The sequence below is a fragment of the Pan paniscus genome, chromosome 8, assembly GCF_029289425.2.
Source record: "Pan paniscus chromosome 8, NHGRI_mPanPan1-v2.0_pri, whole genome shotgun sequence".
NCBI classification, from domain to species: Eukaryota; Metazoa; Chordata; class Mammalia; order Primates; family Hominidae; genus Pan; species Pan paniscus.
The window spans coordinates 12,488,530-12,618,518 of NC_073257.2; the positions used below are offsets into that span (position 1 = coordinate 12,488,530).

The 129,989-nt window shown below is 46.1% G+C and overlaps 3 protein-coding genes, 1 long non-coding RNA gene and 1 pseudogene across 14 annotated transcripts; 1 reads left to right on the top strand and 4 right to left on the bottom strand.

Annotated features, from left to right (window-relative positions):
• Window positions 1–11,062: 11,062 nt before the first annotated feature.
• TRIM52 (tripartite motif containing 52) lies at window positions 11,063–38,303 on the bottom strand. 5 transcript variants are annotated; one of them, XM_055092245.3, is made up of 4 exons: window positions 37,115–38,098; window positions 19,204–19,365; window positions 11,983–12,198; window positions 11,063–11,101 (listed from the first exon to the last, which is right to left on the bottom strand). In XM_055092245.3, the coding sequence occupies exons 1-2, from the start codon at window positions 37,913–37,915 to the stop codon at window positions 19,285–19,287; spliced, it is 882 nt and encodes a 293-aa protein (XP_054948220.1). In that variant the 5' UTR covers window positions 37,916–38,098; the 3' UTR covers window positions 11,063–11,101; window positions 11,983–12,198; window positions 19,204–19,284. The 5 variants fall into 5 exon arrangements, with proteins under 5 accessions (XP_054948220.1, XP_063463256.1, XP_034785682.1 ...); XM_034929791.3 differs by lacking the exon at window positions 11,063–11,101 and adding an exon at window positions 11,299–11,698; XM_063607186.1 differs by lacking the exon at window positions 19,204–19,365 and having other exon boundaries at window positions 37,115–38,303.
• Window positions 38,304–38,347: 44 nt separating this feature from the next.
• LOC117974469 (uncharacterized) lies at window positions 38,348–55,723 on the top strand. 4 transcript variants are annotated; one of them, XR_010113145.1, is made up of 7 exons: window positions 38,348–38,486; window positions 40,746–40,884; window positions 48,629–48,746; window positions 48,973–49,269; window positions 49,701–53,654; window positions 53,876–54,097; window positions 54,180–55,723. It is a non-coding gene; the product is annotated as an uncharacterized LOC117974469 (long non-coding RNA). The 4 variants fall into 4 exon arrangements; XR_010113143.1 differs by having other exon boundaries at window positions 48,973–49,157; window positions 49,233–49,269; window positions 49,701–54,857; XR_004664476.3 differs by having other exon boundaries at window positions 48,973–49,157; window positions 49,701–54,857.
• Window positions 54,824–84,724, bottom strand: TUBB8 (tubulin beta 8 class VIII). 4 transcript variants are annotated; one of them, XM_063607222.1, is made up of 7 exons: window positions 84,388–84,724; window positions 81,912–82,196; window positions 58,036–58,164; window positions 57,113–57,477; window positions 56,733–56,841; window positions 56,544–56,654; window positions 54,824–56,043 (listed from the first exon to the last, which is right to left on the bottom strand). In XM_063607222.1, exons 4-7 carry the CDS (start codon window positions 57,167–57,169, stop codon window positions 54,986–54,988), a joined length of 1,335 nt encoding a protein of 444 aa, XP_063463292.1. In that variant the 5' UTR covers window positions 57,170–57,477; window positions 58,036–58,164; window positions 81,912–82,196; window positions 84,388–84,724; the 3' UTR covers window positions 54,824–54,985. The 4 variants fall into 4 exon arrangements, with proteins under 4 accessions (XP_063463292.1, XP_063463293.1, XP_063463291.1 ...); XM_063607223.1 differs by adding an exon at window positions 74,803–74,920 and having other exon boundaries at window positions 57,339–57,477; window positions 81,912–84,721; XM_063607221.1 differs by having other exon boundaries at window positions 57,113–57,487; window positions 81,912–84,724.
• A 3,833-nt stretch (window positions 84,725–88,557) lies between these two features.
• LOC103782698 (interleukin-9 receptor-like) lies at window positions 88,558–92,642 on the bottom strand (annotated as a pseudogene).
• A 234-nt stretch (window positions 92,643–92,876) lies between these two features.
• On the bottom strand, window positions 92,877–95,887 carry LOC100968559 (interleukin-9 receptor-like). The gene is made up of 4 exons (XM_008953355.3): window positions 94,378–95,887; window positions 93,837–93,939; window positions 93,542–93,720; window positions 92,877–92,995 (listed from the first exon to the last, which is right to left on the bottom strand). Exons 1-4 carry the CDS (start codon window positions 94,454–94,456, stop codon window positions 92,877–92,879), a joined length of 480 nt encoding a protein of 159 aa, XP_008951603.1. The 5' UTR covers window positions 94,457–95,887.
• Between the last annotated feature and the right edge of the window lie 34,102 nt (window positions 95,888–129,989).

Sequence of the window (129,989 nt, forward strand, 5' to 3'; positions counted from 1 at the left end):
AGCCCCACTTCCCCCCCTTGCTCTTAGGACCCCCATCACAGCGGGGGGAAGGACCACCCGCGAGGCAGGGACTGAGAGCCAGCCCCTCTTCCCCCCCTGGCTATTAGGACCCCCATTGCGGCACGGGGAGGCATCCCCCGCGAGGCGGGGACTGAGAACCAGCCCCTCTTCCCCTCCTGGCTCTAAGGACCCCCATCGCAGGGGAGGTAGCCACCCCCCGCAAGGCGGGGAATGAGAGCCTGCCCCTCTTACCCCCCTGGCTCTTAGGATCCCCATCGCCTGGGGGTGAGGCACCCCCGCGAGGCTGGTATTGAGAGCCAGCCCCTCATCCCCCACTGGCTCTTAGGACCCCCATCCCGGAGGGGGGAGGCACCCCTGCGAGACACGGACTGACAGCCAGCTCCTTTCCCCCACTGGCTCTTAGGTCCCCCATCGCAGGGGGAGGAGGCACCCCCCGCGAGGCGGGGACTGAGAGGCAGCCCCTCTTCCCCCGTGGCTCTTAGGACCCCCATCGCCAGGACCCCCCTTGATGCGGGGTGTAAGAGGCAGCCCCTCTTCCCCCCCTGGCTCTTAGGGCCCCCATCGCAAGGGTGCGAGGTACCTCCGGCGAGGCGGGGACAGAGAGCCAGCCCTACTTGCCCCCCTTGCTCTTAGGACCCCCATCGCAGCGGGGGGAAGGACCACCCGCGAGGCAGTGACTGAGAGCCAGCCCCTCATCCCCCACTGGCTCTTAGGACCCCCATCGCAAGGGGGTGAGACACCCCACGCGATGCGGGGAGTAAGTGCCAGTCCCTCTTCCCTCCCTGGTTTTTAGGATCCGCGGTGGACTCACAGCCTGTTTACGGTATTCGGAGTGTTATCATCTCCCCCTCTGGAAATTATAAACTATTTCACAGATGGGGGTACACCCTCGGTGTGCAGACGGTGTACAGCCGTCTGTTTTGGGAGTAATATCATCGTCCTCCTCCCTGAATATTAAGAACAGTATCATAGCTGTGTTTCTACTGCAGGTGTGATTGGGCGTCACATCCTCCTCTCCCACGTGGAAATTAGAACCGATATCAGTGGGGGCGTGCACACCTTCTGTGATATTTAAAGTGACATCATCCTCTTCCCTCCAGGATCATGAGAACAATATCCCTGGGGGGGTGTACACTTTCTGCGATATTGGGAGTAATATCTCCCCCTCCACCTTGGAATATTATTAAGGACCATCTCACACGGGGGTGTACACTTCCTGCCATATTGGGAGTAATATCGACCTCTCGGCCTCTGAATATTAGGAACAATATCACAGGGTGGGTGTACACCTCCTGCTCTGTTATGGGGAGTAATATCTATCTATTACGGGGAGTAATATCATCCTCTCCCTTTCAGGATGTTAATAACAATATCACAGGGTGGGTGATCACAGCCTGCGATACTGGAATTATCATCATCCTCTCCCCCTCGGGATACCAGGAACAATATCACAGAAGAGGTGTACACTCCCTGCGATTTTGGAAGTAATATCCTACGCTTCTTCCGTGAATATTAGGAGCAATATCACCGGGTGGCTGTACATTCACTGCTATGTTGGGAGTCATGTCATACTCTACTCCCTGGATATTAGGATCAGTGTCACAGGGTGAGTGTACACCTACTGAGATATTAAAACTAGTATCATGCTCTCCATCCCTGGATATTAGGAACAATATCACGGGTAGGTGTACACCCCCTGCGGTATTAGGAGAAATAATACGATTAATTATTAAGCATCAATCTTAATAATATTGTTAAACATCAGTCTTAATAATTATCAATGGTAATATTAATAGTATAACGTTATTAATCATTTTAAATGTACGATTATGCATGATTAAAATTATCTGTATTAATGTCATTTTTCAATATTAGTTATTAATCTTAATATTTATTGTTTTATTACCAACATCACTTATGACTGATTTATGTAACATTGATTAATATTATTTTATTAATAGTGATATTATTATTAATAGTAATTGTTAATATTTTTAATCCGTATTAACTTTTACTGTCTCTATTGCAATTATTAATATCGATGATTACTATTAATTAATATATTTATTAACATTAATAATATAACTGTTCCCGATATCTGTGGGGGAGAGGATATTACTCCCGATGTCGCTGAAAGTGTACACCCCTCTATAATGTTTCTCCTAATTGCCAGGGCGTAGAGAATGACATTATTGAAAATATCGCTGCGGGTGTACCTCCGTTCAGTCATCTTGTTCCTAATGTCCTGGGTGGGAGCGGATGATATGACTCCCAATATCGCAGGGGGCGTAGACCTCCCCCGTGATACTGTCCCTAACGTCCAAAGGTGGAGAGGATGATATTTCTTCCAATTTCGCAGGGGGGGTACACCACCCCTATGATATTGATCCTAATATCCAGGGGGCGAGAGGATGATCTTAGTCTCACTATTGCAGGAGGTGTACACTCCCTAGGGATATTGTTCCTAATATTCAGGGACGGAGAGGAAGATCTCACTCCCAATATAGCAGGGAGTGGACACCCCTTCTGTGACATTGTTCCTAATAGCCAGCGGGGCAGAGGAAGATATTACCCCCAATATCGCAGGGGGTGTGCGCCCCCTTGTGACATTGTTCCTTATATCCTGGGAGGGAGAGGATGATACTGGTGGCAACGTCGCAGCGGCTGTACGCACCCACTGTGATATTGTTTCTTATATTCAGGGGGAGAAGATGATATGACTCCCAATATCGCAGGGGTTGTGCACACCTCCTGCGACATTGTTCCTAATAACCCGAAGGGGAGAGCCAAATATTACTGTCAATATCACAGGGGGTGTACACCTCTTTGGTAATATTGTTCTTAATATCCATGATGGGAGAGGATGATATTACTCCCAATATCGTAACAAGTGTACAGCCGCCTGTGATATAGTTCCTAATATCTAGGTGGAGAGAGGATGATATTACTGCCCATATCGCATGAGCTGTAAAACCCCTTCCATATTCTGCCTATAATCCCGAGGGGAGAGGATGATACTACTCCCAATATCGAAGAAGGTGTACACCCCCCTGGGACATTATTCCCAATATCCACATTGGGAGATGATGACATTACGCCCAATATCGCAGGGGATGTACACCCACCCCAGGATATTGTTCCTTATATAGAGAGGGGGAGGGGATGATATTACTCCCAATATCGCAGGGGCTGTACACCCCTCCTGTGATATTGTTCTTAATATCCTAGGAAAGAGAGGATGATACTACACCCAATATCTCAGGGGGTGTACACCCACCTCCTTCAGATATTGTTCTTAATGTACTCCACCTCCCCCGACCAGGGATATTGTTCCTTATATCCAGGGGAAGAGAGGCTAACATTATGCCCAATATCGCAGGGGGTGTACACACCCTCTGTGATGTTGTTCCTAGTATCCAAAGGTAGAGACGATGATATTACTGGCCATATCGCAGGGGGTGTACACCCCTCTTGTGATACTGTTAATATTTAGGGAGGGAGACAATGATAGCACTGTCCATATTACTGGGGTCACAGCAGCCCCGTGACGTTGTTTTTAATATTCAGTTTGGGAGAGGATGGTAATAATTTCAATATAACAGGGGACACCCCCCCCGTGATATTGTCCCTAATGTCCAAGGGAAGAGAAATGATATGACTCACAATATGTCAAGGGGTGTACATCCCCTGTATAATATTCTTCCTAATATCCAGGGGGGATTAGAATGATATTACTCCCAATATCACAGGGGGTGTACGCGACCCCTTTTATATTGTTTCTAATATCTAGGGAGGGAGAGGATGATATTACTCCCAATATTGTAGGGGTGTACACCCCTCCCGTGACATTGTTTTTAATATTTAGGTAGGGAGTGGATGATATTACTCTCAATATCTCAGAGGGTTTACACTCTTCCTGGGATATGGTTTCTAATATTAAGTGGGAGAGAGGATGATATTATTCCCAGTATCACAGGGGGTGTACATGTCCTGTTATTTTGTTCCTAATATCCAGGTTGGGAGAGGATGATATTACTGCCTATATCGTAGGAGTTGTACACCCCATCAGTGATATTATTCCTCATATTCAGGGGAAAAGAGAATGACATTACTCCCAATAGCGCAGGAGGTGTACACACCCCTTTGATATTGTTCCTAATACGCAGTGGAGGAGACGATGATATTACTGGCCATATCGCGAGGGGTGTACACCTCCTCTGTGATATTGTTTTTCATATCCAGGGGTTAGAGGATGACATTACTCCCATGATCGTCGTGGGTGTACACCAATTCTGTTTTATTGTTCTTAATATCCAGGGAGGGAGAGGATGATATTACTGTCACTATCGCAAGGGGCAGACACTCCTTCTTTGATATGGTTCCTAATATCCAGGGGGGAGAGTATGATATTAATCCCAAAATCGCTGTGGGTATACACCCCTTTTTGATATTGTTCCTAATATGCCGGGGGAGAGTCTATGATATTACTGCCCATATCACAGGGTGTGTACACCAGAACTGCTATATTGTTTCTTATTTCCAGCAATGAAGAAGTTGATATTACTCCCAAAATGGAATGGGCTGTAAACCCCCCATAAGATATTGTTCCTAATATCCAGGGGGAAAAGGATGATATTACTTTCAATGTTGCGGCATGTGTATAATCTGCCTGTTATATTGTTCCTACTATCTGGGGTGGGGGCGGCGGGGTGAGAACGATATTACTCGCAATATCTCAGAGGGTGTACACTGCCCCTGTGATATTGTTCTAAATATCCACTGGGGTAGAAAATTATATTACTCCCAATATCGCAGGTGGTGTAAACGCCCCCCGATATTTTTTCTAATATCCAGGTGAGGTAGGATGATATTACTCCCAATATCACAAGCGGTGTACACACCTTCTTTGATATTTTTCCTACTATTTACTTGTGGAGAGGATGATGTTACTCCCAGTATCGAAAGAAGTGTCCAAGCCCCCTGTGATATTGTTCCTAATATCCAGGTTAAAAGAGGATGATATTACCCCCAATATCGCAGGGGGTTGGCTGTACACTCCGCCTGTGATATTATTTCTAATATCCAGGGGAAGAGAGAATAATATTACTTCCAATATCGCAGGGGCTGTACACATCTTGTGATATCGTTCCTAGTATCAGTGAGGGGAGGAGATGATATTACCACAAATATCAGAAGAGGTGTACACCTTTCCTGTGATATTGTTCCTAATCTCCATTTTGGGAGAGGATGATATTACTCACAATATCGCAGGGGTTATACACTTCCCCTGTGATATTGTTCCTAATATCCAAGTTGGGAGAGGATGATCTCACTCCCCATATCGCTGGGGGTATACACCCCTTCTGTGATATTGTTCCTAACATCCACAGGGGAAGAGATTAATATTACTCCCAATATCCCAGGGGGTACACGTCCCCACTGTTATATTGTACCTAATATCAAGGGGTGGAGAAAATGATATTACTCCCAACAGCGCCGTGTGTATACACCCCTCCTGTGATATTGTCCCTAGTATCCAGGGGCTAAAGATAGATATTACTCCCAATATCCAGGGGATAGAAGTTGATATTAAACCGAATATCACAGTGGGTGTACACAACTCCTGTCATATTGTTCCAAATATCCAGGCAGAGAGAGGATAATATTACTCAAAACATTCCTGGGGGTGTACACAGCCCTCTGTGATATTGTTTCTAATATACAGAAAGGGAGAGGATGATATTACTCTCAATAAACAGAAGGGTACAATTCCCATGTGATGTTGTTCTGAATATCTAGGGTGAGAGAGGATGATATTACTCCCAACATTGCAAAAGTTGTAAACACCTTCTGTGATATTGTTCCTAATATCTGGGGAGAAAGAAGATGATATGACTTTCAATATCGCAGGGGGTGTGCACCCCCCTCCCCGTGATATTGTTCCTAATATCCGGGGGAAAGAGGATGATGTTACTCCCAGGATCGCAGGGGGGTGTACACCCCCGTGATATTGTTTCTAACATCCAGAGGGGGAGAAGTTGATATTACTTCAAACATCGCCGGGGGTGTACACCCCACCTGTGATATTGTACTTAATATTTAGCGGGAGAGAGGGGGGTGATATTACCAATAACGTAGGGGAAAGTCAACCCCCTCTCCCCCGCTGGATATTACGAGACATATGACAGGGAGGTGTCCACCCCCCACCATATGGAGAGTAATATCACCCTGCTCTCCCCCCACCTCCAGCTTCTTTCTGCTAAGGTCCCCTTGCCCCTCCAGGTGGCTTTCTTGGACAGGGCATAAAAGAAATTACGTGGTTTTCTTGCTCAGATTTGTTCGCAAGTCCACGAGAAATACTCAGGGAGTCTTGCAAAAATCCGGTGTTACAGCAGCTAAGTCAGCCAGCTAGCCGTGCCCTACAGTTGAGATGGCATGCCATGATTCCCCTCTCTTTTACTTGCTGACTCCTCCTCAGCCTTCCAGACTCTGCTTAGGTGCCTCTTCCTCCAGGTTGTCCGCTCCCGTCCCCACCCTTCCTTACCTGCTCTCCTAATACCATGGGCTGATCCAGCGCAGCATTTGTCACACATCTTACAGCTGCCTGCCTCCAGTCTGTATCCGGACTCCACAACCTGAAGGTAAGGGCTGCATCTGCCTTGATCATCATTGTATCCCTTGCTCCTACAACAGCACCTAACACAGAGTAATTCCTCAGTCAACATTTTCTGGATGGGTGAACAAAAAATAAATCTACACGTCAAGTGAAAATTAGGCTGAGCAGAAATGAAGCAAGTGATAAAGTACAAGAGAAGCTTATACCTGTTATTCTAGGCATGCTAATTCTAATTTTAGAATTGCTGTGGTTACTTCATGTTACTCTGCCAGGCTTCAGTGTTAGGCAAGGGCAATTCTCTGTGTAAGCAGGGATAGCTTTCCTGAAAGGTCCTGTTGGTCCTGGGAAGTGATGGTACATGGGACTCATCCCTCAAACCAGAAGGCTAAGCTAAACTAGCAGGAGAGCTGCAGCAGGAACCTTCTGGCAGGAAAGAAACAGCATGCTCTGTGTACCACCCGTGTGTGACCGGAAATAAAGGATGCCCACCATGTGAAGACTGACCAGGACGCAGAGAGAAGGACGTCAGGCAAGATCCCGCCCGTGCTTCGGGACATAACATGTTTATTAGCATCAATAAGTACTAGCTGACACGCATAGAGCATTGAGTATGTGCCAGGCACTGTGCTAAGCTCTTCACATACACTATTTCATGGAATCCCCACCATGGCCCTATAAGGTGAAACTTATAAATATCACCATTATATAGATGGGGAAATTGAGGCTTGGAGAGGTTAAGTTGTTTGCCTGAGGTCACAAAGCTGGTAAGCAGCAGAGCTGGAATCCAAACCAACAGAAATTCCATCTAGATACCCAACTCCCCACTGCCGTCTATCCTTGGAAACTAGACTAGTCTCCAAGGAAACATGAATCTACATTTTCTTTCAACTAATAAGAGCTCTTTCCTTACAGTAATTATTTAAATAGTTTTAATAAAAATTTAAAATGTATTTCAAGATTAAAGTTTCAAAGCCATCAAACATCAAATATATATGAAAATACATTTGTATATATTATAAACAGATATATGACATGACATGAAGTGCTGGATCCAGTGCATCAGAAAATACACGCAAATATAAAATACCCGACAGCATTATGTAAAACATCAGCTGCTTGCCAAATCGGCATTAAATACTTAAGCACTGTGACCTGTTGCTTAAAGTATTACAAATCCAGCCTTATCTAAAAATCTCTATTTGTCCTAGGAAACTAATACTTTTTAAAAACAATAATTTGGTAATTTTAATAATATTTAGATCTATCTAAACTTAAAGCCTATATATTTACCACCCTTTTACATGCTTACCAGTATTACAGACACAATAAATTTTATCAGGTATTTTTGATAATGTGCTAGGAATTGTTTGAAACATAAAGAAGAATAAGATTTCGTTTTCACCATCTCAGAGATTCCAGATAGTGGTGGACACAGAAACCCGTGAAAATAACTGCAGGATGAAATAGACGAAATTATAGAAGCCCTATGTACCATGGAAAAATGGACATGGACATGGAAATTTTATTTCATATGCATACTCGTTAAAGAAAGAAGAAGCCTAAAAAAGTTAGCTACCTTTGGTTTTTATTACTTATGTCTTACACTCAAGTGAACTTTTTTCTGTCTAATCTAATATCATTCAAATCCTGAGTCATTTTAATTAAGTTATCCTAAAATGAATTTTCATGAACACAGAATTTGTGCTATTACTCTATCTGCACCTCATGGATATTACCAGATTTTAGATTTTATGTTTTAAAACACAAAACAATATAAAACCTAAAGTTTTAACATAAAATGTCTTTGGATCTTCAACTAAAATACTAAAGATATAAAAAACTTTATTCTCCTCAAGATAAAACTAGATTTAAAATTGTCAATGAAATAGTTGATTGATCATTTATATTTCTATAAATATATGGAAAATAATCTATTTTTTAATTGTAAGACATTACAATTTTAGATTGTATTTGCATTTAGGAAAATTTCACATAATCTTTACCAGATCCATGGTTAAGTAACATGTTACTGTTAAGTATGCTGATGGAGGCACATTTCCTCCATCAGCATAGGAATCGGATGACCTGGGAAAGGGAGTATTGTTAGTTTTCCTAGCGCCAGCTTCAATAGGGATTGGGGTTATTAAAAATACAGGAGAAAAATAAGCAGGCGCTCAAAAACAAAACACAAAACCCACATCGATGGGGGTATGTCAAAGGGGGTAACAGGAGATAACTGAAAGAGTTCCCAATGGTCAAAGCTGGGATAATTTGAGCAACAAAATAAAGCAGTATTAAATTGTAACCCAAAGTATAAAATATTCATGTGTCCACACTGATAAACATAAATGATCGAACTAATAAAGCGAAAGGGACAAGTGTCCCTTGCAGAAGAATTTCAATTAATTATGTAGACCACTCCCAAGAAAGTACACTACAACTCCCCATTCCTTTAGTGTGGGCCGTGCATAGTGATTTCCTTCCAAAGAGCACAGTATGAAATGGGGGAAAAGAGTAACTTTACAATGGAGAAACCTGACAAACACTCCTTCAGCCAGGTGATCAGGTCGTCAACATCAACATCAATAACAGTCATAACCTTTTATTTCATGCCATAAAATGGTGACACTTACTTGTGTTAAAAAAATTTAATAACAATGTAATCATTCTATCTCTGCAATCAGCTGAAGTTCTAAGAAAAAATGACAATGTTGAAAGTTGTATCATCATTATTATAAATTTTCATGTTCAGTATATGTAAACTCCAAAGCCAATTTCAAAAGATATTTTTGTGAAATACCATTCTTTAAAAAAAAGGATATTATATATAATTGTACGAATGTTAAATGTTTTACAGTACTGATTTGCTACATTTTATGTATGCTGTAAAACAAATACCATTTTAAACTATATTGGAATTCGTAACTAAAGTAATAAATAAATGCTTGAAATATACCCAGCAGAAACTTATTTTTATTATCCAATCCTTTTGATAAGAATGCCTCTAGTGTTACGTACAAACTTGATCTTCTTTGAAATGTGTTGTCCACTGCTTTTCTGTTTCTGTCACAGTAGCTATAAACGGCTGTTTAAGGATATCCTTATCTAAATTTCTGCCTGGAAACAAAACAAAATATGACGTGATTACATTATGCTTATTAAAATGACACAGTTCACCTATCAATTCCAGTTCATTAAATGCTTTACGGTGTTTAGAAATTTACAAAAAGAATAGTAATTGAGTGATTCCATCTTTAACTTTCCAGGTCAGTACATCAAAGTCACATTGGTCCTTGGATTAACCACTTTTCTAAAACTGAAGAAGAACAAAAGTCCTAACAAGCTTTTACGAACATTGTAACGTGATAAAGATGAAACACTGACCACAAGCTTATTTTTAAAAGAGGATCTGAATGGTTAATCTGTTTAAGTGGTACATGATATCCCTTTCAAATATATTTTTCACTTTGTTTTAAAACTGTGAATCCTTTGAGACTTACCAAGGAGGACCAATCGATTTGTTCTCTCAGTGTCATCCTTCCAGCTCACTGGAGTCTCCTCCAGATCATAGAACTCATGGACACCCTGGACAATCACTTGTTGTGATTTGTCTTTGATTGACACCAATCCCTGCTCAAAGGAGAATTGACTGAACATTAATCAGCCTCAGTTCAAACTTAAAAGTAGAAATAGAGCATCAATGTTAATGGATTAATTACTGATATTCACTTAAAAAATACAAACTCTTGAGCTGAGAAAATTACTTAATTCCAATTATTTGTGAATTACAAGAAGTTTCTTAATGTTTTTCATTTTCAAAAAAGGTTTCTGTGTATTGATTTTTTTTTTGAACAATCCCCTTTTCTAATGATAAAGTTAATACATATATTAGGATGGTTTTTCAGTGTTATCACAACCAAAACCTGAAACAAAATGATGAAATATGTGTCATATCCTATTGATGAAAGATTTTATATAATGTTTCACAGTTTTAGTGGGAAAAGTTGAGAAGTTAAAGGAGTTTGGTTATATTAAATAATTTGTTTTAGAAATGGGTTGCAATCAATGAACAAAGATGAAATAAAGAAAAACTATTATATTTATCTGAATATGAGCTCATTGTGTATTGATTTGCAGAAATGAGAAATGAATTATCTGATAAACTGGCTCCTATGGGGATGAAATTAATTTATTTGAAATAATATTCTTAATTTACCAAAAACTTTGTGCACACAGTGTGTAGACACTACAAAGCACCTTACAAGGAGAAACGTGTAAGGATGGCATGACTCGCCGGCAGCCCTGGGCTTGTCCACGGTACCCCCATGATGAACAGTAACTCCATTGTGTAAACGCCCATGAACATAAGATTACAGGACTTTTCCAGTTTAGACATACCATATTTTCTTTCAGACAATTCTTCAATTTGTTTACGTAGATCAGCGATACGATGATTCCATTTCTCTGAAAATCAAGCAAAAGTTGCTTCTCAATAATACGTCCCTATGTCAGAGCAGCATTAACGTATAATGACTGATTTCATATATTTTACATTCTAACAGTCCATATCATTTTATTGCTTTCAAGAAAAAATTTCTCCTTTTTGGTGGTTCTTAGAATTGGTTTAATGGGAGACTATTAGAGAAGCTGAAAAGCAGGAGGGCAGAAAAGTTCAATCAAATTAAACACAATAACAGGGAGGTCACAATGAGGCAGTCTCCAGGGGTCTTTTAGCAAACTTCCTAAAACATGTCTCAGCTGTGTGAAATAAGACTTTACAGCAGCCGGGTGCAGTGGTGCAGGCCTGTAATCCCAGCACTTTCGCAGCAGAGGCAGGTGGATCGCTTTGAGCTCAGGGCAACATAGCCAAAACCCCCTCCCTAGCCCCACCCCCACCCCGTCCCTACCAAAAATACAAAACAGCAGGGCATGGTGGGGGGCGCCTGTAGTCCCAGCTACTCAGGAGGCTGAGGCAGGAGAATCACCTGAACCCAGGAGGCAGACATTGCAGTGAGCCAAGATCACGCCACTGCTAGCCTGGATGACAGAGCAAGACTCCACCTCAAAAAAACAAAAACAAAAACACAAGATTAAGAGGGACCCCCGACCTTACAGATACAAGTTTAAGAGGGACCCCTAAGCAAAAAATGCCAACCCTTTTTCTCCCAATCATTGAAACACCAGGAGGGTGTAACAGTTTTGCAGCGTAGCTGTAGCAGGCTGATGCCCCCAAGATGCCCATATCCTAATCCCGGGAACTGGTGAACATGACCTTATATGGCAAAAGGGGCTTTGCAGATATAATGAAGTTAAGGGTCTTTGGCTTTTGGGGTTGATGTACTCACTCGGATCCTTGTAAGAGCAGAGCAGGTGATGGAGAGGGTGGGAGGTGTAGTGACAGAAGCAGGAAACTCCAGTCATTCGAGACGGGCAGCACAAGCTGAGGAGTGCAGGCCACCTCTACGGCCAGGAAACGGATTCTCCCTCAGAGCTTCGGAGGCCACCGACCCTGCTCCCACCTTGACTCGGTAGGACTTACGGTAGAATTCTGGCCTTCAGACCTGTAAGGGAATACATTTTGGTTGTTTTAAGTCACTAAGTGTGTGGTAATTTGTTGCAGCAGCCACAGGAAACTAGTATTGTAGTGAAGCCTCAAAACCCCCCTGAAGGGGCTGGGCTCAGTGGCTCATGCCTGTAATCCCAGCACTTTGGGAGGCCGAGGTGGGTGGATCACTTGAGGTCAGGAGTTCGAGACCAGCCCAGCCAACATGGCGAAATGCCATCTATACAAAAAATACAAAAACTAGCCAGGCATGGTGGCACATGCCTGTAATCTCAGCTACTCAGGAGGCTGAGACAGGAGAATTGTTTGAACCCAGGGGGGCGGAGGTTGCAGTGAACTGAGATTCCACCACTGCACTCCAGCCTGGGTGACAGAGCGACGCTCCATCTCGAAAACAAAACAAAACAAAAAAACCCCACCTGAAGGTTTCCAGTTCTGCCAGCAGTCTCCCACCCAACCCCCAGAATCAGACATTCCATTGCTGTGGGCCATGGACGGGCAGAAGGAAGCACCTTCTCATGGCAGAGGCCTACCCAGGAGAAACCCAAGGGAAGGCACTGCTGGGCTGGCCCCTCTCTGCCAAGGCCATATTCTTTTTTGTTTGAGGCCAGTTTCACTCTGTCTCCCAGACTGGAGTGCAGGGGCACAATCTCGGCTCACTTCAACCTCTGCCTCCCCAGTTCAAGTGATTCTCCTGCCTCAGTCTCCTGAGTAGCTGGGATTACAGGAGTGTAGCATACCTAGCTAATTTTTGTATTTCTAGTAGAGATGCGGTTTTGCCATGTTGCCCAGGCTGGACTCGAACTCCTTGCCTCAAGTAGTCCACCTGTCTCAGCCCCGAAAAGTGCTGGTATTACAGGAGAGAGCCACTGCACCCAGCATTTGCCAAGACCTTTGATGGCAGGCTTTTTCCAGGTGATCAGTCCTTGTCTGGTCTGGCTCTGCCCCACTCTCCTTCTCACCTAGTTGGAATCCCTAGCTACTTTTCAGTAGAGGAGAGTGTGTAGCCCAATCCCAGCTTGGTTCAGATCTGCATTTAACTCATGGAACCTGGCTGTTCCCCAGGTCCTGAAGAAAAAAACGGTCTCTCTGTGGGTATGATAAAGGATGGGCCTGTCCCCAGGACCCTGTGAGAGGGAAGCCCAATGTCCCACCAGGTTGGCAGGGCTGGGGAAGGGAAAGTGTTATGGCAGCCCCAAGAAAAAAAAGAGGCAGCAGAGGGAGCAGGACAGCGCTCACATGGAACTCATGCCACTGCCTGAGTGAGGGGAGGGAGGAGTGCACGCCAGTGACGTCAGAGGGCAGAGAGGCACAGTTCCAGGGCGGCTTTCCCCCTCACTTCCTGCCATGTTACTCTGATCGCCTCCAGGTGAGCCTGCCCACTTTGTGCCCAGGGGCCTGTAGAAAACCACAGCTCCCCATGGTTATGGCCCCAGGAGTGGGGCAGAGCAGGGAGGAGTCGTGGACAAAGGAGAGGCAGGGGCAGGAGGGAGTGGGCCTCAAACTCCAGGAGGGGGCCCTTCTCATGGGTCCTGCTTTCTGGCTTCTCCTTCCTTACCCCTGGGCTGATCACTCGGGGAAGAACTGAGACAAAGTTTCTCACCCTCAGGCCCAAAGGGTTTAATTACTGGGCCCTTAGGGAGGTGTGAGCCCCTTGAAAGGATGCAAGGTTTTGTTTTCTTTTGTTTTTTGAGACAGAGTTCGCTCCTGTCGCCCAGGCTGGAGTGCAGTGGCGTGATCTCACCACACTACAACCTGCGCCTCCCAGGTTCAAGTGATTCTCCTGCCTCAGCCTCCTGAGTAGCTGGGATTACAGGTGCCTGCCACCAGGCCCAGCTAACTTTTTGTATTTTTAGTAGAGATGGGGTTTCACCACGCTGGCCAGGCTGGTCTCAAACTTCTGACCTCGTGATCCACCCCACCTCGGCCTCCCCAAGTGCTGGGATTACAGGTGTGAGCCACCATGCCCGGCCCCAAATTATCTTTTAATTATAAAGACATACATATTGTTTAAACAAGTCAATAAATAACTATATTGAATAACAAAGTGAAGGCTTCCCTTTACCACAATCAACCTACTGTTCTCTCTCTGAGGCTCTCTTCCTACGTTCCACTGTCCCAGACTTCTGCAAAGTATTTATGTATCTATTTAGGTATCTGTCCATCTTTCCATTCCTTTCTCAATTATATATTCTGATGGTTTCGCTCTCCACGTGGCAACTCTACATCCAGGATCAAAACAGCATCAAAGGAAGCTTGGAACAGTGACAACCCCTACCTGAGATGTCTCCATTCCAGGGGCAAGGCTGCCTGGTGCCTGATACCCATGAGATTAGGAAAAGCAGGTGGGGTCCTGTCCACCCCTTCTATTCCTGAACGCTTGGCAGAGTTCCTGTGGCTAACATGCCAGTTGTATCGACTTCTGCGCAGTCTCATGTGAAGTGCCACACTACGTTCTCAGCCTGGGAGGTTTCAGGGCTCAGCTGGCTCAGATCCCATGTGTGGGGAGCATTAAGAAAAATATGTCACCTGTATAAGACTAGTGGCAAAAATCTGACTCAGTGCTACTTCTCTGTTTGTCCTTTACTTAAAAGGAGAACCATAATTAAAATGATCCAGAAAAGAGAACCAAGCAGGAAACTGAGTTGCTTGGGGAAAGGACCAAGCTGCATTGATTTTTACATACCCAATGCCAGCAGTGCATCAGGTACACAACAGGTTCTCAATAAATTGCTAAATGGGTAAGTTGATAGAATAAAAAACAAGGTCTCTTCCCAGTGCTGCATGCAGAAAAGCTCAGTTAGAGTGAATTCCTATTTGCAAAGATGAGAGATTTTTAGTCTTCTGATGGCTGTTTCCTCCTCTCTGTTTTCTTTGCCACAGTTTAGGGGCAAAGAAAAGTTTCTCTCTCTCTGAAACGGTAGGAGAAACCCTTGGGGCTTAGCTAACAAATCAGGCTCTCTCTTTCACATGTTGTGAGAATAGAAATATTTAACCATCAGCACAGACAATGTCATTTGCATAAGGGAGTGACTTTCTGGCTGAGAGATGGTCAGAATAACATAGAGCCCAGGAGTGAAGGCAGTGAAGTTTGCGAGCCTAGGGCTCTGGTTCTGGTGTCTGCTTCGTGGCTGTGTGATCTTGGGCAAGTTTCCTAAATGCCCTGCTTCTCAGTTTTGTCATCCATAAAATGATAACAACAGTACCTGCCTCAAATAGTGTGTGGAAGAGGCTTAAACAAGCTAATGTAAGTCAAATCTTGAGCACAATCCCTGGTGTAGCTATACATGTTTGTGTATATATCAGAAGCTCGAAATTATACCATTAGTATTAATAACATACTCTGGACCCTTATTATGATGCTATTCTCAATATCCCAACACTTGATTTGTATTGACAACTCCTAGGCTCAACTGTTCCTCCCACCTCAGCCTCCCGAGTAGCTGGGAATACAGCCACCACACCTGGCTAATTTTTAATTTTTTTTTTGTAGAGACAGGGTCTTGCTATGTTGCCCAGGCTGGTCTCAAACTCCTGGCCTCAAGAAATCCTCCCACCTGGGCCTCCCCAAGTGCTAGGATTTACAGGCATGAGCCACCATGCCCAGCTCCCTTCCTCCCCTTTGCTCTCCTAACTCCATCTCAGCATCTGCCCCTGAGGACAAATGCAACAGGGCAATCAGTACACCCATGAACTTCCCATCAGTCCTGTGGTGGACTAACCCAGGGACAATGGTCACTGTCCCCTCTGGTGCATTCTTTGTCCCCATCAGCCTAGTAAGCTCCGGGGCTGGCAGCTGGCACAGAGTAGGAGGCTGCACTCCCTGACCTTTCTATGCTGCACACAGTCCTGTGTCCATCCTGTCCTCAGACCTGCCAGGGCCATGACCAACCTGCCAAGAGTGTGGGAATTGGTATGTGACCCAGCTCTAGGAGGAGGTGGAGCAAGCAAATATAGGGGAAGCTGCTCCCCCAGTAGGTTTAGAGGGAGAGTGGGGTGGGGGCGCAGCAGGGCCAGGCGGGTTAGGGTGTGTGGGTGACGGTGTGCAGGTGAGGGTGTGCGCGTGGGGGTGTGTGGGTGGGGGTTTGTGGGTGAAGGTATGAGTGCCTGTCTGGCTCTCCTGGGTGGGGCTGGATGAATGTTTGGGCACAGGCAGCGGCTGTCACGTGGCCTGGCTGTGGGTTTGAGACAGAAGCCAGGCAGGTGGGCTGTGTCAGGCACAGCTACAAACTGTGCCAAGGAAGCGGACCAGAGCAGGGGCCCAGGGAAACCTCTGCCTTAGCAGAAGATACTGGGGAGACAGGATCAATCGGGGAGGTCTTCCAAGGCACATGGTGCTTCATGGAGCCAGGGCCCAGGACAGGGAGGGCTGTAACCCTGGCTTGCCTGATTGGCTGAGCACAGACAGAAGAGGGTGTGGGCAGCCCGCCAGGTGGATGCCTAAGTGAGGAAGGAATGGGTGGCCAGGTGACTAAGATCGCCAAGACCAGGACCCCACTGTCAGGCCTGTGGCTTCCAAATGCCTGTGGGAAGTGTTCCCCTTTGGACACTGAGGCCATCGGCTTCAGCTTCACACCCTTTTCCAGACAAAGACCCTCAGGTAACCTCAAAAGTCACTTCTGGCCTTCCCCAGAGGGGAAAGGAGAGGGGTGCCTGTGGGCAGGTGACCCTCAGTGCTGGTGGAGGGCACAGCAGAGAGACTGCCTGCATATGGGAGGCCCCCAGCAGACCTTGCCCAGACGTCAGCCCTCGTTTGAGGCAAACTGTAAAATTATCACAATTTAGGCCAGGTGCAGTGGCCTATGCCTGTAATCCCAGCACTTTGGAAAGCCATGGCAGAAGGACTGTCTGAGCCTGCAGTGAGCTATGACTACACCCCTGCACTTCAACCTGGTCAACAGAGGAAGACACTGTATCTAAAATAAATAGGCTTGGCATGGTGGCTCACACCTGTAACCCCAACACTTTGGGAGGCCGAGGCAGGTGGATCACCTGAGGTAAGCAGTTCGAGACCGGCATGACCAATATGGTGAAACCTCATCTCTACTAAAAACACAAAAGTTAGCCGGTCGTGGTGGGCCGTGCCTGTAATCCCAGCTACTCAGGAGGCTGAGGCAGGAGAAATCGTTTGAACCCAGGAGGCAGAGGTTGCAGTGAGCCAAGGTCGCGCCACTGCACTCCAGCCTGGGCGACAGAGTGAGACTCCACCTCAAGAAAATAAATAAGATGGGAAAGCTATGTTCTTAACATTTTTCAAATGATAATTCATACTAAAGAATGTTACCAATACTAATGCACAAAGCATTTTATAAGTTTTAGACTATTAATAAAAAGACACGAAAACTGAGGTATTTGTAATCATGCTTAATATTGGAAGTTCCTATACCTGCAATGTAGCAACTAATTATACAAAAATTTAATAAATGACAAAATAAAATTTTGCAAACAGATTTGTAATAACCAGAAAGAAATCCGTATTGGCAATTAATGTAACATAATTAAAAATAATTTGTTATGGTCACCTGCTAAATGCTAATTAATGTAAAATGTTAAAAGATTATTTCAATTATGACATCTTAATTTTTAATGGCTTGAAATATTATAAATATAAAAAACAGGTTTCTAAATTTAAAAGAAGAATGACTAAATTTTTCAGAAATATTTCATATTTCTTGTCATACAATATAAGAACACCATTCCATGTTTCCTTTTACATTAGGAACCTTCCCTCATCTCACTGAAAGGAGAATGCTGGAAGGTGCTAGTAAGATGACAGTCTGTCTAAGGACTCCAGAACTGAAGGAACTGTTTTGTGGCAATGCATGTCACTTCCCTAACTCAACTGGAAAAGGAGACAAAAACCTAGTGTTTTCAACCCTCAAGCTAGCAAGAAAACACAGCCCAGGTAAGATCATCTCTTCTCCAATGGAGCTGGAGTCTACTCAACAAGAGGCGACCATTTAGAATAGAATTGTTCAGAAGTTTGCTAACAATAAGCAGCCAACATAGACACATTCTCCATTAAATCTAAAATTCCCTTTTCCCCCACTAGGGTGCCTGAGGGGCATGTAGCAAAAGTGATCCCAACCACACCACGCAAACTAGCCAAGAAACCTTTTTGCCTTCACACATCTGAGAGTCCCTGAGAAGCCGGAGACAACACAGAGGCAGCAAAACACCAACAGGAGAGTCCCAGCATCAGTTCCTGGCCACAGAAACCCTCCTGAGCAGCAGGCAGAACAGAATCCACTACAGCAATCAGCCTGCCAGAGAAGCCTCTGCCCCTGTGGCCTGAGGTTCCACTTTCCCCAGGTGACACCACGGGCAGGTGGGCTGAAGAAGTGGGAAGGTCAAATCGACTGGCCCAGCCAGGATGCCTCTTTGATGATATAAGTGATACCGGTCTAAGCCTCCCCTCTTCCGCAGGGGAAACTAGGTGGCCCAAAGGGTGCCCAGAGGCAGGGGACCTGCCACAGCAGCCACCCTCCTGGGAGGTTCCCTTTCTTCCCCTTGGTGAACTCCCTCTAACACACAGCTTGCCAGGGAAGCACCCTTTGTCTTACATGGAGGGATCCCACCACACCAAAACCCAGCCAAAGAAGCCTTTTGTCCCTTAAGGGTTACCACAACCAAAACCAAAAAGATACACAAATAGTAAGCCCCTAAATTCTGTTAAGAATGAAACAATGCTGCCACTCACACCTGGCTCAGATGCCAGCAGAAGGAGGGCACCCTCCAGAGACCGCAGGAGAAGGGGGAGGACTCCTCCTTGCCCTGGTCCACCACTGTCACTGAGGCCTGCGGTACAGAACCGGCAGCTTCTTACCCACCCCAGGCCAGGCCGGGCCCCAGAGCTCTCCTACTCCCCCTTCCTGGCCCCTAGACTTGCTGCTGCCGCCACCATTAGCGCCGACGCCAACGGAACCAGCGCTGCTGTCACCCTCCATGCACCTACCCACCCTCCAAGGCTCCTACTACTTGGCCTCCACGGGTACCCTCCTACCACTCCTGTTGAGCTGCAGTCTCCATCACCGTGGCCGCCACAACCGCAGGAGATGAATCACAGAGCTGTGCCATCTTCAGGCTACAACCTCCAGCTCACCACAGGGGACTCCTCCTTCATCAGCCTGGCTTGGAGCAGCTGGGCAGACAATGCCAGAAAAACCTACAACAGGATGCAGAAAGTGGCAGTGTTGGAGCCTCACCTTGTCATGCTGGCCACTGGGTGGCAGGGACCAGTTTCAGCGAAGGCACTTACACCTACCCTCCAAAGTCCAGCCTCTCCTCCTAGACCAAGCTGGCCTCCTGACCGGGGGTGGGGACTGGAGACACCACAGTGCCCAGGACTCACTGGGGAGCAAGAATAGCAGAAACTCAGACCCAGCCAGTCCTCTCCACCCAAGTACCAGTTCCCATTCCTCACTCCTCCACCCACAGGACCCTGAGCCCCTGTGGTGCCCACTACTCCACGCCTGGGGCCCCCAGATGGTCTCCACACCACGCAGCAAGAGGGCAAGGGCCGGGGAACCATGGTGGGTGTGAGGGCCCTGGGGTGGTCAGAGGATTGCCGCGAAAACTCTGTACACCCTCCGCGCTCCAACACGAGCAGAAGTTGTTCACCCTCTAGACCCTTGAGTCCGGGAAGAGGAGAAGGGCCTCTTCCTCAGAGGCCACCACTGTCGTGGCCACCTCCACAACCTGCCGCTGGCAGCAGCAGTGCAGCCTCCCCCCAATAGTGCCCCAACCTGCCCCCCCACCGACAAGCGTAGCCCCCGGATTGTGCCCACAACACACCCAGAGACTGCTGCAGGCAGTGTAACCCTGATAGCGCCCCCAAACCACCCCTCTGCTCCTGGCAGTGTAACACTCGATAGTGTCCACAACCCATCCCCGCCACGGGTGTTGCAGCACCAAATAACGCCCCACCAAACCCGCCCCCCGCCCGAACCACAAGCAGCACAGCCCCAGATAGCGCCCCCAATCTGCTCCCGTCTCAGGCAGTGAACGCCCAGGGTAGTGCACCCAACCAACCCCCCCCACCCCACCTTCCCCTTTCCCCCATGGACAATGCAGCATTTGACAGCTCCCCTAAAGCACCCCCGACTGCCTGCCAGTTGGCATTGTTGCTGACATTGTAGCCCACGATAGCTCACCCAACCCGCCCCCTGCATCAGCCAGTGCAGCAGCTAATAATGCCCCTAACCCCCTGCCGCCCGCCACTGGCAGTGCACGACAGTGCACACAACCCACAACCTGCCTCCAACCCCCCGCCCCCTTAGGCAGTGTAGACCCTGATAGTGCAGCGAACCTGCCCCACTGCCAGCAATTCAACGCCTGATAGCGCCACCCACCAGCCCCCCGCGGCAGGCAGTGCAGCCCCAAAAGCACACCACACCCACTCCCCTACCACCCCGCAAGCGGGCAGTGCAGCCACAGAGAGCGCACCTACCCTGCCACCTTTCTACCAGTCTAACAGAGATGCAGTCTCCGTCGCCACCACCAACCACAGCCAAGAGAACCGCGGTGGCCAAGGCTCCAGCCACCAGTGTTGGACACGGTCCCCACCTTCTCCTAGACCTCTAGCCGGTCAAGAGCATCTCCAGCTGCCACCCACCCTCCTACGGCTCCGGCCGCCATCTTACTGCTCCAGCCCCCCTCCTACCGCTCAGGCCGCCCTCTTACTGCTCCAGCCCCCGCCTACCGCCCCGGCCGCCCTCTTACTGCTCCAGCCCCCGCCTACCGCCCCGGCCGCCCTCTTACTGCTCCAGCCCCCGCCTACCGCCCCGGCCGCCCTCTTACTGCTCCAGCCCCCGCCTACCGCCCCGGCCGCCCTCTTACTGCTCCAGCCCTCGCCTACAGCCCCGGCCGCCCTCTTACTGCTCCAGCCCCCGCCCACCGCTCAGGCCGCCATGTTACTGCTCCAGCCCCTGCCTACCGCTCAGGCCGCCCTCCTACGGCTCAGGCCGCCCTCCTAAAACTCCAGCCACACTGCCATCTCTGTTGCCACCACCATCCAGAGTGAGACGAGCCACGGTGTTGCAGGCTCCAGCCTCCAGCTCCCCCTTCTCCTGGTCCTCTAAGTCGGGGACAGAGTAGCTCAGTGGGAGATACTGGAGAGCCTAAACTGGCGTGAGGCCCCCTCAGCATGCACATTCGGTTATGCGCATGGTTTCTGGACTACATGTTCTGATTGGGTGAGAGAAAACCTCTAGGCCTTCTCTGATTGGACTTTATTTTCATACTCTGATTGGTTGTCCAGTCCTGGAACGTGTAGTCCAGGAACCTCATATGAAAAACCTCAGCATATAATTGGTGCTGAAGAAGAGAGGCTCTTCCAGGTTTTTCTGTGTCTGCTCCCGGTGCTGCTCCGAGCCCGGCTTAGAGGACCAGGACAGACTGGAGGCTGTAGTTTGCGGCACCGCGGCTGGCCTCCCTGCAGTTGGTGGCGACAGAAACTAGTGTGGCTGGAGTGGTAGGAAGGGGAAAATAGTTTTGGGATAGATGGAGGGGTAAAGAGGGTGGTTAGTGCCAAAAGGAAAAAAGGATGGCGAGCCGGAGAAGACACTGCATAAAGACGGTGAGAAAAAGATGTTGGGGAAAAAAAATTGGGGGGTAGATGGAGGGGGAAAACAGGGTGGTGAACAGGAGGGAGAGAAGGTTTCATGGAAAGACGGTGGGGGAAAAGTTTTTGGGTAGATGGAAGGGGGAAAGAGAGGGTCGTGAGGGGGGAACGGGGATGAGCAGGAAGGAGAGAAGGTTTGCAAAAATACGGTGGGGAGAAAAGAAAGGGAAAGAAGACTGTGGGTAAAAAGATTTTGAGTAGATGGAGGGGGGGAAAGGGTGACAAGTGGGAGGAGAAAAGAGCGTGCAGAAGAGGGAGGGGGAAGAGAGTGTGGTGAGCAAGAGGGAGAGAAGGTTTTGCAAAAAGACAGTGAGGAGAGAAGCTTTTAGGTAGATGGAGGGGGAAAAGAGGGTGGCAAGTGGGAGGAGAATAGAGAGGGTGGCCAGAGGGAGTGGGGAAAGAGGAATGGGAAAAAGGCTATGGGGAAAATAGTTTGGGGTAGATGGAGGGCAAAAACAGGGTGGCAAGCAGGATAGAGGAAAGAAGAGGGCAAGCGGGAAGCGGGGAAGGCTTTGTGAAAAGATGGCAGGGAAAAATTGGGGAGGTAGATGGGTAAAAGAGCATGGTGAGCAGGAGTAGAGAAGAGGCTTTGCAAAAAGACGGCGGGGAAATGTTTTTGGGTAGATGGAGAAGGGAAGGAGGGTGGCAAGGAGGAAGGGAGAAAAAGATGGTAGGGAAACAGTTTTTGGGTAGATGAAAGGGGAAAGAGGGTGGCGAGCAGCACGAGTGGGGAGAAGGCTTTGGGAAAAGTTGGGGGAAATGTTTTTGGGGAGATGGAGGAGCAAAAGAGGGTGATGAGAGTGGGAGGTAGAAAAAAGGGTGGCCAGGGAGAGGGAGAAAAGACGGTGGGGAAAAGTTTTGGGGTAGATGGGTGGGGAAACGGTAGTGAGCGGGAGAGTATAGAAGGCTTTGCAAAAAGATAGTGGGGAAAAAATGGTGGGGAAAAAGTTTTGGGGTAGATGGAGAAAGAAAAAGGGTGGCGAGAGAGGGAGCCAAAGACGGTCAGGAAAAAAATTCCTCCTGTTACTGATTTTTTGATACTCTTCCCCTCTGGTCAGAAAAAATAATTGATATGATTTCAGGTTTTTTTGTTTTGTTTTGGTTTGGTTTGGTTTTTTGAGATGGAGTCTCGCTCTGTTGCCCAGGCTGGAGTGCAGTGGTGTGATCTCGGCTCACTGCAAACTCCACCTCCCGGGTTCAAGCCATTCTTTTGCCTCAGCCTCCTGAGTAGCTGGGATTACAGGCATGCGCCACGACGCCCAGCTAATTTTGCGTTTTTAGTTCTAAGTGGGGTTTCTCCATGTTGGTCAGGCTGGTCCTGAACTCTGTCGATTGGCCCACCTCTGCCTTCCAAAGTGCTAAGATTACAGGTGTGAGCCACCGCACCTGGCAAGGATGTTGAATTTTATTGAATGTTTTTTCTACATTTATTGAGATAATCATATGATTTTTGTTTTAAATTCTGTTTATGTGGTAAATCACATTTATTGATTTGCACATATTAAATAGTCCTTGGATCCCAGGAATAAAACCTATGTAATCACGATGAACTACATTTTTGATATGCTGATGGATTTGGTTTACTAGCATTTTGTTGAGGATATTTGCATCTATGTTCATCAGATATTGGCCTGTAGTTTGTTGTTGTTGTTTTCTTGCTGGATTTTAGTGTCAGGATGATACTGGTTTTGTAGAATGAGTTAGAGAGGAATTCCTTCTCCTCAATGTTTTAGAATGGTTGCAGTAACATTGATACCATCTATTTTTTTGTATGTTTGGTAAAATTCAGCTGTGAATTCATCTAGTCCTGGGCTTCTCCTGCTTGATAAATATTTTTATTACAAATTCAATTTCATAATTAACTACTGGTCTGTTCAGATTTTTTTAAATTTATAGAGAAAAAATATTTATTTGGTTTATAGTTGTGCAGGCAGTAGAAGCATGGGACTAGCACCTGCTCAGGTTTGGGTGAGACCTCAGAAAGCATCCAATCACAGAGAAAGGCAAAGGGAGGGCCAGTGTATCACGTCTTAGAGCCCGTGTGGACCCGGATGGCGATGGCAGCCCGAGGAGAGGGAGGGCTGACTGTATGGTTGGCTTTCCGACGACCAGACCCTGCAGGATTCGGCCTTTCCCTTTGGAGTTTTCCTCCATCCCCCTCCGTCCCTCCCAGGGGATGCCCGCAGGCCACAGTGGTCACTGAAGGTCAACCCTGAGCCGAAGGAGAAGTGGCCTCGACCCTGGGGACCCCTTCAGGTGCAGCTTGAGGGGGAACGGCCGCCTTTCCCGTTGGGCACCCAGCTGTGGCTGTGCCCCGTCCTCGCCCAGCTCCCGGCATAGGCATGCGCTCTGGGCCGGGGCCGGGGCCGGGGCCCCCCGCCTCCCCGGGAGGAATCGCTGGGTTGACTCTGGGTCAGCAAAGGGAGCCCGGCCCTTTCTAGCGGGGGGACGTCCTGCAGCCGCTGGAGGAGGCTGAGTCACGCTTTTCCCACCAGAAGTCTACCTGTGCCTGCGCCCGCCGGGCCTGCCGGCCTCTTCCTTCTCATCCAGGGGGCCTCTTCTCCAGCCTCACGGAGGTGGGAAGCTTGCCGGAGGCCCCTACCTGCCTTTTGGGGAAGACGCCGAGGCTGGCCCACGCCCTGCTGGCAGGACCCTTCCTGACTGGGTCCACCGTTCTTCTGGGTCTCACCACTTCTCCCAGCCCCTGGGCTGCTTCCTCTCTCCCGTGTCTGGGACCCCAGAGGCACCACTTCCATTCCATACAAGGTAAGAGTCCCAAGGAGAGGCCGGGCACGGTGGCTCACGCCTGTAATCCCAGCACTTTGGGAGGCCGAGGCGGGCGGATCACGAGGTCAGGAGATCGAGACCATCCTGGCTAACACGGTGAAACCCCGTCTCTACTAAAAATACAAAAAATTAGGGCATGGTGGTGGGCGCCTGTAGTCCAGCTACTCGGGAGGCTGAGGCAGGAGAATGGCGTGAACCCGGGAGGCGGAGCTTGCAGTGAGCCGAGATGGCGCCACTGCACTCCAGCCTGGGCGACAGCGAGAGACTCCGTCTCAAAAAAAAAAAAAATCCCAAGGAGAAATTGGAGAGGCTCTCCTATGAAAATCCATCTCACCATTCCTTTTCTGAGGAGTCCACAGGACCTGTACAGTTGGAACCAGCCCCTCAGGCTTGCCTGCCAGAGCCCTTTTCTCCAGGAGCAGAGGCATCCATCCCCTCCTGCCAGCATTCCAGACCCTGGAGGGCTTGCGCGGTGGCAGGTTTTCCCTTGAATGCTGAGGTGAGGCTGAGGGAAAGGTGCGTGGCCAGGACCAGAGGGCCTGCTGACTGCCAGCTAAAACTCTGGGCAGGAGGCTTTCCCACGTACTTTACGTACTTTTAAGATGATGACCAAAATCCTTACTGTCTCCCTGCAAAATCCGTGTGGCTTCCTCTGGCGTGTCCCATACTCTTGTGTTTGTGGCCAGACTGGGCCTCCCCTCTTCCTCCAAACTCATTAGTTCTCTCCCACACAGAACACACATTGTTCTGCCTGGAAGGCCCATCACATCCCTCCCCAACCCTCTCGGTTCAATCTAAGCTTTCTTGGGGTCTCAGCTTAGGTTGCCTGTTCAGGGAAGCCTCTGGGACCCTCAGGTCTAGGTCACATTTGTTTCATGCTTTCACAGCGGTGGTGTAGTGTATACTGGTTCTTCTTATCCCTCAGGTGTCTCCTCACAAGGACTGCTCTGTTTCTGCTAAGTGTTGCATTCTCACCACCCAGTGGAGAGTTTGGCCTGTGGAAGATTCTAATTTTGGTGGCCAGCCTCATGGGTTGAAAAGTAAAGGTCAGGTAGTTAAAGGAAGGGCGTTCCAGGCAGAGGGATCAGCGTAGGTGCAGAGGTAAGGTAGGGATAGCTTTGAGGGCTCCTTAGGAGGGAGTGAAACCCCTGAGGGTCAAGGAGCCCTAGTTTGGAAGGCCTTGCTGCTAAGGGATCTGGATTTTGTCCTGAAGCCTAGAGTAGTTTCTTTGAGTCTGATCTCGGCCGGGCGCAGTGGCTCACGCCTGTAATCCCAGTACTTCGGAAGGCCAAGGCAGGCGGATCATGAGGTCAGGAGTTCCAGACCATCCTGGCTAACACAGTGAAACCCGTCTCTACTAAAAATACAAAAAATTAGCTGGGCCTGGTGGCACGTGCCTGTAGTCCCAGCTACTCGGGAGGCTGAGGCAGGAGAATTGCTTGAACCGGGGAGGTGGAGGTTGTAGTGAGCAGAGATCATGCCACTGCACTGCAGCCTGGGTGATAAGAGTGAGACTCCATCTCAACAACAACAACAACAAAAGTCTGATCTCAGCACTGTCCTGCCTAGACTGCTTCTTTTTTTAGGACAAGTTTTTATTGCTACCTGCTAAAAACGCATTTATTGTCACGGTGCAGGCTAGGTTGGTGGAGTAAAACTAGAGACAAGAAGAGTTAAGAAGCCACTGCAGTAATCAAGACAAATGAGTCAAGCCAAAGGCTGAGATGCTGTACAGGAAGGTCTCTAGGGGGACCCTAAATTTAGCTGGGGGTGGTGGTGCAAGATTCCTATGAAGTGGCACTAAAGGAGGGACTGAGTACTTACTAAAGACCTTATGACTAAGAGGTCTCTCTCATCCCTACACTACTTCCTTCACTCCAGTGTCTAGAATTGGCCTCTGTATATAGGAGCTCTTTGGTTGAGCATGGCTCACACCTGTAATCCCAGCAGTTTGGGAGGCTGAGGTGGGAGGATCACTTGAACTCAGGTGTTCAAGACCAACACAGTGAGACCCCATCGCTATAAAATTTTTAAAAATTTTAGCCAGGCATGGTGGTGCACGCTTTTACTCCCAGCTACTTAGGAGGCTGATGCAGGAGGATCGCTTGAGCCCAGAAGTTGGAGGCCGCAGTGAGCTATGATCACATCACTACACTCCAGCCTGGGTGACAGTGTAAGATCCTGTCTCAAAAAGAAAAAAAAAATTAAGCACAAAAAGTTTGGAGACCAGGAAACAGGAGTACAAGTATAGGTGCTGTCCCACTCTTAGTGAGGTCGGCTGTGAAATTAAATCAGTTCCTGGAACAAATCTTACAAAGAGATCAGAGATCACTTGCGGTTTTTTTGGGTTTTTTTTGTTTTTTTTTTTGAGACAGCATCTCACTCTGTCACCCAGGCTGGAGTGCAGTGGTGCCATCTTGGCTCACAGCACCCTTCGCCTCCTGGGTTCAGACAATTCTCCCACCTCAGTCTCCCGAGTAGCTGGGACTACATGCCTGGCTAATTTTTGTCTTTTTTGGTAGAGACAGGGTTTCACCATGTTGGCCAGCCTGGTCATTAACTTTTTTAAAAAATGTTTATTTTCCTGATAAAGATTCAGCATAAATTTTAGGCAGAAGTCTGAAGTCTAGCAGTCCCCCAGAAAGCATTCTGTTGTCTGTTGGGGCTTCCTTGGGAGATGGACTGTGGGCTAGGCCTGGGTGCTTTGGCAGATACAGAGTCAGAGGCTGTGGAAAGGGGATGGTCCAGACAGGACTATAACAAATGCAGGGATGGCTGGGCGCGGTGGTTCATGCCTGTAATTCCAGCACTTTGGGAGGCCAAGGCAGGTGGGTCACTTGAGGTCAGGAGTTCAAGACCAGCCTGACCAGCATGGCAAAACCCTGTCTCTCCTAAAAACACAAAAATTAGCTGGATGTGGTGGTGCATGCTTGTAATCCCAGCTACTTGGAAGGCTGAGGCAGGAGAATCACTTGAACCCAGGAGGCAGAGGTTGCAGTGAGCCGAGATTGCGTCACCGCACTCCAGCCTGGGCAACAGAGGGAGACTGCATCTCAAAAAAAGAAAAAAAAAAGAAATGCAGGGAGAAGTCAAGCTTCTAGCCTCCTTGTCAAAGGATTTAAAGTAGCATTAGATGGTAGAGAGAAACAAAAGATGACCCAAGTTTCATTTTCTCAGCTTTCTACTGGAGAGAGGACTTCATATGAACCAGAGTGCGAAAAAGGTCAGAATGGAACCCTGGGGCTGGCTAGCTCAAATTTGTATGAGGGATGAAGGGCAGTCCTCTCTGCTCACACTAAGGCGAAATGGCCAGGGCCTGCTGAGAAATCACATCCTTTGCTGTAGGAGTAGAAGAGATTCCATGTGCCTAAGAAATGTCAGAGAAAAAGGGGATGTGAGCTCCATGGATCCTCTCCAGGCCACCTGGATCCCTCCTTATCTTTGTAGGACTCTGCTTACTGCCAGCTGGAATTGTCAACCAAAGGGCTCTAAGTTGGGATCTCGGTCCCTTAAGATGAGGGGAGATGGCTGGGCGTGGTGGCTCCTGCCTATAATCCCAGCACTTTGGGAGGCCGAGGTGGACAGATCACCTGAGGTCAGGAGTTCGAGACCAGCCTGGCCAACAATTTAAATTACATTTTAATTTTTTTAAATATAAAAAATTAGCTGGGCGTGGTAGCACATGCTTGTAATCCCAGCTACCCTGGAGGCTGAGGCAGGAGAACTGCTTGAACCTGGGAGGTGGAGGTTGCAGTGAGCCGAGGTCGTGTCACTGCACTCCAGAGCCTGGGCGACAAGGGCAAAACTCAAAAAAAAAAAAGAAAAAAGATGAGATGAGAAAGCTAGGAAGGCCTAAGCACAAACCTCAGCAGGGGGAATCGCTATACAGGATAAGCCTCCTTGTTCTTAAAGGCTATTTTTATTTCAGTTGGCTGTTTGGAGCTGTGTAAAAATAATGGAAAACAACAATAACAACAACAAACAAACAAAAAACCCTCCAAAGGGCTATTTTAATTCAAACCCCCGAGGTGTCTATCTTTCCCCTTCCTTTGGGGTTGGGAGGAGGTGAGACAAGTAGTAACTTAGAGGAACGTTTCCTTCCATCTTTGCCGGTCTCCTGAGAGCAGGAACCTTGCTGCATCTCCTACTCTTCTCAAGAGCAGAAATGAGCCCCACACCCAGGATTCTCATACCACACTTGAGGACTCTCTGGTTTGGACAGACTACGATGAAATTGATCACAACCTTTAGTTCTCATGGTCTGGGAGGCCATCTCCTCTCCTCAGACCCTGTTACTCCTAGATCTGTCCTCTCTTTAACTCTGTCAGCACAGGCTGCTCTCTCTTCCAGGACTCCAGGAGCTCATCACCCTCATCTGCTGTAACACGGAAAGAACCCACTTACCTGCTTCAATACTAGGTTTTGCCCCCCGTCCCATTTTCAAAAAGTCAGGCACAAAGTAAAACCCTATATTTATTATCCCTCCTATTTTGAGGCTCCAGCTCTAGCCCCAGACCTTTTTTGATAGGAAAAGGTAATACAGTTTATTTTCTAACTTGTTTCCCCTAGTTTTCTCCTGTCTCGTCACCCGTGTGATCCATGTGTATCAGAAGCGATAGGTGGCTCAAGATCATTTTGGTCAGATTTTAAAAATAAAATATTTTCTCCTTTTATGTCTAAAAATATTACCTTACAGCCTACCGCTCCCAGCTGGAAAAAGAAAATTGTTTCATTTCTGTTTTTATCCTCCCCCTTGGACTTGCTACTCCCAAGGGCCCCAGGAAGAACTAGACTTTGGTTGTATAGAACTGTGCTGTTAAATAGGATTTGATAGCCACTAGCTACATGTGGCTAATTAAAATTAAATTAAATACTATCTTAAAAATTGAGCTCATGAGGTGCACTAGCCACATTTCAAGAGCTCAAGTCATATGTAGCTAGTAGTATCTACTGTATTAGACAGCAGATACAGAATACTTCCATTGTTACATGAAGTTCTATTAGCTTGAATGTGGAGGACTAGCGTCTTTAGCTTCCTTTCTTATAACCACATTTTACCAGCCAGCAAATATTTGCAATAACTTCACTGTTACAGGATAATTTTCAGAGGAGTTAGGAATTGGGGGTAGGAAGCAGCATAGAATCTACAAGTCTTATAGGAGTTTCAGGAGGCATGGCATAGAGGCCAGGGGTTGATGGTCAATGGCAGGAGCCTTAGGTTTTAAGAAAGTACTTTAGGGACTGATGTTATATTACCAGGGCCGCCTCCACTGTGGACTCAGTGGTTCTGCATAATACCTGAAAACAAAAAATGACATCCCTACTGCTCTGCTGGAACTGAGGAGTAGCTGAAGTGATTGTTATTACTCAAAATCTCCAGAGCTTGATTTTGTAAACTGTTTCATCTGTCACGGTTCTTGTTCTCCCAAATCCAAGTGACATAAGCAGCGGTAATGTTTAGAAAAGGTTTGTTGACTTTGCTACCCCACTCCAAGAGCAGGGAGTAGTGGGTGTCATATCCATTAATCCACTGATACTCAGGGTACTTTTTTTTTTTTTTTTTGAGACGGAGTTTCATTCTTGTTGCCCAGGCTGGAGTGCAATGGTGCGATCTCGGCTCACTGCAACCTCCTCCTCCCAGGTTCAAGTGATTCTCCTGCCTCAGCCTCCTGAGTAGCTGGGATGACAGGCATGCACCACCATGCCTGGCTAATTTTGTATTTTTAGCAGAGACAGGGTTTCTCCATGTTGGTCAGGCTGGTCTGGAACTCCCGACCTCAGGTGATCTGCCTACCTTGGCCTCCCAAAGTGCTGGGATTACAGGTGTGAGCCACCTGTAATGCCTGGCCCTCAGGGTACTTTTAATAAAGTGCTAGCTAGGCAAGCCTATTCTTCCTCTCAAGAGTAGGTGTTCCACTTTTGAACACCTATGCCAGGCACCGGCTATAGTGCCTACAAGAGGATGATATGTGGACATGACCACTTTCCCTGACTCTACATCAGTGGTTCTCAACTGGGGATGATTTTGCAATGTCCGCTTATGGGACATTTGGTAATGTCTAGAGACATTTGCGGTTGTCACCACTAGTGGAGGGGTACTACCTGCATGTAGTGGGTAGAGTCCAGAGATGCTACTAAGTATCCTACAATGCATAGGACAGCTGCCCACAACAAAGAATTATCTCACTCAAAATGTCAATAGGGTCGAGGTTGAGAAATCCTGGTCTAGGCTGGGTGTGGTGGCTCATGACTGTAATCCCAGCATTTTGGGAGGCCAAGGCAGGAGGATCACTTGAGCCCACCAGGCATTCAAGACCAGCCTGGGCAATGTAGGGAGAGCTCCACAAAAAATAAAAATAAATTAGCTGCACTATAGTCCTTGTTACACAGAAGGCTGACGTGGGAGCATCACTTGAACCTAGGAAGTGAGTGAGCTGTGATCGCACTACTGCACTCCCGTCTGCGCAACAGAGTGAGACCCTGGCTCAAACAAAACAAAAACAAAAGCATTGAAAGAAAGAAAGAGGCTGGGCGCGGTGGCTCAGGCCTGTAATCCCAGCACTTTGGGAGGCCGAGGCGGGCAGATCACGGGGTCAGAAGATCGAGACCATCCTGACTAACACGGTGAAACCCCGTCTCTACTAAAAATACAAAAAATTAGCCAGGCTTGGTGGCGGGCACCTGTAGTCCCAGCTACTCGGGAGGCTGAGGCAGGAGAATGGCGTGAATCCAGGAGGCGGAGCTGGCAGTGAGCCGAGATCATGCCACCACACTCCAGCCTGGGCAACAGAGCCAGACTCTGTCAAACAGAGAGAGAGAGAGAGAAAGAAAAAGAAATCAATCAATCAATCAATCCGGTTTAGATGACAACATGAATCAGGTTTGTTGTTGTTGTTGTTGATGTTGTTGTTGTTGTTGTTTTTTCCCCTGCAGACAGTCTCGCTCTGTCGCCCAGGCTGGAGTGCAGTGACGCGATTTCGGCTCACTGCAACCTCCGCCTCCTGGGTTCAAGTGATTCTCCTGCCTAGGCCTCCTGAATAGCTGGGACTACAGGTGCACGTCACCATGCCTGGCTAATTTTTTGTGTTTTTAGTAGAGACGGGGTTTCACTGTGTTAGCCAGGATGGTCTCGATCTCCTGACCTCGTGATCCACCCGCCTTGGCCTCCCAAAGTGCTGGGATTACAGGCGTGAGCCACTGTGCCCAGCCTGTATCAGGTCTTTATGCCAAAATGAATCATGCAGTCTAGGCTCAGTAGGATAGTAAGGCTGTTAAATGTCTGATAAATTGGGAAGGAAAAAATATGGAGTCAGTGAAACAGTGGGCTCCCTAAAGCTGAAGGGCAGGTGTAATTGGAGTGTGCTTAAGTGTATTGGAAGGCTAAGAGCTAAGGTCATAGTGCAATGGGAGTTGATTTCAGATGTGTAGCCAATCTGAAGATGAGATCCAGGGTACAGCCACAGAAGTAGAGGAACAAGTTTAAACAGTCTGACTTGTGATACAGCAGTGAACAGCTGAACCTAATAGGGAAGACATTCAATAAACAGGTGAGCTGTATGTTTTTCCTCAATGTTTTTGTAACCCACACTTCTACTTTTCATATACCTGAAAATCTCACATTTGCCCCTCCATTTACAATTTCAAAATTAAGTATCATGATTAAAATTAATGAAAGCAGTAGTAATTTTAGAAGGAAAAAATTTATTCAGATGATGTGATAGCCATGTCACTGTTAAGCCTGAACTTTTCTTTCCTGGGTGGTGTAAAAGGTGCAAGAAAACACAAGCTGCTTTTAATAACACTCTTGCACTGCTTTCTCCCCAAAGCTAGATATATCAAAACATTAAAAAATAAAAAAGCTTTTTAAGGTGTAAGGAGCAAATGGAATAGTGGATAAAGCCTTTTCATCTGTTTAGTCATTTTACACCCAAGTTTCTCTAGAGTATTTGCCTGGAAGTTTCTAGTCAAAACCATTAGACCTTGAGTTGCACAAACTCCTCTTGAAGCTCTTCCGGTGAGGCCTGCACATTGGTATGAAACACATTCTTTCCAAAAGCTACCACTGGTAGATTTTAAGAACAAGCTCAGGAGCACATCACTCAAAATAATTCCAAGTATTTCACTTTTTCCCTTCAAATGACATTCATGAATCTGGTCCTTGAAAGACTAGCCAAGAAAATTAGACATTTTTAGCATTAGTTTTCTCATACATACATTTGCTATATTTTTATGGTTGTATTTTTGGCAAGTTTTGTTTGATGTATTTCATAATGAACGGCGAAATTGGTGTTTGCCCCTTGACATTTCAGTGTCAATGTATTTTAAGCTTGAAAATTTTAACTTTTGAAATGTTCAAGTATAGATTATTTTTCATTGTTCTTCCAACCTTGGGGTTGTTCTGTCCACAAGTTCAGCAGAATCCGTTTTTCTTTGACAACCAAGAAACTTCAATATGTAACAGAAAACATGGAATGGCATTTAGATCTTCAAAAAGCAGGGCAGACTGGAATGGAATGTACTGTTTCTCACAGTGGTCTATGCTGACAGCAAGGCTGAAGATTTCCAGTAGGTTATGGGTAATCAGTGAAAGTTCATGCTTGGTGGTGACAGCTGCAGTACATCTTGAATACCAGTTTTCTTCAATCTTTGCCAAAAACCCAAATTTAACACAGTTTGCTATAGTGCCATTAAGATATACTCCTATACAATTTCCTCCAACTCGGTTCATTTGATACAGCTGCAAAAATACTCTTTGGTGGTCAAGTAGAAGGCTCACGAAAACAGCACATCCACAGTTTTGAAAGCCTTATTCTGAATGTAAGCAAAGTACAGTTTTCTTCATCAGTAGATTCACCTCAACCAACAGCAATAAAAGATGAGCTGGTTTTTTTTTTTTTTTTTTTTTGAGATGGAGTCTTGCTCTATTGCCCAGGCTGGAGTGCAGTGGCTCAGTCTCGGCTTACTGCAAGCTCCGCCTCCCAGGTTCATGTCGTTCTCCTGCCTCAGCCTCTTGCGAGCTGATGTTTTTTAAGATCTGAAGTTTGATATATTCAGTCATTAATTCAGAGTTAAGACTGCAGAAGTAGATGAAGAAATTCTGGAATTCCTTAATTTATTTGTGGCAGCACTCAGAATGCAAGGTTTCACAAGTGTCTCCATTTTTTTCTCCTTTGCAATTAAAAGGGCTGTCTAATATTAAGCTTTCATGGCTTGGAAGATTCCTGTGAATATTTCAATACTGTCCAGTCTTAAAGCTGCAGAGAATCGGGCTTTGCAGAACACTCCACTGTTTTTAATGGCATGAATTTAACAGTGTTTGGCATGGTGTCACTGCCCAACACTTTCAGATAACTCAACTGAAGAAGTTGACCCTATCTTCTGCAAAATAACATGAGTATATACTTGAGAAAAGCCTCAACATTTTTTTTTTTGGCTGCCATTTTTAGCTACCTCAAAGGAGATAACAGAAAAACAAGGAGTACTGATGATGGAAGCATCTGGTCCCTCTTGCAGAGTGATGAATGATTTTATTGGTGGCAGCTGGGTGGCAGGACAATCCAGGCATCCAGTTATGCCTGATCCCCAATAAGTGAAATCTTTGTTCATTTTCTTTTTATACACCCGTCTGCTTCCTAAAACCTGACACCATTTAATGGTGCCCTTGGTCAAATCTAAATGATCTTACTTTCATAATTCTTTGATTCTAGCTTGCAGAGTCAAGACGAACTCTAACTCATGGGATGGACAAACTGGAAGATGTAAAATAAGTAAGGCTTTCTGGGCCAAAAAGCCTCTTCTTACAGAAAATCAAATTTTAAAAGAACATTGACCTCAAAACAATAAAACTGTCCTGGTTATGCAATAGAAATAGCTATATAAATGGAATCATATCCTTAATGAACACCTCCTGTGGCTACCCAACTTTTCACACATCTTACTGATTATAGGCCTTGCTGTGAATGCTTTCTTGCTCTATCTGAAGTATTCCCACCAGAGTTGTTTCCAACTTTATTTCCTGTATTATGAAAAATGAAGTTTTTTTTAACATTGTAACAAAGTATATGAAAGATAATGTATACTGTATTAAATAAACCATTATACAAAAATAGTTCCTTGTACTGTTAACTATTATTATGACTTTGGTCAGTAAAATTCTAAATCATGCGACTATAATTTACATGTTTACCAATGGAAGGAAGTGACAATGAACTGCCTAAAGAATGAAAGAGACAGCCAGGCATGGTGGCTCACATCTGTAATCCCAGCACTTTGGGAGGCCGAGGCGGGGGGGATCAGGAGGTCAAGAGATTGAGACCATCCTGGCCAACATGGTGAAACCCCGTCTACACTAAAAATGCAAAAATTAGCTGGGCGTGGTGGTGCGCACCTGTATTCCCAGCTACTTGGGAGGCTGAGGCAGGAAAATCGCTTGAACTCGGGAGGCATAGGTTGCAGTGAGCTGAGATCGGACCACTGCACTCTAGCCTGATGACAGAGCGAGACTCCAGCTCAAATAAATAAATAAATAAATAAAAATGAAAAAAGATTTGTGTCTTAACTGTGCACTTACCAATATTTACTATAAAATGGGGGAAGGGGATGATGATAAAAGTTAGCTGAGGAAGGCTGCGCACAGTGGCTCATGCCTGTAATCCCAGCACTTTGGGAGGCCCAGGTGGTGGATCTCCTGAGGTCAGGAGTTCAAGACCAGCCTGGCCAACATGGTGAAACCCCATCTCTACTAAAAATGCAAAATTAGCTGGGCATGGTGGCATGTGCCTGTAATCGCAACTATTAGGGGTGCTGAGGCAGGAGGATCGCTTGAACCCGGGAAACAGAGGTTGCAGTGAGCCGAGATCATGCCATTGCACTTCTGCCTGGGCAACAGAGCAAGACACCGTCTCAAAAAAAAAAAAGTTAGGAGAGAAATGGAAGGTTCTCTCTTTTCCTCAGCTTCAGTGTACTAAAACCCAGAAGCATAGGACATAAGTTTTTTCCATGGGATACTTTAGTTATCACCTTGGGTGAAAACATGGTACTAGGATTTGTCCTTCAAGTCAGGTTAATGTAACAGAGGTAGCAGTGACTTATGGTTAGATTTGTGCCTTAACTGTGCACTTACCAATATTTGCTATAAAATGGGGGCAGGGGGGTGATAATAATATCTAATATATGAAGCCTGTAGGACAGTGCTCTGTGTTTGTGTTTTGACTGCAACTCAAAGAAAGCAATATATTTTTAGACGAAGTATATACATGTATATATATATAACTTAAAAGTTTCATAAAGCAATACTTACCCTATGTTCCATGTGTTCTAATATTTTCTCTTTCTTCATTTTGAGATAATGCTAGGCATGACCCATTTATTTTAAGACACACTAATTGGTCAAAAAACAATTTGAAAACCACTGCTATAGGAGAATACAAGGAAATATATTTTATAAATTGTAAAGCACTACTAAGACGTGAGCAGCGGCTGCTGCATATCCAGGTCAACCTTTCTGGGCCTGAAGACAACCTGTCCTTCGTTTGGGCACTGCTAGGAGTCAAATCTACCTAGACTTTGGGTAAGGAAGATGGTACTCATGCTCATTGTCATTGAGACAATTATCTAATGCTTAGAAGTCAAGACTAGAAAGCAAGGCATTAACCATATCAGCACCCAAACAAGGGAAGACAAGTTACAAGAAAGCCAAATAAAACAGCAAACATTTGTTTAGTGCTTTATGGTTAACATATATGATCTCTTTTAATCCTTACAATCCTAGGGAAAAAGTGAAGCTCAAGGAGGTTGACACCTGCCCAAGACTAGACAGTAAGTGGCAGAGCCAGCTCATCTGATCCTGCACTCCTTCCACTATGATAAAATACCAGGAAAGAAAAGTGATCAGGATATGAGGCACATTCTGATCCATCAAAGATGCTTATATGCTTTGCCTTTCTCTAGAAGGAAAACGGACCCCACTGAAGGTAGAGATGCAATCCCAGACTTTGAGAGGGGGGTGTGGCCAATTGCTACCAGTAGTTTAGGACTCACATCTGGCATTTCTGTCTACCAATACATCTATTTTGACACTGCTTGTGCTGAGGTCCCAAATGTCTATTATCTCCAAGTACTGTGGCTTTCTATTCCTATCTGTACCTGTCCCAGGGAATTGGTCAAGGACTCACATTAGAGAGAAATGAAGTACTGGGTATCTGTTACTCATGTCCCTTATACTTAGGTAGACTGCCAGTCTTAGCAGTAGTGGTCCGCTTCCAGTGACCGTCATATTATCTGTTCAGCTTCCTCTGGGGAAGCCAATCTGCCCCAATCTTCATGGTTTTGTGTCTCCTTTTTTACCCATATGACCATCTCTCTCCACCGTGTCTCCCTCATCAAAGAAAGAGAAGTTTAGCAACTAAGTACCTGAGGAGGTGGGAAAGGAATGCTACTCATTCCTCAGCTCTCCTAGTTACCTTTCCACTCCCTTCATCCCCCCACATTCCCTCATTTCTCTCACCTGGTACTCCTGAACCACCTCCTCCAAAGGCAGCACGCTGTGCTGTTTGTGGCTCCTGGATTCTCGGCACACCACACAGATGGCCTCTTTGTCCACCTCACAGAAGAGTTTCAGGGCTTCCTGGTGTTTAAAGCACATGCCCTGATCATTACTCCGGTTTCCCCGATAAGGAGTGGGGCACATCTGGCGAATTATCTGGACCATGTTGGCCAGCTGCAAGTTGGGACGAAAGCTGCGACGTGTAAAGCTCTTTCGGCACTGGGGGCAGGTGAACTGCCCTGGAAGGGGCAAGGAAGGAGGCGGGTGGATGTCAGGATACAGCTCTTCATCTTCGTCCTCATCGTATGCTTCCAGTATTTCTTCTTCTTCTCGGTAGACATCAATTCTCAGGTCAGGTCTCAAGCCTCCTAGGTAACAGTCCTGATCTTCCTCTTCTTCTTCCTCCTCGTCCCACATATAGTCTACGTTGTCCCAATTAGTTCTACCACTGTCACCGAGCCAGAGTTCATCGTCATCTTGGTCTTGGAACAACTCTTCGTCAGCATTCCCCCGATACAACACCTCTCGAATGGAGCCGTCCCATCCATCCATGGCCCCCACCGCTTCCTCGTCCTCCTCCTCCTCCTCCCATTCATCTTCCTCCTCGTCCTCCTTACCCCACAGCTGGGTCACACACCCTCGGCAGAAGTTGTGCCCACAGCTGATGGACACGGGGTCCTTGAAGTAATCCAAGCAGAGGGCACACACCGCTTCCTCCTGAAGGGTCTGCATGGGGCTGGGAGTAGTGGCATAACCAGCCATCTTAATGCCCGCCGGCAGGTGTAGATACGTCAGCTTGGAGCTGAGGAGCGGGGACGCGCCTGCAGGCCTGCCTCCAAACTACTCTGGTGACCCGAGGCGGTCCTCAACCTTGCTCTTCTTCCTCGGGGCCGCAGGGGAGCTTTGACCCCCTCTCTCAGGGTGCGAACGCCCAGATCCAGACTCACAGCCTCTCTCTGGGATCGGTGGGGACACAGCAGGCTGCAGCCCCCAGCTGCTCGGTCCTGTCACGTCTCTCGCTACCCTCAGGGTGTGCCCTACACTGCGGCGTCCGCCTCAGATGCAGCCGCTGGCTACCCTGCCCGAGGCGACGCAAAATGACGTCTCGCTCCTGCACACGCTCTGGAGAGACGCTCTAGGCCGGCGGAGGACCACGTCTCTATGGTGTGCCGGGGGCCGCGCGGGCCGGGAGTTGGGTGGGCTGGCGCACAGGCGCGCCCGCGCCGCCCGCTCCAGCTGGGCTAGTGCAGCACATTCCGGCCAGCCCCTCCTCAAGACCCCATTCCCAAGCCCCTTCTCAGCTCCCTCGGGCCGGCAGAGCGGCTCTGATCAGGTCAGCGGCGGACGCCGGGAAGAGGCCCGGCTTGGGAGAGGTGGTTTGGTGGGTTGCCTGGTTCTGGATGAGGGGGGTCAACACTCGAGGGGGACTGGGTCTCCGAGCCGTTGTCCAGCCTGAGCCGGAGCCCCAGGAAGGTTAGAGGGAAGGGGGATAAATCTCTCCGGAAGCCCCGCCCGGGCCGGGGCCGAGTTGGTCCGCGGCGGTGGGGAAGCCTGGAACACCACCCTGGTGCTGTCGCCCGTCCCGCCGTCCGCGCTTGGGGTGCCTTGGTGGGGATCCGGGCGCCGCACAGCTGGGAGGGCCTGCCGCCCGGGAGGCTCGGATCCGGGGCGCCCAGTGCCCCCCGCTGCCTTCCGGGAGCCGTCGGGCCCCAGCTCCACGCAGGCCTCAGACCCAGCCCTGTTTCTGCTTGCGGGGCCGCGGCTGCGCAGTATTGCGGCGTCTGCCAGCAAAGCTGCGCCCCGGCCGTGGGTCCCCTGAGGGGGCCGGGGCTCAAGTTCCCTTCGGTGCTGCCGCCTGCGTCGGGCCAGGGGTTCCGAGTTCCAGCCCTGAGCTCTGTGAGCTCGGCCGTGAGGGGGCTGGATTTGGGGCCACACTTCCTCACCGCCGTGGTTTAGACTTAGTTTGAGAGCGGCTGGCCCCTCCTTCCTGTGCCGGTGTCCTCCGCTGTCTGTTACGCCCTTCATTCCTCCCTGGGGAGGGAGGGCTGGGGGCGCTGTCTGGGTCTGTTTTCCACCCCAGCGGGGCCCTAGGGCAGTGTCATTTAGACCCCACGCTGTCACCTTTCCTGGAGAGGGGACCTGATCCAGGGCTGAGAGGTGTTTTTTTGTTTTGTTTTGTTTTGTTTTTGAGATGGAGTCTGGCTGTTGCCCAGGATGCAGTGCAGTGGCGCGATCTCGGCTCACTGCAAGCTCCGCCTCCCAGGTTCACGCCATTCGCCTGCCTCAGCCTCCCAAGTAGCTGGAGCTACAGGCGCCCACCACCACGCCCGGCTAATTTTTTTTTTTTTTTTTTTGTATTTTTAGTAGAAACGGGGTTTCACCCTGTTAGCCAGGATGGTCTCCATTTCCTGACCTCGTGATCCGCCCACCTCGGCCTCCCAAAGTGCGGGCTGAGAGATCTTACAGTGCGAGGGGGAATCAGGCCCTGGGGAAAGTCTTCTCAGGGGTTGTCTCCTTCTGTCTTCTGTCTCTGCAGGTAGGGATAGAACCAGGTCAGGCCTGGATTTGTAGTCCCAGAGAACAGAGGATGGAGATGGGGGCTGGACGCAGCTCAGAGGGGCTGGTGCTCATGGGCTTCTGTGTATGCCTTCTCCTGTGGCCTGGTTCTGTGTACAGATGTTCTACCCCAGTGCTGAGGGCCAAGACACCCTCTTGGCCTTGGTGCTGGGGGCCTCCTGGGGCAAGGAGTGTAGGCAGAACTCCTCAACATTGGAGATTTGGGGAAATTGTGTCCCCTCCCTTTTAGACTCCTGTAGCCCCCTGCAGTGGCACGATCTGGGCCCACAGCAATCTCCACCTCCTGGGCTCAAGCAATCCTCCCACTTCAGCTTCTGGAATAGCTGGGAACACAGGCATGCACCACCACTCCAGGCTAATTTCTTTATTTTTTTTATAGAGACAGGGTTTCGTCATGTTGCCCAGGCTAAAGTGCCATGGCTATTTATAGTCACGATTATTGCACCCTACCACCTCAAACTCCTGGACTCAAGTGATCCTCCCGCCTCAGCCTGTGGAGTAGCTGGGACTACAGGCATGCACCACTATGCCTGATTTACCCATTCTCTTTTAGATTTTTTTTTTTTTTTTTGAGAGAGGGTCTTGCTCTGTTGCCCAGGCCAAATGCAGTGTTATGATCATGGCTCATTGCACCCTTGACCCCTGGGCTCAAGTGATCATCCTGCCTCAGCCTCCCAAGTAGCTGGGACTACAGGTGTGCATTACCACATCTGGCTAATTTTTATTTTATTTTTTTGTAGAGATGAGGTCCCGCTATGTTGCCCGGGCTAGTCTTGAACTCCTGGTTTAAGCAGTCCTGCCTCAGCCTTACAAAGTGCGGGAATTACAGATGTGAGCCACTACGCTCAGCCCCATACAAGGTTTTTTTTCTTTCTTTACCTGCCCTTCAATAAGAAGTACATTGCACATACTGATCCAATACAGACCTGCACATATATAACAGAAAGAAAATTTCTGCAGTGTTCTTTCCCTTATGACATCCAAAGCACTCTTGATATTTTCTGTTTTATTTCAGTAAAATGCTGTTGAAGGCCCACGGGCATGACTGCACCCCTCACTAATTGGTCATTGGTTTGGGGAGGACACCACTGTCCCAGTGGAACCTTGAGCACACCTTGGAGCCCTCCTCTTCCTCTCCGGACCTGCGCCAAACTGTGAGTGGCACAGAGCAAGGGCTGTATGTGTTCTCTTCTTTGTTGCATACTCAGTTCCTTGACCACAGTGCCAAGCACACAGCGAGCACTCCCTGTGTATCTGCTGAGTAAATAAACGAATGAACAAACCCAACACATTTCAGCCAAGTCCTGCTGATGTTTCTCCTCCAATCCAGCTCCTCCTTTCCAGCCTTACTTCTGCCACTCCAGATTTCACCCCCATCAGCTTCAGACTGGATGAAAGGAAACCATTTCTCTAAAGGATCACTTGCTCTCTCATTTCGGGCCATCCTGCAGCCACCAGAACCTTCCACATGAAATGAAAGGCTCACCACTTCATAGGCTTTAAGGAAATTCTTGGCCAGGTGTGGTGCCTCACTCCTGTAATCCCAGTGCTTTAAGAGGCCAAGATGGGAGGATTGTTTGAGCCAGGTGTTTGAGACCAGCCTGGGCAACGTCGTAAGACCCCATCTCTACAAAAAAAAAAAAAAAAAAAAAAAAAAAAAAAAAAAAATTGGCTGGGTGCGGTGGCTCATGCCTGTAATCCCAGCAATTTTGGAGGCTGAGGCGGGTGGATCACTTGAGGTCAGGAGTTCGAGACCAGCCTGGCCAACATGGTGAAACCCCGTCACTACTAAAAATACAAAAATTAGCCAGGCATGGCGGCAGGTGCCTGTAATCCCAGCTACTTGCGAGGCTGAGGAAGAAGAATTGCGTGAACCTAGGAGGTGGAGGTTGCAGTGAGCCAAGATCATGCTGCTGCACTCCAGCCTGGGCAACAGAGTGAGACTCCATCTCAAAAATAATAAAAATAAATTTAAAAAGTTAAAAATTACCTGCGTGTGATGGTGTGCGCCTGTAGTTCCAGCTACTTGGGAGGCTGAATTGGGAGGATCATTTGAGCCCAGGAGGTCAAGGCTGCAGTAAGCAGTGATCGTGCCACTGCCCTCGGCCTGGGCAACAGAACAACATGCAATCTTAAAAAAAAAATCCTGGCCAGGCACAGTGGCTTATGACTGTAATCCCAGCACTTTAGGAGACCGAGGCGGGCAGATCACGAGGTCAGGAGATTGAGACCATCCTGGCTAACACGGTGAAACCCCGTCTCTACTAAAAATACAAAAAATTAGCTGGGTTTGGTGGCAGGCGCCTGTAGTCCCAGCTACTTGGGAGGCTGAGGCAGGAGAATGGCATGAACCCAGGAGGTAGAGCTGGCAGCGAGCCGAGATGGCGCCACTGCACTCCAGCCTGGGCGACAGAGAGACTCCATCTCAAAAAAAAAAAAAAAAAAAAGCCAAGGGGAAGGCCCAACCCTGGCCTTGTCTTCTTTCTCCTCTTTGTGGAGAAGCTCACAGATGTGGGTGCAGCAGAAGTGTGACTGCGGCCCACGGTGCCTCCCTGCGTCTTCTCACCTTCTCCTTGCCCTGCACTGTCACACCAGCCAAGGAACCACACAGCCTCCCCTCAAGGCAAAAAGCCGGGGTCAGGGGTCAACCTGCCAGCTGCCCACGCCAAGGGTTTGACAGCCTCAGCTAGGGTTCTCTAGGCTCCTCCTCTCCACAGTCTGTAACGGGGAGGAGGCCCGGGGCAATGCTGCTGGCAGAGGAGGAGTGGGCTCTAGGTTAGGGAGAAGTGTGGCCGTGCACTGAATTGCTCTTGGCAGTAGCTCACTGAGACTAACTCGGGGGAAGGCACTGTTGGTCCTGGCCTGGGAAAACACGGAAGAGGGCTAGAGGGAGTGAGCTGCAGTGCATTGCGGGCAGGGTCCTGCAGGCTCCCAGGGTCTCGGCCCCGAGAGACAGAACCCCTGCCCTGCCTGGCCGTAAATTAGATGAGGCTGAGAGGAGCGGGGGCTGGAGCTGGTTTTCTCGGAGCCTCTGCAGCGCTAGGCCTTAAGCACACAGCCCCTTCACTCTTCCCGGCCCATGCACCAGGGAGAGGACACGAGGTGGAGTGGCCTGGCCCCTCTGTCCATCCAATCTCTGGCTGCAGTAGGAGAGAGGGCCCCTGCATGCATCATCTTCAACTCCAAAGGGCTCCTAGGTTTGTGGGAATTTCAGGCCAGGCAGGTGGTGGGAGAAGGAGACTGAGCTCAAGTTCTTCCCCTAATCAGAGTGAAGATCAAAACACCCTGCTCCTGAGTTCCCTGCATCGGTACCTTCCCTGAGGACAGGAGACGGGGGACCAGGATGGGGGAAGGTCAGGAGACAGCTGGGGTTGACTCCCAAGGCCCAGGTTACAGCCCCCTGCTCTCAGCCCCATCTCATGGTAGGCCCCTCCCCGGTGTGGGCCAGTCCAGCCTGCCCAAGTGAAATGACCAGCGCGCCAGAAAGTTTAATTTCAAGGTTTAAACAATAATAAGTAATACATACTGAAAACAAAACAGACATATGCCTCAGACCCAGTGACTCCACCCTAAACCCTATGCCCAGAGGCAAGAAATGCATGCTTATGTTCACCAAAAGATGGATACAGGTGATCAAGGTGCTGTTCCTAATAGTTCCAAACTGGAAACAGCCCTCCCATCAACCAGAGAACACATAAGCACATTTGGCCTATTTACATGATGGAATATTTACATCAAAGTGAGAATGAACTTACTACATGCTATGTCATGGATGCATCTCATAGACGTGAAGTGAATTAAGCCTGGCGTAAGAGCATCAGACTGTACGATTCCATTCTCTGATGCTCACAACAGACAAAGCTACTCCAGGGCCAGAGAAGGCAAGACCGTGGTTACGTGGGGGTGGAGAATGAGTACAGTGGACTCAGGATTTCTGGGGATGCTCCATCCATCTCCTGTTCTGACTGTACGCTTTGAAAATTCATTTCAGCTGCAAATGTATGATTTGTGTCTTTCTGTGGAGATATCACATTTCGAGCAGAGCAGATAAAGAACTACCAATATTCCCAGAGTCTGTAATAGTCAAACCTGCCACAAACCTACAACCAGGCCTGATGCAGACCCATTGGTCACATTCACTGTGTCCAGCTGGGACTTCTGGAATCTACGAGACAGTGCCCAGCTGAATTACATAAGCCCCCAAAAGAACAAAACCACCTTTGCCAAATTATGAACAATGAGTGAAACCTACCACGACTGGTGAAGGGGTGGCCTGTCCCTCCACACTTGTGGGCGTTTCTCGTCGGGTGGAACGAGAGACTTGAGAAAAGAAACACACAGAGACAAAGCGTAGAGAAAGAAAAGTGGGCCCAGGGGACCGGCGCTCAGCATACCGAGGACCTGCGCCAGCACCAGTCTCTGAGTTCCCTCAGTATTTATTGATCATTATTGGGTGTTTCTCGGAGAGGGGGATGTGGCAGGACAATAGGGTAATAGTGGGGAGAGGGTCAGCAGGAAAACATGTGAACAAAGGTCTCTGCATCATAAACAAGGTAAAGAAAAAAGTGCTGTGCTTTTGATGTTCATATACACAAACATCTCAATGCCTTAAAGAGCAGTATTGCTGCCAGCATGTCCCACCTCCAGCCCTAAGGTGGTTTTCTCCTATCTCAGTAGATGGAGCATACAATCGGGTTTTACACCGAGACATTCCATTGCCCAGGTACGAGCAGGAGACAGAAGCCTTCCTCTTATCTCAAATGCAAAGAGGCCTTCCTCTTTTACTAATCCTCCTCGACACAGACCCTTTACGGGTGTCGGGCTAGGGGACAGTCAGGTCTTTCCCTTCCCACGAGGCCATATTTCAGACTATCACATGGGGAGAAATCTTGGACAATACCTGGCTTTCCTCAGCAGAGGTCCCTGTGGGCTTCCGCAGTGTATTGTGTCCCTGGGTACTTGAGATTAGGGAGTGGTGATGACTCTCAACGAGCATGCTGCCTTCAAGCATCTGTTTAACAAAGCACATCCTGCACCGCCCTTAATCCATTTAACCCTGAGTGGACACAGCGCATGTTTCAGAGAGCACGGGGTTGGGGCTAGGGTTACAGATTAACAGCAGCTCAAGGCAGAAGAATTTTTCTTAGTACAGAACAAAATGGAGTCTCTTATGTCTACTTCTTTCTACATAGACACAGTAACAGTCTGATCTCTTTCTTTTCCCCACAGACTGGCCCACCTGGCTTCTAACCTCATAGGCTGTTTTGGTATTTTTCTCTTGGTTGTTCTAGCACAGAGGCCAAAATAACTATGAGAGGGATTTAGTTTATAGTTAAACTTGGAGGCAAGGGAAACGAACCCCCTCCACCCCATCCAGAGATTCGGGCTGCATTCACATGACAAGGTTAGTATTATGGCAGGGGCTTGGACTTTGCTAAAGAATAGGAATAATTAAGCACTGATTGCTGTCGCTTAGCAGGTTTTCTGTAAGTTACCGACTGCCCCAGAGTCACATAACTGAGGACTGCAAGATTTATAGCTTCCGGGCCGGGCGCAGTGGCTCCCGCCTGTCATTCCAGCACTTTGGGAGGCTGAGGTGGGTGGATCACGAGGTCAGGAGTTCAAGACCAGCCTGTCCAAGATGGTGAAACCCTGTCTACTAAAAATACAAAAAAATTAGCGGGGCGCGGTGGCAGACGCCTGTAATCCCAGCTACTCAGGAGTCTGAGGCAGGAGAATCCTTTGAACCCGGGAGGCAGAGGTTTCAGTGAGGCGAGATCATGCCGCTGCACTCCAGCCTGGGTGACGGAGTGAGACCCTGTCTCAAACAAAAACAAAAACAAAAAGAAAACAAGCACAATACCACAACCAGTACCACAGAAAACCTCAACCAATGGTCATAGAAGCAGCTGAAAATGTTATCTAAGACTACCTCTAAGCAAACTTCTAGAAACACACACATGCATACCTGCCAAAAATGTTTAGCCTGAATCTAATCAAGCTCTCCATCCTAATGTGCAGTTTGTAGGAATCTGGGGAAACAGAGCAAGAACATGTTAAATGACACTTCCAGGAAACAATGACCCAGAATGAGGGACATTTTCCAAGAGAACAGCCCAGTTTTCTTCCAAAAGTCAATCGAAAAATAGGCAAAGGACACAAGCAATTCACCAAAGAAATGCCACATCCAATATACCTTCAATAAATATGTTCACTTACAAGCAATTGAAGACATGCTCGTTACAAACGTTAAGAAGAAACCACTTTTCAAAGTGGCAAAAAAAAAAGTCTTTATAGATAGCACTGAATGCAGACAGAAGTACTGAGATGGACTAACCCACAGGCGCACAAATAAGAACTCCCTTCTGAAAAGCCACGTGCCAACTACAATCCATAAAAATGACTCAGTGCTAACATGTATGAATCCATGTTGTTGTTTTTTTTGAGATGGAGTCTCGCACTGTCATCCAGGCTGGAGTGCAGTGGTGCGATCTCGGCTCACTGCAAGCTCTGCCTCCCAGGTTCACGCCATTCTCCTGCCTCAGCATCCTGAGTAGCTGGGACTACAGGCGCCCGCCACCACGCCCGGCTAATTTGTTTGTATTTTTAGTAGAGACGGGGTTTCGCTGTGTTAGCCAGGATGGTCTCGATCTCCTGACCTTGTGATCCACCCGCCTCGGCCTCCCAAAGTGCTGGGATTACAGACGTGAGCCACCGCGCCCGGCCATGAATCCATCTTATGAAAATAAAAAATGTGATCCGGGAATTATTTCAAGGTTGTTCAGTGTGAAGTTCTTTACAATATAAACAAAGTACAAAAATGCTTAAATGTTTAACCACAGAATTGTTACTTCAATTATATTTAAATAATAAAAATGAAATATTTCAAAAAGTTTAATGACAAAATTTATAAAGTAGGGCTGTAACTAAAAAAGTTTGTACACAAACATGTTTTTTTTAACGACTAGAAGTACCTCAAAAAGTTAACAAAGGTTTTATATGGGTGGTAGAATTCTCCTATGATATATACATTTTATTCTAAATTTTCAGGAACACATACTACCTTTATCATCAGAAGACAACTATCAGTTTTATTGGTGTTCATTTTTCACACAAACAAAATCTATTTTTAACACATGCATGTTAAAATGTATGGCAGGCTTCTCAAGGACCGTATCTATTAATTTCTCAGCCAAAGGGAGAAAATGAGGTCATAAAAGGATGAATCCTAACAAACATCCTCCTGCTGTCCAACCTTTTAAACAATCACCAGCCCAGGGTTTTTCATTATTCCCACAAACAAAAATATATGGTTTTTGCCCATATATATACACATACATATATACACACATATATATTTTATATATATACACACACACACATATATGTATCTCCAGGACAGTGCCTGCTCCTAATGGTTTGCAGTGGCAATTTTAGGCAAGATAGAAGTTAGATTTTTGAACCAGGGATCCTTGTGAGGGAGTTGATCCTCTTCCTCTGCACTGGCAGGTTGTTCCTTTTTCTCAGCCTTAAGGAAAGGAGACGTCTTTGCTGACATACTATTGTGCCCTTTAACAAGGAGTTGAAGCATTTATTACAGAGATAATCTAAAGAAAGACGGTGGTTCTGAAAAAGCCATCACGCTTGAGGTCTTGCAATAGGTGGTGAACTTAGGGAGGCTATTCGGCCAGTAGAAGGTACTTGTAAAAGCCTGTGGACCTTTATGACTTGCTTGCACATGGTGTCTAATGAGGGACTGAGTAATAAAGAGCCATGAGTCCCTTGAGCATGAGGTTATCAAACAAACTATATAGGTGATTTGAGAACGAGGCTTTTGGGGATCTATTGTGTAAGGGGCAGGCTTGTATAAGTAGCAAGTACAGTGTCAGAGTGATCATGCACTATAGGAGGTCCAGGGTGACAAATCCAGCAGTGGGATAAGTTAGCAGAAGGAGCACTACATTGGGAAATCCTTGCTAGAGTTTTCTTGGCCAGGAGCGGTGGCTCATCACTGTAATCCCAACACTTTGGGAAGCCAAGGCGGACAGATCACCTGAGGTTGGGAGTTCAAGACCAGCCTGACCAACATGGAGAAAACCCCATCCTACTAAAAATACAAAATTAGCTAGGCATGGTGGCACATGCCTGTAATCCCAGCTACTGGGGAGGCTGAGGCAGGAGAATCGCTTGAACCCGGGAGGCAGAGGTTGCCGTGAGCCGAGATGGTGAAACTCCGTCTCAAAAAAAAAAAAAAGAATAAAAAAAAAGGAGTTACCTTGTCAAGCAAGCAAGGGTCCCCAAAAGACAAACAGGACAAATAATGGTGTACATTTTTAATTTACTTACCTTTTTTGCAAAAACAAAACAACCAACCAAACTAAAAAAGACTTTAGATCTTCCACGGGCTTGCAAACCCACTGTTTTTCTGGCTTCTGAGACAGAAGGGGGCCTCCAGTGGTGCGGCCTTGATTCAGTGTGATGTACCCACAGCTTTATCCCAGCAAGCTTGACTGATGAGTGGGCATTTAGCAACACCTCCAACAACAACCCGTCCACTTGATGGCCAGTTGGTGCTCTGGGCCTTGTTCTCTCCAGGCCTTCAGGAGCACCCAATCTCCAGGTCAGAAAGGGTGCAGAGCTATGTCTGTGGGGTAGGAAGTCCTGCTGGAGGCCAGCTTGTGAGTACAAATTAACATACTACCTAAAGCCTTTACATATTTAGCAATTGTTAAATCCCCCAGGCCTCAGCAGGCTCCCGTGTTGGATCAGAAACATAGAATGCAGTATTATATAAACATGACACTGAAAATATTGTTTTGTAATGTGTAACTATGTATGTTTGCTGCTCAGATGTCTTTATCATTACTGTTACTTTTTTGTGTGTTTTTTTGGATACAGAGTCTTGCTCAGTCACCCAGGCTGTAGTGCAGTGGCACGATCTCAGCTCACTGCAGCCGCCACCTCCCAGGTTCAAGTGATTCTCCTGCCTCAGCCTCCCGAGTAGCTGAGACTACAGGTGCGTGCCAGCAGGCCTGGCTAATTTTTTGTATTTTTAGTAGAGACGGGGTTTCACCGTGTTAGCCAGGTTGGTCTCGATCTCCTGATCTTGTGATCCGCCCGCCTCGGCCTTCCAGCGGTGGGATTACAGGCGTGAGCCACCATGCCTGGCCAATAATTTTTGTTAACAAATTTCACATTACACTCTTTGTTTTACTGAAACTGCATCTTCTCTTTCTGAACAGAGCACCATGGCCTGGCAAGATCCGACGTTTTCCAAGGATCCTGGCTGAGCTCCTGTGGAACCTGCTTCTTACACTGATGTGGTCCCTCGGCTGGCAGGCCCTTCTGCGGCCAACCAGGTGACACCTGCCAGTTATGAGGGACAGGTAGGAGAGGATGGGCTTTCCATAAAAAAAAAAAAAAAAAGGTAAGTTTTTCCAAACTGCTTTTCTTTCAAATTTTAATCTTAAGACTAACCTACATTAATTTCTTATAATTTCAGTTCTTTTCCAGAGTGCAAAGAAGCATTGGCTCTTCAGGTATTATGTTTAACATTTTGCAGGAATTGCTTTACTCTATAGACAAATAAACTACAAATTTGAGACTTATTTCCTGTGTCAGTAAATGTGAACGCTTTGACTAATTTCTCAAGTGTGTTGTTTTGACAGTGAGGCAGATAGCCTGCTGTTTTGGGTCAAACCTACGTAAATGTACATGACCCCAGCAAGTACCACTGAAGACATTTTGGGATATTTTCTCTAAATTGATCTTATCTCATTTACCAGTTGGATGTGCTCTTGCTTTTTCTGCTCCTCTACTCATTTCTAGTCTCCTTTTTTAATTCTTTAAAAAATCTTTTTGCCTCAATTTTTTTGTTGCCCCTAAGGGCATTGTGTTGGACTGCTGATGCCATTTACCATTAATAACTTTCTGGTCTCTGAACTAAAAAAATAAACTTTTTTTTCTTTAGAGATTCTAGATTCAGCAGAGGAATTCACAGCAAGAGTTGATGTAGAAGTTGACAACCAAGGCCAGGCACGGTGGCTCACGCCTGTAATCCCAGCACTTTGGGAGGCCGAGGTGGGTGGATCACGAGGTCAGAAGATGGAGACCATCCTGGCTAACATGGTGAAACCCCGTCTCTACTGAAAATACAAAAATTAGCCAGGCGTGGTGGTGGCGCCTGTAGTCCCAGCTACTCAGGAGGCTGAGGCAGGAGAATGGCGTGAACCTGGGAGGCAGAGCTTGCAGTGAGCCGAGATCGCGCCACTGCACTCCAGCCTGGGCAAGAGAGCGAGACTCTGTCTCAAACAAACAAACAAAAGAAGTTGAGAACCAAAACCCTCCACCAGTTCTTAGAAGCGATCTCCAAGCAAGAGCAGGAAGAGCAGGGATCCACACTCTGGAGGACTTACAGGTGCCCTCAGTCCTCCCCTCTGCCATCATTGTCTTGCATTCAGGATGATTCCTCTTTAAAGGTGACAGTTTGTTTAAATGTCTGTGTTGCCCCATCTTCTAGATGATGCAGTTTTGTCCATCACAGATTCATCCACGAAGGAGCATTTACCTTTGAGAAACGCTGGGGACATTGAAGTTTACTTAGATATCAATGCATGAGTTTCTGTCAGAGCACCATAAAGTCATGTTTCCTGAGACTGTGAGGGGTCTCTGTCATCTGAGGGCCCCGCTGCTGCCTGCCTGCCAGCGTGCCCGAGGATCAGATGACGGAATTGATCAGAGTTTTTAAAATCTAGGTGTTCCACTTGTGTGAAATATATGCTATGGTGCTCCAAGTTGAGTCCACTGTCTTGAACATGAACATCAAGTTGTAGACTGCTTCCTGAAATGTGCATGTCATCCTGAGACCTGAGGGTGAACAGCAGGGGGCTAGTGAGTGCAAATTGAGGGTAGGGTGGGTGAGAGATAAGGTTTGTTATGGAAGAATAAGAAGGAAAAAAATACGTTTTCTGAGAAAACAGGACAAGTTGAGACTGTGATGGACCAGAAGGATGCGACAAATAACCTGTCCTGGTAAATGAGAAAGGCACCTAAGGCAGGAGTCACTGAGGGACAGCTCCGTTTCTGTAAGTAACCATTTAGTTACGGTTAAGTCAGTATTTAAGTTCCACAACCAGGAAGTCACTTTTCAGTGGTTCCAGAGAATCTATGCCCTAAAACTGGAGAAGAACATGAGGTGATAGTTTCATTGTCTCCAGAGGGTCCCCAAGCCTGCAAGGAAAGGTAACAGAACAATGTTTATAACAAATTTCTTACTCTTGTCACCCAGGCTGGAGTGCAGAGGCGGGGCAAGAGTGAGCCTCCATCTCGAAAAAAAAAAAAAGAAAAAAAAAACAAAAAAGAAAAGAAAAATAATTTGTTGACCTCCTGGGTTACACCCAATAAAGAATAGAAGAGTTTGCCGGGCGCGGTGGCTCACGCCTGTAATCCCAGCACTCTGGGAGGCCGAGGCGGGCGGATCACGAGGTCAGGAGATCCAGACCATCCTGGTTAACACGGTGAAACCCTGTCTCTACTAAAAATACAAAAAATTAGCCGGGCGTGGTGGCGGGCGCCTGTAGTCCCAGCTACTTTGGAGGCTGAGGCAGGAGAATGGCGTGAACCCGGGAGGCGGAGCTTGCAGTGAGCCGAGATGGCACCACTGCACTCCAGCCTGGGCGACAGAGCGAGACTCCATCTCAAAAAGAAAAAAACAAAAAACAACAACAAAAAAACCCATAATAGTAGTGATAAGGCCGGTGCGGTGGCTCATGCCTGTAATCCCAGCACTTTGGGAGGCCAAGGCGGGCGGATCACGAGGTCAGGAGTTTGAGACCAGCCTGGCCAACACGGTGAAACCCCGTCTCTACTAAAAATACAAAAATTAGCTGGGCGTGGTGGCGTGCGCCTGTAATCTTCTCAGACACCCAACCACCGGCTCCTCAGCCGGGGCAACTCCCTGTAAGATGACGGCACCTTTTCACGGCCCCCCACCCTGCCCCAAATCCCCGATGCAGCCCCAAATCCCCGATCCAAACCCCAACCCGCGATCCCAAATCTGCGATCTAGCCCAGAATCCGCGATCCAGCCGGGTCCACCACAGCCTTCAGCAGCGATACTCGCAGCCTCCGACCTCTCAGACCCAGTGAGCCTCACCAGGGCATTAGCAGCGCGTAACTTGTGGGGAAGGGGCAGGTGAAGCCAACTGTCAGCATTACTCACCTTTTCAACTGATGAGCTTGCATCAATTTTGGCAGTTTCTCATAAAAAGGCAATTTTCACTCCTTGGGTGATCACCCAGGTCCTGCAAAACTGAGCCACCAACCACCACCTGCACCACTTCCCATGAGGCCAAATAATGGCTTCCCTCAAAGCTCAGCCCTCCCACCCACCTCCCAGTCCTCTCCCATGCAGGGGGCTGCCGGCCTCCTGGGGTACAGGGGTCCAGGCCAAACCCAATCCACACATGGTTGGTGAAACCAGCACGTATCCAAGGGCCTTTCCCCCACCTGGGCCATATGCCCACTGCATAGATAGGCCTGTGCTTGCTCCCCTAGGACAGAGACTCCCTTTTCTTCTGTTGGAATGAGGGGTGGGAAGATTTGATGGTGTCCTGTACAGGTTGGGTGTTAATCTGATGTGGTGCTCTTGGAGAAGCTTACCTGAGTTAGGTGCTTTCTCAGCACGTGGTGTGTGCTGCCCCTTCAAGCTGCAGGAGTCCCAGAAGGTAAGTGCTGCTGCAACCCCCATTTACTGGTGAACAGAGGTCAGGTGATCTGCAGCCGACCGAGCAGCTGCTAAGTGGCCAACAGGCTGGATCTGCATCTAACTTGCAGAGGCCCTGCCTGGATGCTGGGGCTGCCCTGAGACTCCCTCCTCCTCCTCCTCCTCTTCCCTCCACAGCTCTCCCGGCTTCTATCCACAGCTGTGTTCCAGGTGGGGAACACCTATGGATGCACCAGGGTGCAACTACTCAGAGTCCAGTGTGCAGAAGGGCCCCTGCTCTATGCTGTTTCTGTATCCAAGCCCAAGCTCGTCTAGAGCTTCAGCAAATCCAAGCCTCCCTGAATTCCCTGCAAGACCAAACTGAGCCCTACAACCCCCACCACTCTGGTTAGCTGCCAGTCCCAGCCCCTGTTCCCTCCTGGGCCCCTGTCTGTACAGTTCTGAAGTCCTACAAGAATGTTGAGATCTTAAGCCGACTCTCACCCAAAGAGGTAAACAACCAGGGGCCTCCAGGTTGAGAGAATATACCCAGACTTGTTGTGCTGCCTGTAGGCTTGATGTCTTTCCCCTACAACACGCCTTGCTTGCCAGGCTGGAAGAGGGGCTCCAGAAACTTGGGAAATCTGGGCCTGTAGCTGGCATGTGGAAAAGAGGCCTGGAAAAGCACCATTCCTGTCCATGAAGCCCCCAGATGGAACCAGGTAATTGGGAAATACATGGGCACCAAGCCTGACCCCCCCCTCAGACCCAAGTGGGAACTGCAGTGGTGACTTGCCCCCTCTGCCAGTCTGGCTGTACCACTACAGGAGGGACGAACAGCTAGCCCCACGCGTGAGTGGAGACACCAGGTGTGGGCAGGGTCCAGTGGTTGCTGCAGCTGAACCTTCCTAACCAGGTCCATGCAAGACCATCTCAGATGGGTGTGCACCTGGGTTGGGCAAGGACACCCCTTAGAGAGTGAGAGCCACTGAGGAGGGCTGTCACAGAGGCCCCTTTTCCTGCTCCTAGAACAGGTTGGGGGAGTATGGGCGAGTATGGGCGAGTATGGGGGACCTCTCCCACCTCCCAGCTGCTTCCAGGAGCCACTTCTTTCAAGATGAGACACTTTCCTGCCTGCCTGTTCCCATTTGGCTGCAATAGACCATTGACAACATTCAGAGAACAAGAAGGGGCCTCACCTATTTTCCCTGACACGTAGGAGGTAGATGGGCATTCCCAGGGGACCTGGGGTAGCGCCTGTTCATCTGCCCAGCCCCAGGCTATGCTGGCTTCATCTTATCCATGTGATGGGGATGGGGGTGGGGCTGGGGATTACCAACAGACCATCACACATGCCATGGACAAGTTCTACAAGAGCCAGGGAGAAGAACACTGTCCATGCATGCGTCCCAGCACCCAGCTCACACATCTCTCATTTGACAGCTTCCCCAAAACAGGCTTTGCAGTCCAGGCTCCCCAAGAAGCCTGGGGAGGAGACTCTGCCAGGCTGAAGGGTCTGTCCCCAAAGGTGCCACCCTCACTAGGCTCATCCTGACAATCTTGGATTATTTTTGCCCTGAAGTTTTGGAGTGGGGGACAGGGAGAGAGCAGACAGTACGCATTAGCCACCTTTCCAGAGAGCATCAGCCCTCCAGACTGGGACAGGTCAGACCTCCACTCAGGTGTTTTTGTCACTGGTTGCCAGTTGGGGGAAGCAGCATTTGTGAGCACCTGCCTGTCTCCCCAGGTCCTGTTCAGAAACCCCATCTGTGCCTTTGGAGGGACTGCCCTGCGCACACAGGCCCAGCAACCGCATCTACGGCCCCCAGGACCTAATCCTCTTCTACATAGGGGTTCAGTGCATGTTAGCAGACACTGGGCTTGATTCCTGCCTAGTCCCTGCCAGATATCCCATGCCCACCTCGTTAAGAGAATGAGGCCACACAAACACACCCAGGCCGTCACGGTGATGGAGTGGCTGGGGTCCCACTTGCCCACCCTTCATTACTGGTTCAGAACCAGCTGTCTGACCACATTCCTACCCCAAGATGGGACTCTGGGGACATTGTCCACCAGGGTCACTGACCCCTTTTAACGTTCCAGAAACATGGCCAGCTGGTCCCCTAGAAGTTTGGTATATGGGATAAGCCAAGGCTTGCCTTCAGGAACAGGTTTTCCACCACGTCACTGCCCAAGGCCCAGGGCATCCCCAAGTTCGTGTGAAGCCTGCCTGCCATGTCCACAGCCCATGCCGAGCCCTCCTGGAGCCACTGGAATGCTTGTTCCTGGGCATGTGATGAACCCAGACAGCTTCCGCCTTGCAGGACAACTGTGTGCATCTGGCAGCAGTAGCCGGAGGGCCCATAGAAAGAAGATGGAGGTGAAACCAGATGCTGTGAGAATACTTTATTAGTCAAAACCGCATACTGTAAAAATGCTTTAAAACGCAGCAGATGTGAAGACACAAATTAACAAGCGCATAGTAACACATGGCTGTCAGAACACAGTAAAGAATCCACACCGCTTCCCCCCTTTACCTAGAAAAGGAGAGTTCTAGGCCACCTCCTCCTCGGCATACTCCTCATCCTCCTCCTCCTCGGCCGTGGCATCCTGATATTGCTGATATTCAGACACCAGGTCGTTCATGTTGCTCTCGGCCTCGGTGAATTCCATCTCATCCATGCCCTCGCCCGTGTACCAGTGGAGGAAGGCCTTGCGCCTGAACATTGCTGTAAACTGCTCTGAGACACGCTTGAAGAGTTCCTGGATGGCTGTGTTGTTCCCAATGAAGGTGGCCGACATTTTCAGGCCCCGGGGTGGGATGTCACAGACGGCAGTTTTTACGTTGTTGGGGAGCCAGTCAGCAAAGTAGCTGCTGTTCTTATCTTGAATGTTGAACATTTGTTCATCCACCTCCCTCATGGGCATGCGACCCCTGAAAATGGCAGCCGCCGTTAGGTAGCGGCCGTGACGGGGGTCACAGGCAGCCATCATGTTCTTAGCATCAAACATCTGCTGGGTAAGCTCAGCCACAGTCAAGGCCCGGTACTGCTGGCTGCCCCGGCTGGTCAGTGGGGCAAAGCCAGGCATGAAGAAATGCAGCCGGGGAAACGGGACCATGTTCACGGCCAGCTTCCGCAGGTCAGCATTCAGCTGGCCTGGGAAGCGCAGGCACGTGGTGACCCCACTCATGGTAGCACACACCAGGTGGTTCAGGTCACCATAGGTGGGTGTGGGCAGTTTTAGGGTCTTGGAACATATGTCATACAGCGCTTCGTTATCTATGCAAAAGGTCTCATCTGCGTTTTCTATGAGCTGGTGGACTGAGAGGGTGGCATTGTAGGGCTCCACCACGGTGTCTGACACCTTGGGCGAGGGCAGGATGCTGAATGTGTTTATGATCCTGTCTGGGTACTCCTCCCGGATCTTACTGAGCAGAAGGGTACCCATCCCAGACCCAGTCCCCCCACCCAGGGAGTGGGTCAGCTGGAAACCCTGCAGGCAGTCACAGCTCTCAGCCTCCTTTCTGACAACGTCCATCACTGACTCCATCAGCTCCGCGCCTTCTGTGTAGTGTCCCTTGGCCCAGTTGTTTCCGGCCCCACACTGACCTGTAAGACAGTACAGCCGGTCACTCGATGGCCAGGTATACGGTCATCAGTGGTCACCACCATAATGCAGAAAGGGCCAAGTGTCACACGTGAGGTGAGAGCACCGTTCGCCCTGCAGGTGGAGCAGATGAAACCCCCTCCCCCAGAGTTACAGGACAGCAGCTTCCCCTGTTAGGAATTAAGTCAGGAGTCAAACCTGAGACGGGTTAACAGACCTCGCTGCAAGTGGCTCCTGCCCATTCTCAGGAAAGGCAGTAGCCACGGCCCCAGCTCAGGTCCTTCCAGGGAGTTTACATCAGTAACTCCTCACCTTGAGGAGACACCCGGGCCTTCCTCCCGAAGCCCGTTTAGGAGAGGCGGATTGAGCGACTCGACTCGGAGGATAGGAGGGTGTTCAGGGGCCCTAGCTCCCCAGTTCCCACAGGATGACCTTGGCGCACTCCTGGATTTTGAGCTGCCCTGGCTAAGGAGCCGCACCCCAGTCCTCGCCTGCAGCTCACCGAAGATGAAGTTGTCTGGCCTGAAGACCTGCCCAAAGGGCCCCGAGCGCACAGAGTCCATGGTGCCTGGCTCCAGATCCACGAGCACAGCGCGGGGCACATATCTGCCACCTGAGTGGGGCAGGAGGGCATGAGCGAGGGGAGAGCCGCGTTCCCAGGAGGGCGGTGGGGGAAGGACGGGGGTCTCACCGCTGGCCTCGTTGTAGTACACGTTGATGCGCTCCAGCTGCAGGTGGCTGTCCCCGTGGTAGGTGCCAGCGGAGTTGATGGCATGTTCATCAGAGATCACCTCCCAGAACTACAAGAGACGGGAGAGGCCAGACAGGCCAGGGCTGAGTCAGGAAAGCGCCCCAGCCGCTCTCCCACCCCCACCCCCATCCGCACCCCCATCCCTAGGCCGCCGTGACCCTGGGGTCCACCCCGGCCGCCTCACCAGCCGCCCGGTTCCACCGCTTCCCTGGCAGGGAGCCCAGGGGCTGCAATGCAGGGGCACCGCTCCCGCCACTGCCAACATCTTCCCCGGCCACCCGGCAGGCCCGGGCTGGGCCCTCAAAGCCCCCGCTGCCAACCTTGGCGCCGATCTGGTTCCCGCACTGCCCGATCTGCGTGAGCACGATCTCCCTCATGGCCAAGGCGGGATTAGGACAGCAGGAGAAACGCGAGAAGGAGGAGCTGATGTGCAGCGACCCAGCCTGCCCTCCGCCAACGCTTAAATAGCCCCGCGCCCACCTCCCTCCGCCTCGGATTCGGCTCCCAGAATAAGCAACAGCTTTACTTCCACACAGGTGCACCCACCTGTGAATCCCTTGGCGTTGAACGTCTGTTGGAGAACTCAGGTGTCCTTGCTATGGTCCCTTCCACGTTGGGGAAAGCTGCTCAGCTGGAGAACTTCTCCCGCGTCTTCAGTAAGACTAAATCCCTAGCTGAGCTGAAACTGAATTTTCCTCCCATGTGGGAGGGGAAGACTCTTGTTTCCATATTCACAGAGTGCCTTTGCACCTGTCCTACATTGATGACATATTTTTGTAATGGAGATTCATTTCATCTATTAGGAGATCTGTGGTTAGGAAAGGCCTTCCACATGTTAACTCAACAGGACTTAATTATACGTTTTACTTTGGAGCAGTTCTAACCCGCAATAAGCTATGGGTGTTAGAGATAGTCAGGCCTCTGATTTAGCTGGAGTCTTCTGTAGAGTAGGATTAGCCCTTTCACCTTCCCAGAGGACTGCAGTCTCCAGCAGAGTGAAGGTAATATTGGATTCTTAAAGCTGAGGATAGGTGTTGGGATACGCCTGCTGTGAAAGATGGGCCATTGTCACTTTGCAGGCTTTTAGATTACCCAAAATGAGGAGTTATTTCTTCTGGTGAACATTTTTCAGATGGGGTGGGGAATGCCTCGATCTAACCAGTGAAGGTATCAGTAAGCATTAGCAAATATTTGAATCTCCTACAGAAAGGCTTCAGGGTAAATTAGAGTGGCCAGTTCTCACCTGGATAGGTTCCTCAATTTTGGACAGGTTTAACTGGAGAAGGAGAAAATTGCTGGCCGTTTGAGTCATGTCAGGCACAGAGCTCACAGGGCTGAGTCACCTGTTTTAGTGTCTTGAAAAGATTTACCCCTATAAACAAATGAGACATTAACAGAAACAAAGAATCCCTTCCAGGGTGAAAAGAATCATGAAAGTGCTGAGTTATACTCCTGTGATTGGTACTTGGCATTAGTAATTTATTACCATCATTCAGCCCGAGGGGCCCTGGACTGAAATGCAATCCCTGGCCCATTTTCGTTCTTCTTCAGGGTATTCTGGCCCAGTTCTATGTATGCTGACCAGCACGCCCACAAGCTTCACTGGCCCTTTCAGTGCAGGGGCCTTGGCTGCGGCATCTACAAGGGCATTTCCTTTTACATGGTCAGTCTCTCTTTTGATGTCCTCTGCAATTAATTATACTCACTTTTTGGCAGCAAAGCAGCACTCTAACAAGCTCAAAATCTGAATGATGTTGTATGGAAAAGCCCTTGGGGGTCAGGAGTCCCCACCCATTCCAAATTGCAGGATAAGCATGAAGCACTAAAAAATCATACTTGGAATCAGTGTAAATGTTAACTTTTAAATCCTTTCCCAACTGCAGGGGCCTAGTAAGTTCAATTAACTCAGCTTTTTGAGCTGAGGTCGAGGCCAGCAAGGCTTGTGCCTTGATTGATTCTCTTGTGCTAATAATAGCATATCTAGCCCTCCTGTTTTCCTGATGCATAAAACAACTTGCATCTGTTAACCACTCTTCCTTGGGATGGTCCAGGGAATCATCTCTCTTATGTCTGGCCTGCTAGAATAAATCTGTTTCATAACCTGTGACATGCTTTGGCTATGTCCCCAGTCAAATCTTATCTTGAATTGTAGCTCCCCTAATTCCCATATATCGTGGGAGGGACCTAGTGGGAGGTAATCGAATCAGGGGATGGGTCTTTCCCATGCTGTTCTCGTGACAGTGAATAAGCCTCATGAGATCTGATGGTTTATTTATTTATTTATTTTTGAGACAGAGTCTTGCTCTGTTGCTCAGGCTGGAGTGCAACCTCTGACTGCTGGGTTCAAGCGATTCCTGTCTCAGCCTCCCGAGTGGCTGGGATTACAGGCGCCCACCACCATGCCTGTCTAATTTTTGTACTTTTAGTATAGACGAGGTTTCACCATGTCGGCCAGGCTGGCCTCGATCTCCTCACCTCAGGTCATCCACTGCCTTGGACTCCCAAAGTGCTGGGATTACAGCTGATGGTTTTATAAAGGGGAGTTTCCCTACACAAGCTCTTTTGCCTGCTGCCATGTAGAAGATGTAACTTTGTTCCTCACCTGCCTTCTGCCATGAGTGTGAGGCCTCTCCGACCATGTGCAACTCTGAGTCAATTAAACCTCTTTTCTTTATAAATTACCCAGCCTCAGATATGTCTTTATTAGCAGCATGCGAACAGACTAATACAGCCTGTATGCCAGAAAGGCTGGGAGCACCTGTGGACTCTGACAGGTAAGTAGCTGGGTTTATGGTTTGCCAGGCTTTAAGGGTTATGTCTGGAGGGTCGGTCTAGCAATAAGGCCTCACACTTTCATAAATATTCTCCTATTATCCACTGCTGCCCTTTAGCTTCTAGGACCACCTTCCCTTGGTGAGGGGTCAAAAACCTGTAGGTGCTGTTCTGTTAGTTTATTAGCTTTGCCAACTAGAAAAGTGGTAGCAGCAATAGCTCTAAGACATCAAGGCTCAAAGTCAGAGGATCGCTAAGGAAAGTAAAAGCTAAACTGTTTGGGGCCTCTTTCCTGGGGCAGCCTCCAGGCTACTGCAAAACGGAGGCGGTGAGCAGAAAGGCAACAATATGCAGAGCACTCAGGTGAGGGACAAAGCACAAGGTGGACAGTCCAAAAAGAGAAAGTGGCAAACATCTTGTTTAGCCAAATCCATTCTTCTCAATGTTCCCCAGGGCCTCTAACCCTGTGGGCTTGGCCTCTAATCTGATTATGACACCCCCAGGTCTCTAACTTTGGGCTGAGTCTCTCACCCTAATATTATACCCTAGGGCCTCTCACTTAAGTAATAGTGGGTAATCATTCTTGCCAACCTGAATGGCTTCATGACCCTAAAAGACAGCCCACTTGCCAGCTGAATGATTCTATGTGGATTGTTTTCCTTGGAGTGGGGGTCTTGTCTTGGTGTCCCTTCATGGTGTTGCTGAAAGATGTTGCTAGAAAAGAGGGTCCTGACACAGACCACAAAGTAGGATTCTTAGATCTTGTGCAGTAAAAAATTTGAGGTGAGTCAGAGAGCACAGTGAAAGAAGCAAGTTTATTAGAAATGACTCCATTACAGAGTTGGACATCCTCAGAAAACAAGAGCAGGAATGCATTGTCTTTTGTTAGTGTCTCTAACTATAAAGAGAAAGAGTTATAATTAAACTTGGAAGGTGCAGATGTACTCACTAAAGTCGGGGCTATTCGTTTTAACAATGACCATTAACCCGTTGACCTAAGCTAGCTCGTTAATATTATCTTTAACAAAAAATGCTGCACTCCTAGGACATTTATACATTTTTCAGGCTTGGTGGAAGATGTCTTGTATGGCCATAAATATTCTGCAATTGTAATCTGTGGCCAGTAAAAAAATGTGGCTATTTTCAGACCATAGGTATTAACCTTCTAGATGCCTTGTGAGTACCTAGCTACTCATATTAAGATAGAGAATTCTAGTCATGTTTATTAAACTAGAAGCTTGGTAACCACGAGTTCCTCTAACACAACAAGTATACTCCTCAAGGAGAAAATGTATTTCTCAGGAATTTTGTGCATTTTGTTTGATGGCATTTGGTATGTTTACCAAAATGGCAGAAAAGAGTGAAATTAGTCCTCAGAGATTTCTCAAGATTGGATATAAAGTAAACAAAATGATTATAGTTAATATGCAAGTTGACACAGTTGATATGCAAAAGAAATTTTGTTTGAAACACGAGATTTTTATTTTTATTTATTATTATTATTTTGAGACAGAGTCTTGGTCTGCTGCCCAGGCTGGAGTGCAGTGCACCATCTTGCCTTACTGAAACGTCTGCCTCCCAGGTTCAAGTGATTCTCCTGCCTCAGCCTCCCAAATAGCTGGGATTACAGGTATGAATCACCACACCCAGATAATTTTTGTATGTTTAGTAGAAATGGGGTTTCACTCTGTTGGCCAGGCTGGTGTCAAACCCCTGACAACAAGTGATCTGCCCACCTTGGCCTCCCAAATCGCTGGGATTACAGGCATGAGCCACTGCTCCCAGCCACAATGAAGTTTTTAAATAATTCTGATTTCCTGCTGTTGAGCAGCGAGCCGAGCAAATTCAACAGATCATGGGCCTAAAGTAGGAGAAGACTGAGGACAAACTCTAGAACACATGTGATTAAATTAATTACAATGGAAACCAAATCAAATTTAGTAAGGCCATACCTCTTAGTTTCAAGATGTTTCCCCTCATTTTGAAATGTGGTGTTATTCAGTGGAAAAGAAAAACAGTGTTCATCTCCAGAGTAAAGAACAGGGTTCCATGCAGGGACTGACTGACTGAGAGCTATGGCTCAGGATTAAAAATTCTTCTTTTTTCCACTTATAAACTAAAAATTAATTTCTAAGCCCCTATTGACTAAATGGACACCTCTTCTTGGATAAAAACATTCCAAAGTTAACCTGAAAAGCTAGTTCAAGCCATGGGTCACACATGCCTCATTATACTCTCCTCTCTTTGGTTTTAATTTTAATTTTTAATTTATTTTTGGGGGTACATAGTTGGTGTATATATTTATGGGGGTACATGACATACTTTGATACAGGCATGCAATGAGTAATACATAATAAAAAACAGGGTATCCATCCTCTCAAGCATTTATAGCTTGTTTTATAAACAATCCAATTATACTATTTTAGTTTTTACAAAATGTATAATTAAATTTTTTTTTTACCATAATCACCCTGTTCTGCTACCAAATACTGTCTTATTCATTCTTTCTAACAATTTTTTGTATCCATTTCGCATCCCCACTAACTCCCTCTTCCCCCACTGCCCTTCTCAGCCTCTGGTAACCAACCTTATACTCTCTATCTCTATGACATCAATTGTTTTGAATTTTAGCACCCACAAACAAGTGACAACATGTGACATTTGTGTTTCTGTGCCTGACTTATTTCACTTAACATAAAAACTTTCAGTTCCATTTCTGTTACTGCAAATGACAGACTCTCATTCTTTCTTATAGCTGAATAGTACTCCATTGTGTATATGTACCACATTTTCTCTATCCAGTCATCTGCTGATGGACATTTAGGTTTCTTCCAAATCTTGGCTATTAGCAACATTTGTTTTTGACTGACTTCTGGATAAAAGCCACCTTAACTGAGGTGAAATGATATCTCATTTTGGGTTTGATTTGCATTTCTATGATGATCAGTAATGTGGAGCACCTTTTTATTTGCCTGTTTGCCATTTGTATGTCTTCTTCTCATAAATGTCCATTTAAATTTTTGTCCACTCTTTATTATATTTTTTTCCATAGAATGTTTTGAACTCAATATATTGTAGTATATTAGTCTGTTTCTGCACTGCTATAAAAAAAACTGAGACTGGGTAATTTATTTATCTATTTATGTATTGAGATGAAGTCTTGCTCTGTCACCCAGGCTGGAGTGCATTGGTATGATCTCGGTTCACTGCAACCTCCACCTCCTGGGTTCAAGCAATTCTCTGCCTCAGCCCCTTGAGTAGCTGGGATTACAGGCACCTGACACGATGCCCAGGTAAGTTTTGTGTTTTTAGTAGAGACGGGGTTTCACCATCTTGGCCAGGCTGGTCTTGAACTCCTGACCTCGTGATCCACCCACTGCTGCCTCCCAAAGTGCTGGGATTACAAGCATAAGCCACTGTGCCTGGCGAGACTGGGTAATTTATAAAGGAAATAGGTTTCACTGAGTCACAGTTCCACATGGCTGGGGAGGCCTCAGGAAACTTACAGTCATGGCAGACGAGGAAGCAGGCACCTCTTCCATGACAGCAGGCGAGAGAGCATATATGTGAAGCAAAGGGGGAAGAGCCCCTTATAAAAACATCAGATCTCATGAGAACTCACTCATTGTCAGAAAAACAACCTGGAGGAAACCAACCCCATGATCCAATCACCTTCTACCAGGTCTCTCCCTCAACACCTGGGGATTACAATTCAATATGAGATTTGGGTGGGGACACAAAGGCTAACCATATCACATCGCTATTAATTGCTTTTCAGATGGGTAATTCACAAATATTTTCTCCCATTCTGTGGGTTTTTTCAGATGGGTAATTCACAAATATTTTCTCCCATTCTGTGGGTTTTCTCTTCACTTTGTTTCCTTCACTTTAAAAAAGCTTTCTGACCTGCTGTAATTCCATTTGTCCATGTTTGATTTGGTTGTCTGTGCTTATGGGGCATTATTTAAGAAATTTTTGCTCAAACCATGCCCTAAAGGGTTTCCCCAGTGTTTTCTTGTAAAATTTTGATGGTTTGAGGTGTTAGGTTTAAGTTTTTAATTTATTTTAATTTGATTTTTGTATGTGGCAAGAAATAGGGTTCTAGTTTCACTCTTCTGCCTATGGCTTGCCAGTTTTCCCAGCCCTATTTATTACAGAAACTGTCTTATTTTTTGTTGTATGTTATCGACACTTTTGTTCAAAATAAGTTTAGTTTAGCTGTATGAGTTTGTTTCTAAGTTCTCTATTTCATTCCATTTGTCTTTATGTCTTTTTATTCTACTGTCATGCTGTTTTAATTACTATAGCTTGATAGTATAATTTAAAACCAGGTAATGGGATTCCTCCAGTTTTGGTTTATATACTCAGAATAGCTTTGACTATTATGGTGTTTTGTGGTTCCATATATATTTCAGATTTTTTTTCTATTTCTGTGAGGAATGTCATTGTTATTTTGATAGAGATGGCATGAAAAGTACAGATTGCTTTGGATCGCATGGACATTTTTTAAAATACTGATTCTTCCAATCTGTGAACATAGATATAACTTTCCATTTTTTTGTCTTCTCTTTATCAGTGTTTTACATTTTTAATTGTTGAGAACTTTTATTTCTTTGGTAAATTCCCACACATTTTGTTTTATTTGTGGCTATTGCAAATAGGATTACTTTTTTGAATTCTTTTCCAGTTTGTTGACTGTTGGCATATAGAAATCCTACTGATTTGTACATGTTGATTTTGTATTATGCAAATTTACTCAAGTTATTACTTCTAGTAGTTTTTTGATGGATATATTAGGTCATTCTCACATTGCTGTAAAAATAATCGGTGACTAGTTAATTTATAAAGGAAATAGGTTTCATTGGCTCATGGTTCTACAGGCTGTACAGAAAGCACAGCACTGGCTTCTGCTTCTGGTGAAGCCTCTGACAACTGACAATCAAGGTGAAAAATAAATCCGGTGCTTGCACATCACGTGGTAAGTGCAAGGGCAGGGGGGAAGTGCTACGCACTTGTAGATAACCAGCTCTCATGAAAACTTAACTATTGTAAGAATGGCACCAAAGGAAATGATGCCAAACTGTTCATGGAAATCCTGCCCTCATGATTCAATCACCTCCCCACTAGGCCCACTTCCAACATTGAGGATTACATTTCAATGTAAGATTTTGGTGGGAACACACACCTAAACTATATCATTTTGCCCCTGGCCATTCCAAATCTCATATCCTTCTCATATTTCAAAATACAATCATGACACCCCAATAATCCCCAAAGTCTTAACTCATTTCAGCCTTAACTCAAAAGTCAAAAGTCTCATCTAAGACAAAGCTAGTTTATTCCTCCTATAAGCCTGTAAAATAAAAAACAAATTAAGTACTTCCAAGATAAAAATGGGGCATAGGCATTGGGTAAATACTCCCATTCTAAAAGGAAGAAATCAGCCAAAAGAAAGAGGCCACAGGACCCATGCAAGTCTGAAACCCAGAAGGGGAGTTATTGAATTTTAAGGCTCTAAAATAATTATTTTTGACTCTATGTCCCATTTCCAGGGCACACTAATGCCTTGGGACGCTTAGACCTTGTGGCTTTGCATGGTTCAGCCCCCACAGCTGCTCTCATGGGCTGGTATTGTGTGCCTCTGGCTGGTTTTGTGTGCTTCTGGCTTTTCCAGGTGCAAAGTGCAAGCTGTAGCTAGATCTACCATTCTGGGGTCTGGAGGACAGTGATCCTCTCCTCACAGGTCTACTAGGCCATGCCCCAGTAGGCAGCCCACATGGGGACTGTAACTCTACATTTCTTCTCTGCATTGTTTTAGTAGAGGTTCTTCATAAGGGCTCCACCCCTGCAGCATGCTTCTGCCTGCACACCCTGGCTTTTTTATACATTATTTGAAGTAAAGGTGGAGGCTCCCAAGTCTCAACTCTTGCATTTTGTACACTCACAGGCCTAACACCATATGAAAGCTACCAAGGCTTATGGCTTGCACCCTCTGAAGCAGTGACTGGAGTTGTAACTGGGCCAATTTGTGCTACACCTGGAGCTGGAGCAGTGGCCAGGATGCAGGGAGCCATGTTCTAAGGCTACCCAAGGCAGCAGTTCCTGGGCCTGATCCCAGAAACTATTCTCTTCTTTTAGGCCTCAGGGTCTGTGATGGGGGGCTGCCTTTTAGATTTCTAAAATGCCTTCAATTCCTCTTTCCCATTGTCTTGGCTATCAACACTTGCTTTTTTTTTAAGTTATACAAATATCTCTAACAAGTGATTGCACCACAGCCTGCTCAAGTTCCTCTCTTGTAAAAGCTTTTTATTTTTCTGCCACATGACTAGGCTGCAAAGTTTTTAAGCTTTTACGCTATGCTTCCCTTGCAAGTAAAAATAAATTACAACTTACTTTTTTTTGCTCCAACGTGTGAGCATAGGTTGTTAGAAGCAGCCAGGACACATCTTGAACGCTTTGGTGCTTAGACATTTTTCCAACAGAAACCCTAAATCATCACTTTCAAATTCAAGCTTTTATATATCCCTAGGGCATGACAAAAATTCAGCCAACTACTTTGCTAAGACAACATGAATGACCTTTGCTTCGGTCCTAATTTTCTAATTTTCATCTGAGACCTCCTCAGCTCAGCCTTCACTGTCCAGATCACTATCAGCATTTTGGTCACAGCCATTCAAAGTTAAGAAAATCTCAACTTTCCCTCATTTTTCTGTCTTCTTCTGAGTCCTACAAACTCTTCCCACCTCTGCCTGTTTACCCAATTACAAAGCTGATTCCACATTTTCAGGTATTCTTATAACAATTTTCCACTCCTTTGTGCCAATTTTCTGTATTAAGCTTTTTTCCCATCACTATAAATACCTGAGACTGGGTAATTTATTTTTTAAAAAGGAGGTTTAAGTGGCTCATGATTCTACAGGCTGTAGAGAAGACATAGCACTGGCATGCACTTCTGGGAAGGCCTCTGGAAGTTTACAGTCATGGCAAAAGTTGAAGCAGAATCTTGCACATCACAGGGCAAAAAGCAGGAGCAGAAAACAGAGGGGAGAGTTACACACTTTTAAATAACCAGGTCTTATGGGAACTCACTCACTATCATGAAGATAGTACCAAGTGGGATGGTGCTAAGCCATTTATGAGTAATCCACCCCAATGGTTAAATCACCTTTCACCTGGCCCACCTCCAACATGGAGAATTACATTTAAATATGAGATTTGGGAGGGGATGCACATTCAAACCCTATCAGAGGAGTCTTTATGTTTTTCCAAATATAAGATTATATCACTGGCAAAAACAATAATTTGACTTCTTTTCCAACTGGGGTGCCTTTTATTATTGCTTTCTCTTGTCTGATTGCTCCAGACAGGACTTTCAGAATTATGTTGAATAACAGTGGTAAAAGTGGATATTCTTGTCATCTTCCAGAGTTTAGAGGAAAGGCTTTTAGTTTTTCCCCACTTGGTATGATACTAGCTGTAGGTCTGTCATATATGACTTTTATTATTTTGAGATATCTTCATTCCATACCCAGTTTTCAAAGGGTTTATTATTAAAGACTATTAAATTTTATCAAATACTTTTTTAGCATAATGGAAATGATTATATGGATTTTGTCCTTCTTTTTTTTTGAGATGAAGTCTTCCTCAGTCACCCAGACTGGAGTGCAATGGCATGGTCTCAGCTCACTGCAACCTCTGCCTTCCGGGTTCAAGCGATTCTCCTGCCTCAGCCTTCCAAGTAGCTGGGATTACAGGTGTCCACCACTGCACCCGGCTAATTTTTGTATTTTTAGTAGAGATGGGGTTTTGCCATGTTGGCCAGGCTGGTTTTGAACTCCTGAACTCAGGTGATCCGCCTACCTAGGCTTCCAAAAGTGCTGGGATTACAGGCGTGAGCCACTGCTCCTGGCCCCTTCATTCTGTTTATATGATATATCACATTGACTGATTTGCATGTTGAACCATCCTTGTATCTCTGGGATAAATTCCACTTGGTCATTATGAATTACCTATTTATGTATTGTTTAATTGCGTTTACTAGGTTTTTTGCAAATTTTTGCATCAATATTCTCAAATATGGGCCTGCAGTTTGCTTTTTAAATGTGTCTTTGTCTTGTTTTCATATCACTGTAATACCAGCCTCAAAGAATGAGTTTGGAAATGTTCTTTCCTTCTCTATTTTTCAGTCTGGTCCTATAGACATTTTTTTATTATGGCTTTAATTTTGTTACTTGTTATTGGTCTGTTCAGGTTTTGGATTTTTTCCTAGTTCACTCTTGGTAAGTTGTGTGTGTCTAAGAATTAATTTCCTCTAGGTTTTCTAATTTGTTGGCATACAATTACTTATAGTAGCCACTAATGATCTTTTGATTTTCTGAAATGTTACTTGTAAAGTCTCCTTTTTTACCTTTGACTTTATTAATTTGTATCTTTGTTTTTTAGCTAGCCTGTCTAAATATTTGTCAATTGTTTTACTGTTCAAAAAAATCAACTTTTTGTTTCATTGATCTTTTGCACTGTTTTCTTCATTTTATTTCTGCTCTAATTTTTATTATTTCTTTTCTTCTAATTTTGAGTTTGGTTTGGCCTTTTTATTCTAGTGAATTAAGATGTATTGTTAGGTTATTTATTTGCAGCTTTTCTGATTTTTATATAGGCACTTACAGTTGTAAATTTTGCACAGCAAAAGAAACTACCATCAGAGTGAACAGGCAACCTACAAAATGGGAGAAAATTTTTGCAACCTACTCATCTGACAAAGGGCTAATATGCAGAATCTACAATGAACTCAAACAAATTTACAAGAAAAAAACAAACAACCCCATCAAAAAGTGGGCAAAGGACATGAACAGACACTTCTCAAAAGAAGACATTTATGCAGCCAAAATACACATGAAAAAATGCTCATCATCACTGGCCATCAGAGAAATGCAAATCAAAACCACAATGAGATACCATCTCACACCAGTTAGAATGGCAATCATTAAAAAGTCAGGAAACAACAGGTGCTGGAGAGGATGTGGAGAAATAGGAACACTTTTACACTGTTGGTGGGACTGTAAACTAGTTCAACCATTGTGGAAGTCAGTGTGGCAATTCCTCAGGGATCTAGAACTAGAAATACCATTTGACCCAGCCATCCCATTACTGGGTATATACCCAAAGGACTGTAAATCATGCTGCTGTAAAGACATATGCACACGTATGTTTCCTGCGGCACTATTCACAATAGCAAAGACTTGGAACCAACCCAAATGTCCAACAATGATAGACTGGATTAAGAAAATGTGGCACATATACACCATGGAATACTATGCAGCCATAAAAAATGATGAGTTCATGTCCTTTGTAGGGACATGGATGAAACTGGAAATCATCATTCTCAGTAAACTATCGCAAGAACAAAAAACCAAACACTGCATATTCTCACTCATAGGTGGGAACTGAACAATGAGATCACATGGACACAGGAAGGGGAACATCACACTCTGGGGACTGTGATGGGGTGGGGGGAGGGGGGAGGGATAGCACTGGGAGATATACCTAATGCTAGATGACGAGTTAGTGGGTGCAGCGCACCAGCATGGCACATGTATACGTATGTAACTAACCTGCACAATGTGCACATGTACCCTAAAACTTAAAGTATAATAATAAAAGAAAAATAAATAAATTTTCCTTTTATAATAGTACCTCTTTTACCATATTCCACAGGTTTTGCTATGCTATGTTTCTATTATTTGTTTCAAGAAATTTTTCCATTTTCTTTTTAACATTTTTATTGACCTACTGATCATTCAAGAGCATATTGTTTAATGTCCAAGTGTTTGTATAGTTTCTGAAATTCATTTTTTAATCCATTTCTAGTTTGTTTCATTGTGGTCAGAGAAAATGCTTGAAATTACTTCAAATTTTTTTAATGTTTTTAGACTTGTTACTTAACATAAGGTCTATCCTTGAAAATAACCTATGTGCAGAGAAGAATGTGTATTCTGCAGCTGTTGGATGAAATTTTCTGTAAATATCTATTAGGTTCATTTGTTATACAGTGCAGATTAAGTCTGATGTTTCTTTGTTGATTTTCTGTCTGGAAGGTCTATCCAATGACTAAAGTAGGGTGTCGAAGTGTTCAGCCATTATTGTATTGATGTCTCTTTCTTTAGCTCTTATAGTATTTGCTTCATTTATCTAGGTGCTTTAGTGTTGGGTGCATATATATTTCCAATTATAGCCTCTTGAAGAATTGATCTCTTTATTATTATATAATGACCTTCTTAATATCTTCCTACAGTCTTTTGTTGAAATCTATTTTTGTCTGGTATAAGTAAAGCTATTTCTGTTCTTTTTTGGTTTCTCTTGGCATGGAATAACTTTTTCCATCGTTTTATTTTCAGTCTAAATGTATCTTTATAGGTAAAGTATTTTTTTTTGTAGGTCACAGATTATTGTCTTGCTTCTCTATCCATTCATCCACTATTTGTCTTTTGATTTGAGTATTTCGTTCATGTACATTCAATGTTATTATTGATAAGCACTTACTCCTGCCATTTTGTTACTTGTTTTCTGATTGACTTTTGTCCTCTCATCGTTCTTTTCTTTCTTCCTGTCTTCCTTTTAGTGAAGGTGATTTATCTTTTAATATTATCTAATTTATTGCTTTTTACTTTTTGTACATCTGTGGTACGCTTTTTGATTTAAAATTATCATGAGGCTTGAATATAATATCTTATAACACATCATTTTAGACTGTGGACAATTTAACATTGATTGCATAAACAAAGAAACAAGCAAAGCAACTAATAAAAACTCTACACTTTAACTCCATTGCCATTCTTTTAAACTTTTTGTTGTTTCTCTTCCTTCCCTATTTTACTGTCTATGTCTTGGAAATACGTTGTAGTTATTTTTTACTGGTTTATTGTTTACTCTTTCTATTTGAGATTTTTGCACACCATAATTACCATGTTATAATATTCTGTGTTTTTCCATGTGCTATTACTAGTTGAGTTCTGTACCTTCAGATGACTTCTTATTGCTCACTCACTTTTTTTCTTTCAGGCTAAGAACTCCCTTTAGCATTTCTTGTAGGACAGGTCTGGTGTTCATGAAATACCTCAGTTTTTGTTTGTCAGAAAAAGTTCTCATTTCTCTGTCAAGTTTAAAGGACTTTTTGCCAAATACATTATTCTAAAGTAAAAGTCTTTTTTTTCTTCAGCTTTTCTAATATGTCATGCCACTCTCTCAGCCTGTAAATTTTCCCCTGAAAAGTCTGCTGTCAGATGTATTGGAGTTCCACTGAATGTTATTTGTGTCTCTTCTCTTGCTGCTTTTAGAATCATTTCTTTATCCTTAACCTTTGGGAGTTCAGTTAAGTGCCTTGAGGTGGTCTTCTTTGGGTTAAATCTGCTTGATGTTCTGTAACTTTCTTGTACTTGAATGTTGATATCGAATGTTGGGGAATTGTTTAATATTATCTAATATTATTTCTTTAAATACATGTTTAATTTTTTTTTTTTTTTTTGACGGAGTCTCACTCTGTAGCCCAGGCTGGAGTGCAATGGTGCAATCTCGGTTCACTGCAAGCTCCGCCTCCTGGGTTCACGCCATTCTCCTGCCTCAGCCTCCCAAGGAGCTGGGACTACAGGCACCCACCACCGCGCCCAGCTAATTTCTTTTTGTATTTTTAGTAGAGATGGGGTTTCACCATGTTAGCCAGGATGGTCTTGATCTCCTGACCTTGTGATCCACCTGCCTTGGCCTCCCAAAGTGCTGGGATTACAGGCGTGAGCCACTGCACTGGGCCAATAAATGTTTAACTCTTATCTCTTTTTCTACCACCTCTTTAAGGCCAATAACTCTTAGATTCCTATTTTGAGGCTATTTTTTAGATTCCGTAGGCATGCTTTATTTTTTATTCTTTTTTGTCTCCTCTGACTTTGTCTTTTCAAATAGTCTGACTTCAAGTTCACTAAATCTATCTTCTCCTTGATCAATTTTTTTAAGTAACTCTGATGCATTCTTCAGTATGATAATTGCATTTTAACTTCAGAATTTCTGCTTTATTCTTTTTATTTAAATCTTATCTTTAAATTTATCTGATAGAATTTTGAATTCCTTCTCTTTGAAGTACCTCAACCAGCTATTTTGGATTTCCTGTATGAAAGGTCACATATCTCTATTTTTCCAGGATTTGCCCCTGGTGCCTTATTCAGCTTGTTTGGTGAGGTTATGTTTTCCTGGATGGCCTTGATACTTATAGATGTTCATCTATATCTGGGCATTGAAGAGGTCAGTATTTATTGTAGTCTTCACAGTCTGGGCTTGTTGGTGCCCATTATTTTTGGGAACACTCTCCAGGTGTTCAAAGAGACTTAGGTCCCAAGCCCAATACACAGTAGCAAACACGTAGAGGTACTGCTTTGGTGGCCTTGGATTAACATCAAGAAAAATTCTCTTGATTTTTCAAGTACAGATTCTTGTTCTCCTCCCTTTCTTTCTCTGAAACCAGCAGTCTCTCTTTCTCTGCTGAGGCATGTGGAGCTGGAGTTGGGGTAACATAAGCACCCCCGAGGCCACCACCACTGAGACTGTGCTGGTTCACATTTGAAGTAGCCATAGAACTTGGTCTCACCCAAGGCCCACTGTAACCACAACTTGGCTACCATATAAGTTTATTCAAAGCCCTAGCCCTAGCCCTAGCCCTAACCCTAACCCCAAACCCTAACCCTAGTCCTAGCCTTAGCCTTAACCCTTACCCTAACCCTAACTCCCAACCCCAACCCTTAACCATGACCCCTAACCACTGACCCCAACTCTAACCCTGAACCCTAACCCTTAACCCCTAACCCTAACTCTAAAACCCTAACCCCAACCCCAACACTAACCCCTAACCCTAACCCTCACCCTCACCCTCACCCTTAACCCTAACACTAACCATCTAACCCTTCTCCATAACCTAAACCTAACCATTACCCCAACCCTAAATCAAACTCTAACCAAACCCTAACACACTAGGCACACAAGAACAGAGGTGTGCATATTCATTCTGTCATACTTATGTTTGCACTTCCTCTCACACATACACATCAACACACTCACATATGCATACCCCTATACATACTAAAATGTCATCTGATTTGTGACCCAAAGAACTCTCAACTAAGAAATAAATGAAAAGTTGCTTACACTGACTAATACTGAAGGAAGTGCCAATTAAAAGAATATTAAAATATCTTTGCCTGCCTGTGTGCAGGCTGGGCGTGGTGGCTCCTGCCTATAATCGCAGCACTTTGGGAGGCAGAAGTGAGTGGATCACTTGAGGCCAGAAGCTTGAGACCAGCCTGGTCAACATGAGGAAACCCCCATCTCCACTAAAAAAAAAAAAAAAAATTGTTGGGCATGTTGGCACGCACCTGTGTTCCCAGCTACTTGGAAGGCTGAGGCCTAAAAATCATTTGAACCCAGGAGTTGGAGGTTGCTATAAGCCAAGACTGTGCCACTGCACTCCACCCTGGGCAACAGAGCGAGAACCTGTCTCGAGAAAAGGACTGATATTTACTGTTGACAAAGGCTACAGGCACTCTCTTGCTAACCCTAAACCCTGACTTTCACCCAGACCTCATCATACTCTTCCCCGCAATTCCTCAGGTATGTTTTCTTTCTGCTAATTTTTTTCCCCTAAACTTCTAACACTTAATACGCTAAATAGTAAACCAACCCATACCCAATCCCATCTGCAATTTAATACTAAACCACACTAGGACTTGACATCACAAGAACAGAAAGGTACAGATCAATGTCTAGTATAATTATTCAATTAATAATGCTCAAGAGGCTGGGTGCGGTGGCTCACACCTGAAATCCCAGCACTTTGGGAGGCCAAGGCAGACAGATCACCTGAGGTCAGGAGTTTGAGACTAGTCTTGCCAACATGGTGAAACCCTGTCTCTACTAAAAATATAAAAATTAGCCAGGTGTGGCAGCGGGAGCCTGTAATCCTAGCTACTCAGGTGGCTGAGGCAGGAGAATTGCTTGAACCTGGGAGCCAGAGGTTGCAGTGAGCCGAGATCGCGCCACTGCACTCCAGCATGGGCGACAAGAGTCAGACTCTGTCTCAAAAAAATTAAAAATAATAATAATAATAATGCCCAAGAAAATAATTGTAATTTCATACTAGCACGTATGTTGAGGATTGCACAACATGATCACTACATCCTTTTCTCAGAAAATCAAGCTGGTTTGGCATACTAAAGCCATCACTGCAAAGGAACATCAAATAAACAGAATAAAGAAGAAACCCACATGCTAATTTCAATAGATGCAGGAAGTACTTTAAACAAAGTCAACACCATTTCATCATAAAAACACCCAACAAACCAGGGATAGGAGTTTTCTAAACACCACAATCGGACTTTAGCACCATCTCCATTGTCAGGGCCCACTGCTTTACTCCTAAGATCAGGACCAAGGCACCAATGCTCATTTTCATCACTGTATTCAACACTGTACGGGAAGTTCCATCCACAACAAATAGGAGAGAAAAAGAAGTAAAGAGAACTTATATGTGTTTAGGAAGCAGTAAAAATGGCTACTCACAGATCACAGGAGCTATCTTATGTACAGAAATATCATGACAAACCCCCAAAATATTATTAAAACTAGTAAACTACAACACAAAATGTCAATACACAGTAATCTGCTGTATTTCCAGACACTAGCAACAAACAACATGAGAATGTAATTATGAAAACCATTCCAGGCTGGGGGTGGTGGCCCACACCTGTAATACCAGCACTTTGAGATGCTGAGGTGGGAAGATCTTTTGAACCCAGGAGTTTCAGGCCAGTCCGGCCAACACAGGAAAACACTCTCTCTACAAATAACTTAAAAATTAGCTAGGTGTGACGGTGCATATCTGTAGTCCTAGTTACTCGCGTGACAGAGGAAGGAAGATTGCTTGAGCCCAGGAGGTTTAGGCTGCAATAAGCCACGTTCGCACCACTGCACTCCAACCTGGCCAACAGGGCAAAACCATGCCTTCAAAAAGAAAGAAAAAGAAATTACATTTTTAAAAATCAACAGGCTGGACATGGTAGCTGACACCTGTAATCCCAATGCTTTGGGAGGCCAAGAGAGGAGTATCACTTGAGAACAGGAGTTTGAGGCCAACTTGGGCAGGACAGCAAGACCCTACCTGTATAAAAAAATCAAAAAATTAGCCAGATGTGGTGGTGCATACCTGTAGCCCCAGCTACTTGGGAGGCTGAGGCGGGAGGATCACTTGAGCCCAGGAGACAGAGGTTGCAGTGAGCCACGATTGTGCCACAGTACTCCAGCCTGGGAGACAGAGTGAGATCCTGTCTCAAAAAAATAAAAATAAAGCAATTGCTCATAGAAATATGGGTTTATTTCTGAACTCAAAATTCAGTTCCATTGATCTATTCAATTGATTATACCAGAATCATGTTGATTTTATTACTGTCGCTTTATAGTAGGATGTGAAATTTGGAAATGTGAGCCTCTGAGTTTTGTTTTGTTTTTTTTTTTGACACTATTTTGGCTATTCTGCATCCCTTGATATTTCGTATAAATGACAGGATCAGCCTGTTGATTTCTGCCAAAAGGACATTGGGATTGTAACAGGAATCACAAAGAATCTGTAGATGGCTTTGTGTAGTACTGCCACCTTAAGAATTATTAAGTCTTCCAATTCGTGAATATGAGGTGTCTTTAAATTTATGTAAGCTTTCTTGAATTTACTTCAGCAATGTTTTGAAATTTTCCATGTACAAGTTATTTTGTTGTTGTTTTTTGTTTTTTCCAGAGAGGGGGTCTCACTCTGTCACCCAGGGTGGAGTGCAGTGGCGAGATCTTGGCTCACTGCAACCCCTGCCTCCTGGGTTCAAGCAATTCTCCTGCCTCAGCCTCCCAAGTAGCTAGGATTACATGCGCATGCCACGATGCCTGGCTAATGTTTTGTATTTTTAGTACAGACGGGGTTTCACCGTGTTAGCCAGGATGGTATCGATCTCCTGACCTCGTGGATCCACCTGCCTTGGACTCCAAAAGTGCTGGGATTACAGGCGTGAGCCACCATGCCCAGCCTCATGTACAAGTCTTGTACCTTGGTTAAATTTATTCCAAATAATACTATTACTGTTGATTGTTTTTTGAGAGAGTCTCACACTATCACGCAGGCTGGAATGCAGTGCCACAATCCTAGCTCTTCAGCATGAATCTCCTGGGCTCAAAAGATCCTCCCACCTCAGCCTCTAGAGTAACTGGAACTACATATGCGTGCAAGTACAACCAGTTAACTTTTTAATATTTATGTAGGGACGGTGTCTGGCTATGGTGCCCGGCTTTCATTCTAAAATTTTTAAAAATTCTGAAATTTTAGCCATGAATCAGGCATAAATACTGTGATAGTTAATTTTAGGTGTCAACTTTACCAGATTAAGGAATACACGGAGAGCTGTTAAAGCACTATGTGTGGGTATGTCTGTGAATGTTTTCAGAAGAGATATCATACTGGTATAACATATCACGGCATATCGTAATACTGATATGACACACACAAGACTGCTGTGACACCCATAAGACTGATGTGAAGCCCACAAGATTCATGACACTCCTAAGACTCATATGACACCCATAATACTGATATGACACCTGTAAGGCTGATATGACACTCATAAGACTGATGGGACACCTGCAATACTGATATGATGCACACAATACAGATATGACACCCAAAATACTGATATGACACCCACAATACTGCTACGACACCCCTAAGACTCACGTGACACCCTCAATACTGATATTGCAGCCGCAATACTGATACAGCATCCAGACTCTCACCGGGGTGCTTGGTACACAGCTTCCACTGACCTGAATTTGGACTGGGTTTGGCCTCTATAGTGAAGTTTGATGTCGTCTCTGCTTTACTGACATGGTATTACTGTGGTTGTTTTCAATTTACTTTACAGTAATTTCATACTTCTAGGAATCTTGCAATAGCAGTGTAAAGTGTAACTTATCCCTTCTCTTAGATTCCTCAGCAGTTACAGCAACTCCACACAAAACACTCCAGTGTATTTTACCAAAACAAAGCCTCCCAGCTAACCACCACGTAACTCCCAAATCAGGAAATACAAGGTCTCTACCTGAAAATCCAATCCAGGGACCCATTTCACTTCACTGCCTGCCCCAACTGGGAGAAAAGGTCTCTTTCCATTTGGATTGGGTTTTCCTTTTTCTGGAATGTTCCTGAGCTGTCCCTCAGTTTCACAACTTTGGCAGATAACTCCAAGCTGGGTCTACCCCGTGTTTCCTCCTGAGCAGATGCAGACCCTGCGTTCCCAGAGGAAACACCTCAGCCCAATGCTTGCTCTCTTCAGTGCAACCCACCAGAAAGAGCACAATCCACCTACCTGCAACTGGTGATCTCAACTTTATAATGGCAAAATTCCCATTTTCAAAGCGAACGTTCATCATGTCACTCTGATTTAACTTTTACAATGGGTTCCTACTGGCCTTAGAACAAGGACCACAGGACTGACCATGACCTCCACACACTGTGTGCTCCTGCATGCTGCCCTTTCCAAGGCATTCAACCCCAGTGGCCTGCAGTCTTGTATGCTCTCTCTTACGGGGACACAGCAGCCTCCTGGGTGTCTCGAGTATTTAATGCATGTTCCCTCAAACCATTCACCCAATGTCCACCCTTAGCAAATTGTCTAAGACACTGTCCAGCAAAATCCCTAAAGTCACAGCAGGTGTGGTATCTAACAGTAGTAAAGTTAATAATGTGGTTTTTCTAAAAACAAAATGTAATTATTTCTTAGATAATCTCTAAGAATCACCCGCAATTTGTAGATCAAGGAAATAATAGTTTAATGGAACCAAAGTCCATGTATGAGATAATTAGGAAAGAAAAACGAAATCTCAGTGTTGAACGAAAGGCAAATGGCGTAACTAATTACTGAAATTTAATAAGAACACACTGGGCCGGGCATGGTGGCTCATGCTTGTAATCCCAGCACTTTGTGGGGATCTGAGGCCAGCCTGGGCAACATGGCAAAACCTCATCTCTACAAAAAAAATACAAAAATTAGCTGAGCACGGTTGTATACACCTGTAGTCCCAGCTACTCGGGAGGCTGAAGCGGGAGGATGGCTCGAGCCCGGGAGGATGCAGTGAGCCGAGATGGTGCCAGAGGACTCCAGCCTGGGCAATCGGGCCAGACTCTAAAAACACTCTCCTCCTGACTCTTCAGGGAGCCAGACAGAATTCTCTCTCTTCTGCTGCCTCCTTTGTGTTTGAATATAAAACACAAAAACGAAAGCTTTGTGAAATAAATTTAACCAAGCTAAACAAAACACCTAAATAAAAGCTTTGTCTGGGAAACTTGCTCATCCTCATGTCAATTTCTATTACTGGAGAGCCAAGAAACTCTGGTCAGTAACAATACCACTGACAGCTGGTTCCTGCAAAAGGTGTTGCGTTAGACAGGAATTATTTTAAAATAATTAAAGCTTGTCATTGGGTCATAAGAAATTGTTTAATATAACAATTCCCTCAATTGAAAACAAGATAAACTAATAAGTATATTTTGTTGTTGTTGTTGTTTTGTTTTGGTTTGTTTTTTTATTATTATACTTTAAGTTTTAGGGTACATGTGCACAATGTGCAGGTTAGTTACATATGTATACATGTGCCATGCTGGTGTGCTGCACCCATTAACTCGTCATTGAGCATTAGGTATATCTCCTAATGCTATCCCTCCCCCCCTGCCCCCACCCCACAACAGTCCCCAGATATTTTTTAAAATATTATTGATGGAAACAAACAGCAGAAATACATAGAATTAAGAATTCTGTTAAAAACTAGAAAGAGATAAATTAGAAGTCAAATAAGAGAAACTTATTGGCTAGGCACAGTGGCTCCTGCCTGTAATCACAGTACTTTGGGAGGCCGAGGCGGGCGGATCAGCTGAGGTCAGGAGTTTGAGAACTGCATGGCCAACATGGCGAAACCCAGTCTCTACTAAAAATACAATAATCAGCCGGGCATGGTGGCGCAGACCTGTAATCCCAGCTACTCAAGAGGCTGAGGACGAATTGCTTGAACACAGGAGGTGGAGGCTGCAGTCAGCCGAGATCTCCACTGCGCCACTACCCTCCAGAATGGGAGACAGAGCAAAACCCCGTCTCAAAAAATAAAAAATAAAGAAAAGGAGAAACATATTGAATCAAACTGGAAACAGAGAGAAAATGGGTGATTTCCTAATAAAAATACACAACAAAATGGACTCTAAAATAAGGAAAATTTAAATACACCGATTAGCATAGAAAAGCTTGGAGTGACCCTTAGAGATCCCCATTAAAAAAGGACCCCAGGGGCAGGGCGTGGTGGCTCATGCCTGTAATCCCAACACTTTGGGAGGACAAGGCGGGCAGATCACTTGAGGTAAGGAGTTTGAGACCAGCCTTGCCAGCATGGTGAAACCCCACCTCTACTAAAAACACACAAAAAATTACCCAGGCATCATGGCGCACACTTGTAGTCCCAGCTACTTGGGAGGCTGAGACAGGAGAATCGCTTGAGTCCAGGAAAGGGAGGTTGCAGCGAGCGGAGATCGGGCCACTACACCCTAGCCTGGGCAACTGAGTGAGACTACATCTCAAAAAAAAAGAAAAAGAAAAAAGAAAAATACCGCAGGGCTGGGCGCAGTAGCTCACACCTGTAATCCCCAGCACTTTGGGGAGGCTGAGGTGAGGGATCACCTGAGGTCAGGAGTTCGAGACAAGCCTGACCAATATGGTGAAACCCCATCTCTACTAAAAATACAAAATTAGCCGCATGCCTGTAATCCCAGCTACTTGGGAGGCTGAGACAGGAGAATCATGTGAACCCAGGAGTCAGAGGTGGCAGTGAGCCGAGATCTCACCATTGCACTCCAGCCTGAGAAAAAAAAGTGAAAATCTTGTCTCAAAAAAAAAGTGGGGAGACCTTAGGCTGGGTGCAGTGGCTCACGCCTGTAATCCCAGCACTTTGGGAGGCTGACGTGTAAGGATCACTTGAGCCCAGGAGTTAAAGACAAACCTGAGGGACGTAAAGATCCTGCTTAAATTAGCAGTGCATGGTGGCTGGTGCCTATAGTCCAAGCTACTTGGGAGGCTGAGGCAGGAGGATTGCTGGAGCCCAGGAGGTCGAGGCTGCATTAAGCCATGATCACACCACTGCACTCCAGCCTGGGTGATAGAGCAAGACCTTCTCTCTTAAAAAAAAAAAAAATCAATCAATAAAAATGTAAAGGCTGGGTACAGTGGCTCACACCTATAATCCCAATAATTTGGGAGGCAGAGGCAGGTGGATCACTTGAGGTCAGGAGTTAGAGATAAGCCTGACCAAAATGGTGAAACCCCATCTCTATTAAAAATACAAAATTAGCCAGGCATTCTGGTGCACACCTGTATTCCCAGCTCAGGAGGCTGAGGTAGGAGAATTGCTTGAACCCAGGAGGCAGAGGTTGCAGTGAGCCAAGATCGGGACATTGCACTTTAGCCTGGGCAACAGGAGCTAAACTCTGTCTCAAAAAACAAACAAAAAAAATTTTTTTAATTAAAAAAAAAAAAAAGCAGCCAGGCGTGGTGGCTCAGGCTGCCTGCAATCCCAGCACTATGGGAGGCCGAGGTGGGTGGATCACTTGAGGTCAGGAGTTCGAGACCAGCCTGGCCAACATGGTGAAACCCCACCTCTATTAAAAATACAAAATTAGCCTGGCGTGGTGATGCAGGCCTGGAATCCCAGCTACTCAGGAGGCTGATGCAGGAGAAGTGCTTGAACCCAGGAGGCGGAGGTTGCAGTGAGCTGAGATCGCGCCACTGCAGTCCAGCCTGGGCGACAAAGTGAGACTCCATGTCAAAAAAAGAAAAGAGGCTTGGCTCAGTGGCTCACGCATGTAATCCCAACACTTTGAGAGGCCAAGGCGGGTGGCCACGAGGTCAGAAGTTCAAGACCAGCCTGGCCAAGATGGTGAAACCCCATCTCTACTAAAAATACAAAAAAATTAGCAGGGCATTGTGGCAGGCGCCTGTAATCCCAGTTCTTGGGGAGGCTGAGACAGAGCATTGCTTCAACCTGGGAGGTGGAGGTTACAGCGAGCTGAGCTCACGCCACTGCACTCCAGCCTGGGAGACAGAGCGACACTCCATCTCAAAAAAAAAAAACAAAAGCAAAAAGAAAAGATAAGAAAAGACACCGCAGGGCCATACGGGTTTACAGTTCAGTATTAAGTAACCTTAACGAAATCTGATTTTATTTAAAATGCTCAAGGCCAAGGGAAAAAAAAAAGATTAGTGACTTTCTTCAATTAATTTTATGGTATCATGTCAAAGCTTGATATAGTTAATACATTTCAACTAACTTAGGATGAGAATGTTTATAAAACAGACATCATTTTCTGTACCATTACAAATACACTGCAAATTAAACAGACTTTCTCAACAAAAGAAAAACTGTTGTTGACGAGTTCACTTCCATTAGACGCACACAATGGTGTTTTTGGTTTTGTTTTCATTTGTTTTTGTTTTTTGAGACAAGGCCTCGCTCTGTTGCCCAGGACTTGAGTGCAGTGGCGTGAGCATGATAACGTGCCTACTTTTCCATTTTCCTGTGTTGTTTCTACTATGTTAACAAACGAGCCTGAAAACACGGAGCACTGACCAGGCCAGGTGGCTCACGCCTGTAATCCCAGCACTTTGGGAGGCCGAGGTGGGTGGATCACCTGATGAGGTTGGGAGTTCAAGACCAGACTGACCAACATGGAGAAACCCCGTCTCTACTAAAAACACAAAATTAGCCGGGCGTGCTGGCGCATGCCTGTAATCCCAGCTACTCCAGAGGCTGAGGCAGGAGAATCGCTTGAACCCGGGAGGCGGAGGTTGCAGTGAGCCGAGATCGCGCCATTGCACTCCAACCTGGGAAACAAGAGCGAAAGTCCGTCTCAAACAAAACAAAACAAAACAAAACACAAAATGAGCACTGATCCGGAGGCGCCTGTTTCCTCGACCTCAGGCTGTGGCGCCTGCCAGTCCCCAACATCCCGACAGCCCGACGGGGTCTCCGCTTTCCTTCTCCTCTCCCGGTACCAGGGTCTCTCCCCAGAAACAAACTCTCATTCGTAACCGGCATCTTGGCCTTGCGCTGGGCGTGACCCGCCCAAGCCTCCATGAAGGGACGCTTGCACAAAGTGAAGCCCAGGTACAAACAGCCCGACGGGAAACGCGGCCGCGCTCGCTCCGCCGCACTCAGAGCGGGGGCAAGAAGCCTTTTCCTCACCTTTGCCTCGGCGGCCCCAGGTGTCCCGGAGCTGCAGCAGCGTCTCCTTATCCTCACAGCGGACGCGGCCCCAGGTGTCCCCAGGTGTCCCAAGCCCCGGCCCCTCCGGGGTGGGTGCTGAGGAGAGGAAGCTCCGTCCTCACAGTGGAAGCCCCAAGGACGCCGCCGTGTGGTTCCGACACGGTTCGCGCGCGCGCGCGGCCCTCCGGGTTTGGCAGGGCCGGGCGCCCCCTCGCGACAGCTCTGGGGAATCTCTGGAAATCGGCGTCTGATTTTTTCCAGGCCCTGATTTTGGAAATTTCAACTGAACTGGAGACCACCATCCCGTCCCTTGACCGGAACGCATGGAGACAGAAATCAAAGAAGATGGCCAGTTCACGCCTGTAATCCCAGCACTTTGGGAGGCCGAGTCGGGCGGAACACTCGAGGTCAGGAAATCGAGACCATTCTGGCCAACATGGTAAAACCCCATCTCTACTAAAAATACAAAAATTATCTGGGCGTGTTGGCACACGCCTGTAGTCCCAGCTACTCTGGAGGCTGAGGCAGGAGAATCCCTTGAACCTGGGAGGCGGAGGTTGCAGTGAGCAGAGATCGCGCCACTGCACTCCAGCCTGGCGACAGAGCGAGACTCAGTATCAAAAAAAAAGAAAAAGAAAAAGAAAAAGAAAAAAATAAATAAAAAGAAAGAAGGAAAAAAGAAGGAAGAAAGTAAGGGCAAGGAGAAGGGGAAGGGAGAAGGAAGTTAAGAAGAGACTCCAGGCTAGGTGCAGTGGCTCACGCCTGTAATCCCAGTACTGTGGGAGGCTGAGGTGTAAGGATCACTTGAGCCCAGGAGTTCAAGACAAACCTGAGCAACGTAAAGATCCTACTGTCTGTGCCAATTTTTTTTTTTTTTTTGAGACGGAGTTTCACTCTTATTGCCCAGGCTGGAGTGCAATGGCGCGATCTTGGCTCACTGCAACCTCCACCTCCAGGGTTCAAACAATTCTCCTGCCTCAGCCTCCCGAGTAGCTGGGATTACAGGCGCACGCCACCATGCATGGCTAATTTTTGTATTTTTAGTAGAGACAGGGTTTTGCCATGTTGACCAGGCTGGTCTCGAACTCCTGACCTCAGGTGATCCCCCCCCCCCCCCCACCAAGGCCTCCCAAAGTCATTCACACCTGGGATTACAGGCGTGAGCCACCGCGCCCAGCCAAATTTTTTTTTTTAAATTAGCTGTGCATGGTGGCTGGTGCCTATACTCCTAACTACTTGGGAGGCTGAGGCCGGAGGATTGCTGGAGCCCAGGAGACCGAGGCTGCAGTGAGCTGTGATCACACCACTGCACTCCAGCCTGGGTGACAGAGCAAGACCTTCTCTCTTAAAACAAAACAAAACAAACCGAAAAAAGGCTGGACGTGGTGGCTCACGCCTGTAACCCCACCACTTTGGGAGGCAGAGGTGGGTGGATCACCTGAGGTCAGGAGTTCGAGACCAGCCTGGCCCACATGAGGAAACCCCGTCCCTACTAAAAATACAAAAATTAGCCAGATGTGGTGGTGGGCGCCTGTAATCGTAGCTACTTCGGAGGCTGAGGCAGGAGAATTGCTTAAACCCGGGAGGCGGAGGTTGCAGTGAGCCAAGATCGCACCACTGCACTCCAGCCTGGGCGACAGAGCAAGACTCTGTCTCAAAAAAAAAAAAAAAAAAGACAAAAAGAAGATGGCCAGTAGACAAAACTCAATTTATTTTCTTTCTTTTCTTTTTACTCTTAAAAAGGGTCTCGCCCTGTCGCCCAGACTGGAGTGCAGTGCAGTGAGCATAATGTGCTACTTTTCCATTTTCCTGCGTTGTTTCCACTACGTTAACAAATAAGCCTTAAAACACCAAGCACTGGCCAGGCGAGATGGCTCATACCTGTAATCCCAACACTTTGGGAGGCTAAGGCGGGTGGATTTCCTGGGGTCAGGAGTTCGAGACCAGCCTGGCCAACATAGTGAAACCCGTCTCAACTAAAAATAGAAAAAATTAGCTGGGCGTGATGGCGGGTCCCTGTAATTCCAGCTACTCGGGAGGCTGAGGCGGGAGAATCGCTTGAACCCGGGAGGCGGAGGTTGCAGTGAGCCGAGATCGTGCCATTGCACTCCAGCCTGGGAAACCGAAGCGAAACTCCGTCTCAAAAAAAAAAAAAAAAAAAAAACAACAACAACAAAAACACGAGCACTGATCAGGGGGTGTCTGTTTCCTCGGCCTCAGGCTGTGGCCCCTGCCAGTCCCCAACCTCCCGACCGCCCAACGGCGTCTCCACGTTCCTCCTCCTCTCCGGGGACCAGGGTCTCTCCCCAGAAACAAAATCGCATCGGTAACCGGCATCTTGTCCTGAGCTAGGGGTGAGCCGCCCAAGCCTCCATGAAGGGACGCTCGTACAAAGTGAAGTCCGGGTACAAATGGCCAGACGGGAAATGCGCCGCGCTCGCTCCGCTGCACTCACAGCGGCGGCAGGAAGCCTTTTTCTCACTTTCTCCCCGGCGGCCCCAGGTGTCCCTGAGCGTCTCCCTGTCCTCACAGCGGACGCGGCCCCAGGTGTCCCCGGGTGTCCCAAAGCTCCGGCCCCTCGTGGGTGGGTGCTGAGAGGAAGCTCCGTCCTCACAGTGGACGCCCCAAGACGCCGCCGTGCGGTTCCGACACGGTTCGCGCGCGCAGCCCTCCGGGTTTGGCAGGGCCGGGCACCCCCTCGCGGCAGCTCTGGAGAATCTCTGAAAATCAGCGTCTGGATTTTTCCAGGCCGAGATTTTGGAAATTTCAACTAAACTGGAGACCACCATCCCGTGCCTTGACGGGAACGCATTGAGATAGTAATCAAAGAAGATGGCCAGTTCACGCCTGTAATCTCAGCACTTTGAGAGGCTGAGGCGGGCGGATCACTTGAGGTCAGGCGTTCGAGACCAGCCTGGCCAACGTGGTGAACCCTCGTCTCTACTAAAAATACAAAAATTACCAGGCATGATGGCGCGTGCCTGTAATCCCAGCTACTCTGGAGGCTGAGGCAGGAGAATCGCTTGAACCCGGGAGGCGGAGGTTGCAGTGAGCTGAGATTGTGCCACTGCACTCCAGCCTGGCGACAGAGCGAGACTCCTCAAAAAATTAAAAAAGAAAGAAAGAAAGAAAAAGAAGATGGCCAGTAGACAAAACTAAATTGATTTTCTTTCTTTTCTTTTTAGAGACAGGGTCTCGTTCTGTTACCCAGGCTTGAGGACAGTGGCATAATCACAGTTCCTGGGTTCAGCTTCCAGCTCCCGGGTTCAAGAGATTCTCCAACCTCAGCCTCCCAAAGCACTGGGATTACAGATGTGAACCACCGTGCCAAGCCCCACCTGATTTTCTTTTATTGATTTGTTTTAATTATTTTATTTTATTTTTTGCTGGGGAGGGGGTGGGTCTCACTATGTTGCCCAGGCTGGTCTAGAACTCCCAAGCTCAAGTGATCCTCCCAACTCAGCCTCCCAAAGTGCTAGGATTACATGAGTGAGCCACCATGCACTGCCTGACTTTCTATCAGCAATAATATATAGGAATAATTTGAACTTGAAATTTAAAAAAATTTACCATTTATAATAGCACCCCCAAAATTGAATTTATTAAGTATAAATGTAACAAAATACATCCAAATATGCATTCAGAAAACCTTGGATCATGGTTGGGAAGAATAAAAAATATATAAATAAATGCAGATACTCCTTGTTTAGGAGCAGTACACTCATTACTTTTAGCTTTACCACAAAGCTAAAGTAATGAAGAGAGTGATATTGGTGAAGGAATGGACAAATAGATAAACAGAATAGAATACAGAGCCCAAAAGACCCAAATAAATACAGTCAACTGCTTTTGTCAAAGGGGCAAAAATATTCAGTGGGGAAAGAAAAGTCTGTTCCATAGATGGCGACAGAACAATCGGAAACCATAGGGAAAAAAATGAACGTAGGTACAAACTTCATAGCTCACTCCTAAAAAATAATTCAAGATAGACTGTAGACTTAAATTTTCAAATATAAAATTGTAAAAGTTATTGAAGAAAATCCATATGACTTTGGATTGGTGATGAGTCTTTAGATACAATACCAAAAGCCAGTTCATAAGATAAAAAAATGATAATGTGGACTTTATTAAAATTTAAAATGACTACACTGTGAAATATCCAGTTAAGAGAATCGAAAAACAAGCCACAGACTGAGAGAAAATATTTAAAAAACAAACCTGAAAAAGACTTGTGCGCAAAATATACAAACAAATTCTAACAACAAAAAGAAAAACAACCCAATTAAAAGTTAGACACCTCACCAAAAAAGATATACAGATGACATGCCCAGGTGCAGTGGCTTATGTCTGTAATCTCAGCACTTTGGGAAGTGGAGGCAGGCAGTCACTTGAGGCCAGGAATTTGACACCAGCCTGGCCAACGTGACAAAATCCTGTATCTACTAAAAATACAAAAATTAGCTGGGCATGGTGGCTGGCGCCTGTAATCCCAGTTACCTCGGAGGTGGAGGCAGGAGAATCACTTGAGGTTACAGAGAGCTGAGATCACACCACTGCACCTCAGCCTGGGCGACAGACCAAGACGCCATCTTAAAAAAAAAAATGGAGTTTTGCTGTCACAAGCCATGAAACTAACAGAAGCTGAAGAGAGGCCCGAAACGGATACTTCCCTAGTGCCTTCAGAGGGAGCATGGCCCTGCTGAGACAGAGTAGAATGGGACTCGGCCCACCCCCACTAACGTGTTGTTCCATACGTGCCCGCTGACCACCAGACCTTGCAGCACCACCCTCCAGGTGCCATACTCGCTGGCCAGACCTTGCCAACCGTCTGAAATAAACTAAGATAAGCAGCATCTCGCCGTAAGTCTTACTCAAGGGAGTTGACTCCATCACCCTGTTGTGCACGAGGCCAGGAGAATGACCAATCCTTACCCCTGGCCTCATTATAATACTAAAGTCCCCACCCAGGTATGGGCTTTTCAGCTATTTTCTGATCACGCAACGTATGTGTTAGCATGATTCTTTACTGCATCTGAGCAGCCTTCACTCCACCCCATACGTGTAATGACACTCACCTAACTCATAAATTATGCATGTCACCCTCAGGACACCACAACGCACTCCCCTTGGGGAGCCAGCCAAGAATCCTTCCTCCTGGCCAACCTTTAGGGCATAAGACTTAATATGTCTCTTTTCTGCCCAACCTTTAGGGGCATAAGATTTAATAAAGCCTTGTCTGGGAAGCTTGCTTGGCGTTGTATCAACTTCTGTTTCATGGGAGCCTAAGAACCTGTAGTCAGGAACACTGCCAACATCTTTATTTCCAACTTCTGGACTTCAGAACTAAGACAACAAATCTCTATGGTTCTAAGCTACCCATTTTGTGGCACTTTGTTACAGCAGCCCTAGGAAACAAATGCAGGCACGTTCTGCTCCATCTGCCGCTCTCTCCAGACCACAGCTCCTCCCCAAGCCCACCCCATGAGAGGCTGAGGACAGAAGCAGGACCCTTCACAGGCCACCATCACTGCTGGATGGTCACTTCCAGCACTGACTGTCTGGGAGCTCCAGCCTCAGCTCTCAGTTTCCTGGAGCAGATGGGAGGATGAGGACAAGGAGGAAGAAGGGTGCTGGCCTCCCAGGAGCTGTCCCTGAGCCTCCACCCTGCTGTCCCTGAAGCTGCCCCTGAGCCTCCACCCTGAGCTCAGCCCAGAGCTGTCCCTGAGCCTCCACCCTGAGCTCAGCCCAGAGCTGTCCCTGAGCCTCCACCCTGCTGTCCCTGAAGCTGCCCCTGAGCCTCCACCCTGAGCTCAGCCCAGAGCTGTCCCTGAGCCTACACCCTGAGCTCAGCCCAGAGCTGTCCCTGAGTCTACACCCTGAGCTCAGCCCAGAGCTGTCCCTGAGCCTCCATCCTGCTGTCCCTGAAGCTGCCCCTGAGTCTCCACCCTGAGCTCAGCCCAGAGCTGTCCCTGAGCCTCCACCCTGAGCTCAGCCCAGTTGTCCCTGAGCCTCCACCCTGCTGTCCCTGGAGCTGCCCCTGAACTTCCACCCTGCTGTCTCCAGAGCTGTCCCTGAGCCTCCACCCTGCTGTCCCCAAAAGTGTCATTGAGCCTCCACCACGCTGTCCCTAGAGCCCAGAAAGCCCAGGGATGGCCAAACCTCACCCCTCACTCCTCCTCTGGCCCCTCTTCCCAGCCATCTGCACTTTGGAACAGACATTAAGCCCCTTTTAATCTCTAGAAAGGTGCCTCAGGAAGGCACAAACAGGTCACACCGGGTGGTCATGGTGCCTTACCTGTGTCCACTGGGCCCTGGCTGGCCCTTTAAGGGGATGAGGGCGGAACAGCTGAGAGACCATAACCTTCTTCTCAGAGAGGTCAGGGATAAAGAAAAGGGACAGCAGAAGGAGAAACCTGTGGGCAGGATGCTGAGGGTAGAGGTTCCTCCCCACAGGCACTGAGCAGAGGGATCCTTCCTCCCTGAAGCTGCCCCTGAGCCTCCATCCAGAGAGGACCTCCGACCACTACTAGGGCCCGTTCTCAGGAGGTTCAGTCCCAGACAAGGGTTCCAGAGACTTAAGTCCATTTTCCCAAAATGGACATGATGCATATGGCAAGTCAGGGACCTAGAACGTCCAGGACCAAGCCTTGCTGAGGACAGAAGGGAGCAACGTGCCCTAGAGGTCCTCATGCAGCCCGGACCTCTGGCAGTGACCAGCCAGCACCCAGGCATCTCCTTGCTGGGTCTCCAAGCCCTGATGGTCACAGAAAAGGCCACAGGCCAGGGCTGGGATGGGCCCAGGGCTCTGTGTGTTTCCTGGGAGGGCTGAGGGGTGGCATCCCCCGTAGCAGCTCGAGGCTCAGTAGTCACTGCTGTTACTGCTGCCCTCTGAGTCTGGGGGAGCTGGCCTGGTGGGGCACATGGGGGCCCAGTCCTCCTGTAGCAGATAGGCAAACGGCTGTGCCCTCCACTCCTTACACCCTGCTGGCAGCACATCCTCTGAGCTCAGGTTGCCCCAGAGGCTGGTCCCAGCGCCCTCCTGCTCCTCCTCCAGGACCACAGATTTCCAAGGACCCACTGGGCCACAAGTGAGCAGTGCAGTGGCCTCCTGGATGCAGGGCTCCAAGGCTCCTCGTGGGGTGCCAGCACAGTCCTGGCTCAGCAGCACACCTGCCCTGTGGGCCCCCATCCAAGTCTGGAACAGAGTGTGGGAGGAGCGAAGGGCTCAGGCAGCATGTTCAGAACTCATCCTGGAAGCAGCTGCCTCCTTTCTGGCAAGCCCAGCCTCCCTCCTCCTCCAGGAAGCCCTTCTGAAGTCCACACCCAGAGGCCAAGGAGTGCCTGTGTCTTGAACATTCTGTCTTTCCTCCATGTGCCAGCTCAGCCTCATCATGGGATGTTGAGTCCCTTCAGGCCTCTCACCACTCCCCCAGCACAGGGCCTGGTGCTCACAGCAGCCTAAACCAAGGTACAGATGGTGATATCTGCTCAGGACAGAGCCAACTCCTGACAGCATGTGCCTCAGGGCCTTTCAGCAGCTACAGAGACTGGGCATTCCCAACACACACACACACACACACACACAGCCACACACACAGACATACACACAAACACACACACACACACGAGTCACTGTCAGGACTGGTGACTTTCAAAGCACTGGGCTACGGCCAGCAGACCTGGATCCTTCTGTGGGGCCACAGGAGGCCCCCACCTCCAAAAGGAAGCTGTTCCCTTGGTGGGACCAGGAGCCTCCATCCCATGCATCACACACACCACATCCTCCGTCACTGCACTGCTCCCTAAACACACAACACACCCTCCGTCACTGCACTGCTCCCTGGAGACAAACCTACGGCACCAGATCCCCACCCGAGGGTCTAAATAACAACTGGCAGGTGCCCTTGTTCTCTAGGGAAGAGCTGGTGCCTATAACAGGATGACAGTCCAGGGGACAGTTACTATCTGTGTCCTGCTCAGCCTTGTACTCAGCTGCCCAGGCTCGTGACGGTCACACCTACCACCTTGGGGAAAAGGGGAGACTCTGCCAAGAGCCAGGTGCCCAGTTTAGGGTTCAAATTGAACATTTGGACAAAAATCTTGAAAACTAGGGTCCTCATTGAGAGAGAAAAGGATTTCTCTGCATAGTAAGTTGGAGCTGCGGTGCGGAGGGGACATCCTTGCCACACAGGGCCCAGGGATGCCCTAAGGCACAGGGAGGGAAGATCCTGGAGAAGAGGGGTCAGCTTGGCCCAGAACCCAGGGAGGGGCCCTCACTGCTTCTTGTCCTTTGCCCAAAGTGAGGAGTCTGAGGGGAACAACCAGGGACCACTCACTGGAGCCCTCCCTCTCCCCCTCCTCCCACCCAGGGGGCATGAACCGCCAGCCCAGCAGGGAGGGGAGGGGCTGATGGAACCCCCAAGTTGTTCACTGGTGCCTGGGCTGTGGGGGCCCAACAGGGCAACAGAGGGGGAAGTGAAGAGCCCACTCCTCAGCTGTGGTGCCAGCATGCGATCCGTAGGGACCAGGGGACCAGGCAGAGCAGGAGCCCAGAGGCAGTGAGAGCCCCAAGGGCAGCGCACACACCACAGACCCTTCCCCACGGCCACAGGACAGACACCTTCGCAGAAGGAGGAGGTGAGGCACATGGTGGGTGCAGACAGCCGCAAACCAGAGGGGACAGAGATAAGTCATGAGAAATTTACATTTTTCCATCAACAGTGAAACTGGAGACATGAGAACAAAAAGAAATCAGCAATGGAGAATAAAGCTAGTTTTTCCCCACTGGAGACACAGCGTATAAATTGAAATACACTGAATATACAAAAAAGGCTCCAAGCACTGACAAGGCTCCCATACTGGCCGCCAACCCTCTTGAAAGCCAACATCTCGGGCAAGCCGGAGCTCTGGGCAACACCTGCCCCCAACGCCCTGCCATGGTCTCTGCACACACCTGGAAGTTCCCATTGTGCACACTGTAGAGGGCTGGAAGAACACTGCTGGAGAGGACACATTCTGGTAGAAGTTTTTCTTCACCCTGAGGCCAGGAGAGGCCAGTCAGAGGCCTATGGGGACGCAGGGGGCCTGAGGTCACCACAGAGGCTGAGCTTCCTTCCATCAGCAGGAGGCCCGCCCATCTCATCCCTGCCACTGCCTCTCTCCCATCTCATCACATCCCAACCCACTCTCAGGGCAGGACCCAACTGGGCCTCCTTGCCTAACGGCCACACAGAACTGATTTATACTGAGGCAGGTGTCCTTTACAGCATGACCTCCAATGGTGGGTTCAGAATGGGAGTTACCAGCCGGGTCCTCAGCCCGCAGACGGAGCCAGCACCTCCAGGAACCTCGTCTTTGACATCAGCAGAAGTTCTGTGGCTGCCACCCCACCCAGTGTCTCCTTGAGCACCAGACTTGCTGCCAAAGATCCACTGACCCTCCCACAAGGATGTCACCTGGGGCTCCAACCCAACAGGTGCAAATAGACCTCGCCAACCTCCCCGCAAGGCTGTGCCCCATTTCCCCACCTCAGGGGTCACCGCTCATATCTCATCCAGCCACACGTCCCCTCTATTTCTCCCCCTATGACCCTGCAATTCCCTCCACCTTGCTCTATCTCCACTTCTTTCACTGGCTCACGCCAAATCATCTCCCTGTGGGCACCCCGCTGGCCCCCAGCAGGTCCCCCATGTCCCCTTTTCCCAGCAATCCATTCCTCAAAACATAAACTAGGTCGCGTTACAGTTTCACACTTTCCTTTGCTCCAAGGAGAAGCCAAGCACCCTCCCGCTTAGCCCCACCCAACACCCCTCTCCCCACACCCTCTTCCTCACATCTGAGGCCTGACATGGCCCCTGCACCCCCTTTTGTAACCGGACATGTGGTGCATGAGGCATGAAGGTTTATTTAAGGAGGGTCCTTGTCCATCTTGTTCTCTAAGGCATCGGCCAGGGTGAGAACAGGGTCCTGTGCATACCAGATGCCCCAACTGACCTTTCATATAACGTGTGAACAAAAGAACAAACCAAGCTCCTCCAGAGGCAGGAGACTAGAACCTCCGGCTCTTGATTTCGGTGACTCTGGGTCTGGTCAGGACCAAGCTGCCCTTATCTTCAGCCTCTGCTTCAGATCCCCCTTCCCTTCTCTCCCCTGGCAACTTGAGAACCCTCTTCTGGACCAGGGTGGAGACTGGAAAAGCCCACCCCGTCCAGGACCAGACAGTGGAGAGGGGAGGGGAGGAACCAGACAAGGGTGGCCCTAGACGGCCCACCCACCACACACTACACATGCACACAGACACACATCTGCACACATACACTCACCCACCACACACTACACATGCACACAGTCACACATCTGCACACTCACACATGCACACACTCACCCACCACACACTCACACCTGCACACAGTCACACATGCACACACTCACACATGCACACAGTCACACATCTGCACACATACACTAACATGTACACTCTTGCCCGCTCACACATGTACACACACGCACACACACACACACACACACATCAGCTACCTACCTGGGCGACAGCTTGAACAGGAGGTAGGTCAGGCTAGTCAGCAGGAGAAAGACAGACACAGCAACAAAGGTGTTGCCTGGCCGCCTCCAGGGTGGGATCAGAGGGCCTGTGGGCAGGAAGGGCCAAGGGCTGTGAGCAGCCTCAGTGCACACGTGTGTGCACACATACATACATGCACACTCATGTGCATGCACTCACAGAGACACAGGCACACTCACCCTACTCACACACACACACAAAGCACACACAGGTGCATGTCAGCATGTGTGTGTTCACACGCACACCTGGCTCCAGTTCCTCCCCTCCTCATCACTCCAAGTTGACATCTCCGTGTTTAGAGTGGGGAGTCTGCCCTGGACTGCTGCTCCCAGGAGAGAGGACCCCAGGGGAAGCCAGTCAAAGTGTTACCTCTCCTGCCTCTTGAAGCCCAGCTCATAGCTGAGAAGTGTGGTCATCAGCTCCAAGGCAGGACTGATGCTCCAGGTCAGGATGCTCTGCAAGTCAGAGAGCGGGTCCAGCTTCACTGGAACAGAGTGAATCTACCTAAGGCTGAAGCCCCATGGGTCTGGGTGTGTCAGTCAACACACCCAAGGGGTGGGGCATGGTCCAGGCCCTCTCAGACCAGGCACCTCACAGGGAGACTGGTCCAGAAAAGCCCCAGGCGGGACAGGACAGCAAAGACTTCCTCTGGCCTCTGCAGCTAGACTAGGTGGTTTCTAAATCTTGTGTTCCCTTTCCTTCACAGTCTGCTGCTGGAAGTCCTTCCCAGCATCTTATTGGAGTCCTTCCTGGTATGACTGAAGTGCATTTCACATGACTCAAGTGCCAGCCCCTGCCCCAAACTAGCAGCCCTGCATCTTTATTTTCTACAAAACCCTGCCCCTGCAGTAACCATGTGTGCCCTCCTCTCCCAGGGGCCAAGCCTGCCCCCAGCCCTGGATCTCACTTGGCAGGGACTGAGAACACTCGCTGGGCCTCAGGGGTCACAGGCTGCAGGGCCCTGACCCCAGCCCCCAAGCAGCCAGGATGTTATTGGCAAGGGGCCCTGCCCCAGGTCTATAGCTGATACCGTGTCTCCAGAGCAGGTACTGCAGCTCCACCAGGCTGACCTGCTCCCTCCCAGACGTGCAGTGGTGGAAAGTGATGATGAAATTGTCGGACGGCAGGAGCACCGCCTTGGGTGGAAGCACAACAGTGCACTCACTGCCCCACAAGATGCACTTATGTGTGCCACCAGGAGCCTGCTTGCTAGAAAGGGCAAGTGTCAGCACCACGGGGCTGTTACACTGTCCTGGTGTAGCTGCTGCCATCCTGGGGACCTCACCCTCATCCCTGTCCAGGTTGGCATGGCCCTCCACGCTCACCTAATGAAGAGGAGCCCGGGGCTGGAGCCCTGGCCCAGCTCTGGGGCAGACCAGTGGCAATCGATCCTGAGATTGTTGTTGGTGAGGCAGGTGAAGTTTGGCCCTTGGCCCTGGAGACAGTGACAGTTGGGAGCCCACCGTGAGTGCTTCAGGGCAGAGTTCAGTTGGGGGGTTGTGAAGGGATCTGACAGCTGACACCCTAGCAGGGCAGTCACCACTGAATGATCCCAGAATCTGCCCAGGGAAGCACTGGGAGGCCTGGGAAGTGGCGGGCTCTGACCCATGGTACACGGGCAAGTCAGACTTAGAGAGGCGTCAAAGAGGGTGAAGGAAGGGAGACTAGGGTTGGTGTGGGGACTGAAGGTAGGAAGGTAAAGGTAGGGAGAATAGAGACTGAGGTCCAGGCTGACCCCTAGAGGACATGCCCCAGCACAGTTTGGGCCAAACCTTTCCCTAGGGTCTCAACATCGGACAAACCAGTCCCCCAAACGTGCCCTAGTTCTCCACACACCTCATACAGACACTAGTGCCCAGCCCTCACCTCGTCCATCCCCCGAGACAGAGACTCCCGAGCAGACACAGGTGCAGACGCAGGTGCAGGCCAGGAACCAGGTGCTCATGTCTCACCTCAGAGCCTCACTCTTCAAGGTCCAGCCTGCAAGGGGCTGGGCTGAGGGCCCTGTGCGAGCCATCCCTCTCTGGAGGGGTGCTCCCCATGAATTTCACCCCAGCAGATTGCTCAGCGGGTCTCCATCTGCACTCACACTGTGTCCTGTGAAAGACGCTGGGCACCACTGCCCAGGCTTTACCGATAAGGAACTGAAGCTTAGAAAGGCCACTTGACCCAGCTGCAGACTCATGGCTCCAGGGTGTAAGAGGCACCCTCAAACTTAGATCTTGGACTCTTGCTTAGCTAAGTCTCCACGTCTGCCAAGAAGGTTCCTCTCTAGGACGGGCATCCTCTGCCAGCCCATCCCCTGTCCCTGGGCCCAGGCCTCATCCTGCAGGGGAGTCAGGATTGGGGGAACCACTCACTACCAACAACCACCACAGGTGCATTTTCTACTTTAATTCTCACAACAGCTTTGTAAGGGAGAAGCACTGTCCCCGTTCACAGGCAAGGAGCTGACTCCCAAGGAGGGAAGGAGGGGAAATGACTTGCCCAGGGTCACACAGACAACTTCTATGCATTCTTTTTTTTTTTTTTTTTTTTAGACAGAGTCTCCCTCTGTTGCCCAGGCTGGAGTGCAGTAGTGTGATCTTGGTTAACTTCAACCTCCAACTCCTGGGTTCAAGCGATTCTCCTGCCTCAGCCTCCTGAGTAGTTGGGATTACAGGCTCCTGCTGCCACAACCAGCTAATTTTTTTGTATTTTTAGTAGAGATAGCATTTCACTATGTTGGCCGGGCTGGTCTCGAACTCCTGACCTCAAGTGATCCACCCCCCCCTTGGCCTCCCAAAGTGCTGGGATTACAGACATGAGCCACTGCTCCTGGCCTCTATGCATTCTCTCTCCCTTTTGTCTTCTTAAATAAAGACCCATCCCAGGATTTTGCCCCAGGAAGGTGGACAAGAGTGGCAGCAAGGTATCCATGCAACAGATGGCACTCCCTTAACTCTGTTGCACCCCTGTTCCAAGGTGCCTCCAAAGGACAGCACCACCAGAAGGGCAAAGCCCACCATGCTGGAGTGTGAGCCTGAGTCCCAGGATCCCTGGAGGAGCCACAGGTTAGCTGGAGATAAGGCGCTGGGTGTCAGGAAGCTCTTGTGTGTGGGAAAGCTGCTGACGCCCTATCACCCCGTTTGCAGCTCCAGTGATACACCCCTAGCCCGTAGGCAGGAAGCAGGGCCAACCTGGTTACACAAGACTGATTAGTGATGAGGAGAAAAAAACCAGACATGCACCCAGACTACAGCATACACGCAGACTACAGCATGCACGCAGACTACAGCACGTGCACACTTAAGGAACCCACACACCGTCAACGGGAGCACTACTCTAACCCCACTTCACCCTACTCCTGGCAGCCTATCCAGGTACCCACTGGACAGTCCCCTGTTAAGACCGATGATCAGGAATCCTCACTGTTCCCCAGAATGGAGCGTGCAGCCTGGCCCCAACAGCCGCAGCATGAAACGCCGTGGCAAGTTCTCTGCAGCAGTGTCTGTCCCTTCTTGCAGCAGCTACTGGAAAGGTGGGAATGGGGAAGACAGTCAGCCTGCTCTTGGGATATCTGAGGGCAGGGTTGGAGTCACCACCAGGACCTGGGGGAAGCACAGGCACAACAGCCACAGCTGAGAGCTAACCCAAGCCCCAGGATGGACGACCGCTGCCCTAACAGTGGAGAAACACCCATATCGGTGTAGAATCAGGCCAGGCCAGCCACAGGCTAACCCAGGAGCAGATGGCTTGAAAGCAGGGAGTGGGGTGGTTCCAAGCTCAGCAGGCCTCATTTCTAGACAGGGAGAGGGGATGGTAGGGCAGGACCCACATGTGACACCTGAGAGCTACAAAGGAGGAGGCCAGGACACCCCCTGGGGGAGCACTGGAGTGTTGGGTACAGCAACAAGGCAATATGGCCGTCTGAGGGGAAGGTCTCTGCTTTTCCTCTGCACTGAAAACTAACATCTGTACCTGGTAAGCTGAGCAGGGCAGAGTTACCACCCTCCTGCAGATGAGGAAACTGAGGCTCAGAGACCTGGGACCTGCCCAATACCTGGCTGCTGACACCTCTGTTCTTAGCACATTCCTACCAGCTTCTACACAAGCCAGTGAACTTCCTGAGGGCAGTGCCTGCGAGGCACCACTCAACACATGCCCCAGCAGAAGGCACCACAGTGCTTTATAAATGGGGTGGAGCTGCAGGCAGAGCTGCCTTCCCCCATCCTTGACCACAGGGCCAGGCAGTCAGGGCATGTGCACACACCCAGACCTGCAGGCTCCCTGCTCGTGGATGTCACTAGGAGGCAGAGGTTGCAATGAACTGAGATGGTGAGATGATGCCACTGCACTCAAGCCTGGGTGATGAGCAGGACCCCTGCCAAAAAACAAAGCCAGCAGGTCTGGGCTAACCTTTAGTTTCTTCTTCTATGAAGTGAGATAATTGGACAAGACATCTTTTACAGGCAGCTCTAAAAGATTACAATGCTGGGATAATTGGGAAAGACCTACACTCTAAGAATCTGCCTTAGAGTGTAAGACCTACACTCTTTCCAGGGACAGCCCTGAGGTAGACAGGCTCTCTAGAAGGTGGACAGGCTCTCTAGAGGGTGGACAGGCTCTCTAGAAGGTAGACAGGCTCTCTAGAAGGTGGACAGGCTCTCTAGAGGGTGGACAGGCTCTCTAGAAGGTAGACAGGCTCTCTAGAAGGTGGACAGGCTCTCTAGAGGGTGGACAGGCTCTCTAGAAGGTAGACAGGCTCTCTAGAGGGTGGACAGGCTCTCTAGAAGGTAGACAGGCTCTCTAGAGGGTGGACAGGCTCTCTAGAAGGTAGACAGGCTCTCTAGAGGGTGGACAGGCTCTCTAGAAGGTAGACAGGCTCTCTAGAAGGTGGCCAGAAGGGGCTGTTCTTCCTGGCCAATCAGAACTGATCACTGGTGTTTCTGGATTTGCCTCCCAAGATAAGATAACCCCAGAGCAAAGAACATTATAAAGCTTTAGAGTAAATTATTCTACAACTAGCTCAATTTCTCATTATTCATCACCAACTTGAAACAAAATCCCAACGTTGGGAAAACACACATTCACTCACATACACACACACACACACACACACACCCCTGCTGGGAGGTGGGTGGCATAGGGTTTTTCTTAAACAACTAAACAGTAGCAGGCCATTTGTGTAGATTGCTGATATATTGAAAATATCATTAATCCAAGCTACGACTGACAAAAAGAATAATACATACCTGAGACATACTTGTACTATGTCCTAGGGCTCTTTACATATTCAGAGCCAGCTAAAAATAATACATGGATGGAAACTGTTGCTTAAGAATCTTTCCCAGTAATGTTAACATTTTAAGCTACTAGGAAAGGAGAGAGATTTTCCTGTCTAGCAAGAAAATGATTGCGTGGTCTGATTTATACAGAATAAATGCGTCTTCAAATTTAGTCTCTACCTCTTCATGCTGCTCTTTGAAACACTGGATTCACATATGCAACATCATGTGCAAATAAGTGTTTTCTGAAAATCTCATTTTAATTGCTTTTTTAAAAGAGACAAGGTCTATCTTGCCCAGGCCACAGTGTTATTCACAAGCACGATCATGCACTATAACCCCAAACTCCCAGGCTCAAGTAATCTTCCCACCTCAACCTCCCAAGTAACGTAGATAGGACTACAGGCACATGCTCCCAGCCTGCTACTTTCTTATTTAGCAACCTCTTAATCTTAAAATGAGAGCAGAGTATCCCTCATCAACTGCTAGGAAATAAAGATGGTGTGTCATTTCATATTCAAATACAAAGAAGAAATATATTTCTATAAGGTTAATAGTTTAAAAAATAACATATCTAGCTAAATAAAATAAATTATTTGCACACAGGTCCGGGATATTAAAACAATTAAAAAGCAGAGAGAATTATTCCAACTTTTTTTAGTGTTGCAAAATGATATTTTCAAAGCAACTTAACTTTTAAAGTTATCTTCAGTTACCAAAACTACTCAATTTTCCAAACTTCCAGATAAAGGTTACTCTTTAAAAGGCTATTTTTCCAGTTAATTCTCAGCACACACATGCTTTCTATTTGCACAATATTCTTAGGCGCTCTTGGCGCACTAACACTGCAATGCCCTTATTCTGTGTGCTCTGAAGTCTTTAGGGGCTGCCCTTGTAGACAAAATATATGCAGATGCAATCTCATCCCTAGTGTTTACCCTCTTTCCTGAACCTTGGCCATGATGTGCTTCCTGTAAGCATTCTCTTTCTAAAACTTCACAAGTGGGTAATGAATTTCTAATCCTCAATGCATGGCCTGTAGTACTTCACAGGAAGTACGTAAACAACTACTATCCTCAAATTTTCATCTGCAACATCATTTACAAAGACCATCACTGTTTTACAACCTAGTGGTCTCACTCAAAATAAGTTTGCTATGTCTAAGTACTCTAAACAAGTGATTTGGTGTGTAGACATTACATATAAATATCGATCTCCTCACTCCTTTATTCACTTGGACATAAATGTTCTGTTTACTGTTTGTAAGGCATACACAGAGATGAATAAAATACAGACTGTGCCCTTGGTATTATGGACTCAACACAGAAACAGACATATAAACAATTTTAACACATGAATTTGAGTTGTGTTGTGTGCTCTTAAAGAATGCCTTCTGGCTGGGTGCAATGGCTCATGCCTGTAATCCCAGCATTTTGGGAGGCCAAGACGGGTGAATCACTGGAGCTCAGGAGTCTGAGACCAACCTGGCAACATGGTGAAACCCCATTTGTACCAAAAATACAAGGCCAGGCATAGTGGCTTACACCTGTAATCCCAGCAATTTGGGAGGTCGAGGCAGGTGGATCACTGGAGATCAGGAGTTTGAGACCAGCCTGGCCAACATGATGAGACCCTGCCTCTACTAAAAATGCAAAAATTAGCCAGGTGTGGTGGTGCACACTTGTAATCCCAGCTACTCAGGAGGCTGAGGCAGGATAACTGCTTGAACCCGGGAGACAGAGGTTGCAGCGAGCCAAGATTGCACCACTGCACTCCAGTCTGGGCAACAGAGTGAGACTCTGATTCAAAAAAAAAAAAAATTTAGCCAGGCATTCTTACAGGATCCTTGGAGTGTCACTTTTCTGGCTGGAAACCTTTGTGGCCAATGGTGCCTTTCCTTGAGTTTTGCTGAGGCCCACTGGGCTCATTCTGCTCACTCGGCCTGGCAGGCTGCATTTCGCTCATGCTACCAGCCTGGATCTCATGCCTGCCAAGGGCGAGCCAAGCATGGAGTGGTGAGAGGTGTTATGAGTGAGTGAGCGTGGGTTCTGGCCATTGCACACAGTCAAGTATGCTGCAGTGGGGCAGGCAGCTCCAGGTGCCAGCACGGGTGCTGGCTGTCTATGAGGGTGTGGCTGGACCAAGTGCACTGCCAGCAGCTTCCACAGCTGGAACTAAGGAATGCAGTGGCACCATGAAGCTTGGAGACTTCAGGAACCATAGGGCCCCAAAGAGGGAGTCACAGCCCTGGCGTGGGGAGCTCCCAGGTCCGGGCACCCTGAAGGGCCACAGAATTTCTCTCCTTCTCTTTGCCTGCAATGTGGCAAGCAAGGGGCGTATTTAAGCCCTGTTTGTCTTACAGCTCTTTCAGTCCTGCCATTTGGGAGGTCCTGAGTTCTTGTCCTGTGTCCAGGAAGAATGTGGTATGTGGACAAGTGGAGGGCGTGCAAGGTGAAAAGGAGCTTCATTGAGTGACAGAATAGCTCAGAGGAGGCCCTGTTGTGGACAGTTCCTCTCTGCAGCTGGTTGTCCTAATGCCTGCACAGCTCTAGCTGAGCCAGGAGCTTTTATGGGCCTCAGAGGGGAGGAAGTGCGCACTGATTTGTCCATGTGTGGCCATGGGTGGCCCGGGAAAAGGCACCACAAGTTCCCATTTTGATCCATGGGATTGGCAGCACACTCACCAGCCTTAAGGTCCTCCCTGGCCTAAAGGTGGGGCTTCACTGGGGACCCACCAACTTCCACCCAGGAACCTGTTTGCCTCCTGCTGCTGTTCATGGCACCCATGCTATAGGTGCCAAGGTGTGCCTGCAGGCCCGCACCAAGCTGCCCTCAGCTCCCCTTGGCTTCCCTCCTATGCTTATCGACACCCAAAGTCTGTAGTGGGCCAAGGCTGGGGGCTGGCGTGTCAGCACTGCCCTGAGTGTGTGCACACCTGGCTGGGCTGTGAGAGTGTCTGCTCTGAGACTGGAGCAGGCACTGACAGCAGGGAGAAGCCAGGTAGTGGGAGCACACACATCCAAGCCTGTGAGGGAAGGGGGGCCTTCCTGGGGGCCCCCAAGAGTGCAGGGATGCCTGGGTCCACAGCCGTGGTTTGGGCAGCTGCAGCTGTGCCTGGGGGGACAAGGCTCTTGTCTGCTCCATGGACTGGGAGGCACAGGTCTGCAGATACGATATCTGGATATGATACCCTTTTAAATTTGTCCTAACTTTTATATGACACTGTTTAAAGTGACCCATATTGCATCATTAATGTCATTAATTAATTCATTGTAGAAAATATATGAACAAGTAACCTATGACTCGCTGACATTTTAATAAATTTCTAATATCCACATCATTCCTTGGACACTAGGAAGAATAAGAAAATGAGAGCTTGTTAAAGTAACAGAAGCCAACCTCCCTCACACAGTCAATGATATTTGGACTCCTTGCTTCAATGTTCTTCTTATGCAAAGAAAGAAAAACACAAAGGAATAGAGTTGATGGTGTAGCCATTGTTAGGAAACTTAAAATTGTCAGTTTCAACCTTCACTGAACTTGAAAAATGTACTATTTTTAGTCACATTTCCTATGTCAGTCAAACTGGTTTCACCAGTTTTTCCCCTACTCAGAATCCAGGTAGGCCTAAATCAGAAATGCTTCTTGTTGACACATATAAGAGTCCCCGAACACCCATCCAAATGTTCACCATGAAGTATGAATAATGCCTGAGAAAGCAAAACCAAAAAAATTGGTTCCCACTAACAGTAAATTTAAAGTAATTGAGAAACATGGTCAGTTTTGTACACAAAAATTAGGGTAAAATGTTGAATACAACAGGAGATAAAGTTAGAGCATTTTAAACAAACACAAGAAAAAGCAAGCCAACGAAAGTAAAAATATATAAAAATGTAGTGAGATTGACCACGTGTTCATAATTGTTAAACTTGGATAAGAGGTACATGAAAATGAATCACTCCCTCTCTTCACCGACTTTTATGTTTGCAATTTGCCATAATTAAAAAATGGAGAAAATAAATCTGAAAAATCCAATTTGTGTTTCTTTAAGGTCTTCTTTAAACAACTAAATATAAAAATAGAAAATGGTTAGAATACATATAAAAACAAGATGCATTATAGCATAAATTTTCTGGGGGAAATTAATACAGAACAGAATATTGAATTAATCTCAGGGGAAAAAAGACCACCAATTAACCATGAAAATGTTGTGACTCTTAATGGATAAGTTCAGTCATTTTTTTTTAGCTTTTAACCGGACAAAAAAAGAAAGAAATGTCATTCTGCAAAATTTGCGTGTTGGTTTAAACACATACACACACAGACACACACATACACACACACACACACACACACACACACTTCATTCTCCAAAACAGGAGAGGGGATCCCTAGGAAATTTTAAATAAGTAGTTTTACATAAGTTATTTGCAAAAGTTGGTTTGTCTACAAAGCCAGTTATTTTTTTAAATTGCTGAGTGCTGGGAAACAGTAATTACTTCTAAAAAGAAAATATGGTACTAATTCAAAGAAAAAAATGAAGGTTTTGTTTAAAATGATATTAAACCGAATCCAATTTAAATACCTTAATAAAATTACGTGTAGTAGAAAACTTCTGGAAATGGACTTAAACTAAAAATAATAAATAATAGTGAAATGTTAAAGAACAAACCAGTTCTAAAAATCAGATTTTCTTAGTAAAATCACAATATTAGTGGGGTAGAGGAAACCCTAGTATACATGATCCACTATTTGGTCTAAAATACAATATAGATACTATCTCAGGGAACTTTGTTTTAAAATTGAATCTACTGGGATATAAACTCTGTATTAAGGGATGGCTGCTCAGTGAATGACCTTAAGCTGAATAATGAGTGTAGCTTGTTAAAGAAAAGCAAAATAAAGGGTTTCTGGCTTTAGGAAAATAATAAAGTCATGAGACTACATGTTTATTCTCAGAAGTTCCCTTTTGTATGATAAAAGCACAAATTCCTTCCCTGTCCCCAGGGTTTTCTTTCTACTTTGTTCTTTAGCACCCCAGGACCCTGTCTTTAACCTAACATCCAATTCTAACCAGAATCTTCTACGTCCTGAATTAATCTTGTCAACTTCTTAAAGCTATTTTTGTTTAGACAGAAGATTTACTTAAAAGAAATTTTCTGACTAGGTATTAGTTAGTTTTCACACTGCTATAAAGAACTACCTGAGACTGGGTCATTTATAAAGAAAAGAGGTTTAATTGAGTCACAGCTCTGCATGGCTAGGGAGGCCTCAGGAAACTTACAGTGATGGCATAAGGTGAAAGGGAAGCTAGGCACGTCTTACATGGCAACAGGAGAGAGAGAGGAGGAATTTGCCACACACATTTAAACCATCAGATCTCATGAAAACTGCCTCACTATCATGAGAACAGCATAGGGGAACCACTCCCATGATCCAATCACCTTCCACCAGGTCCCTTCCTTGACACATGGGGATTACAATTCGAGATGAGATTTGGGTGAGGCACAGAGCCAAACTATATCATTCTATCCCTGGCCCCTCCAAAATCTCATGTCTTTCTCACGTTTCACAACACAATCATGCCTCCCCAACAGTCCCCCAAAGCCTTAACTCATTCCAACATTAACTCAAAAGTCCAAGTCCAAAGTCTCATCTGAGACAAGGAAAGTCCCTTCTGCCTATGAACCTGTAAAATCAAAAGCAAGTCAGTTACTTCCAAAATACAATGGGGGTACAGGCATTGAATAAATGCTCCCATTCCAAATGAGAGTAATTGGCTAAAACAAAGGGGCTACAGGTCCCATACAAGTCCAAAACCCAACAGGGCAGTCATTAAATCTTTTCTAATTTTAATTTTTATGTTATTTGAAGTTCTGGGGTACATGTTCAGGATGTATAAGTTCGTTAATAAACATTTTAAAAGACATTCTGACAGGTGAGAGATGATATCTCATTGTGGTTTTAATTTTAATTTCTCTAATGATTAGTAATGCTGAGCATTTTTTCATATAGCTGTTAGCTATTTGCATGTCTTCTTTTAAGAAATGGTTTTATCACTGGAACGCAAGCATGGTATGCCAATATGATATTTGCAACATATGCAAATCAATAAATGTGACATGCCATATTAACAGAATTTAAAGACAAAAACCATATAATGATCTCATTAGATGCCAAAAAGCATTTGACAAAATTTAATATCCTTTTATGATAAAAAGGATCTTCCATTCTCTAAGCAAAGAGAGAGAGAGATGAAAAAAACGTTTCACCAGATTAGACATAGAAGGCACATACCTCTTTAAGGATACCCCTGAGTGCAATTTTTTTTCTGAAGAAGAACTGTAACTCAACACAATAAAGTTCATTTATGAGAAGCCAACTGCTAACATCATACTTACAGCTTGTCCTGTAAGATCTGGAACAAGACAAGGATTTCTACTGTCTTAGTCTGTTTGTGTTGCTCAACAAAATGCCTGAGGCCAGGTCATTTATAAGGAAAAGAAGCTTATTTGGCTCACATTTCTGCAGGCTGTACAAGCATGGTGCCAAATCTAGGGCAGTCATTAAATCTTAAAGCTCCAAAGTAATATCCTTTGACTCCATGTCCCATACAGGGCATGCTGATACAAAAGGTGGGCTCTCAAGGCCTTGAGAAAAATCCATTTTCTGGGGAGAAACTCAAGCCAGGTTTAGAAATTTGCATACGATTTGGGCAGCTCTGCCCCTGTGGCTCTGCAGGGCACAGCCCCTGCAGCTGCTTTCATGGGCTGGTGCTGAGTGCCTGTGGCTTTTCCAGGTGCACGGTGCAAGCTGTCAATGGAACTACCATTCTGCAGTCTGGAGAATGGTGACCCTCTTCTCACAGCTCAACTAGGCAGTGCCCCTGTGGGGGCTCTGTGTGGGGGCTCCAACACCACATTTCATTTCTGCATTGCCTTAGTAGAGGTTCTCCATGAGGGCTCCACCCCTGCAGCAGACTTCTGCCTAGGCATTCACTTGTTTCCATACATCCTCTGATATCTAAGCAGACGCTCCTAAAGCGCAGTTCTTGCCTTCTACACACCTGCAGGCCCAAAACCACATGTAAGCCATTAAAGCTTGGGGCTGGCACCCTGTCAAGCTATGGCCCAAGCTGCACCTTGGCCCCTTTTAGCCACAGCTGGAACTGGAATGGCTGAGATGCAGGGCACCAATTCTCAAGGTTGCACAGAGCAGTGGGGTCCTGGACCCGGCCCACACAACCATTTTTTCTCTTAGGCCTCCAGGCCTGTGATGGAAGGGGCTGCTGTGAACATCTCTGACATGCCCTGGAGACATTTTCCCCATTGTCTCGGTGATTAATATTTGGTTTCTCTTAACTTAGGCAAATTAAGCTGCAGCCAGCTTGAATTTCTCCCCAGAAAATGGGTTTTTCTTTTCTATCACATGGTCAGGCTGCAAATTTTCCAAACTGTTATGCTCTGCTTCTCTTTTAAACATAAGTTACAATTTCAGATCATCTCTGTGTGAATGCATATGACTGTATGCTTTCAGAAAAAGCCAAGTCACATCTTGAATGCTTTGCTGCTTAGAAATTTCTTCTGCCAAACACCCTAAATCATCTCTCTCAAGTTCAAAGTTTCACAGATCTCTAGGAGAGGGGCACAATGCCACCATTGTCTTTGCTAAAGCATAGCAAGTGTGACCTTTAGACCAGTTCCCAATATGTTCCTCATCTTCATCTAAGACCACCTCAGCCTAGATGTTCATTGTCCATATCACTAGCATTTTGGTCAAACCCATTCAACAAGTCTCTAGGAAATTCCAAACCTTCACATCTTCCTGTCTTCTTCTGAGGCCTTCAAACTGATCCAATTATCCAGTTCCAATGTCATGTCCTGTTACCCAATGTCTGCCTGTTACCCAGTTCCAATGTCACTTCCACACTTTCAGGTATCTTTATAGAAATGTCCCACTTCTCTCAATGCCACTTTTCTGTATTCGTTTGTTTCAAACTGCTATTAAGAACTACCTGAGACTGTCACTTAAAAAGAAAAGAGTTTTAATTGACTCACAGTTCTGCATGGCTGGGTAGGCCTCAGGAAATTTACAATTACAGTGGAAGGCAAAGGAGAAGCAAGGTGCATCCTACATGGTGTCATGAGGGGGCAGGGGGATCATACAACCTTTAAACCATCAGATTTCATGAGAAGTCACTCACTATCATGAGAACAGCATGGGGGAAACCACGTCCATGATCCAATCACCGCCCACTAGGTCCCTCCCTTGACATGTGGGGATTACAATTTCAGATGAGATTTGGGTGGGGACAAGAGTCAAACCATATCAGACCAATTTCTTTGAAGATCCCTAATTTAAAAGAAAGAAAAGCATACTTAAGAAGCAACTAAATAATTCAGTGATTCTCACGAATAGGCCTAAAGGAAAACTTATGAGTATGCCTGAGTGTTTATAGATGGTAACATACTTTGCGCATTGAGGGTTGATACACATGCATGTATGTATGTACTCTTGATTTTAAGAATTAGTGTTAGTATTGTCTTCTTTCTAAATACCTTTCCTAAGTGATTTTATCCATTCTCTTTATTTAAACACCTACTGTAAACAAAAAATAAAATTCTAAGTTCCCCAACCATCTGAATGGCATTTCCTCTTTGCCAAGGGTATCCTAAAGTTAACCTGTAAAACCAGTTCAGGCTATGATGGGAAGGGAGAGTTGGACATGTCTTATTACCATTAACATCAACACAGACCTTAAGACTGTTAGGACAGACTCTTTAAGCCTGATAGGAAACATTTGCCATCTATTCTCTCTGAAGCCACAATGTATTTCAAAAAGTATAGGTTAAGGGTGTATTTTCTGGACCCTCCCAGGTGGGATGAGTAGGTCTAAAGTGACTAATCCGCTGCAGCATCCCAATCTCCCTAAGCCTTTGGATCCCTCCTCTACATTAAACCGAAGGAGATCAGGCATTTCCAGCTCATTCACAGTGTTTTTGTTTGTTTGTTTGTTTTTGAGATGGAGTCTCGTTCTACCGCCCAGGCTGGAGAGCAGTGGTGCGATCTCAGCTCACTGCAAGCTCTGACTCCCGGGTTCATGCCATTCTCCTGCCTCAGCCTCCAGAGTAGCTGGGGCTACAGGTACCCACCATCACGCCCAGCTAATTTTTTGTATTTCTAGTAGACATGGGGTTTTACTGTGTTAGCCAGGATTGTCTCGATCTCCTGACCTTGTGATCTGCCTGCCTCAGCCTCCCAAAGGGCTGGGATTACAGGCGTGAGCCACCGCGCCTGGCCCCACAGTGGATCTTTTAATCCATATTTCAGCTAACCAAGCAAATAAATGATTAGAGCCTTTTTTAACTCCCTGAGCAGCAACATTAAATGCAGAATCCCTGCTTAGTGGGCCCAAATTAATAAATTCAGCCCGACCCAACGGTATGTTCCTTCCACCATTATCCGACACTCTTAATATCCATTCCCATGCCTGTTCTCCAGATTTCTGCTTTTTGCATAAATTAGAAAACTCAAGCCGTTCTTTTGGAGTGTACCGCACCTCCTCATGGGTCACACTCTGAGCTTCACCTCTAGGTGCCCACCAGGACTTTGGTCTAGGGATAGGTCTAGAAGCAAACAAGGGTGTTGCAGGTGGGAAATGAGAAGAATCAACATTGTCTTGCCTGGCAACTGCCTCAGGGGAGGCCATTGCGGTTGCCTCAGGCACACAGGGTTTATCTCCTCGCGCAAAGATGGAAAGGCTGATGGCAGTGTGGGCCGGGGAGGGGATGTTGCCACTACTGGGGATAGGGAAGCTGTTTCTTCTGGCAAAAGAGGCTCATCAGATTTCACCAGCTCAGTGTCCCTAGTTTCATCAGGGTCCTCCTGCATGTCCCTATTCCAAGTTGCAGGTTCCCATTCTTTTCCAATCAATACCCTCACCTTAACAGCAGACACCTGGCAAGGGTGTGTGTGCACCTTTCATTGCAGGTCAGCCACGCACATGATAAGAGCTTGTGTCTGATTTTCCACAATTTCAGCTCTTTCTCTACAGGAGATAAGACTCTTGCTCAGGGCAATCTTAGAAGATTTGAGGCTCAGTATCTACTTCTGAAGTTGGGAGTTAGAATCCCTGAGTTCATCATTTTCTTTCACTACTTTGGCCAGTGAACTTAGAAGCAACCAATCAACTTCATTACATTCCTTGGTTCTCCACATATGGTCAAAGGTATTATGTATAGTGTCACTAAACTCCTTGCCTTTCATGAGCAGTGTATCAGGAGTATCAGACGCATTTATCTCGCATAACTCTCTAAACAGTTCATGCCAAGGACTATCGCTGTTCTCCATACTATTAGAAGTAGGGTCCTTAGCATTTTTGGGTCTAATCATACTAAGCAGCCAACTCCAGAAACCCCAAAACCAATGAAAGACCTCCATCTTTAATATTCTGTTCCTCTAGAACCACTCCTGATACCAAAATCTGTATTCGTCAGGGTTCTCTAGAGGGATAGAACTAATAGGATAGATGTAGATAGAAAGGGAAGTTTATCAAGGAGTACTGACTCACACGATCATAAGGTGAGGTCCCACTTGCAGGTAGGCCATCTGCAAGCTGAGGAGCAAGGACTCCAGTCGGAGTCTCACAGCTGAAGAAGTTGGAGTTTGATGTTCGAGGGCAGGAAGCATCCAGCATGGGAGAAATATGTAGGCCACAAGATTAAACCAGTCTAGTCTTTCCATGTTCTTCTCCCTGCCTTTATTGAGTCCTTGCTGGCAGCTGATTGAGGGTAGGTCTCGTTTTCCAGTCCACTGACTCAAATGTTAATCTCCTTTGGCAACACCCTCGCAGACACACTAAAGAACAATACCTTGCATCCTTCAATCCAATGAAGGTGACACTCAATATTAACCATCACAATAACTAATACGTTTTTATAGGGAATAAAGCACATATTTCCCATGATACCTGTAGAATTGTGTTTCTCTGGCCTGAATATAGGTTGGATTGGTTTAAATGTGAAGTTTGTTTTACAATATTTATATGTCAATTGTAAATTCTGAGCACTTTCGAGTCAGAGCATACTTTCTTTTTTTTTTTTTTTTTTTTTTTGAGATGGAGTCTCGCTCTGTCACCTAAGCTGGAGTGCAGTGGTGTGATCTCGGCTAGCTGCAACCTCCACCTCCCAGGTTCAAGCGATTCTCCTGCCTCAGCCTGCCGAGCAGTTGGGATTACAGGCGCCCACCACCACATCTGGCTAATTTTTGAAATTTTAGTAGAGACAGGGTTTCACCACGTAGGCAAGGCTGGTTTCGAACTCCTGACCCCAGGTGATCCACCCGCCTCAGCCTCCCAAAGTGCTGGGATTACAGGTGTGAGCCATCGCGCCTGGCCAAATCATTACTTTTGAAGAAATAGTTAACCATGATTATTTCTTTTTGAATGACAATAAATTTTATTAATAAGTTAAACATATTTATATGTAATGTAAATTTTTTGTATTGGGTGCAGTGGTTCATGCCTGTTATCCTAGCACTTTGGGAGGCCAAGGTGTTAATATTGCTTGAGCAGGGGAGTTTGAGACCAGCCTGGGAAACATGGTGAAACCTCATATCTACAAAAAAATACAAAAATTAGCCTGGTGTTGTGGCATGTGCCTGTAGTCCCAGCTACTCGGGAGGCTCAACGGGGAGGTCAAGTCCGCAGTGAGCCATGACTGCCACTGCACTCCAACCTCAGTGACAGAGTGAGATCGCGTCTCAAAAAACTTTATTTAAAATCAAAGTAAACAAAATGTATATAAATTCCTCTCCAATGATTTACTATTCAAGCTCTGGACGGATTATGTGATTTTCATGACGATGACATACCTGCTCTACTCTCAGACAAGCACAGTATAATAAATAGAAAAATTAGGAGTGCTATTGACTGAATTGTGTCTGTCCAAAATTCATATCTTGAAGCCCTAACTTCTTATGTGACTGTAACATGGCCTTCATAAGGATAGGGCCCTGATACAATGATACAATAGAATTAGTGTCCTTATAAGAGGCATCGAAAAACTCTCTTCCTCTATCTCTCTCTTCTCCCACCATGCAAGGACACCGTGAGAAGGCAGCTGTCCACTAGCCAGGAAGCGGGTGCTCACCAAAAACCAAACTGGCTAGAACGTTAATCTTGAACTTTCCAGCCTTCAGAACTGTGAGAAAATAAATTTCTGTTGTTTAACCTACCCCATCTATGAAATTTTGTTATGGTAGCCTGAATAGACTAATAAGAATAAATTAAAATTCCATATCCCTTGACTAAATTTTATTCATGTCTTATGCTTTGGCGATCTTTAGCCAGTACTGCTATCAATTAATTTTATTTTTCATTCCTCTATTCCAGTTTAACAAAGCCACTGCAGTAACAGAGGAGGGAAAGGAGAAGCAAGGAGTAGAGAGACTCTATATGCCAGGCAAGTGCCTCATTAAATGTTAACTTTTTATGATTCACAGTGCTTAAGTGTATTAGGAGACCAAAATGTGTTTTATGAAAATTGAAGGCAAATCCGAATGGAAGAGGGTTCCTTGATTTAGCCCCTGTCTTGTCCAACCAAGGTAAGGTTACAGAGATGAAGTTTTATAGTGTAAATGCAAAGAGTACTTGCCTTGGATTCAGATAAATTTGGGTATATGATCCTGGAAAACCCACTTAGACATTCTGAAATTTAATTTCTCCCATGTAAAACAGAAATAATAAAGTCTACCTTACAGAGCATCCTGAGAATCGAGATAGCATGTAGTACTATGCTAAATGACTGCTGTTATTGCTAAAAGAAAGAAGTTAACTCAGAGGAACTATGGTGTTTGAACTGACTAGCAATAAAAGCTGAATGCAGTGCAAAATTTTGTCTCTAAGAGCTACACACCTAAACTATGCACTACACATAGAAAGGCAGTATTTTAAAACCTAAGGCTATCTATGTAGTTTTGTTTTAATGGAAAAAATCACAAGAAGCCTGCACTCCATTTGTAGAAGAATTGTTACTTCCTCATATCTAGAGCTACCTGTGGCCTTAGACTTGGCTATTTCTACAGAGCTAAGCTCTTGTCCCAGCTTCTTGTTCTTAAACACAGAGCTCTGCCTCTGGGAGTTTTAAACCAAAAACACAATTTTAAGCTCCCCTCGCCACCCCAACTATTTGAATGGACTTCCTCCTAGGCCAGATCACTCTAAAATGCAACTGAAAGATTACTTCAGGCCGTGGAGGGAAGTGGGGGTCAGACATGCCTCATTATACCCTCCAGCGTTAACATCAACACAGACCTTAAGTCTGATGAGAAACATTTACAACCTAGTCTCTCTGAAGCCTGCTACCTGAAGGCTTAATCTGGATGATAAAACTTCGGTGGCTTATGCCTGTAATCCCAGCACTTTGGGAGGCTGAGGCAGGCGGATCACGAGGTCAGGAGATCGAGACCATCCTGGCTAACATGGTGAAACCCCATCTCTACTAAAAATATTTTAAAAATTCGCTGGGCACGGTAGTGGGCACCTGTAGTCCCAGCTACTTGGTAGGCTGAGGCAGGAGAATGGCGTGAATCCGGGAGGCGGACCTTGCAGTGAACAGAGATCGTGCCACTGCACTCCAGCCTGTGCTACACAGCGAGACTCCGTCTCAAAAAAAACAAAAACAAAAAACAAAACAAAACAGAACAAAAAAAAACTTTGGTCTCCACTACCTCTTATTGTAACATTCGTTTCTATTGATAGTAACTTTTTCGACCAATTACCTACCACAAAATTTAAAAATCTACTTATAAACCGGAAGCACCCCCTCACCCCCAGCCCCACGCTCAACTCGTGCATCGTTCTGGACCAAACCAATGTATATCTTAAATGTATGTGGTAGATGTTTGACTCTTTTCGTCCACAGAGTACAGAATTCTAACCCTGTGGTGTGATTCCTGAGATCTGTGTCTAGCTAGTGGTTTCAAGCCTTATTTACAAAGATGAATTTTGATTCTTTTCAATTAAAAAATCTTTCATTTGATTAATCTCATGTTAATGAATATAATGGAATTGTATTCCAATGACCAAAAATAAGTCAGCAGTGACAGAAAAGAAAACTTGTTCCCAGATCAGGACCTGTTTGTCAATAAAAAAGCGCCAAGAAGTTATTACTTCCTGCAATATATAAACGGAAATGTCCAAAAAGAGACAACTAAACCTTAGTTCAAAAAAAGGGAAACCATAGACTTCTGTACCCTGTTGATTGGCATTCATTATTCGACCTAAAAAATGTAAAATTATACAAAGTCACTTCTATGCACGTATAAGCGTGATACACATACTGTTACCGGATCCTTGAGGTGTCACTTTTCTGGCCGGTGGTGCCTTTGCCTGAGTTTTGATCGGGCACTCTGGGTTCGTTCCACACACTTGGCCTGGAAGGTTGCGCTTGGCTTATGCTACCAGCCTGGATCCCATGCCTGCCAGGGGTGAGCCAGGCATGGGGCAGCGAGAGGTGTGTGAGCAAGCACTGGGTCTGGCCACAGTGCAGTTAGACATGCCGGCTGCTGCAGTGGGATGGGCAGCTCCAGGTGCTGACACCAGCTCTCTGCAAGGCTGCAGCTGGACCAGGTGCACTGCAAGCACCTTCCACGGCTGGCACCAGGGAAAACAGCGATGCCTGGAAGCTTAGAGATGCCAGAACCACAGGGACCTAAAGAGGGAGTCACAGCCCTGACTCAGGGAACTCCCAGGTCTGGGCTTCCCAAAGGGCCACAGCTATTCTTTCATTCTCTTTGCCCACAACATGGCAAGCAAGGGGCATGTTTCAGCCCTGTTTGTGTTACAGCTCTTTTAGCCCTGCCATTCAATGGGTTCTGAGTTCTTGTCCTGCGACAAGGCAGAATGAGGTACACAGTCAAGTGGAGGGTGAGCCAGCCAAAGAGAAGCTTTATTGAATGATACAGAACAGCTCAGAGGAGACCCACAGTGGGTAGCTCCTTTCCACAGCCAGGGTGTTCCAACGAGTGTTCAGCTCCTAGCAAGGAGGAGGCCCTGGAGTGAAAAGCTCCTTTCTGCAGGCAGGTCACCCTGTCATCTTTCCAGCTCTCAGCAGAGAAGTGGCCCTGGAGTGCGTAGCTTCTCTCTGCTGGCAGGTCATCCCAATGTCTGCTCAGTCCCAGCTGAGCCTGGAGCTTTTATGGGCCTCAGAGGGGAGGAAGTGCATGCCAATTGGTCCATGGGCAAATCCAGAAAAGGCACCTCAAGTTCCCACTCTGGTCTGCGGGACTGGCAGCCCAGTCACCAGCCTTTAGGACCCCCTTGGCCTGAAGGTGAGGCCTCACCAGGGACCCACCCCCTTCCACCCTGGAACCTGTTTGTTTCCTGCTGTTCCTGGTGCCCAGGCTGTAGGTGCCAAGGGGTGCCTGCAGGCCAGTGCCAAGCTTCCCTCAGCACCCCCTTGCCTTCCCTCCTATGCTGATCAGCACCCAAAGTCCAGAGGGATCCAAGGTGACAGGGGGCTGGTATGTTAGCACCGCCCTGAGTGTGTGCACACCCGGCTGGGCTGTGAAAGCACCCAGGCTTGGCCCCGACTTTGCTCCAAGATTGGAGCAGGGGCTGACAGCAGGAAGAAGTCAGGCAGTGCAAGCAGGCGCTCTGGAGCCTGTGAGGGGAGAAGGGGGGCCTTCCTGGGTCCCCGAGAGTGCAGACATGCCTGGGTCCACAGCCACGGTTTGGGTGGCTGCAGCTGTGCCTGAGAAGGAGGGGCTCCTGCTTGCCTCTGCCTCCCTCCTACCACCAAGAGCACAGGGAGGCCTGGCCCACAGCCACGACTTGGGCAGCTGCAGCTGCACCTGGGAGGGCGGGGCTCCTGCCTGCCTCTGCCTCCCTCCTACCACCAAGAGCACAGGGAGGCCCAGCCCGCAGCCACGACTTGGGCAGCTGCCCCTACAGCTGCACCCAGGAGGGTGGGGCTCCTGCCTGCTCTGTGGAGGGGGAGACCCGGGTCCACAGCTGTGACTAGAGTGGCTGCAGCAGCACCCAGGGAGCTCCTGCCCCAACTTGGAAGGGGTAGGGCTCCCTCTTGTTCCTGGCTCCTGCCGCTGCCATCAATACTACTGCCACATGCTACTCCAGATGTCAAAGGCACATATTAAACCACCACCGAGTAACAGCATCTACCAAAAACAATCAAAATCTTCAAATAAAATATTTAGTAAACACATAAATAGATACTCAGATACTCTATTTTGTCAGACTTTGCCTAGAATAACTTAGAAAACTTCTGATATTCACTTGTAAAGTTTAAGAATGATTGATACATACATTAATATGGAAGAGACAATTATTAACTTTAAATACACAAGGACAGGACAGAAATAGAATTTTACATCAGAAGATATTACTTCTCATTACTATGAGATACTATTACCTGAGTTTCAAAAATAGTGATGAAAGCAGTCAAGCTCTATAAAAATATTTAAAGAAGTTTATTCTGAGCCAAATAGGAGTGGCCAAGGCTCAAGGCCCCGTCTCGTGTGGTAATGAGAACATTTTCCCAAGGTCATTGAGCTATAGCTTGGTTTTATATGTTTTATGGAGACATAAGACATCAATCAGTGCATTTGGAGTATGCATTGGTTCCGTGTAGAAAGGAGGGACAACTTGAAGGGTTGGGACTTACAGGTCATAGGCAGATTCAAAGATTTTCTGATTGGCAAATGGTTGAAAGAGTTGTTATCTAAAGGCTTGGAATCAATAGAAAGGAGTGGCTGGGTCAAGATAAAGGGTTGTGGAGATCAGGATTCTTATTATGTAGATAAAGCCACCCTTAGAGACAATAGATAGCGAATGTTTCTTATTCAGACCTCCAAAGGGTGCTAGACTCTCAGTTTCTCTTCAGGATTGGGAGGGCCTGGAACAGCGAAAGATCTACTTACATTATTAGAGGTTCTTTACAGGTAGAATTTCCCTCCACAAGAATGGCTTTGCAGGCCATTTCAAAATATTACAAATAAACATATTTGGGGGTAAAATATTTTGATTTCCTTCTTTATCTGTCATGTGAAATTATGCCAGGGTCAGATTGGAAAGTAAGCCATGTTATATAGGGTTAAATAAAACCCATCTGAAGAGATTTTATGGTTTGTAGGCATGACTCCCTATGTTACCAGAAAGGGGACCCAATCTAGAACCCAAGAGAGGGTCCTTGGACCTCACGGATTAAAGAATTATAGCCGAGTCCATAAAGTGAAAGCAATTTCATTAAGAAAGCAAAGTAATAAAGGAACGGCTACTCTATAGACAGAGCAGCAACATGGGCTGAATGGCTAAATATACTTATAGTTATTTCTTGATTATGTGCTGAACAAGGCGTGAATTCATCATGAGGTTTCCAGGAAAGGGGTGGGCAATTCCTGGAATTAAGGGTTCTTTCCCTTTTTAGACCACATAGGGTAACTTCCTGATGTTGCCAAGGCATTTGTAAACTGCTGTGGTGCTGGTGGACGTGTCTTTTAACATGCTAGTGCATTATCGTTAGTGTATGATGAGCAGCGAGGACAACCAGAGGTCACTTTTGTAGCCGTCTTGGTTTTGGTGAATTTTGGCTGGCTTCTTTATTTACCACAACCTGTTTTATCAGCAAGGTCTTTGTGACCTGAATCTTGTGCTGACCTCCTATCTCATCCTTTGACTAAGAACACCTAACCTCCTGGGAAGGTAGCCCAGTAGGTCTCAGCCTTATTTTACCCAGCCCCTATTCAAGATGGAATTGCTCTTGTTCAAATGCCTCTGACACCTAGGCCCCTTAGATAGGAATTTGGACAAGAGAAGAAAAAGGTCAGTTTCATCCTCAATAGCAATAAATAATACTACATAAGTAAATATATGTGATAGTAATTAAATTTAACCTCCCATAGTAAGCCTTTCATGTGGCTTCTTAAGTTTTTTTTATTTTTTATACATATACATGAAACTTAACATCTGTGACTATTATGAAGACAAAGCGTATGTCTAGGAAATTAATGTACTTAATGGGGAAATGAAGAATATTGTGTAATTGAACATAACGATCCAGGAGCCTAGAAGGAAAAATTCTGTTCTTTAATCCTCAGGGTTTTCTTTGTTGGAAAATAAAAAAGCAAAGCAATAGACAATGGAACCCATCCACCCCCAAAAGAAGGAAGAAGAAGAAGAAGAAAAAAAAGAAAGAAACAAAGCAAAGCTCAGGAGGAATGGAATACACAGATTTATACACCAGGCAGAGAAGCAGTTGTTCTTGATCCCTTTCTGATGAGATAAAGACCTCTAAAATCTTGGGATGCAGCTGAGATTGCTGTTTAAGTGGACAGAGCATTATAGGCCAGCTCCTTCATGAGCTTCATACCCTACATGTGTGCTACTTTCAGCATGACCTGCCTCTACTTTTTGCAGGGGGACTACAATGTGGGTTTCGATGGCAAAAGCTCCTGGAGTGATTCCCTAGGGGTCAAAGTTTCCTTCTGGGAGGAGGGGCTAAAACAAGTAAATTTTCCTTTCACAATCTTAACCCTTCCAAGCTTTCCCTCTCAAAGTTTCTTCTCCCTACTGCGTGCCCCCCGCCACAAAGTCTGTATGTAGATTGAGCAGTTCAGTTGATTTTTGTGAAAGAGAGAGGTTAACTTGGTGACATCGTTTGAACCACACATCAATTAAGGGAATGAGAACGAAACCTAAGTTTTGACATTGTAAAGTTCTCTTTCAAGCATAGCAACTCTGCCTCATTTGTGTTTCAGACAATGTTGTTCCATCATCAATGTGTTTAAAATATTGAAATGACAAAACTCAATGATTTTATGTCTCTTTGCAATGTAAGACATAATCTCTTTATAGGACAAAAGCTGAATATAATTGGTAGACTATTAAATGAGAATTGTATGTTTCATCAAACTGCTGAGCTAATAAATTCTAAAAGTCATCTATTAACTAAACAATAGGAGATTAGATGGACACACTACTTTTTATTTATAATAAGTAATTTTTATTTATAATATTTTTATTTATAATAAATGTCAGCAATGTTAAGATATATCACATTTATTATTTTACCACCATGATGATTACAGCACTTTTAATCTCAAACTAAGTCTTACAGAATGTATGTTCCTTTGAAGAAAAATTTCTATTTTTTTTTTTGTTTTGAGACACAGTCTCACTCTGTTACCCAGGCTGGAGCGTAGTGGCATGATCTCGGCTCACTGCAACCTCCGCTTCCTGGGTTCAAGTGATTCTCCTGCCTCAGCCTCCCGAGTAGCTGGGATTACAGGCATGCACCACCATGCCTGGATAATTTTTGTATTTTTAGTAGAAATAGGTTTTCACCATGTTGGCCAGGCTGGTCTTGAACTCCTGACCTCAAGTGATCTGCCCGCCTTGGCCTCCCAAAGTACTGGGATTACAGGTGTGAACCACTGCTCCCGCCCTAAGAATTTCTTATAATCATGCTTAGGCATAAGAATAACTCTTTTTTAAAAAAAACAAAAAACAAAAAACAACGGAGTTTCATGCTTGTTGCCCAGGCTAGAGTGCAATGGCACAATTTCGGCTCACTGCAACCTCCACCTCCTGGGTTCAAGCCATTCTCCTGCCTCAGCCTCCCGAGTAGCTGAGATTACAAGCACCCGCCTCCATGCTCGGCTAATTTTTGTATCTTTAGTAGACAGGGTTTCACCATGCTGGCCAGGCTGGTCTTGAACTCCTGACCTCAGATGAACTCCATCCGCCTCGCCATCCCAAAGTGCTAGGATTACAGGTGTGAGCCACTGTACCCAGCCAAGAAAAACTTCTAAAGTTCTTAAATCTCCATCAAATTATTAAACTACAGAATGATTAAATGTAAAATTTGTAACATTGTAATAACTGCTTAGATTATTCTTTGTTGTAGAAGATTTAGCATCTTATAAAAATTGGGTCTGAGAAGAACAGATGTTTCTTTAACCAGCCAGATGCAAATAACTATAAGGCCACACTACCCAATATGGTAGCCAGTGGTCACTAATATTTAAATTAAATGAAATAAAAAATACAGTCCATCAATTGCACTGGCCTTTCTGCCAAGTGCTGAACAGATCTGTATGACCAGTGGCTACTGTATTGGATGGTGCAGATACAGGACATTCCCATTATCTCAAAGAGTTCTCCTGGGCATTGCTGCTCTAAGGAGAAGGCACCAGAAAAAGAGGAGCTAGGTGGATGAGGAGTGTAGGGGAAGGGAGATGAGCTCAGTGGCCATATTTCCTCAATGTGCAGCCATCCTTTCCTTTTCCCAGTGTCATCTCGTAATGGGAAGAAATAGATGAAAGGTTTTCTTTCTTACAGAGTCTGAAACGCTGCTTGTCCTGTGATGAGCTCAATCAGGACTGATTGAATGATGATGCCTCACTTTCACATACAGATGTAGCCCAACAAGATTCCAATAGATGTGGTGTTACGAATCCTTTAGTATGAAGGCATAGTGAATCCAGTTATTACAGAAAAATATGCCCTTGGCAAATTGGGAGAAGGTTAATTTTACATTCTAGCATTCTCTTAAGTATCAATGGACTCTTCTAACAAAAGGCATCAATAAGCTTTATGAATCTTCAAAGATGCCTGTATGACAGATAAATTGTCAGTCTTTAAATGGCTACTGTGCAGGTCCAGATAGGCACAACAATTTTGGAAAAGAGAGAAAACATGTTTCAGTTGAAAACTTTAGGACCCAAAGGAGGCAAACGTGTTTGGGCTAAAACATAGCCAGAACAGAGAGAAAAATCACCTATTTTAGAGTAACTGATATATAATATTCAATGATTTTTATGGCAAATGATTTTGACATGGGCCAGAAAACCGCACTTACTTTCCTGATGCTGCCAGATAAACCATGGGTGTGTATTTCTGTTACAAAATTACTCCTTGAATTAAAAAGTATGCAAATACATTTATTTATTTATTTATTTTTATTTTTTATTTTTGAGACAGAGTCCCGCTCTATCGCCCAGGCTTGAGTGCAGTGGCACGACCTCGGCTCACTGCAACCTCCGCCTCTCGGGTTCAAGCAATTCTCCCGCCTCAGCCTCCTGAGTAGCTGGGATTACAGGTACCCACCATCACGCATGGCTAATTTTTGTATTTTTAGTAGAGACGGAGTTTCACCATGTTGGCCAAGCTGACCTCGAACTCGTGACCTCAAGTGATCCGCCCACCTCAACGTTTCAAAGTGCTGGGATTACAGGCATGAGCCACTGTGCCCAGCCAAAATACATTTATTTCAATAAAAATTCCGTAAGTACTTGTGTTTGTGCACATGTCTGTGTGTATAGGTATATGTATTACCACATTCTCACACTACTATAAAGAACTACCTGAGATTGGGTAATTTATGAAGAAAAGAGGTTTAATTGGCTCACAGTTCTGTAGGCTGTACGGGAAACATGGATGGGTGGTCTCAGGAAACTTACAATCACGGCGGAAGGTGAAGGGGATGCAAGCATGTGTTACCATGGTGGAACAGGAGGAATAGAGCAAAGGAGGAAGTGCTATACACTTTTAAACAACCAGATCTTGTGAGAACTCACTATCAAGAGAACAGCAAGGGGAAGTCCACCGCCATGATCCAATCACCTCCCACCAAGTCCCTCCCCCAACACTGGCGATTACAATTAGACACTAGATTCGGGTGAGGACACAGAACCAAACCGTATCAGTATATTTTTTTATATGTAACTGAAAGTGTTGTGGGAAGGCAAATGTAAGTGATGTCTGTGGTTATTGATACCGACTGGTTATATCTCTAGATGTACTGTAGTTATTGCTCTGATTGGTGTTACTTGATCTCTCAAAAATATGCAACAGCACCGAAAGGGTTCAGGGCCACAGTTGCCAACTGGCTGTAAGAAGTGACAGAACAAAACAGGTGCATATAACAATAAATAAATAAAACCTCATTTTCTTGGTGAAGAAGAAAAAGGAAAATAAAGAAGAAATTAGATTTCCAACCCTTTCATTCTTAATAAAAATAAAAGATTTGATCCTTTCAATCTCCACTGGAAATCAACACAAGTTACTAATTTTCTTGGTTAAATTGATATAATCAGTACATATATATTAAGCATATATATGTAGACATGTGTATATACATATGTGTGTCCCTCTTAGCTTAAGAAATCTACCTCGCACTCCTCATCTCCATATAGTCATGGAAAAAATCAGCATCTGGCAACAGGGGACACTTACCAGAGTCTTTTTTTTTTTTTTTTTTTGAGATAGAGTCTTGCTCTGTCGCCCAGGCTGGACTGCAGTGGTGCAGTCTTGGCCCACTGCAACCTCTGCTCCCTGGGTTCAAGCAATTCTTGTGCCTCAGCCTCCTGAATAGCTGGGACTACAAGTGTGGGCCACTACGCCTGGCTAATTTTTGTATTTTTAGTAGAGACTAGGCTTCACCATGTTGCCCACACTGGTCTTGAACTCCTGGGCTCAAGTGCTCTGCCTGCCTTGGCCTCCCAAAGTGCTGGGATTACAGGCGTGAGCCACCGCGCCCGGCCTAGCGTAATTGTGCTGGGATTACAGGCGTGAGCCACCGCGCCCGGCCTAGTGTAATTGTGCTGGGATTACAGGCGTGAGCCACTGCACCCAGCCTAGCATAATTCTTTACTAGAATTGGTACTTTAGGAATTACAGCTATGCCATTTAATTTTCCTCAATAGTTTTGGACTAACTAATTTGGTAAAAGTTTATTGCCTTGAAAGAGGTTGAATTCAAAATTATTTTCTTCTTCTAGGACATGTTTACAGATCTCTAGATATACACGCCTCAGCTCAAAGAGAAAGCTGTAACTGCTGTTATGTGTCACATACCAAGTTGGAATCCATTTGCCACAGTCTAGGTGACCTCAGCTCACCACCTGAGTGGAACTGACTCCTCAGCATTCTCATGATCTGCAGTGTTGGAATTCCCACTCCAGGAAGTGAACAGAAACCACACACTCATCCCTAACCACGTGCCTAAACATAAACTGGTCGCAGATTTGTTCAGGCAATATATTCATTTCTACTGGAGAAAATCAGGGAAGGCCACCTGCTGAACAAAGGCTTCAGGCAAATATTTTGCTCATGAGAAATACACCGAGCACAAAACTCTTCATCAGCTGGTTTTACTGATTCTTAACTTCCTGATGTAGACAATCTGAATAAACTAATTGGTCTAATTTTCCTGGAGATGTGGTAGCAACAGAATGACGTAAAGGCATGTTGACATGTCCTTACATCTTTTCCTTCTTTGGAAAGATAGATAAAGATAATAAAGGAATGGTTGAAAGGAAATTAGAACAGAAATAAGAAAGGCATGCAGGCAAAACTGCTATGAGTTCCGTTCTTGTATTGCTGCATGTTTTGGTAAGGAACGCCTGGCCCCATAGGTTCCCAGGGTGTTGGGAAGGGTGTACTACCAGTTCCATAAATGTGATCATCTTGACACCTAAGAAACTATTTTGGCCACATGGCTTGCTGGGGGTATATTCATTCAAAATCAAAACAGTTAAGTCACTCTCCCAGCAACCACACAACAGGCTGCAGCGGCTTTGGGGTGTTATTCCCTCCAGCCAGGCATAAAAATATAGGCTGCATATACAAGGAGGTTTGTTTAACTGTTACAATTGAAGCCCATGTAACCAGGACCCACAGGGAATCAAAAGAGAGAATTCATTACCGTATGTGGAGATAGCGTCTTCTGGGAAAGAAAACTCCTAATGAATTATCAGTATAGGCAGAGACTTTATTCCTTAGTCTTTGATTAACCCATTATTCAATCTATTTCCAGGTTTCAGCAGATCTCCTAAACTCTCCTTTAACAGCCATTCTTTCCAATGAAGGACTCAAACTTTACACATATACATCAACATACATGACGAATGCATACATGACAACCACATTTCTCCTAAAAGACATTTTTGAACAAGAATATATTTTAGCAGAGTAAACCTTTCTGATTCTCCTTTGGCATACATTGCATCCTCGTAGGAAATGCCTGCCAGGAGCAGGAGTTGTAGAGATCCCTGCGCCTGTATTCAGGATCCTTGCATGGGAAAAGAGGCCTCAGTGGCCCTATGTGGAATCTAAGCTGTGCACACTGCTAAAAGGGTTGCAATCCACCAACATCTTACAAAATGAAGGAAGAAAATCCTCTGACAAGGATGGTGAAGTAGCAGACAACTCATAGTCATAAATACCTCTTAAATGGCAGCAAATTCTTTTATCTCTTCTGATAAAGACATTTAAAAATTCTTTTTTCGAATACAGTCAGTTCAAATATGGGAATATATTTCTATTTTGTGTCATTACATCGTCAAGCATTTAGAAAATAGTCCCTGGAAGCTGGGCACAGTGGCTCATGTCTGTAATCCCAGCACTTTGGGAGGCTGAGGTGGGTGGATTACCTGAGGTCAGGAGTTTGAGACCAGCCTGGCCAAGATGGTGAAACCCCGTTTCTACTAAAAATACAAAAATTACTGGACGTGGTGGCGGGTGCCTGTAATCCCAGCTACTTGGCGAGCTGATGCAGGAGAATCACTTGAACCTGGGAGGCAGAGGTTGCAAGGAGCCACGATTGTACCACTACATTCTAGCCTGGGCGACAGAGTGACACTCATCTCAAAAAAAAAAAAATTCTCTGGAAAAACAAAGATATTTATGTATTTCATAGCCAGTGGAGTGTATAGACCCTTTGTCCATAGAGATGGTGTAAGTAACAATGTTTCTTGACTGAAGCAGGGTTATGTGTGTGCATATAGGGATGGGCACTTTACCTTTCTTTTTTCCTTCCTTCCTTCCTTCCTTCCTTCCTTCCTTCCTTCCTTCCTTCCTTCCCTTTCCTTTCCTTTCTTCTTTCTTTCTTTCTTTTTTTTTTGATGAAGTCTTTTTCTGTCGCCCGGGCTGGAGTGCAGTGGCACGATCTCAGCTCACTGCAAACTCTACCTCCAGGGTTCAAGTAATTCTCCTGCCTCAGCCTCCCCAATAGCTGGGACTTCAAGTGTGTGCCACCACACCCGGCTAATTTTTGTGTTTGTAGTAAAGATGGGGTTTCACCATGTTGGCCAGGCTGGGCTCGAACTCCTGACCTCAGGTGATCTGCCCACCTTGGCCTCCCAAAGTGCTGGGATTACAGGTGTGAGCCTCCACGCCCAGCCTACCTTTCTAAAAGAGCAAAACATGCAGCATAAGCTTTGTATTAGTTTTAAGACTTCATCAGGCATGCTATTCCAATCTGTTTCTAAATATTTTAAGTTCAGTTATTATAATTATTATTTTATAGAAAAATGTTATTTTATTTTTAAATCTGTAATTATCTTTGTACATTGAAATTTAAAATGTTCGTAATGTTTTATGCTGGTACCATTTTATTTGAGTGCTAAGACCAATTACTATTATTTTCCATCAAAAATGATTGAAATTCTGCATTCTCCAAGAAAAGAAACGAGTGGTAAAATATTACAGTAACGTTAGTGATCACATAAAATAAAGATTATACTCTTTTAAAGTACTTTTTTTTTTTTTTTGAGACGGAGTCTCGCTCTGTCGCCCAGGCTGGAGGGCAGTGACCCCATCTCCGCTCACTGCAAGCTTCGCCTCCCGGGTTCACGCCATTCTCCTGCCTCAGCCTCCCGAGTAGCTGGGACTACAGGTGCCCGCCACCACGCCCGGCTAATTTTTCGTATTTTTAGTAGAGACGGGGTTTCACCATGTTAACCAGGATGGTCTCGATCTCCTGACGTCGTGATCCGCCCGCCTCGGCCTCCCAAAGTGCTGGGATTACAGGCGTGAGTCACCGCGCCTGGCCTCTTTTAAAGTAATTTTTAAATGATTCCTAAAAACCTATATATTCTTTAAAACTTTGGAACTAATTTTAAAAATTACCAATACATTGCCTTGTTACATACAAATTAACAGACATTTACCTCATCTCTGAGTGTGGATGTTATTTTTGTGAGATACCTTCAAGTCCAAAAGATGAAAAGGTAGCTTGTGCCATGGAGAAAGCTCCTCCTTGCCTGGAGCTGGGAGAGACCACATGTTCTCAGTGGAACATCCCTCCTCAGTGGCGATGTGGTGATCATTCTGATTGATGCTGAGAATCCAGGTCTGAGTGGGAGGGCTGGAAGCAGGGTGGCCAAAGAAAATAACAGTGTCTGTGGACCCAGATACTGGTCTCATTCTTGGGCAGTTTCTGCCAGGTTTTTACATCTGTAGCATTCAACAAGGCCTTTAACAAGCTGCAAGGTCATAAAAGTGGAGTTACATGTGTGAGCAGTGTCTCTGTTACAATGAGGAAAAGATAAACGGGAAGATAGTCTGTAAGAAAAAATATTTTTCTCCTTAATCTCATTTTACATGAAGGATGCAGTGGAATTCTGTTTCTTGTAAATGTGCTAATTTTCTTACTCAGGCTTTAATGGGAAACCTGGTGAGTGAGCAGGGCCCTCTGCAGAGAGCAGGCTTCCCTGGGGGAGGTGCCCAGAATGGGCTCTGGTCCCCCTGCCTACCTTGGGCACAGCAGGCAGTCACGGGCACCATGAGTTTTGCCTCTGCCACACCCTCTCCACCCTGCAGCCATGTCTGGGGACAAACAAATTCCTTTGAAAGATAACAATGTTATTGATTTGGAAAGTCACTGCAAAGAAATGAAAGAGTAATTCCAAAGGAAGGTAATCTCTAAAAGTTGAGAGGAAATATCTTTTTATCTTGATTCCAATGATGAAATACAACATTATTTCATTATGTTTGTTACATTTTATCCTACTTGAATTTAACATTAAGTTTGGAATAAAGTCTCTAAGACAGGATATTACAAGTAACAGAACACAAGAAAAATCCTTCATTAAGGGTCACTACCAATCTGTTAAAACATGAGTGGGTGTGGGTACACTTCCAGCCCTTCTGTCAACGCTTGCAAGAAGATAGAATAAATAGCATTCCACCCTCTACACTGACACATCTCCTGAAAACTACTGTTATCATTTAGGTCAATTTAACACACTGAAATACATCTTTAATGGTGATCACATTCTACTGTAGAATTTGAATTAAGGCCCTGTCTGTGAGTTTAGAGTCACTAAAGCAGCAGACAAATATTGGTAAGTACTTATGTTACTGGGCACATGCATTTTATTTACATGTTAGTTTTCATTGAGACATAGGAGGGGTTTACCAACTATATTAAGAACTTTAATCAGAAATCCAGAAGGAAAAACACCAGGGTGAGAGCATCTGGAAAACTCTACCCTCAGGCATGTTTTCAATTCAGCAGAAATGTGGCCCCTGTGTCTTATAAACACTTTAGTGGCTTCTTTGCATGAGGGAAAAGGTAACTAGGAGATGATGTTTATTAAGGTAAGAAACATTGAACACTGAAGACTCTTTCCTCAATTCAACAAGGCAAAGAACTGGTAATTCCTACTGAGCATTAATTTTATAGAGGAGTAAAACCAGGATAGGAAAAAAACCAGGATAGGAAAAAAATCACTTATGATGTGTTTTTAATTAATTTAAACAATGTAAAAAATTATACTTTTGCACATGTTGCTGTGTCTGGGATTTTGACATTTAAAAACACAAGTGTCAAGTATGCTACCACTTAATCTTTGATTTCATGTTAAGAGTTTGCTTTTGTTTTAATTACATAGTGACATGGAATTTGATGCAAAGCAATCCCAGTTTTTTCTATGTTCCATAAACGTGGTTCCAACTAACGAGCTTACTTTAGTAAGAAATGAAATTTTAAATGTTATTAGTAAAATCTAATTCTATGTATTATATTTTCAAATGAACACATTTATTGAGAGCATTTATGGGTACCCAAAACCCCTAAATGCTAGTGCTTATTTGGTACTTAGCATGTGTCAGGCACATGCACATACATACATACATCATCATATCATACAGAAGATGTCGCTTACCCCAGGACAAACAATAAAGTGGCATGGTGGGTGCTGAATGGTCATTTGAATTACAATCATCTAGGTGAGTGAGTGAAAGTCAAACTCGGATATTATATTTGAAAGTCTATTTGAGCACACACTGGCATTCTCACCGCCTCTAGGATTCTCCTATGTGCTTGATAATATTCAGGGCTGTAAAAAATAAAGCCCATTTTCCCCCTAAATATTTTAAAATAAATTTATGAATATAAAATACTCATACACATTTTATATCAGTGTTGATATCTAAATGTTATATTAACATTTAGATATAATGTTTCTATGAAGGAACAATACATATTATTCAATATATATGTTGTCACTACTGTCTTAATTGTACTGTAGTGGACAGAAAGAGGTATTACTTTTCATTCTTCAAATTAATAGAGAGGAACAGATACAAGCATAAAACAAAATTGTATATTAAAAGTAATTGTAAAATAAATGGCATGTTACTTTCACTTGACTAAGGTTCTGTCTGTATAATAATAAAATCTTGACTTAATGGATCAGGAACAGAGTTCTGAGTCCCCTTTACCAAGATGTTTCTCTATAACCTAGTCTCCCTGTTGACAAAGACCATTCTCAAACATGAAACTTTTTCTCAAATTTATTTTCTGAAGTATGGAAAGTAATCTGTAATCGAACACCAACATGGCTTCACCTCACTCCAACAGTGAAATTGCTTATATGAAGGTCACCAATAAGCTCAAAAGGTCCCTCTGCCTTCATTATTTGACCTCTCAGCAAGTTTTTTTTTCCTTAGGCAGCTATTAAGATAAGTTTATTAATTACACTATGTATGGGTGATATTAATTCACATCCATGCCACAGAACTTTTATATATATATATATATATTTATTGTACTTTAAGTTTTAGGGTACATGTGCACAATGTGCAGGTTTGTTACATATGTATACATGTGCCATGTTGGTGTGCTGCACCCATTAACTCATCATTTACATTAGGTATATCTCTTAATGCTATCCCTCCCCGCTCCCCCCACCCCACAACAGGCCCTGGTGTGTGATGTTCTTCTTCCTGTGTCCATGTGTTCTCATTGTTCAATTCCCACCTATGAGTGAGAACATGCGGTGTTTGGTTTTTTGTCCTTGCGATAGTTCGCTGAGAATGATGGTTTCCATTTTCATCCATGTCCCTACAAAGGACATGAACTCATCCTTTTTTATGGCTGCGTAGTATTCCATGGTGTATATGTGCCACATTTTCTTAATCCAGTCTATCATTCATGGACATTTGGGTTGGTTCCAAGTCTTTGCTATTGTGAATAGTGCCACAATAAACATACGTGTGCATGTGTCTTTATAGCAGCATGATTTATATTCCTTTGGGTGTACACCCAGTAATGGGATGACTGCGTCAAATGGTATTTCCAGTTCTAGATCCCTGAGGAATTGCCACACTGACTTCCACAATGGTTGAACTAGTTTACAGTCCCACCAACAGTGTAAAAGTGTTCCTGTTTCTCCACATCCTCTTCAGCACCTGTTGTTTCCTGACTTTTTAATGATCGCGATTCTAACTGGTATGAGATGATATCTCGTTGTGGTTTTGATTTGCATTTCTCTGATGGCCAGTGATGATGAGCATTTTTTCATGTGTTTTTTGGCTGCATGAATGTCTTCTTTTGAGAAGTGTCTGTTCATCTCCTTTGCCCACTTTTTGATGGGGTTGTTTTTTTCTTGTAAATTGGTTTGAGTTCATTGTAGATTCTGGATATTAGCCCTTTGTCAGATGAGTAGGTTGCAAAAATTTTCTCCCATTTTGTAGGTTGCCTGTTCACTCTGATGGTAGTTTCTTTTGCTGTGCAGAAGCTCTTTAGTTTAATTAGATCCCATTTGTCAATTTTGGCTTTTGTTGCCATTGCTTTTGGTGTTTCAGACATGAAGTCCTTGCCCATGCCTATGTCCTGAATGATATTGCCTAGGTTTTCTTCTAGGGTTTTTATGGTTTTAGGTCTAAAATGTAAGTCTTTAATCTATCTTGAATTAATTTTTGTATAAGGTGTAAGGAAGGGATCCAGTTTCAGCTTTCTCCATATGGCTAGCCAGTTTTCCCAGCACCATTTATTAAATAGGGAATCCTTTCCCCATTTCTTGTTTTTGTCAGGTTTGTCAAAGATCAGATGGTTGTAGATGTGTGGTATTATTTCTGAGGGCTCTGCTCTGTTCCATTGGTCTATATCTCTGTTCTGGTACCAGTACCATGCTGTTTTGGTTACTGTAGCCTTGTAGTATAGTTTGAAGTCAGGTAGTATGATGCCTCCAGCTTTGTTCTTTTGGCTTAGGATTGACTTGGTGATGCAGGCTCTTTTTTGGTTCCATATGAACTTTAAAGTAGTTTTTTCCAATTCTGTGAAGAAAGTCACTGGTAGCTTGACGGGGATGGCATTGAATCTATAAATTACCATGGGCAGTATGGCCATTATCACGATATTGATTCTTCCTATCCATGAGCATGGAATGTTCTTCCATTTGTTTGTATCCTCTTTTATTTCGTTGAGCAGTGGTTTCTAGTTCTCCTTGAAGAGGTCCTTCACATCCCTTGTAGGTTGGATTCCTAGGTATTTTATTCTCTTTGAAGCAACTGTGAATGGGAGTTCACTCATGATTTGGCTCTCTGTTTCTCTGTTATTAGTGTATAAGAATGCCTGTGATTTTTGCACATTGATTTTGTATCCTGAGACTTTGCTGAAGTTGCTTATCAGCTTAAGGAGATTTTGGGCTGAGACGATGGGGTTTTCTAGATATATGATCAGTCATCTGCAAACAGGGACAATTTGACTTCCTCTTTTCCTAATTGAATACCCTTTATTTCTTTCTTCTGCCTGATGGCCCTGGCCAGAACTTCCAACACTATGTTGAATAGGAGTGGTGAGAGAGGGCATCCCTCTCATTGTCTTGTGCCAGTTTTCAAAGGGAATGCTTCCAGTTTTTGCCCATTCAGTATGATATTGGCTGTGGGTTTGTCATAAATAGCTCTTATTATTTTGAGATACGTCCCATCAATACCTAATTTATTGAGAGTTTTTAGCATGAAGGGTTGTTGAATTTTGTCGAAGGCCTTTTCTGCATCTATTGAGATAATCGTGTGGTTTTTGTCTTTGGTTCTGTTTATATGCTGGATTACGTTTATTGATTTGCATATGTTGAAATAGCCTTGCATCCCAGGGATGAAGCCCACTTGATCATGGTGGATAAGCTTTTTGATGTGCTGCTGGATTCGGTTTGCCAGTATTTTATTGAGGATTTTTGCATCGATGTTCATCAGGGATATTGGTCTAAAATTCTCTTTTTTTGTTGTGTCTCTGCCAGGCGTTGGTATCAGGATGATGCTGGCCTCATAAAATGAGTTAGGGAGGATTCCCTCTTTTTCTACTGATTAGAATAGCTTCAGAAGGAATGGTACCAGCTTCTCCTTGTACCTCTGGTAGAAGTTGGCTGTGAATGCGTTTGGTCCTGGACTTTTTTTGGTTGGTAAGCTATTAATTATTGCCTCAATTTCAGAGCCTGTTATTGGTCTATTAAGAGATTCAACTTCTTCCTGGTTTAGTCTTGGGCGGGTGTATGTGTCCAGGAATTTATCCATTTCTTCTAGATTTTCTAGTTTATTTGCATAGAGATGTTTATAGTATTCTCTGATGGTAGTTTGTATTTCTGTGGGATCGGTGGTGATATCCCCTTTATCATTTTTTATTGCGTCTATTTGATTCTTCTCTCTTTTCTTCTTTATTAGCCTTCCCAGCAGTCTATCAATTTTGTTGATCTTTTCACAAAACCAGCTCCTGGATTCATTGATTTTTTGAAGGGTTTTTTGTGTCTCTATCTCCTTCAGTTCTGCTCTGATCTTAGTTATTTCTTGCCTTCTGCTAGCTTTTGAATGTGTTTGCTCTTGCTTCTCTAGTTCTTTTAATTGTGATGTTAGGGTGTCAATTTTACATCTTTCCTGCTTTCTCTTGTGGGCATTTAGTGCTATAAATTTCCCTCTACACACTGCTTTAGATGTGTCTCAGAGATTCTGGTATGTTGTGTCTTTGGTTTCGTTGGTTTCAAAGAACATCTTTATTTCTGCCTTCATTTCGTAATGTACCCAGTAGTCATTCAGGAGCAGGTTGTTCAGATTCCATGTAGTTGAGCGGTTTTGAGTGAGTTTCTTAATCCTGAGTTCTAGTTTGACTGCACTGTGGTCTGAGAGACAGTTTGT

Coding starts and splice junctions, on each gene's coding strand:
- TUBB8 (XM_063607222.1), bottom strand. CDS start 57,169: ATGAGGGAGATCGTGCTCACGCAGATCGGGCAGTGCGGGAACCAGATC. Junction 56,842..57,112: donor GGAACCAGATCGGCGCCAAG/GTTGGCAGCGGG, acceptor CGTCTCTTGTAG/TTCTGGGAGGTGATCTCTGA. Junction 56,044..56,543: donor GCCAGACAACTTCATCTTCG/GTGAGCTGCAGG, acceptor ACTGTCTTACAG/GTCAGTGTGGGGCCGGAAAC.
- TRIM52 (XM_055092245.3), bottom strand. CDS start 37,915: ATGGCTGGTTATGCCACTACTCCCAGCCCCATGCAGACCCTTCAGGAG. Junction 19,366..37,114: donor AGGTGGTTCAGGAGTACCAG/GTGAGAGAAATG, acceptor ATCCTGTTGTAG/GTTTTTCTGGCATTGTCTGC.
- LOC100968559 (XM_008953355.3), bottom strand. CDS start 94,456: ATGAGCACCTGGTTCCTGGCCTGCACCTGCGTCTGCACCTGTGTCTGC. Junction 93,721..93,836: donor CCCGGGCTCCTCTTCATTAG/GTGAGCGTGGAG, acceptor TGCCCTTTCTAG/CAAGCAGGCTCCTGGTGGCA. Junction 92,996..93,541: donor GTACCTGCTCTGGAGACACG/GTATCAGCTATA, acceptor ACTCTGTTCCAG/TGAAGCTGGACCCGCTCTCT.